This window comes from Mustela nivalis, assembly GCF_964662115.1.
Source record: "Mustela nivalis genome assembly, chromosome: 7".
NCBI lineage: Eukaryota > Metazoa > Chordata > Mammalia > Carnivora > Mustelidae > Mustela > Mustela nivalis.
The window spans coordinates 93,727,194-93,871,372 of record NC_139026.1 but is presented as its reverse complement, the minus strand read 5'-3'; the positions used below and the strand labels follow the sequence as shown (position 1 = coordinate 93,871,372).

Here is a 144,179-nt window from a genome sequence, read left to right as displayed (position 1 = left end):
TTCACTTTTCCTTCTAAACATTTTTATACATAAGACAAAATTAAGGCTTTTCTAAATTTGTCTTTTTATGTGATTCTTAGATTTTGTCATCAGTAAGTTTTAGTGATTATAACTTTTTCTTCAGCCATTCATTGCTTGTTATTAATATCCCAAGAGATTCAGTAGTCCATAAATGACAAATAGTCTGTTGGGAGTATTTTGTAATCTCCAGAATTTGAGGAATGTTTCTCGGGAATATGAGTCAATGAAATTCTAATTTGCAGTATTATTAAGAAATCAAGAAATTATTTCTTATTATTTATTATTAAGAAATATAAGAAATATTATTAAGAAATTTTTGCTTGAGGGACAAGAGTAGGCAGGGGAGTAGGAGGGGTAGGAGGACGCGCCTTTTCAGCCAGTACCCCAAAGTGAGCTGATTATCTACCAAAGAACTCCATTCACCCATGATCAGAATTATACACGTCTGGATCTCTACAAGGGCAGAAGACGCCAGTGGGCAGGTAAAGCGGAGTGGGAAGGCGGACTGATATCAGAAGATAAACAAAAAGGGGAGGGAGCCACGAGAGGCGACCGTTTGGAAAGTAATACCCCAATACAAGCGAGAGTGCCCTGCCTCTGGGAACCAGCATTAACTTGGAGACTGGTTGAAAGCACTCCAAAAGAGCAAAGGATCGCGGGGGATAATTGTGGGAATCGGGGCAGCTAGGGACAGGGGCTTAAGTCCCCGGTCCCAGGACAGCCTCCCCAGCGCTGAGGCAGAGAGTGCGGCTGAGAAATCAGGTCTTGGTCCCTAACCGCCAGCACACCCGAGAATGCGTGGGTTCTGGCTCCTGTGAGGGGATGGGAGCCAGGCGCGTGGGCAGAATGCAGGAGACCTACTACAAAGCCTGAGATACGCGTGCACGTCCCTCATGCTCCCCTGAGAGAGTTACAAAGGCCCAGCCAGCGCTATTTGACCCACGCCTTTGTTTCAAAGCCTAAGCCACGCACCCCAAACTCTCCCATGACAGAGGTGCACAAAAGCCCAGCCCGGTGCTTTCGGACCAGTGCCCCGTTCTTAGTGCCTGAGACACGCGCGCGACCCATAGCCGCCCCTGAAAGAGGTGCGCGCAAGCTGGGCACTCTAAGCCCCAGCAAGACCAGGCACTCCCAGCTTGGGCCAGCGACAAAATCTCAGTGTGTGATTGCTGCTTGGAAACTCTCTGGCGGTCGGGAGCTCCCAGACAGCTGCCACTGCCTTGGCTTTAGTACAAGCAAAATATCCTGCACTCCCAGGGTCTGCAACTTGGAACCTGCTCTGCCAGCGGCTAAGGGGGAACTTATTTAGGCTCGGCACCCAGACTGAGGCTTCTCTCTGAGGGGGAGATCAGGGTGTGGTTTGTTCTCCTCTAAAACTACAAAAACCATCAAAGGCGGTCAAGGTGAGAGGAAAAAAAAGTGAACAAACATAAAAACAGCCAGAGAACAAAAGCCTGAAAAAAAAAAAAACAGTTTCCTCAGAGCCCACCCCCTTGAGGGGGGCGGGAGGACTTAACTCAGGAAACATCATTGACTGACAACCCACGTGGCAGGCCTCTCCCCCAGAAAACAAACCAAGAAAGGGGAAAAAAAAAATAGAGAGAGAGAGAAAAAAAAAAGGACTACAAGAGAACAACCACTACTTCATAGGAAAACTTGTATTGTTCACTCGTTCCCACTATTTCAGTCCATTTTTTCTTTACACATAGGTAATTTTTTTAACCTATTTACCATCACAGCAAGCTGTACAGTACATCAAATTCCATAATACCCTTCTAACCTGAACTCTTTGATACATACACCTATGTTTTTTCTTTTGCATTTTTATTTTTGGAATTCCTTTTTTTAAAATTTTAGTTTAGTCTAGTTTATTCCTTTTTATTTTTATCCTCTAATATTCATATAGAGTTAAACTTCAAAGTAATCCCCTTTCCCCAATCAATACTACCCCTATAGGTAAACCAATTTTTAATTCCCTTTATATTAGGAAAGCTGAGTCCTTTAACAAAGATATCAGATACATCCAGGAAGAATCAAAACAACCTTCCTCGAACACACTGAGAATTTATAAGAACTCTCCCATCTTCTTCTTCCACCAGTGTTTCTGTGTTTTTGTGTATGACCTGATAGCATATAAACCTTATACTTGGGGTTCTTTTTGACGAGGTTCTTCCTTTATATGCGTATATTATTTTTTCTCTTGTCATATACTTGTATCAGTCTTTTTGTCTCTTTTTGTTTGTCTACTTCATAAATCTTAGCTTGGGGCCCATCTGGGCCGAACCTTCTCTTTCATCTTCCCTTTCTTTCCTGTCTCTCTCTCTTTTTTTTTTCCTTTTCTTTTTTTTTCTTTTTCTTTTCTTTTGTCTCTCATTTGGGTGGGGAATCCTGATTGCTCTAAGTGTTCCAGGGTGCACCTTGACTGCACCACAGTTGATACATCCAGCTACATCCATTCAGTCATCTCCAACCAAAATGACTAAGAGGAGGAATGCCCAACAGAAGAAATATACGGAGGATGGACCTTCTGCAACAGAAATAAAGGCTATCAACATAGACAATATGTCGGAAAGAGAATTCAGGCTAACAATTATCCAGGCAATAGCTAGGTTAGAGAACGCCATGGATGACCAAAAGGAATTGATTAGGGCTGAACTGAAAGCGACCAGACAGGATGTTCACAATGTTAGGGCAGAGCTTAAAGCTACCAGGGAGGAGGTTCACAATGCTCTCAATGAGTTCCAATCTAATCTAAACTCTCTCAAAGCTAGGGTAACTGAGACAGAAGATAGAATTAATGATCCAGAAGACAGATAGAGAGAAAGGATCTGGAGGAAGCCTGGAACAAACAGCTCAGAAGCCACGAAAACAGAATCAGGGAAATAAATGATGCCATGAAGCGTTCCAACGTCAGAATTATTGGAACCCCTGAAGGGGAGGAGAAAGAAAGAAGTCTAGAAGATATAGTGGAACAAGTCCTTCATGAAAATTTTCCCAATCTCGCAAATGGAACCAACGTTCATGTACTAGAGGCTGAACGGTCTCCACCCAAGATTATACATTCCAAAAAAACATCACCACACCTGATAGTCAAATTGAGGAATTATAATTGTAGGTATTATCTCTTGAAAGCTGCCAGGGCAAAGAGACTCCTTAATTACAGAGGGAAGCCCATCTGAATAACGTCAGACCTGTCCACAGAGACCTGGCAAGCCAGAAAAGGCTGGCAAGATATATTCAGGGCACTAAATGAGAAGAACATGCAGCCAAGAATACTTTATCCAGCAAGACTGACATTCAAAATGGATGGAGAGATCAAGAGTTTCCAAGACCAGCAAGGCTTAAAAGACTATGCAACCACCAAGCTGACACTGCAGGAAATATTAAGGGGGTTCTATAAAAGAGGAAAAGTCCTAAGAATAGCATTGAACAGAAATATAGAGAAAGTCTACAAAAAGAAAGACTTCAAAGGTAACTTGATGTCAATAAAAACATATCTATCAATAATCACTCTCAATGTGAATGGCCTAAATGCACCCATCAAACGGCACAGGGTTGTAGATTGGATAAAACAACAGGACCCATCCATATGTTGTCTACAAGAGACCAATTTTGAACCTAAAGATACACCCAGACTGAAAGTGAAGGGATGGTGAAGCATCTTTCATGCCAGTGGGCCTCAAAAGAAGGCTGGGGTAGCGATTCTCATATCAGATAAATTAGATTTTAAACTAAAGACTGTAGTCAGAGATATAGAATGACACTACATAATCCTTAAAAGGACTATCCACCAAGATGATCTAACAATTGTAAATATCTATGCCCCCAATATGGGAGCAGCCAATTACTTAAGAAAACTGTTAATCAAGATAAAGAGTCATATTGATATGAATACACTAATCGTAGGAGATCTTAACATGCCTCTCTCAGAAATAGACAGATCATCGAAGCAGAAAATCAATAAAGAAACAAGAGCATTAAATGACACATTGGACCAGATGGACCTCATAGATATATATAGAACATTCCACCCGAAAACAACAGAATACTCATTCTTCTCAAGTGCACACAGAACCTTCTCCAGAATAGAGCACATACTGGGTCACAAATCAGGACTCAGCCGATACCAAAAGACTGAGATTATTCCCTGCACATTCTCAGATCACAATGCTTTGAAACTGGAGCTCAATCACAAGGAAAAGTTCAGAAGGAACTCAAACACCTGGAAGCTAAAGACCTTCTTGCTTAAGAATGCTTGGATCAACCAGGAGATCAGAGAAGAACTGAAACAATTCATGGAAACCAATGAGAATGAAGACACTTCTGTCCAAAACCTATGGGATACAGCAAAGGAGGTCCTAAGGGGAAAATACATAGCCATCCAATCCTCCCTCCAAAAAACTGAAAAATCCGGAATACACCAGCTGTCTCTACCCCTAAAAGAACTGGAGGATCAACAACAAATCAAACCAACTCCACACATAAGAAGGGAAATCATCAAGATTAGAGCTGAGATGGATGAGGTAGAAACCAGAGATACAGTAGAACTTATCAATGTAACTAGAAGCTGTTTTTTTGAATGAATCAATAAGATCGATAAACCATTGGCCACACTAATCCAAAAGAAAAGAGAGAAAGCCCAAATTCCTAAAATTATGAATGAAAAGGGAGAGATCACAACTAACACCAAGGAGGTAGAAAAAATCATCAGAAGTAATTATCAACAGTTATATGTCAATAAGCTTAGCAACCTAGATGAAATGGATGCATTCCTGGAAAACTATAAACTACCAAAATTGAACCAGGAAGAAATCGACAACCTGAATAGACCAATATCTAATAACGAGATTGAAGCAGTGATCAAAAACCTCCCAAAAAACAAGAGCCCAGGACCTGGTGGATTCCCTGGGGAATTCTACCAAACTTTCAAAGAAGAAATAACACCTATTCTCCTGAAGTTGTTCCAAGAAATTGAAGCAAAAGGAAAGCTCCCAGACTCTTTCTATGCAGCCAGCATTACCCTGATCCCCAAACCAGGCAAAAACCCTACCAAAAAGGAGAATTTAAGACCAATATCACTGATGAATATGGATGCTAAGATTCTCAACAAGATCCTAGCAAACAGGATCCAACAGCACATTAAAAAGATTATCCACCATGATCAGGTGGGATTCATACCTGGACTACAAGGATGGTTCAAACATTCGCAAATCAATCAATGTGACACAACAAATTAATATGAGAAGAGAGAAAAACCACATGGTCCTCTCAATTGATGCAGGAAAAAGCATTTGACAAAATCCAGCATTCGCTCCTGATTAAAATGCTTCAAAGTATAGGGATAGAGGGAACATTCCTGAACCTCATCAAATCTATCTATGAAAGACCCACAGCAAATATCATCCTCAATCGGAAAAAGCTTGCAGCCTTCCCATTGAGATCAGGAAAAAGACAACGATGCCCACTTTCACCACTCTTGTTCAACATAGTATTAGAAGTCCTAGCGACAGCAATCAGACAACAAAGAGAAATAAAAGCTATCCAAATTGGTAATGAAGAAGTCAAACTCTCTCTCTTCGCAGATGACATGATTCTTTATATGGAAAACCCAAAAGACTCCACCCCCAAACTACTAGAACTCATACAGCAATTCAGCAACGTGGCAGGATACAAAGTCAATGTGCAGAAATCAGTGGCTTTCTTATACACTAACAATGAAAATACAGAAAGGGAAATTAGAGAATCGATTCCATTTACTATAGAACCAAGAACCACAAGATATCTGGGAATAAACATAACCAAAGAGGTAAAGGTCTGTACTGGAGGAACTACAGAATACTCATGAAAGAAATTGAAGAAGACACAAAAAGATGGAAGACCATTCCATGCTCTTGGATTGGAAGAATAAACATTGTTAAAATGTCTATACTCCTTAGAGCAATCCATACTTTTAATGCCATTCCAATCAAAATTTCACTGTTATTCTTCAAAGAGCTGGAGCAAATAATCCAAAAATTTGCATGGAATCAGAAGAGACCCTGAATCGCTAAGGAAATGTTGAAAAACAAAAATAAAGCTGGGGGCATCACGTTACCTGATTTCAAGCTTTATTAGAAAGCTGTGATCACCAAGACAGCATGGTACTGGCATAAAAACAGACACATAGACCAGTGGAACAGAGTAGAGAGCCAAGATATGGACCCTCAACTCTATGGTCAATTTATCTTCGACAAAACAGGAAAAAATATACAGTGAAAAAAGACAGTCTCTTCAATAAATGCTGCTATGAAAACTGGACAGCTATATGTAGAAGAATGAAACTCGACCATTCTCTTACACCATACACAAAGATAAACTCAAAAAGAATAAAAGACTTCAACGTGATACAGGAATCCATCAGAATCCTAGAGGAGAACATAGGCAGTAATCTCTTCAATATCAGCCCCAGCAACTTCTTTCAAGCTATGTCTCCAAAGGCAAAGGAAACAAAAGCGAAAATAAACTTTTGGGACTTCATCAAAATCAAAAGCTTCTGCACAGCAAACGAAACAGTCATCAGAACAAAGAGGAAACCCACGGAATGTGAGAAGATATTTGCAAATGACAGTACAGACAAAAGGTTGATATCCAGGATCTATAATGAACTCCTCAAACTCAACACACATGAAACAGGCAAACATATCAAAAAATGGGCAGAAGATATGAACAGACACCTCTCCAATGAAGACATACAAATGGCTATCAGACTCATGAAAAAATGTTCATCATCACTAGCCCTCAGGGAGATTCAAATTAAAACCACACTGAGATATCACCTTACACCAGTTAGAATGGCCAAAATTAACAAATCAGGAAACAACATGTGTTGGAGAGTATGTGGAGAAAGGGGAACCCTCTTCCACTGTTGGTGGGAATGCAAGTTGGTGCAGCCTCTTTGGAGAACAGTGTGGAGTTTCCTCAAGAAATTAAAAATAGAACTTCCCTATGGCCCTGCCATTGCACTCCTGGGTATTTACCCCAAAGATACAGATGTAGTGAAAAGAAGAGCCATCTGTACCCCAATGTTTATAGCAGCAATGGCCACTGTCACCAAAGTATGGAAAGCACCATAATGCCCTTCAACGGACGAATGGATAAGGAAGATGTGGTCCATATACACTACGGAGAATTATGCCTCCATCAGAAAGGACGAATACCCAACTTTTGTAGCAACATGGACGGGACTGGAAGAGATGACGCTGAGTGAAATAAGTCAAGCAGAGAGAGTCATTTATCATATGGTTTCACTTATTTGTGGAGCATAACAAATATCATGGAGGACAAGGGGTTTAGAGAGGAGAAGGGAGTTGGGGTAAATTGGAAGGGGAGGTGAATCATGAGAGACTATGGACTCAGAAACAATCTGAGGGGTTTGAAGTGGTGGGGGTTGGGAGGTTGGGGTACCAGGTGGTGGGTATTATAGAGGGCACGGATTGCATGGAGCACTGGGTGTGGTGAAAAAATAATAAATACTGTTTTTCTGAAAATAAATAAATTAATTTTAAAAAAAAGAAATTTTTAAATTTTTAAATTTTTAAACTCCCATTTAACTTTATGTTTATCAGAATCAACTTTCAAGATGATAATTCACCAAGAGAAATAAATTAGTATTTATGTTTTCCATAACCATGAAACAAGAAAGTGACAGTAATTGCCATTTGAATTTTAAAAAGATTATGATACAGGTGTGCTCTGTGGGGTCATTACATACATGTAATTTTCCCTATTGTAAAAGGAAAGTATTTTAGAATATTAGTATGAACAATAATAGGAATTTAAATACTTTTGAAAGCCTCTAAGAACATGACCTCTAGCATATATCTGATACATTTCCCCAACCATCACATTTGCAATAGAAATTTCATTATTTTTCAATACTTTACAATAGTATTTCAACTTACACCTACTAACAAGGTGAATATTAGAAACAACATCTTCAGAGAAGTTTCTGTTGATTAAGAGGATCAACTTTCCCTTACCCTTATTTTCCTTCCCCTCTCTTTACTTCTCTGTCTACCTGCATACCTATCTATTATATATGCCATATATACAGTATATATTTATTTACTTAACATTTTCATATCATTTGTATACTCTCCTAATTTTTACTTTTGCATTTCTGCTTTCTTGTTACATTCTTACAAAAGCAAACCTATATAATTTCATTTTTTACAAATTATCCAATAAAGAATTTAAATTGAGTAAAATTATCATTTAATTTTCATTTTGTAGTAATATATTAAATCTGTTTTTAAAAAAATGTAACCGATTCCATGGAAAGACAATGGTAAGAAGTGAGTAAGTGCTCATGGACACTCTTGTCTGTCCATAAGAAATAAGAAAAGTTAATTCTATCTTGGACTTACCAACTGTGTAGAGCTCTTTACCTCAACCTATGTATCAGGCTAAGCTGGAGATCAAAAAGCCAAAGTCAAATCCACTTACCCGGTATTGAGTTAGATTCATAACTACTGTTGTCAATAACTACTGTTACTAATACCTTGGAGTCAAGGGGCTCATTAACTATAGGAACCAGGCTTGGGCACAATTTTTACATTCTCTGACACCTACAAGAGTCAATTTCTTGGATTTGGGTGAGGGAGAGAGAACCTGTTGTGAAAGAGACAATAGACAGATAGAGACAGTATGTAGATTTGCTGCTAAAGGAAAACTAAAGCCTAAGGAACTCACATATCATTTCCAAGATATTCTCTGGAGTCCACTTCTCACACTGTTCTAGATTCTGAATTTGTCGTTTTCATGTCAGTAGAAAAGACCATTTTGGTATCAGTTGGAAGAGTCTGAACATAAATACGAAATCTATTAGGATAGCTTAATTTACTTTTATAGACCATTCTTTTCCCTCTCAAATATTCTTGTCAGAAACAGAGAAATCTTCAGTTAACCTATATTTTTAGAACATAAAGTAAATTTCATCTTTTCTTTTACACTGAAACTATTTTTTTTCTCAAAAAATTAATACAAAATGGATACAACCTCATTCAAATGGCAAAGATAAATCTGACAGCAGATTTTTGTCTTAAATTTATATTTAATTTTTCAACATGTTTTAATCACATTTTATTGGTAAATTCATGGAGGCATTTTAATAATGCTTTTAATTTTTAAACATGTTTTCTTGAGACCCCTTGGTGGCTTAGCTGGTTAAGCGCTGCCTTCAGCTCAGGTCATGATCCCAGGGTCCTGGGATTGATCTTGCCTAGGCTCTTTGCTCAGCAGGAAGCCTGCTTTTGCCTCTGCCTCCTACTCCCCTTGCTTGTGCTCTCTCTCTTTCTGACAAATACATAAAATCTCTAAGACTGTTTTCTTGGTGATACAGAAGAAATTTGAGAAATATTAATTGATGCGTATTTTTATTTGACATAAAATATGTTATATATTTGTATGTGGTTTTTAGTAGCTTCTTACAGTATAGCAACCTGTATCTTTTCTATGAACATATAAGCAGCTTTGCTTTGATGTGAGAAACAATGTAGATTATTGACATCTGAAATTTAGTTACACAGGAAGAGATTGACTGTTTCCTATTTAGAAAACCAGCCAAGACTTGGTTTTTAGGCTAATAAGGAAAAGAGGCATTGATGATGTATATATGCTGGTCTGAAAGAATGAATTAAGGTGTTTAGAGAATTTAGGTAGAAAAAGACAGAATTCTTCATTCAACTTTGTTTTCAGGGATTTACTTTCTGCATGACCACATTCACTTATTTGAAGAGAACAACATTCTCTGGACCATGTTTTTGAAGGCTTGCTTTACCTGCTGATTTCTTAGTGTATATATGAAAGGATTCAAGAGAGGAGCCACTGAGGTATTAAGCACAGCTACTCCTTTATTTAAAGTCACCCTTTCCCTTGCAGAAGGCTTAATGTACATGAAGATACAGCTACCATAAGAGAGGGAGACCACTATCATGTGGGAGGAACAAGTGGAAAAGGCTTTTTTCCTTTGACTCGTGGAAGGAATTTTCAGAATTGTCCGGATGATGTATGTGTAAGAGAGAATAACTAGTGTTAAGGTGACCATAAGTGTTACCACCGCTAAAAAAAATGCCATGAGTTCTAGAAAGTGAGTATTTGTGCAAGAAAGCTGTAGAATTGGAGAGGAGTCACAGATAAAATGATTGATTATATTGGAGTCACAGAAATCCAACTTCAGCAGCAGCATTACTGGTGGAAAGATGACCAAGAATCCTGCAAGCCATGAGCTAAAGACAAGAAGGAAGCACACTCTGCTGCTCATGATGGTCATGTAATGTAGAGGTTTGCAGATTGCCACGTAGCGGTCATAGGACATGGCAGCCAGAAGGTAAAACTCTGTCACCCCCAAGAAAATAAAGAAAAATAGCTGAGTCACACAACCATTGTAGGTAATGGTTCTGTCCCGCGTCATGATAGTGACAAGGAATCTGGGAATGCAGACAGATGTGAATGATATTTCTAGGAATGAGAAATTTCGAAGGAAGAAATACATTGGAATCTGCAGGTGAGGATCTGTAAGGGTGAGGGTGATAATGATCAGGTTCCCAGTCACGCTGAGCATGTAGGTAACAAGAAGAAATATGAAAAGTACAACCTGCCACTGTGGGTCATCTGTCAACCCGAGAAGAATAAACTCTGTCACTGTTGTGTGATTTCTCATTATTTTCCTTCTTTATGATGGTATTCTTTGTTTCAGCTGAAAAATAGATGAAAAAATAAGAAAGTTATGACATCAGAAAAGAAACACACACACACACACACACACACAGGAATACAGACATGCTTAAAAAAAAAAATCATTGTTGTCTTATGTTTTTAGAGAGAAATTATTTTGTGGTATGTAGAAACAAAATACTTATTAAAACTGACTGACATATTATTATGTAATGTATCAATTAATTATTCCTATATTTCTTTCATTGTATTCTCATATATCTCATTATAAATTCTTGTCTTCTGAATGTTTTGATATATTCCTGAAAACAAAACAAAAAAAGAGACCTCTGAGACAAAAATCTAAAACTCAGAGCTTACTCCCAACATATTGCAAAATTTTGAAGGTTTTTTTTGTTGCTTTCTTTTTCATATATTTTTAACATTTCTATTTTGAATACATATTTCTGTTTTCTTTTCCCATTCAACTTTTCGCAATCTACAGAGACCATTTGCCCATCTGGTACTGTGCATCTGATAACAGTATATAGACGTAGTAAACATTAAAGATAAGCTTTTGGGAGGCAAAGATTATTTCCTATTACTCTTTTTTTTTTTTTTTTTTACTTTTAGCTTTAGCACAACTCTTGATGCTTTACAGGATTTGTTTAATGTTTTTCCTGTTTAAAATTATTATTTTCTATAAAAGCTTTAGAAGTGCCATCATCTAAAATTATTTTAAGAAAGTTTTAACTTTCCAGACAGCCTGCTACATCTGTAATGTCTCAGTTGTTCTCTGTATCTTTCAGAGCCTTCAAAAGGAATAATATTTACTCACAATTAGCCAATTAACTTAATATATTAATGAACTTATTAAATTCTTTACCTACAAAATTCCTGGGAGGAAATTATTTCTATTTTCCATCATCGTCCTCTTTTGGTCATAAGATATGCATTTTTGGGGGTTCTGTCCCATTATGATGGATGATAACCTTCAGTCTATAAAATTCATATTGTGCAAAACTAAAACATAAAGTAGATCTGCTCAGTGTTAAGACATACAGAATAAATTACTTTGACTCAAATAAAAATGATTACAAGTTATTCTAATATTGATTATATTAAAAATAATTATTGAAAGATACTTAGATAAGAACACAAAACCATCATGTAGTCCTAATGGTCACAAAATATTTATGTTATAATGAACATAAATGGTTGCATAAAACTCTTAAATTATAACAGTTTTAAAAATGTCTTCATTTATATATTTCATATAAATTGTGTGGCTTAAATTTATTCACATATACCATTGTGCATAATTGAGAGTACTTGTATGAAGCATAAATTTACCCTATTAAGGCAAAGTTATTTCTAAAACTACTAAAGACATACTTACTTATTGGTATATATGACTGGTTTAGACAATGTCATTTCTAATGGCTTCTTTAGTTTGTTTAAACACAAGTGCTTTGAGATTTTTTTTCAAAATTCTTTGCAATTGGTTTCTTCTATGTCAACTTATATTTGTAACCAGATCCTCAAAACACTGATAGTAAAGAATAATTCCAGGAACTCCTCTAAAACTTTTCATAAAGGGTATACATCAACCCAAATTTCTCTAAGGATCTGACGTCCCAAGATGTCCTATGTGTTGCTACTTTAAGGGTTTAACTTGATATTTGAAATAAATTATAGTTGAAATGAAGGCGAATATAATATCTTCCTGTTTGGTGGGCAAGATGACATGATTTTAATAATGTCATTAGGCTAGCCATATTATCTGCTCCATTCACAATGGACTCAGGGGGATTAGTTGAAAGAATAAACAAAAGGTACCATGGAGATTGGTGTTCTCAAGACACCAGCATTAAACTATAGTCCAAATTAGTACACAATTTAGAATAGAATATTTTGGTGACAGTGGCCTAAATTCAGAACAGAAAAATATCAAACAAGATTTAAATTTTTATAATAATCCATAACTTTATAAGGAGAAGAAACTTAATGGAGTAAGAGATAAGCAATTTTTCAATGGCAATAGATTTAGGTTGTGAATAGTGGGTTTTTCTCCAATCTTAGGGAAATATTAAGAATTCACTGTGATGATTTAGACGGGGGTTGAGGTCTCTATCACTCTACACCATAAGAGATGTCAGGCTTGCCTTTAAGGTTTTATATCTTTTCATTGAATGATAACTTAGAAAGCCTGACCATGATTAAATCATTCCATTTACTCATTCAATTATTATTTTTAGATGATTATTATGTCTTGGGCTCAAGCTTAGGTTCTGAGCACACAAATGCTAGAGATATCTGTGTGCATAATTTTCACTTCTTGCAGCAAAGTGTGAGAATTCTATATTATTTTAGAAATGTCAGATTCCTTTTCTCGTGTCCAATACAAGCAATATTTCCCTCATCCCATGCATCATTTTATTTCTAAAGCCATCTATACTATCCCATTTACATTCATCATTTGAGGCCTATATTTAGTTGCTATTTAATCCTGGAATTCCATAAAGCATATAAATAATTTACATTCAGTGAAAATTGGGATTATTTGATGATCTTAAAATGCCAGGCACTTCCTGAAGAAAGATTTTAAGATATTGCTGCGTGTTTTTGAGACATGAAGTTGTTCAAGGTATATGACTAAGGAATACAGAGTGTGCATTGAAGGAGACTGTAAAAGCAGAGCAGATATTTTAAACTCAAAATATTTAATCTATTCATGATAAAAATCAAGAACTTGAATGTGTCATAAATATGCTCATGTTTCATTACAAACATTGTCACAATAATATTTATATGATGTTTATTTGTGGGCCAAAATATTTTTTAAAGATTTTATTTATTTATTTGTCAGAAAGAGCACAAGCAGGGGGAGCAGCAGAGGGAGAAGGAGAAGCAGGCTCCCTGCTGAGCAAGGTGCTCCGTGTGAGACACCATCCCAGGACCTGGGATCATGACCTGAGCTGAAAGCAGACAAGCAAACAACTCGACTGAGCCACCCAGGTGTCTATGTGGGCCAAAAATATTTAAAATTATACATTATGGGGAAACTCTTATTACTGCCAGAGATATGGAAAATTGCTTTAATGTGTATGACCTCATTTTCATTTGATTATGTAGGGGTGGAAAGACAACTTTCCCTCTACTCTTTTAGATTTTTGGCTGAGACCATGTTGTAACAAAAGACAGATTAATAGGAGAAAAATGAAGTTTAATAGCACAAATACCTCCTGTACACAGGGCAGAGACCCAGGAAAACTGAGTAACATGCCAAAATGGCCCAAGGCCACCACCTTAAATAATATCTTCCCCTAAAGCTAAAGGAAGATGTTGTGGGGTGGAAAGAGAGGCAGTTACAGGAAGTAATCAGGGGAAAGAACAGTGAAGGAGGGTATAGTTGTTATGCAGATTTGAGTAGCCACCTTCTCCTTTGATAAGAGTCTCTAGAGATTTGATTATCCTCCACTTTGCTGTACAGAGAGGGAGACAACCTTAAAAATGGAGCTTCCTCATATAAAAGTGTCTTTTTTTAATGATATAGGAAATGTTTATATTCATCAAGATAATATATTAAACATATGGTATTTAATATGAAATGTCTATGAAAAGTGAACAACAATCTGTAGATAGGAGAAAGAACAGAAGAAAAATACATTAGAAATTTGGCAACTTTTTTTTGGGGGGGGTGGTGGACTGAGTAATTTTTTTCTCTTCCTTTAAATATTTTCTCTCTCTCTCTCTCTCTCTCTCTCTCTCTTTTTTTTACAGTAGCTAACTGAACATAAAAAAAAAAAAAAATTTGTCTTCCAAAGAAGTAACTTCTCAGTTTTCAGAGCTTTTCCTTTGTTATTTTTTAAGAGTAACCAGCTCAAAATAATCCTATGCCAAAAAGGCATATTTTGGAATGTTATTCTGCTCCCCTTCAGTTACCTCTGCAAAGATCCTATTTCCAAATAAGCTCATTTCTGTAGGTTCTAGGTAGAGATGAATTTTGAAGCATACTATGCAACACAGTACAGTACCCAAACAGATATTTCTTTTTTTTTTTAAGCTTTTAATTATTTATTTCAGAGATAGAGTGAGAGTTCAAACAGGAGGAGAGGCAGAGAGAGAGAAGGAGAGAAGCAGTCTCCCCACTGAGCAGGAAGCAAGGGAAAGGCTCAATCCCATGACCATGAGATCATGACCTGAGCTGAAGGCAGAGGCTTAACCTAACTGAGCCACCCAGGTGCTCCCAAACAAATACTTCTAAAAACAATTTTAAACAAAAACATATTTCCAGTGAGCATAGTAACTTATTTACTTTCAAACATTTTAGTAGAATCTGCTTTTATATCAATATCTTCAATAATAGATTGTAGGACAATATATAAAGATTGACAGAATATAAGTAATAAATCTTTTAAATTAAGAATAACCATATAAATAATGACATAACAATCTTTTACGCATTAAAGACAAATCCATCAAAGACTGAAGATTGTGTTAAGTCTATGGTATGCCATATCATTTTACTGATGATAAGACTTGTTTGTATTTTAGCTTTAGTTTACTTTTTTTAAAAAAATTTTATTTCTTTTCAGCATGACAGTATTCATTGTTTTTGCACCACACCCAGTGCTCCATGCAATCCATGCCCTCCCTGATACCTACCACCTGGTTCCCCCAACCTCCCACCCCCTGCCCCTTAGAAACCCTCAGGTTCTTTTTCAGAGTCCATAGTCTCTCATGGTTTACCTCTCCTTCCAATTTCCCTCAACTCCCTTCTCCTCTCCATCTCCCCTTGTCCTCCATGCTATTTCTTATGCTCCACAAATAAGTGAAACCATATGATAATTGACTCTCTCTGCATGACTTATTTCACTCAGCATCATCTCTTCCAGTCCCGTCCATGTTGCTACAAAAGTTGGGTATTCGTCCTTTCTGATGGAGGCATAATACTCCATAGTGTATATGGACCACATCTTCCTTATCCATTCATCCATTGAAGGGCATCTTGGTTCTTTCCACAGTTTGGCGACCATGGCCATTACTGCTATAAACATTGGGGGTACAGATGGCGCTTCTTTTCACTACATCTGTATCTTTGGGGTAAATACCCAGGAGTGCAATTTCAGGGTCATAGGGAAGTTCTATTTTTAATTTCTTGAGGAATCCCCACACTGTTCTCCAAAGTGGCTGCACCAACCTGCTTTCCCACCAACAGTGTAAAAAAGTTCCCCTTTCTCCACATCCTCTCCAACACATGCTGTTTCCTGTCTTGCTAATTTTGGCCATTCTAAGTGGTGTAAGGTGGTATCTCAATGTGGTTTTAATTTAGTTTACTTTTAAATTTACACCTGACACCATATTTTTTACCCCAGTGATAGACATGGTACTATTCAGCAATTAGTTATCCAGTATGCACAATTAAACAAAAATATGAATGTCTAGTATTTTCCTTCATTTTATAAAGTTGAAAATGAAATTAAAAAATGAATAAATGAAAATTAATGAGTATATATAAAATTATAAATAAGCAAAAGACAGGTAAAAAAAATGGTCAGATCTATAGATGGCATATTAATAAACTCCTTTCTGCTTGTGAGATTTACCTTGTTCATTGTATCTTCTGTTGTAAACAAAGCAATGCTTCTTAGCATGTCCTAAGAGCTTCTCCCCAAGTCAGAAAAAAAGATGTCTTAAATAATATTTTCTTAATTTTATCATTATGTAGTGTATATATATACATTTTTTTTTTCAGTCAGCACCTTGCTTGGCTATTGGTATAGTGACCTAAACCTCATTTCTGAGAAACCAAAATGTCTTACCTACATGAATGCTTCCTGTATCTCTCATGTACATTCCATTTTAATTTACCCCTTAAATGGTGATGCTAGTAAGACCCCTGCAGATACTTGGCACCTAGACATTTTCCACAAACCCCAGTTACTGGGTTAATACTCATAATTGTCATGAATGACCAGAATTTATCATCATAGCTATTTTGTGTTTGTCATTTCTAGATGATATAGTACCTAGTAATATGTATACATATCACTGCCTCACTTCTTTTACTCTCAAATGAGTTCATTTTCAGAACCAATTTTCTTTAGGTCATTGTGACTTGGGATAAAATATTTAGTACCCTACAGATGGTATTTCAGGAAGAAGACTTGTGGGAAACAGAAGCAATATTCAGAAAAAGTTTTTCTTCCAGTGAGTACAAATTGGAGTCCCCTCAATGAAGAAAGGGGTGTAAACTTATCAATTTTTTGTCAGGTAGCTGGTTGTTCCCTCTAGCATATGAGCTATATCAAAAGCTCAGCATGATCCTGGGTACTGGCAGGTTTGACATCCAGGTAACTTTTACATAAATTTAATCATCGCCTTCATGGCCATATTTTTCATTAACTTAGTAATGAAGTATCCAAATAAAAGATTCAGGAAAAGTGAATGGCTTTCGTAAAATGGGTCATCTTATCCTCTTATTATAAATCTCCTTTTCAGATGAGTTTTTGTTGAAAAGTCACATGGCTCACAAACACCTAAATATTCTGGTTCCATTATGAGAGTCTCATTCAAGTACCAATTTCCTAACTCTCTTTGTTTCGATATTCCAATATTTCTTCTAAGCCTCTTGCTACCCAATATATCATCAACTAATGTTAATGAAACAGTACAAAATCTTAACATCTGACTATCTGTAAGCTTCTGGAAATGAGTCTACTGGAAAAACATCCTATCCTATGATTTAGGGCCTTCCTGAGTGAGATTCATTGACTCAATATATTATTTATTGCATTTATATTATATGATGCAGAATTGTCTGTCAACCAGTTTCAGGTTTTTCTTCCTCTGGTAACTAGCCACTATAAATTGACAATGAAATTCATTGTATGTATGTTGTGAATCTGCAGGGTCTTTCTTAAGTTGTAACAGAACACTTTCTGCTGCACACAAGATGCTCTTTTTCTGGAAATTGATTCAGATTTGCATTGGATGAAAGTTCGTGATTAACCATGGTAATTCAGGTCAGGCTTTCACAAAAAATTATGTTTATTGTGGTTGCTGCTATTGTTATTGAATAAGAGTTTCCTCAGTGGGTTGGCCATTTATTTCTCTCTTAGACTTTCATGAAGAATCTCCTATAGCAAGGTCGATTTTGTCAATTATCATTTTTATTACCAATCTAGACATCCTTGGGTATTGGATAATACCTTGCTTACATCATTTGAAGATTTAAAGGAGACATTAGTGGGGATGCTCAATTGCTCCTTCACTAAAAGTACCTCCCACTTTAGTCATTACCCCTTCTTCCATTTTTCCTGTTTTTTTTTTTTTTTAAGATTTTATTTATTTTAGAGAGGAAGAGAGAGAACATGAGCAGGGGAAGGACAGATGGAGAGGAAGAGAATTCTCAAGCAGACTCCCTGCTGAGTGTGGAACATGACAGGATGCTTGATCTCATGGCCCTGATCATGACCACAGCTGAAATCAAGATTCAAATGCTCAACAGACTGAGCACCTATGTGCTCCTTTACTCAGTTTTTAATTTTTTAATTGTTTAGATTTTGTTTATTTATTTGAGAGAGAGAAAGTGAGAGTGAGAGAAAGCATGAGATGGAAGAAGTTCAGAGGGAGAAGCAGACTCACAATGGAGCTGGAATCCAATGTGGGACTCGATCCCAGGACTCCAGGATCAAACCTGAGTAGAAGGCAGTTGCCCAGCCAACTGAACCACCTAGGTGCCCTCCTCAGTTTTTTAAAAAAGAAAGTCATTGTATTTGTTTCAATTCTTGGTGTCTTAGGGAATAGAGTTTGGAGGTAATTGAATAGCTTAAACATGCTGAATGCTTTCCAAACTATATCAGCAGTCTACTGATTATAACTATATTAAGGAATTTATAATATTTCAATATAATTTAACTCGAATTATCAGCTCAGTGATCTCTTGAGAATCCACTAAAACTTCTTCTTTTTTCTTTTTAAAGATTTTATTTCTTTATTTGACAGAGATCACAAATTGGCAGAGACAGAAGTGGGGGTGGGGAGAAGCAAGGTGCGCACTGAGCAGAGAGCCTGATACAGGGCTCAATCCCAGGACCCTGGGATCATGAATGAGCCGAAGGCAGAGGCTTTCACCCACTGAGCCACCCAGGTACCCCTCCACTGGAACTTCTATCTATTCAAGATGGCTTAGCAAACCCAGAATTTTTTTTCTTTTCTTAATTTTTTAAATTTTTTTATTTTTTATAAACATATATTTTTATCCCCAGGGGTACAGGTCTGTGAATTGCCAGGTTTACACACTTCACACACTCACCAAGCACATGCCCTCCCCAATGTCCATAACCCGACCCCTTCTCCCAACTCCCATCCCCCCAGCAATCCTCAGTTTGTTTTGTGAGATTAAGAGTCACTTATGGTTTGTCTCCCTCCCAATCCCATCTTGTTTCATTTATTCTTCTCCTACATACTTAAGCCCCCATGTTGCTTCACCACTTCCTCATATCAGGGAGATCATATGATAGTTGTCTTTCTCCGCTTGACTTATTTCGCTAAGCATGATACGCTCTAGTTCCATCCACGTTGTCGCAAATGGCAAGACTTCATTTTTTTGATGGCTGCATAGTATTCTATTGTGTATATATACTACCTCTTCTTGATCCATTCATCTGTTGATGGACATCTAGGTTCTTTCCATAGTTTGGCTATTGCGGACATTGCTGCTATAAACATTCGAGTACACATGCCCCTTTGGATCACTACGTTTGTATCTTTAGGGTAAATACCCAATAGTGCAATTGCTGGGTCATAGGACAGTTCTATTTTCAACATTTTGAGGAACCTCCATGCTGTTTTCCAGAGTGGCTGCACCAGCTTGCATTCCCACCAACAGTGTAGGAGGGTTCCCCTTTCTCCACATCCTCGCCAGCATCTGTCATTTCCTGACTTGTTGATTTTAGCCATTCTGACTGGTGTGAGGTGATATCTCATTGTGGTTTTGATTTGTATTTCCCTGATGCCAAGTGATATGGAGCACTTTTTCATGTGTCTGTTGGCCATCTGGATGTCTTCTTTGCAGAAATGTCTGTTCATGTCCTCTGCCCATTTCTTGATTGGATTATTTGTTCTTTGGGTGTTGAGTTTGCTAAGTTCTTTATAGATTTTGGACACTAGTCCTTTATCTGATAGGTCGTTTGCAAATATCTTCTCCCATTCTGTCAGTTGTCTTTTGATTTTGTTAACTGTTTCCTTTGCTGTGCAAAAGCTTTTGATCTTGATGAAATCCCAATAGTTCATTTTTTCCCTTGCTTCCCTTGCCTTTGGCGTTGTTCCTAGGAAGATGTTGCTGTGGTTGAGGTCGAAGAAGTTGCTGCCTGTGTTCTCCTCAAGGATTTTGATGGATCCCTTTCTCACATTGAGGTCCTTCATCCATTTTGAGTCTATTTTTGTGTGTGGTTTAAGGAAATGGTCCAATTTCATTTTTCTGCATGTGTCTGTCCAATTTTCCCAGCACCATTTATTGAAGAGGCTGTCTTTTTTCCATTGGACATTCTTTCCTGCTTTGTCGAAGATTAGTTGACTGTAGATTTGAGGGTCTATTTCTGGGCTCTCTATTCTGTTCCATTGATCTATGTATCTGTTTTTGTGCCAGTACCATGCTGTCTTGATGATGACAGCTTTGTAATAGAGCTTGAAGTCCGGAATTGTGATGCCACCAACGTTGGCTTTCTTTTTCAATATCCCTTTGGCTATTCGAGGTCTTTTCTGGTTCCATATAAATTTTAGCATTATTTGTTCCATTTCTTTGAAAAAGATGGATAGTACTTTGATAGGAATTGCATTAAATGTGTAGATTGCTTTAGGTAGCATAGACATTTTCACAATATTTATTCTTCCAATCCAGGAGCATGGAACATTTTTCCATTTCTTTGTGTCTTCCTCAATTTCTTTCATGAGTACTTTATAATTTTCTGAATATAGATTCTGTGCCTCTTTGGTTAGGTTTATTCCTAGGTATCTTATGGTTTGGGGTGCAATTGTAAATGGGATTGACTCCTTAATTTCTCTTTCTTCTGTCTTGCTGTTGGTGTCGAGAAATGCAACTGATTTCTGTGCATTGATTTTATATCCTGACACTTTACTGAATTCCTGTACCAGTTCTAGCCGTTTTGGAGTGGTGTCTTTTGGGTTTTCCACATATAGTATCATATCATCTACGAAGAGTGATAATTTGACTTCTTCTTTGCCGATTTGGATGCCTTTAATTTCCTTTTGTTGTGTGATTGCTGAGGCTAGGACCTCTAGTACTATGTTGAATCGCAGTGGTGATAATGGACATCCCTGCCGTGTTCCTGACCTTAGCGGAAAAGCTTTCAGTTTTTCTCCATTGAGAATGATATTTGCGGTGGGTTTTTCATAGATGGCTTTGATGATATTGAGGTATGTGCCCTCTATCCCTACACTTTGAAGAGTTTTGATCAGGAAGGGATGCTGTACTTTGTCAAATGCTTTTTCAGCATCTATTGAGAGTATCATATGGTGCTTGTTCTTACTTTTATTGATGTGTTGTATCACATTGACTGATTTGCGGATGTTGAACCAACCTTGCAGCCCTGGAATAAGTCCCATTTGGTCGTGGTCAATAATCCTTTTAATGTACTGTTGAATCCTATAGGGTAGTATTTTGTTGAGTATTTTCGCATCTGTGTTCATCAAGGATATTGGTCTATAGCTCTCTTTTTTGATGGGATCCTTGTTTGGTTTTGGGATCAAGGTGATGCTGGCCTCATAAAATGAGTTTGGAAGTTTTCCTTCCATTTCTATGTTTCAGGAGAAGAGGAATTCGTTCTTCTTTAAATGTTTGGTAGAATTCCCCCGGGAAGCCGTCTGGCCATGGGCTTTTGTTTGTTTGGAGATTTTTAATGACTGTTTCAATCTCCTTACTGGTTATGGGTCTGTTCAGGCTTTCTATTTCTTCCTGGTTCAGTTGTGGTAGTTTATATGTTTCTAGGAATGCATCCATTTCTTCCAGATTGTCAAATTTGTTGGCATAGAGTTGCTCATAGTATGTTCTTATAATAGTTTGTATTTCTTTGGTGTTAGTTGTGATCTCTCCTCTTTCATTCATGATTTTATTTATTTGGGTCTTCTCTTTTCTTTTTGATAAGTCGCGCCAGGGGTTTATCAATTTTATTAATTCTTTCAAAGAACCAGCTCCTAGTTTTGTTGATTTGTTCTATTGTTTTTTTGGTTTCTACTTCATTGATTTCTGCTCTGATCTTTATGATTTCTCTCTCCTGCTGGGCTTAGGGTTTCTTTCTTGTTCTTTCTCCAGCTCCTTTAGGTGTAGGGTTAGGTTGTGTACCTGAGACCTTTCTTGTTTCTTGAGAAAGGCTCGTACCGCTATATATTTTCCTCTCAGGACTGCCTTTGTTGTGTCCCACAGATTTTGAACCGTTGTATTTTCATTATCATTTGTTTCCATGATTTTTTTCAATTCTTCTTTAATTTCCCGGTTGACCCATTCATTCTTTAGAAGGGTACTGTTTAGTCTCCATGTATTTGGGTTCTTTCCAAACTTCCTTTTGTGGTTGAGTTCTAGCTTCAGAGCATTGTGGTCTGAAAATATGCAGGGAATGATCCCAATCTTCTGATACCGGTTGAGTCCTAATTTAGGACTGAGGATGTGATCTATTCTGGAGAATGTGCCATGTGCACTAGAGAAGAATGTGTATTCTGTTGCTTTGGGATCAAATGTTCTGAATATATCTGTGATGTCCATCTGGTCCAGTGTGTCATTTAAGGCCTTTATTTCCTTGCTGATTTTTTGCTAGGATGATCTGTTCATTTCAGTTAGGGGAGTGTTAAAGTCCCCTACTATTATCATATAATTGTTGATGTGTTTCTTTGATTTTGTTATTAATTGGTTTATATAGTTGGCTGCTCCCACGTTGGGGGCATAGATATATAAAATTGTTAAATCTTCTTGTTGGACAGACCCTTTGAATATAATATAGTGTCCTTCCTCATCTCTTATTATAGCCTTTGGCTTAAAATCTAATTGATCTGATATAAGGATTGCCACTCCTGCTTTCTTCTGATGTCCATTAGCATGGTAAATTATTTTCCATTTCCTCACTTTAAATCTGGAGGTGTCTTCGGGCTTAAAATGAGTTTCTTGGAGGCAACATATAGATGGGTTTTGTTTTTTTATCCATTCTGATACCCTGTGTCTTTTGACAGGAGCATTTAGCCCATTAACATTCAGCTTAACAATTGAGAGATATGAATGTAGTGCCATTGTATTGCCTGTAAGGTGACTATTACTGTATATGGTCTCTGTTCCTTACTGATCTACCACTTGTAGGCTCTCTGTTTGCTTAGAGGACCCCTTTCAATATTTCCTGTAGAGCTGGTTTGGTGTTTGAAAATTCTTTCAGTTTTTGTTTGTCCTGGAAGCTTTTAATCTCTCCTTCTATTTTCAATGATAGCCTAGCTGGATATAGTATTCTTGGCTGCATGTTTTTCTCGTTTAGTGCTCTGAAAATATCATGCTAGCTCTTTCTGGCCTGCCAGGTCTCTGTGGATAAGTCAGCTGCCAATCTAATATTTTTACCATTGTATGTTACAGACTTCTTTTCCCGGGCTGCTCTCAGAATTTCTCTTTGTCACTGAGACTTGTAAATTTTACTATTAGGTGATGGGGTGTGGGCCTATTCTTGTTGATTTTGAGGGGCGTTTTCTGAAACTTCTGAATTTTGATGCTTGTTCCCTTTGCCATTTTGGGGAAATTCTCCCCAATAATTCTCTCCAGTATACCTTCTGCTCCCCTCTCTCTTTCTTCTTCTTCTGGAATCCCAATTATTCTAATGTTGTTTTGTCTTATGGTGTCACTTATCTCTCGAATTCTCCCATCATGGTCCAGTAGCTGTTTGTCCCTCTTTTGCTCAGCTTCTTTATTCTCTGTCATTTGGTCTTCTATATCACTAATTCTTTCTTCTGCCTCATTTATCCTAGCAGTGAGAACCTCCATTTTTGATTGCACCTCATTAATACCTTTTTTTATTTCAACTTGGTTAGATTTTAGTTCTTTTATTTCTCCAGAAAGGGCTTTTATATCTCTCGAGAGGGTTTCTCTAATATCTTCCATATCTTTTTCGAGCCCGGCTAGAACCTTGAGAATTGTCATTCTGAACTCTAGATCTGACATATTACCAATGACTGTATTGATTAGGTCCCTAGCCTTCGGTACTGCCTCTTGTTCTTTTTTTTGTGGTGAATTTTTCCATCTTGTCATTTTGTCCAGATAAGAGTATATGAAGTAGTAAGTAAAATACTAAAATGGTGGCAACAACCCCAGGAAAATATGCTTTAACCAAATTAGAAGAAATCCCAAATTGTGAGGGGGGAGAAAGGTGATAAAAAGAGGTTCAAAAAGGAAGAAGAAAAAATATAAAAAAGAAAATATATATATATTAGATAAACTAGTTAAAAAACATTAAAAAAGAAACAGGTAAAAGTTAAAAAAAAATTTTATCAGAAGGCGAGAAAAAAAGAAACAAAAAATGAAAAAGAAAAAAATTAAATTAACTGCAAGACTAAAAATAATCACAGGGAAAAAGCCATGAGTTCCATGCTTTGCTTTTTCCTCTTCTGGAATTCTAATGCTCTTCTTGGTATTGAAACCGCACTCCTTGGTAGGTGAACTTGGTCTTGGCTGGATTTCTTGTTGATCTTCTGAGGGAAGGGCCTGTTGTAGTGATTCTCAAGTGTCTTTGCCTGAGGCAGAATTGCACCGCCCTTACCAGGGGCCTAATCCACTGGGCTTTGCTTTCAGGAGCTTGTTCCCTGAGCGCTTTCCGTAGAGTTCCCAAGGACGGAATACAAATGGTGGCCTCCTGGTTTCTGGCCCGGAGGAGCCAAGAGCCCAGGGCCCTACTCCTTGGTGCGCCCTCAGAGAACAGTGTCCAGTAACTCCTGTCTGCCTGACCTCCGGCCACCCTCTGAGCTCACCAAGGCTGCAACCGGTTCAAGGTATTCTCGAGCTGTGATCTTACTGTTGGCTCTGTCTCTGTAGCCGGCTTTCCCGTTCCAATACCTGCAAGCTCTGTGACACTCAGATACCCCCAATCCTTCTGTAACCCTGCGGGACCTGAGGCCACGCTGACCCCGCGTGGGCTTCGCCCCGGTTTCGTCTCTGGAGTGATGTCCTTCAGCGGAACAGACTTTTATTTTTTTAACTTATTTATTTATTTAATTGTTTTTTAAAGATTTTATTTATTTATTTGACAGAGAGAGATCCCAGCAGGCAGAGAGGCAGGCAGAGAGAGGGGAAGGGAAGGAAGCAGGCCCCTGCTGAGCAGAGAGCCCAATATGTGACTCGATCCCAGGACCCTGAGATCATGACCTGAGCTGAAGGCAGCGGCTTAACCCACTGAGCCAGTAAGGCGCCCCGGAACAGACTTTTAAAAGTCTGATTTTGTACTCCGTTGCTCCGCACCTTGCCGGGAGCTGGCCCTTCCCCCCAGGGTCTATCTTCCCGTCGCTTTGGATTCACTTCTCCGCCAGTCCTACCTTTCAGAAAGTGGTTGTTTTTCTGTTTCTAGAATTGCTGTTCTTCTTCTCTTCGATTTGCTGATGGATTTGCAGGTGTTTGCAATCTTTAGATAAGCTATCTAGCTGCTCTCCTGCTAGCTGAAGTAGTCTCAACCTGCTACTTCTCTGCCATCTTGACTCCTCCAAACCCAGAATTTCTGATAGAGGCACTTATTTCAATGAATTTGGCATAATATAAAATTCTGTTTCTACTCTCCTGGATATGTGCCATGAGAATCCATCCAAACATAAGTTCCCATATTTAATTTTGATAAATTATCAAAATCAGGTAAAATTTTTCAATGTAATTATGCCTTCTCCTGAGTTTGTGCTTGCCTACTACTTCCTGGTAAGGCTAGATTCTGATACATATTATAGGCCATAAAATAGGCATGGTGACTGTACACATAAGGAAAAATTTAAAGCTAATTCCTTCATGTGTGGTAACTACAGAGGTTCTATAGTTTCACAAGGCAGAGGAAGATAAATATAGTTCCTTCTGTTGGCAAGGGAGTCTAGGTGGTGCTTTCACTTTCAGGTACTCTGAGTCATCTAAATCCACAGAGATACCTTCATTCCATTGATCAGTCCCCATTCTTTCCCAATCAGTGTCTTAGCATTCACATAAGACATGTGAAGAAGTTGTGAATTAAATAAGCTTTATAACTAAGGAACCTGTAGGATAAGGATTTAATACTGGCTATATCATCTCTTCAGTTATGACATAATTGAAACCTTAAAGTTACATTTTCTTTTTTTGAACTGTCTTATGTATTTGGAAGCAGCTAGCTCCTAAATAAGTGTTGTTTTCATTGTTCAGTTTTATTCAACCTTGCTTTTAGTAGGCTTTTAATTCTAGATGAACTCTCCCTTATAAATGTGTCAATGTAGACTATCAGTGTTTATGTGTCTAATGGAATCATTGCTGATATCAGACAAAACCAGGTTAATAAATTGGCTCCAGATTCTTATTGGTTTAAGAGTCTGTTCCTGGGATAGGTTCTGTATATATCAACTATAGCTGCAGAGAGCAGTATTTAAGGAAGTTAATTAAAAATAAATCTATTTAGTGTCAAGTAATTGTTGGTTTAAGGAATTATTAAGAGAGCTGAAGGCAGATTTTTTTTTTAAGATTTTATTTATTTATTTGACAAACAGAGATCACAAGTAGGCAGAGAGGCAGGCAGAGAGAGAGAGAGAGGGAAGCAGGCTCCCTGCTGAATAGAGAGCCTGATGCGGGACTTAATCCCAGGAGCCTGAGATCATGACCTGAGCCGAAGGCAGCGGCTTAACCCATTGAGCCACCCAGGTGCCCTGAAGGCAGATTTTTAAAAAGATTTTTTTTTTTTTAATTCTTTGAGAGAAAGAGAGCACAAGCAGGGAAAGCAGCAGGCAGAGGGGGAAGTAGGACCCCACTGAGCAAGAAGCCTGATGCAGGACACGATCCTAGGGCACTGGGACAATGACCTGAGCCAAAAGCAGGCACTTAACTGACTGAGCCATCCAGGCATCCCTGAAGGCAGATTTTAAGATGAGCTTCATGGAATGACTTCAAAGCTGCTTCACAAAATTAAGTCCCCATGATAACTCTTCCTCGGGAATCTAGTGCTATTGCTATAAAATTTAGGGTCATTTGAATCTGCTATGATCTACACCAGCAATGTAGATGCTTAACTATAACAATTTTTTTTAAAAGATTTTATTTATTTATTTGAGAGAGAGAGAGCATGAGAGGGGAGAAGGTCAGAGGGAGAAGCAGACTCCCCATGGAGCTGGGAGCCCAATGTGGGACTTGATCCTGGGACTCCAGGATCATGACCTGAGCCGAAGGCAGTCACTTAACCAACTGAGTCACCCAGGTGCCCCTATAACAATGTTTAAAGTTTGTATCTTTTATGAAGTTATCTGAATTGCAGAACTGAAATGATGTTTATAATCCTAGCTTCAAAGACAACTGAAAATGTAGCCTTTGCAGTCCTTGCATATAGATAAACATATGTGATGGAATTTAGAAGATGCAAAATGTATACGTTCATAATAAAACACTAGTAGAGTAATGAAATGTAAAAGAGTCATCTAAATTACTCATCAATAAATGAAGTAAACATTATTGTCATCCTCAATTTACAGACGAAGGAATACCACATAAGGTACTCTACAAGGACAGTTGTCCTACAGACACTGTTGTGATGCATAAAGGCAAATTATTTTTTAGTAAATTGCATGTTGCTGGCTTTATGACATTTAATTAAAACTAACAGTACTTAAAATAATAGTAATAGTTTTAATTTATTAAGCACTGGGAGGTACCAGGCATGTTTGTTAGCCATGTCTAAATAAATATTTAAACTACCCTCTGAGGTAATTCCCATTATTCTCTTTAATTTTTATATCAATAAGTAACTCACTGAGAGTTTCACTAATTTTTCCAAGATTGCACAAATGGAGACTTAGTGGAGTGAATGATGGAGTATATGAGCTGCTCCTGAGACCTGAAGGAATCCATGTCAAGAAAGACATTGATGTGCTAAGTGAATAATATTGAGTACCATTGTGATTTTCACTATTGTCTTTATGAAAACATATCAAGTTAAGAAAACATTAAAATTGTAATACTCATGGAAGTCTAACCATAGGGTTCCACCTGGTACCATGATTAAAAGATATAGTTTTGCCCTGTATGTGTCCCCAGTGGAGATCCTGGGAGGTAGACCTAAAAAGAAAAGAGAGTTTCTGCCTATTGAGTAATGAGTTTAAGAGGAGCTGCTGTTCAACAACTGTATTGTTGAAGGGGTATAGTGATTTCTGTCCATGGTTTTGAAAAACAAGGCATCCTAGAAAACCGAGTCATAAAAAATTATTCAAACAGGATATCAGAGCAGAGCAATGATAATTTCAAGGCAGGAGGTATTAATAGTTTATATAGGAATAGGCTTTTTGAGACCTCCATCCTTTTGTTGATTAACAAATATTTTAAATGCCGTCATTTTAAATGATGGCACTATGGTAAGCCCTTTGGTAGGCAATAATAAACAAAGTATCCCTTTTTCTACAAAATGTTCATAGTCTGTGAAGATCTAGCATCGAGAAAGATGACATTCCAGTATATAGTGAAAATTTCTAATCATACTGATAAACATACTGTATCATGGGGCTCATGTAATCCTATATGACTATGAATTACAGCAATACAAAGCCAACTTTATAGATGGAGCAAAGAGGGCAGTGCGAATTTGAGGACTTTAGCGCTGGAGATCTACCATCAGACAGAGTGGTACAGGGCATGATGAACACCAAAGAGATCTGATTATTTAAGTATACAAAGACTTACTGTGACTCAAATCATACTGATGGAGAACGACAAAGTATTATCTATCAGTGAGAGAATCAGTTGTTAGTCCTATAATCTATGATTATGGCTGTGGTTGTTGTTGTGGATGACTCAGTGCTCAATCCAAAAATGACAGAAACTCCAACGAGAAATGGTAGTATCATACAGGCATATGTTATATTTGAGATTACCAGTGGAAGAGTTTGGGATCTAAGCTTCTTTAGTGAAAGCAATATTCTGCATGTAAGCTTAGGGATTTAAGTTTAATTCCAAAAGAGTAGTTGTCTTCTGAATTTTTAATTTTCTAAGATATGTTATTTTGGAAAGAAATCCCCATAAGCCAAGCCTGGCATTTTAGATGAGCTTATTTAGTACTCCTGTGAAAGAAAGTGCTTTTGTGGAAGAAATAGCATCCTATTCTGAAAATCTAAGATTTCTTTGTGTATGTTCATGTTGCAAAATTTCTTACCTCCCCTAGAAATTGGCACAATTGCTTCTTTGGGGGACACAGTTGTGATCTGAATCATTTTTCAGGTACATATTGGTGATATATACATTATTTGTTTCCTATGAATATCTGCCTTTTACTTTAAAAGGAGGAAAAAAGTATACCCACTTAAAGGGGTATATCTTGTGGGGGGTAGGTAAAATGTTAAAAAGAGTTTAAAACATATAATGTTGCTCTTTCATCTGGTTATTGTGTCATGAAGCACCATGAGCAGCAAAGTATCCAAGCGACACCCTGTATTGGTGGTGTGGGAAGTCCTGAATGGGAATCAGTGCCAGTGTCAGAAGTTTCTGGAGATGGTGGAGCTGCAGATCAGCTTGAAGACCTATAACCCACAGAAGGACAAATGCTTCTCAGGCACATTAAGGCTCAAGTCCACTCCCTGCCCCAAGTTTTGGGGGACCAGCAGCACTGTGATGAGTCCAAGATTGTGGATCTTCCCCACATGGACACTAAGACACTGAAGAAACTCAACAAGAAAAAAGAGTTAGTCAAGAATATGACCAAGAAGTGTGATTCCTTTTTGGTTTCAGAATCTCTGATCAAGCAGATTCCACAAATTTTGGGTCCAGGCCTGAATAAAGTTGGCAATTTCCCTTTCATGCTGACCCACAATGAGAACATGGGGGTCAAAGTGGATAAAATGAAGTCCACAGTCCAATTCCAGATGAAGTTGCTATGTCTGTCAGTGGCTGTTGGCCACATGAAGATGACAGATGATGAGTTTGTATGCAACATCCACTTAGCTGTCAACTTGCAGGTGTTGTTGCTCAAGAAGAATTGGCAGGAGGTCTGTGCTTTATGCAACAAAAGATCATGGGCAAGTCCCAGCACCTGTACTAAGGCATACCTCAATAAACCCTTGTACTAACATTAGGAAAAAAAAAGAAAGAAATATATACTATCCATATGAGGATCACTAGTATTGGTTTTATAACATAACTTTTTTCTGTGCATAATAAATTGAATCAATAAAATCAGCTTTTCATAGAAAGCATAAAAGAGAAGTAATGACTACTTGCTGTTTTCTGTTTCTAACCATGCAATTCTCATTCACTTCACTCACTTTGACAGCTGCAATTTGCAATCATTATTATTTTTGTCCAGGATATCCATTTAATTATATTTCTTACCTTTACTTGGAATTCTTACTGCATTGTTGTAAATGTTGTGAGCAGTCCTATATTTTATATTCATATGGCCCCGGGTATATGTTTTTATAAAAGATTAATTCCATACTGAAAAGTCTCCCTTTTTATCTGTTGCTCAAAATCTTATAAGGTGGAAATGATCTGTTCTATTAATCCAAATGGCTAGTGCATGCCTGCAATGTAGTTGCTTTGAAAGTCTTTTCAGAAATAACATCTGAATGATTTTCAATATAAGAATTAGGAAGAAATTAAAAGAGACCCTTAATCTCAGGAAACAAACTGAAGATTGCTGGGGAGTGGGGAGGGAGGCATAGGGTGGTTGGGTGACGGACATTGGAGAGGGTATGTGCTATGGTGAGTCCTGTGAATTGTGTTAGACTGATGATTCACAGAACTGTACCCCTGAAGCAAATAATGCATTATATGTTTAAAAAAATGCAACAGCAAAGGCAAAGGAAGACACAGAATTTGGAGAGCTAAAAAAACTTTTCATCCTTTGCTGCTATAAAGCATTAAGAAGTACAATAGGTAAGAAAAAAAAAAGGAGGAAGAAATTATATTTGTGAGTTTCCTAGTCTGCTTATAGTAAGCTGTTAATATCCACATAATAGGTATTAAATATAGTTAAATATTTAAATTAAATAAATATTTACTTAGTTTGTGCATGGACTTAATTTATCAAATATATCTCAGTGTTTCCTAATGTACATTGATAAATGCCTGAAAAAGTCTTAGAAATCTTGACTATGGTCATTGATATAAATTCTTTCAAAATAGATCTGAGATAGTAATAGATAGAGTGTGGTACCGGGTTAACTGAGTTTAAGATGAATAAATGAGCCACAATGCCATTTGAAGGTAAAGGGAGGCTTGCTGGAGAGTCTTGGAGAGTATCATATCCTATTCTCAAAAACTCTTCTTACTGGGGGACCTGGGTGGCTCCATTGCTAAGTGTCTGCTTTCCACTCAGGTCATGATCCCAGGGTCCTGAGATGGAGCCCTGCATTGAGCCCTGTATCGGATTCCTTGCTTGGCAGGAAGCTGGCTTCTCCTTCTCCCACTCCCCCTTGTGTTCCCTCTTTCACTGTGTCTCTCTCTGTCAAATAAATAAATAAACATTTTTTAAAAACCCGTATTACTGAGGGAAGAACATGACTTTTTTTTTAAACATATGTGATTATGACCAAGAAATAAAGGTGAAAACTGAGATAACAGTCAAAGCAGACAAGGTTTGTCTTACGCATGTGACTTTGGGTTAAAAAGAATCAACCCTTAGCAATTATAGTGAAACTGACACTAATTATGCTAAGGCAGGAAAACTGACATTTTCTTTGACAATGATAACATTACCTGGCCAATAGGCTTCTCATGCTTAAGTTACTGCATTGATCAAATTAAATTTTAATTTCATGTAGTTTCTTTCCCCCACTAGAATCTGAGATAAGTTAGAGCAAGAATCTTCCTTCTCATCACTGAATCCCCAAAGCTTGCCATTAGTAAGAAAAACCTGAATGAGTTCATTAAACATTACAAAGTCCTTTAATGTAACAATCCTAATATTGAACATTAGCTTTTATTCATAATTTATTGCAAGTGAAAGTCAGGGTGAAGATGAAAGTAAACCAACTAGTCTGGGTTTTGAGGTGAAAGGAAAGTGATTGAAATGCCAGTTCTGAAAGCTGCAATCTCTGTACAATGAACTTTCTACCTCAATTTCATCATGTTCATTCACCTATAAATTGGAAGCAATAATGTTCACTTTCTAAGAAGTTTTGTAAAATAAATACTGCATGTGATTTGCTTAATACAGAGTAGAGCGTGTAGAATATTATCAGTAGATGTTATTTCTCTTCCGTACTTCCGAAAACCCTAAAGTCAGCTCTAGATGCCACAAATAAAGCTCGATTCTCCAGAAAGGTGAACTTCCAGTGGTTTATCATAGTTTCATCCATTTTATATGTTTGGTTTATTTTTACATTGTCTGTTCTTCACCTATTTTTTAGTTTTGGAGACATTTGATCTGCCTAAGGAAAAATACTTCTAAGAGAGATTAGTAATGAATAACACCCCATAAAGTTGTTGGCAGGATTAAATGAGTCAATACAAAGAAAACAATAGCTCTAGAAGGTAGGAATTGCTGAAAATTTTTATGTTATCCCCACCCCCTTCTACCTCCTTTCTCTTCCTCCTCATTAGCATCTTAATTATGATAAACAGTATAAATATTTTTTAGTACGTGTGAGTCTCTAATCTTTTAATATTTTAAAGTAGATATTTATATTTTATTCCCAGTCCTCTGGTGATTGTGTTTACTTGATTTCATGGAAATGACAAAGAGAATCAAAGTTTTCTAATAACACTATCTATTACTGGGTAAGAATGAAAAGTTCAGAAATCCACATCAATCCTGACACTCTTTCCATCAAACTAAATGCCCAGTGTCTCTTCAAAGGTAAACTATTATCATTCAGAATCATAATTATTAACCCAGATGTTCTACTGCATTGAAAAAAAAACACTTGAATTTACAGAAAATTCTGAAACAATATTCAGTTCATCAAATGTTTGAGTTCAATGATTAGGAACTTTAATATGGGAGTGGAAAAAGGGGAAAATACATAACTCTAGTAAAGGAAAAGGAATTTCGAGAAACTGTGAATAATAGTATTTACAAGAACGTCATCCTTTTAGTGCTCCTTACACTTTTATTTACTGGAGAAAATCATAACCTTTTGGATAGTATCCTTAAAGGCTTGCTTTACTTGCTGGTTCCTGAGGGTATATATAAATGGATTCATCATAGGAGCGACAGAAGTATTCAGAATAGCCACTCCTTTGGTCAATGATGCCTTTTCTTTTGCAGAAGGGTTGGCATACATGAATATGCAGCTTCCATAAGAGATGGAAATGACAATCATGTGTGAGGAACATGTAGAAAATGCCTTTTTTCTCTGACTGGCAGAGGGTAGTTTCAGAATTGTTCTAATGATGAACATGTAGGACAAAATTATTAGTGCCAAAGTGAAAAGCAGAATCACTATGGCAGAGTAAAAACCGATCACTTCTAAGAGCCATGTGTCTGAGCAAGATAATTGCAAGAGGGGAAAATAATCACAAGCAAAGTGATCAATGACATTGGAACCACAGTAATCTAACTGGAGAAAGAGAATAACTGGTGGGAAGATATTTAAGAATCCTGTCAGCCAAGCACAAAAGACAAGTAAAATGCAGACTCTTTTGTTCATGATGGTTGTATAATGCAAGGGTTTACAGATGGCAACATAGCGGTCATAGGACATGGCAGTTAGAAGGTAGAACTCAGTTATTCCCATGAAAATGAAGAAAAACAACTGAGCTGTACAATTATTGTATGAGATCGTCTTGTCTCTGGTGATAATTGTGCCCAGAAATCTAGGAATACAGACAGTTGTAAAGGATATTTCTAATACAGAGAAGTTCCTGAGGAAGAAATACATGGGGGTCTGCAGATGGGAGTCAGTCAAGGTGAGAGTGATGATGGTCAAATTACCAGTGACGCTTAATATATATGTGATGATTAAGAAGAGAAAAATCATAATCTGAAGCTCTGGGTCATCTGATAGCCCTAGAAGAATGAATTCTGTGGGTACTGTGCGGTTTTTCATTGTTGATCCTTTCTTCCCCCCTTTAGAGCGGAAACTGTATGTTCCCCTATAGGACATAAAATTTAAAACAAGATTGAGGTTAGAGTACAGAATCTTAAAAATATCCACAGTGATGAATTATCTATGAAACCCAAAAACAAATGTTTTCCTTCAGCAACTCTCCAATTTCTACTGGACCTCACATTCAAGTAATACATATTATTTGAAGTTAAATACTGATTTCTTTTTGTTGAAAATGTGCTGTCAGGGGCCATGGGTAAAAAAAAAAAAATCTTGTGATAACATTTAAGCAGATGCTATTTATTCTAATGTTTTTTTTTAAATATTAAGATTCTAATTATTCTTGAAAATATTTAGCTCCTTTTTAAAAAATCATGAAGATATTCTGATTGATATTTTTCTTTTCCTCAATATTATAAAAACTAGTCTGCATTATGGCTCATCTAAAGACAGGGTTCCAAATCTCACAGGGGTGATTTAGGCCTGCCTCCACAATGAGACCTACATAGTTTAGGAAGCTTTCACAAGGTTGCAAAATTCGTCATCTAATTTGTGAGTAATCATCTCACTGTACAATGTGCATGTTTATGCATGGGAATGTTTTGTTGACATTCTTCATGAATTACTTCAAGAGTTTGGTTGATGCTATCACACTCTTATATATAATTTTTTGCCTTGTTGATAAATAGGCTAGAAGTGCAATAAGGTAACATTCTATTACTAAATTAAATAGTTGCCTAGAAGTAGTTGAATTCACTCAATGCATAATCATTTTCTTTTCTTTTCCTTTTTTTTTTTAAACAATACTTCTATGGAAAATGAACAAGTAGATGGTCAAAATAATACCAACTGGGAAGCAGATATTTTTTCCAATAGGGAATTTTAATAATAATCTTATGTATGTAACAGAATACATTTTCAAATTAGTAAAAACTGAACAATCCAAGATTAATTTCTGTGTTCCTGCTTTAGGATTTTATTAAGAGTCTCTTGGTAGTAAGCAGTTATTTAATTTTTAATATTGAAATGGTTGTAAATCCACAAACATATATGCAAACATGATTTTAAAACATTTATGTAAAATGAAGATTCCATATCTTATATTGAAGAATAAAAAATTTACTTACTTCCTGATTCTTCTTGATGATCTTGTCTCAAATTTTATCATCTGATTTGCTTAAATATTTACACAATTTCAGAGCTGGTAAATTGAGTTAGCAAAATATTTGGTTTCTATTGTGCTCTCAAAACAAGTGTGTTGATTTAACTTTTTTATGGTTCTTAGGGATTATAATTCTCTTCAACTCATGATATCCTTCATTCCTGATACTATAAAATGCTGACAACATTTTATTATAATTCAACTCATTCTTGCTTTTCATCTGTCAAACTCCACATACAAATTCAATTACACCTAGGTTGACTACTACTTTTCCACTTGCCTCTTTTCATATACTACAAAACAGTTATTTATCCAATCATTTTTCTTTATACTCATGTAAACATTTAAAATAAATATCTTGTAATTCTATGATTATACATCTGTGAAACCTAAGTAATATTTTCCTCAAGTTCATGGACTGCTATATTTTCCTGCAAACACTGTTTTGAGAAACAGAATATATGGAATGTTCTTCTCTATGTCTGACATACAAATGGAACTGGACTTATTTTATCTGTGTCTTTTTGTTGACCCGGGGGAATTCATTAAGTAAATAGAGTGCCAAGGAGAAGAATCATTAGACAGAGGTGAATCAGTTTTATAAATATTGATTAAAAAGTACAAAAAGTAAAATGATTCAGGAAAATAGACAAATGTACAAGTGGCGAGATGCTAAGTATGTGAAAGCTTGATTCAGAATTTCACACTTCCATTGCTTCTCAGCCTTTTGGCTAAGATCAAGTGTAGAATTTCACTCTTCTGTGACTGCATAAGGAATCCACATTTTTCTTCCACAAACTGGACTTGTCTTCAGTAGAATTAGTGTGCTGATATCTTCTGAATTTTGGCAACCTAGAGAAGAATTCTTTATCAGGATGAAATGGTGGAAAACACTGCTGTGGATTTCTATTTTGACTGATTGTCTTCTGAAATGGACAACCTCTCAAAGACTGACAAGAAGGTTTATAACTATACTGACCCTTTGAATTTAGGGAAGCCATTCCCAAGCCCCTCCCTAATGTGGCTTTTATTGCCTTTTGACGACTTTCTTCACTGTGCTATTTACTTCCATTAAACAGTTATTTATATTTGTGCATATGACATCTTCTCATATTGAGAATATTTATGAATCAATAAAATAAATATATGGAAATCTGGCATTGGATATTTTGAACTTGTTTAATCCACAATTCCTTCAATGAGAGATGTCGTTTTTATTCCTAGAAGGGTAATATATTATAGACATATAGGGGCGCATTGGTGGCTCAGTGGCTTGGGCCTCTACCTTCAGCTCAGGTCATGATCTCAGGGTTCTGGAATCAAGCCCATATCAGGCTGTCTGCTCAGCAGGGAGCCTGCTTTCCCCTCTCTCTCTGTTTGCCTCTCTGCCTACTTGTGATCTCTCTCTCTGTGTCAAATAAAAAAATAAAATAAAAAAATAAAATAAATACATATGAATGCCATATGTACACATATGTGTAATATAATTTTATATTTAAAATTGCAGTTATAGATGTGGACATAAAACATGTGTGCATTTGATACCAGTAGTGCAGATTAACACTATTTGTGGGGCGGCAGGGTGTGGATTATTTACAGGATTGAAAGATGAGAGTATTTGAAAGACAAAAGAAAGAAGTGGGAAAGGATGAACAAACCACTGGCTCACACTTAGGACAATACGTAGATGCTGAGATGTGTAGAATTTATAACTGCTACACATTAAAATAGGCATTGAAAATATTTATTCAAGATATTTCAGTGGAGATGGTGAAACTACTTCTCTACTTATGAAAATTCTATTCCTTTGCTTTTAGTTTTGTATCCAAATAGCAATTCTTTTTGTATTTTATTCAGAGCTTTTATTGATTACCAGGCACTGACCATAAAATTATCTCATTTTTTTCAAACAAGCAGACAATACAAAACCGTCTGAGGTCAGTGCTATTATTATTCAGGTAAAGAAAGAGTCTGAGGCAGAAAGAAGTTAAAGTGTCTGATGTCCACCATTTGTGTGTTTGGAGCAACACAATCTTTAGTGACTCACAGGTAAAGGGAATGAATTTCTATCTCACAAAGCACTGTACTTCATGAAATATCCTATTAGACATGTTTCTTCTCCATATCTTTTCTCGAACTCCTGGATACTGGATTGTCTCTCTTTCCTCCTTGATCACCCTCTCACTCTCTAACTTTCTACCCTTACTGCTTTATTCCTGGTTTCTAATAGCTGTCTAGCTTTTCTCTAGGCCTCAGAATAATTTACTTTTAATGAAGACTGATTACATCTGTTACCCTCCTATCCACAAGCTAGTAGGCATCTGCTTTTTAATAATGTGTCAATTACTACCATGTATTCTGAGGTTGATGAGTGACTATGTTTTAGGTCAATGAAACATCGTTCAAGCTACCAGGTTTCACTCTCCTCAAAGAATGGAGGATGGATTTTAATTACAAGTAATGGTTTGCTGTAACATGTTCTAAATCAAAAGACAAAATTTGTTAAATCAAATGGTTAAAGGATCCAACTCTTTTAAGACTTTCTCTAAAACCTGAACTGGCATTGTATTACTGAATACTAAATGATTAGTATTACTAATCATTTTCAGTGATATATTATCATGCTCTTGTGGAGGTAAGCCACTCCACAAGATGTTGGTTGGCCTCCTACTTACTGACTACCATCATTTAATTGAGCTATTATTCTATAAATTGAATTTTTAATCTCAGAAGTGTAATGATTGACAGATGATGTTGGATCTGATAAGTTACTTGATGTAACCCATATAGTTAAGAGAATCTTTTTGTGTGTGAAATAAATAAGGGTTTGCATCAAAGGAGTTCCTACCATTAGAAAGTTCCAATGCAAACTTTAACAAGAATTGTTCTCAATAACTTCATGAAAAGTCAATACACATCAAATAAATTGATCTTTGCATAGTTGCCAAAAGGTCTAATGTAAAATAAAAGAGGAAAATGAACACCAAATGCATTAGAAAATATTCAATTAAGTATTTCTTTGTCATAAAAAATGTCTAGTTATGATAAAATGCACATTTTATTTGATCACTGTTTTAAAGCTAGCTCACTATTACGTACATTATTACATATGTTTATGTTGGGTAAAATATTTAGACCACTAGGGCGTTGGAACCATTCTAAATTATTCAAATGTTTTTATGTACTCAGTGTTTATTGAAAACCCACTACATGGGAGATGCAGGTTCTAAGGGAGTAGTATTAGTGACTTCTGGTAAAAGTCTAACAACTGCTTTTCAGGGGGTGGAGGTGAGGGGCTGATCTGTAGAACTGATCCTGTTCCTCTCACATGGCAGGTTTCAAGCTATTTCTGTGGGCTTTCTGAATGCAGAATTGAGAAGACAGCACAACTGGCTTTTGGGAAGCATCTAGTCAGGCCCTGCACCCTTCTGCGTGGACCACAACATTTTGTCTGCAGGGGATACAGAGATCTCTGCTCTCCTGGGCTGAGGGATGTGAGAGAAAACAGACAATAAGGAATGAGCATGACTGATTCCTAAATTATAGTGACTTTTATAAATTAGTAACTATTTTGTAAAGGAAAACTGAAAAACCTTGGAAGTAGGGGCCTACTATAATTTTATGTAGAGAAATTGGGGGGAGGTCTTATTGGGGTGACATGCAGATATCTGGGAGAGGAGTGTGTCTGGTTTAAGAACCATCTAGTGTAAATGCACTAAGGCCTTAGGAGGAAATATCATGTGATTTGCTAAAAAAGATTTATTTGTTTTTTCCTTTCTAATATTAGTAAATGTATTGGTGCTTATCCTGTTAGTCTCCTGGTTAGACCATCCAGTATAGTACTGAATAAACACAATGATAGTGAGTTCGTAACTGATTTTTGTTAAAATGATTTTTCTATGAACAAAGTATATCATGAAACAAATAAGATTTTGCATCTTTTGCACTTAAATGAATTGTATGAATAAACTGTTATATCAAAATAGCCAGAAAAAGTAAGAGAATGTTATAACTCTAAGCCATGACTGTATTTATGGTCTTTGTATAGTAAATTAAAAGTGTTAAACATGACTTAATATTTTCTGAATTTCTAGAAGGTGTGTTTCCTGATGGAATCATATAACAGTTTCTCTCTTATGCTCTTGTTCTTTTTATGTATCTTAATTTTTAAGAATTATTGTGGAAAAATTGGAATTTAAATATATTTAGAAGAAGAAAATGAGGTCATTTTTATAGTTATAGAGTGGAAAGACTAACTCAAAGGAAGGGAAATGCATGAGAAAGTGATTGGTTTTTAAATGGAAAAAATATATATTCAAATATCCTCTGTATACTGTTGGCAACAGAAATACAAACAATGAAGTAAAACTGTAGTGAGACTATGTTGATATTCATAGACATTTGAGGGACCTTGTTTTTTGTTTACTTGTTCTTTATTATGCCTCTAATTGATGACAACACTTTTATCCTTTATTTTGAATTGTTTGAGAAGAAAACAATCTTCCTTGCCCTGTCCATGAAGGCTCGCTTGACTTGCTGGTTCCTTAGGCTATAAATAAAAGGGTTCAGCATGGGGGCTACTGAGGTGTTTAGCACAGCAACACCCTTGCTCAGAGACACTCTGTCTTTTGCTGCTGGATTAATGTACATGAAAATGCAGCTGCCATAGGAGATGGAGATGACAATCATGTGGGATGAGCAGGTAGAAAAGGCCTTTGTCCTCTGACTTGCGGAAGGAATCCTCAAAATTGTTCTAATGATATATATGTAGGACAGAATTATTAATGCCAAAGTGAACAGTAGAGTAAACACAGCACAGGAAAAACCCACTATCTCTAGGAATTTTGTGTCTGAACAAGAAAGGTGTAGTAAGGGGAAATAATCACAGGTAAAATGGTCTATAACGTTGGACTTACAGTAATCAAGCTGTATGAACTGCATGAGTAATGGGAATATGATTAAGAATGAAGCCAACCAAGAGGCAAAGACAAGGAGTTTGCAGACTCTGGGATTCATGATGGTCATGTAATGCAGAGGCTTGCAGATGGCAATGTAACGGTCATAGGACATGGCAGCCAGAAGGCAAAATTCAGTGACTCCCAAGAGGATGAAAAAAAAGAACTGAGCCATGCAGTCATTAAAGGAAATGGTTTTATCTCTTGTAATCAAGCTGCCCAGGAACTTGGGTATGCTGACAGTTGTGAATGAAACCTCTAGCAAGGAGAAATTTCTGAGGAAGAAATACATGGGAGTCTGGAGGTGGGAATCCAGCAGGGTAAGGGTGATAATGGTCAGGTTCCCAGTGATGCTGAGCATGTAGGTGATGAGCAGAAAGACAAAGATCACCCCCTGAAGGTGTGGATCATCTGACAATCCCAGGAGGATGAACTCTGTTATTTCTGTGTGGTTTTTCATTTATTTCCTCTCTTGTATAATCTAGAGGGAAAAATAAAACCAAGCAGATTGTAGAAAAGAGGATTATCCACGGATAGTTCAGGAGTTTATCTCTGGAAATAAATATATTATGCCATACCAATTTGATGTAGTAGATCTTTAAGACATCTTAATAAATAGGTGACATGTATAAGTAAGTTTTTATCATATGTTGCTCTCTGTGTTTTACATAGAATGTTTCTCCATAAAATCCTTATTTCACAGATTGGAAACTGAATCTAAAAAGATTTTTAAAAATCTTATCCAGGGGCACCTGGGTGGCTCAGTGAGTTAAAGGCTCTGCCTTCCGCTCAGGTCATGATCCCAGGGCCCTGGGATGGAGCCCCGCATCATCGGGCTCTCTGCTCTGCAGGGAGCCAGCTTCCCCATCTCTCTCTCTGCTGCCTCTCTGCCTGCTTGTGATCTCTGTCTGTCAAATAAATAAAATCTTAAGAAAAAAAAAAAAGTCTTATCCAAACCATGTATTCCAAATGAGAAGAACAGGGGTTTTAGTTAGTTTTTTTTTTTCCTTTTTTTTTGCATGTTTGATAACTGGAATAGAAATGCTGCCTGTTGATATAAATGTACTTCTTTCATGGGTCCCCTTCTTAATGGGAAACTACTTGTCTTTTTTCCAAAAACAATAAAAGTGTCTCCTTTCCTCATTTCTGTCTCTTAGTTTCCTGTACTATTACTTACTGTACTAGTGTAACATAGAAAATATGACATGTCAGGAAAAAAGTCACTAAAATGGAGGTATTTCTAAATTTGAAATTCACTGAAGTTAAATCTTTAACAATGTAACATATTTCTGTGTTTTCACTCTGACTCATATTCTCCTTTCAACTGCTTACTCCTGATCTTAAGCTGTAGGCAATGAATTCATTGACATACTGTCCTCAGATATTATAGAGTACAGAATATGAAAAGACAGAGAAATTTAGTAGATTGGATCTACATATTTCATTGGCTAAAGAAGCAAAATTGGATGAGCATTTAAAATAAACTCTGTCTTCGGGGCGCCTGGGTGGCTCAGTGGGTTAAGCCACTGCCTTCGGCTCGGGTCATGATCCCAGCGTCCTGGGATCGAGTCCCACATCGGGCTCCTTGCTCGGCAGGGAGCCTGCTTCTCCCTCTGCCTCTACCTGCCATTCTGTCTGCCTGTGCTCGCTCTCTCTCCCTCTCTCTCTGATGAATGAATAAAATCTTTAAAATAAAAAAAAATAAAATAAAAAAAATAAAATAAACTCTGTCTTCTCCAGAATAGTTTTTCTTTCAAAATTTTTTCCATCTAAATGTTGTTAGTGTATTCTCCCTATGTATGTATTCTACTTTCCATCCCATATTATATTTTTATATTTTCCTTTTATTTACATCAGTATTCATTTATAGAAGCTTTGTTTTATCAACCCTGGAGTAATCAATGAATCATACATGAAATCCCTTTATCTTCTCTTCCTGAATAATAACAACAACAACAATGCATTTTAGAGTGAAGTTTAAATTCTCCTCAATAAATTGAACCAATCCATTTTCTAATCCCTTATTCTGTGCATTCTCATTAAATAGTAAAATTTTCAATTCAGAGTCATGAGAGAAATCTTGCAATAAGATATTTAGTTTCAAGATATAGAATTGTTGATTATTGGTATATAATGCCTCATAATACTATGAAATTTCTTGCTCTTTTTTCCCCTTACATGCCCGAGTTCTCTTTTCACTCACTTCACTGTTTTGCAAAAAATATTGCTGTTGATTATTTGAGGCAAATTCCAACTGAGATGGATGCTGCCAAAGCTACTGGGAAAGCATGTGAGATTCATAAGAAATGAATATTTCTTTTATTATTTCTCAGGACCGGAGAAAACAGGCTAAAGAGCACTTACAAGAGAAACAGGCATCACAATGACATTTTGCAAACAAACTTATGGCAATTCAAGTGTATGATGGATATTTCAATCATAAAAGTCATTGTTCTCAAAGAACAATTCTCTATAATTAACAGCTGTGTATAGACTCTGATCTCTCAACCATTTCTGTGATGGTTTTGGTAGAGAAATGAAACATATACCTGACACTTGAAGATATATAATTTTAGGCTTTCCTTCCTAACTACTCATTCATGTTTCTTTTTCCCAGTCACGTAGAAGTTATGGTCACAAGTTTAGTGTGTCCTTTAGTTCTTTTTGTTTCAATGAGTTCTAACCTGTCCTGATATCTTACTGTTGAATTACCTGTGTAGCCCATTGAAAGTGAATTTTAATCAATTTAATGAACAAATACTTGCTATCATGTTAAATGAAATAACAGATATGTGAATGAAATAATAAGCACAAACCAGTTATTTTATTTATTTAAGTAAATGACTTTTAGGACTCTTCTGTTGTTTCATATGAATTTTAAGGACGGCCTTCTTGAGAAAAGAATGGTATCATCTCCTAAATTGTCCAATTTAAAAATACAACTATTTAAAAAGACCTATTAAGGATTGAGAAAGCGCTTTTTTATTTATTTATTTTTTAATAATTAGAGTAGTGGTAAAAGCTCCCTACATTCCACAACTGGACACTAACTTTACCATTCTGCATTCTCTTTATGTGCTGAAATCTCTCTTCTTAAATTAGAAGTCCTAAAAAAGTTGTGAATATCTATATCTTCAAGGCAATTTGCACCCATAACATGAATACACAGTTTTCCAATTCTCTTTCTCTCTCATTGACATTCTTTTTCTTGGTGTTAGGTCTATATGCTAGGCTAATTTGTCAGAGAAGAGTGCAAAATTTTGGTTTAATTTGATATCTTGATTAATTTCTTGGTTTATACCAAGTACCATTTTTTTTCCCCTGCAATGATTCATTCCATTTTTGATGAAAAAAATATTTAGTGACAGTTAATCTCATGTAAGAACTTCATGGTGACTGAATGCAAAAAATCTCCCAAGAAACAATGTAGTTTCTTTTTTTTTTTTCAGACTATTACTTTAGCAATGCCTTAGAGTAGTACCAAAATTAGTTTGGAATGCACTTTACCTGAATCCTCTGAAAAAAAGAAATGACCTTGTTTTTTTTTTTCCTAATGGAAAGGGGAAGTTTGAATCCCAAGTCAGATCGACCAGTATGAATAGGAATAATAAAGGAGAAACAGTAATCACTTAAATCCGTTCACAATCTGTAGATTGTCATAGAGATGTTCTACTTATATCCTGATTATCTCAGTTTATTAACTAAGTATCTACATTTGCAGATGATTTTCAACTCAAAAAAAAAAAAAAGGAAAAGAATTCTTATAAAATGTATGGCATCAGAACTTAATGTATAATGTGTGGTATTTTTAGGGCAACTCGTAGGCTTTGCAGTCAAAGCAAAATAGATTAAAAATGCAATAGAGGGGTGCCTGGATGGCGCAGTTGGTTAAGAGTCTGCCTTTGGTTTTGACTCAGGTCATGATCTCAGGGACATGAGATTGAGCCCTGCTTTGGAGTCTGCACTCTGCGTGGAGTCTGAAATTTTCTCTCTATTTCCCTCTTCTTCTCCCCATTGGGTTCTCCCTCTAAATATATAAATAAATATTTTTTTATTTTAAACTGTAATTTAGCTACATTATAGTATTGTGAGTTTGGACAGGTTTTTAATCTCTATTTTAGTTCTTTTTTTTAAATTTTGAAATGAGAATATCATCATGGAATTAGTTAGGACTAATTTAATTACAAGCACAATTAAATTGTACCAAAATATTATAGCATGTATTCCTAGACAGTAGTTACTAATACCTTATTAGCAAATAAAATCAGTTATCACATTTGAGGAATACAGCTCCATTACAAAATCACAAAACCATTTTTGTTCTCACTCATTGAGAGACAGTGCTAATGCTGTATGCTTTTAACCTCATTTATTCTTTTTGATAACCTTATGTTAATCTGAAGAAATTGACAATGAGAGAGGTTAAGCGACATAAAAACAATCAGCTATTAAATGGTAGAATTGAAATTCTAATTTCTTTGTGCTGGGAAATAGAGCATGGGCCACTTAGTAAACCTACAGTCAGTGGGAGAAACCAAAGCAAGAAAATAGTTTTCTGAAAATTAATAAAAGAATCAATTATTATGACAAACAGGAGATGTAACATACTCATTTTTTATAACACTAGACATATATGGAAAGAAATAGCAACCTCAAGTTATTCTGCATGATCTGATGAAAAGTTAAGAGTTAATGAATTAGTGCTAAGAAAAGGAAATTTATCATTGGTTTCAGTTTTATAATCTTACCTGATGTTGTCATATAAATGTACTGCATCAGCTGGTTGAAATTATACAAAAAGCACATTGACAACTATTTCAGTTTTAGGTTAAGAGATTCAGTATTTCTAAAAATCACTCTCAAAACATTTGGTATTACTTTATTTGTATAGCTAATTTTCTATTACACATTTTCCATTGTAGCTACAGTAACAAAAACAATGAAGAGAAATTAGATTTGGAATTACTTTGGGCTTTTCTGGATGAAGGTTCTATATGGATTTTCCCCTGCATGAGGCACATGTTTTATTTACTGTATATGCCTATGTCTCACAGCAAATACTCCAATGAATCAAATATGCCAACAAGGGCTTAGAGGAAAATACACTAAGGATTGTACAAATGTTATCAACAGTTGCACCAATATTGGAACAGGAAACTTTTGGGGATAATGCCCAAAGAGATAGAAAGGGCATAAGAAGTCAGCCAAAAGCAAATGGAATATTTTGCATTGATCTAAATGAGAAAACAACTAAAATGCAAGGTTTTTGGGAGAGATTTCCTGAATTTCCTAAATTAGGATTTCTCTTAAGATTAGATGCTCCCATTTCTTTTGCTGAGTAAAATACTGGGACAACTTAATTTTATATGAAAACATTACATTTTTATCATATACTGAAATGTCTCCATAAAAGTGGCTCTCCAAGCTAGTAGGTATCAAATAAATTATACAAAAACACTGAATATAGAACAATAAAAAGAATGGGATAGAGTTCAATGCTCAGTGGATTAAATACTCATTGAACTCTTCAATCTTTTCCAAGAATCACTTGAAATTATTCTCCCATCATAGTTATGGTGCTATTTATGGAGAAGTATCTACTACTGAGAAGGTCCCTTTCTATTTGAAAGTTGTGTTGGGTTTAACCCTGTAATTAATGCAAGCATAAAATCTAGGAACTTGGTAGGATTTTACAACTCTGATTTCTCTCTGTTTAATTTTAGAAATGACAAAATATCTTTCAACAAATATCTTTTGAGGATCTGCTATTTTTAAATAGTACACAAAACACTGGGGATAAAATGGAATCAAAATAGATATGATTCCCACTGACATGCAATTACCGAAATTAAGGGCAAGCCAGTGAGAGAAAAAGACCCAAATAATGTCACATAATAATAGCCAAAGTTATGAAGCACCTGGGTGGCTCATTTGGTTAGCGTCTGACTCAACTTCAGCTCAGGTCATGATCTCAGAGTCTTAGGATTGATTCTTACCTCAGGGTCTGAGCTCAGTGCAGAGTCTGTTTGGGATTCTTTCTCCCTTCTCTGCCCCTCCCCCTGCTCATGCTTTCTTTCTTGCCCTCTCAAAATAAATCAATATGATCTTTAAAAATAAATAACAGTGTCCCAAAATATGTAAGGTAACCTCTCATTTCAGAACTTTGATACTATGCCAAGGTATTTTTAATGAGGAAGCTTTCTCTGTTATACTAAGTAATATATATATATCATTATATTTAGTCATTTTTTGAATATGAATGTATACCAAAATTTACTTTTAATATTTTATAGTTTTTATGTTGATTGAAATTTACCAAAAGTCCAAAACCAGTGACTTAGCTAAATACTCTAAATTATTCTTATTCAACCATAGTATTTAATAAAATTATGTTTGAGGATGACCTAATTGTTTATATCACAGTTAATCAGTATAACCTGCCTATCTGTGAAAAAAAGCTATTTAAACAGGTATCTTTAATTTCTATTAAAAGTTTCATGGATACAAAATTTTGTTACTTTAGGGATCAAAAATATTTTTAGTTCGATATACAAGTGCCTATGGTATACAAGAATATCAATGGAAGACAGTATATCACAAGGATTTTTTTTTTTGAAGATTTTCTTTATTTGAGAGAGAGAGAGAGTAAGAGAGAGCATGAGAGGGAGAAGGTCAGAGGGAGAAGCAGACTCCCCATGGAGCTGGGAACCTGATGCAGGATTCGATCCTGGGACTCTGGGATGATGACTTGAGCCGAAGGCAGTCACTTAACCAACTGAGCCACCCAGGTGTCCAAAGATCTTTTTTCTTAATGGAATTTTAGATCCAAGAGAGATAGGTTCAAATTCAAGCTTTGCTATTTACTCACATTATAAGACTGGAAAATTGTTAAAGGCCTTTCTTTCTTCATTTCTAAAACTGGTTTAACAATGCAAGTTTTTAAAAAATATTTTATTTATTTATTTGACAGAGAGAGAGAGAGATCATAAGCAGGCAGAGAGGTAGGCAGAGAGAGTGGGAGGAAGCAGGCTCCCTGCTGAGCAGAGGTCCCGATGCGGGGCTCTATCCCAAGACCCAGAGAACATGACCTGAGCCGAAGGCAGAGGCTTTAACCCACTGAGCCACCCAGGCGCCCCCAATGCAAATTTTTAACAAATTAAGTAAAACGTAATATGTGGAGCTTTCTGTTTCAAAAGAAGGAGTAGCTTGAGACAGATCAATAGTCATGCAAAGAGCATATGGAAATGTGAGATTAAACAAAAAATAATGTGCTCTAAGACATATGACACCTTCAGTTTCCAGTTCTGCATGTAAGAAGTCACAAATCACCACCTGGGTCTAATGAAAGAAGGAAGATGAACAGCTTGAAAAATCAACTCCTTTTGGATCCTTAGAGCAGGCAAATCACTGCTCTCAAGATTGAAAATCAGACAGATAAATATAAGAAGTGAAGGTTTAAGGGAGTAGAAGCTCATGAGCAGGAACTGCCATAAGGTCCAGTGCTAGAGTAGGAAAATCTCAAGTATAATGTCAGAAAAATCACCTCATGCTTCTTCATGGGAAGAGGAAAAGGGACCGTTTTGAAATACATGAGAGTGCTGTGCTCTTAAGAAAGCCAGCCCTCACAAAGAGCCAGCCCTCACAGAAATCTAGCTAACCAGAGCCTAACCTGCTGGGACACTATAGAGCTTAACTAACCCCAGACATGGAAATACCCAACTCCAGTATCCTCTAGACTTCCATGTGGGAAAAAGGAAACACCCAACTCCAGCCCACTCTAACCTTCCTGTTATACTAAAGTGGAGGAAAAACAACTGAGAAACACTTACAAAATTTACAGCCCAGAGGCCAAGGCTCACTAAGACACTGAGCCCTAACCGTAGGACTATAGAATCCTTCCCCTCCTCCCATGCCTGACCATCACATTTCTAAAAGTCTGCTTGCTCTGTTCCTTTTACCCAGTGCATCGTGTCTAGGTGTCAAGAAAAGAGTACAAGCATAACAAAGGCAAAAAAAAAAAATATTGAAGAGTCAGAGCATGATTCAGAACCAGACATGGCAAATGTATTAGAATATTAAGGCTGGAAATTTGAAATAAATATGATTAATATCACAAGGGATCTAGGGGGTAAAGTAGATGGAAAGCAAGAACAGAATGAAAAGACATGCACAGAGTTACAATCCAAAAACACCATACAAACAAACAAACAAAAAAACCCACCATCACCAACAATGAAAACAATTCCTGAAAAAATACAGAATTCTTAGACAAACAGAAATTAAATGTATGTGAAGTCAATATCCAGACTGGACAGAATTGTTAAGAGAAATGCTTTAAAAAGAAGGAAAATAATATAGTTCACTCCATCAGAGATTTACATAAAGTAAGGAAGAACACTGCAGAAAGAAGAGTCGAAGGTAAAACAACAACAACAACAAAAAACATTAGTTTGTTGGGTGCCTGGGTGGCTCAGTGGGTTAAAGCCTCTGCCTTTAGCTCAGGTCATGATCCCAGGGTTCTGGGATCAAGTCCCTCATTGGGCTCTCTGCTCAGCAGTGAGCCAGCCTGCTTCCTCCTCTCTCTCTGCCTGCCTCTCTGCCTACTTGCAATCTCTATCTTTCAAATAAATAAATAAATAAAATCTTTAAAAAAAAAAACCACAAAAACAAAGCATTAGTTTGTTAACTTAGGGCACTTGACATACCCTAGGTGACTGTAGGCTGCTGAGAACAAGAAGGATCTGGATGGCAAGATGTTGCTTCAAGGACTTGAGGTAACACAGAAACAGAGTGAGCAAGAGATTACAAACTCCATAAAATAAGAAAATAAGGAAATGGGTAAAGTCTTTGAATTGGGAAGATCCCCATGGAAGTGTGAGAAGACACAACCTTGGAAAAGTTTTGAGAGGCCCCCAGAATTTTGTGGACTGAAGCTGGACTGAAGGGTGATGGTCTTCCTCTGTACAAATCCAGATTTATGAGACTGTGAGAAGCCATTGTTTTTTCAGATGTGTAAGTATCAACACAAAGGTGCAAGAAGCATGAAGAAACAGAGGAAATTCTCCAATCAAATAACAAAATTTTCATTAGCAGAGACTAGAGAAATATAGGCACATCTGACAAATTATTCAAAATAACTGTCATAAGATGCTCAATGAATTAGGAAAGTGGCATGTGTTTTAGTTTTATTGCATTTGCTTCAAATATTTAACAGGTATAAATAGTTTTTAAAAGATTTTATTTATTTATTTGACAGAACGAATGAGAATGAGAGATGGCCCAAATAGGGAGAGCGGGAGTCAGAGGGAGAGGGAGAAGTAGGCTCTCCACTGAGCAGGGCGCCTGATGCAGGATTTGATCTCAGAACCTGGGATCATGACCTGAATGGAAGGCAGATGCTTAACTGACTGAGCTACTCAGATGCCCCAAGTATAAATACTTAAAAAAAATGTTAGAGAACATGGAAATTCTATAAATAGTCCTCAAATCATGATCAATATTTACCTTGTGATATGCACTAAATTTCACAAAATAAAAGCTCTACATTTAAAGTGCAAATCACAGCTTCTTATTACTTCTAAGAATGGAATTTAATATACAATAGTTTGGGAGTGTAGCTTTTTAAAATTAATGTATAATGTATTATCTGATCCAGGTGTACTGGCCTGTGAATCATCAGGCTTACACATTTCATAGCATGCACCATAGCGCATCCCCTCCCAATGTCCATAACCCAACTACCCCACCCTACCACCGACCCCCAGCAACCCTCAGTTTGTTTTGTGAGATTGTCTTTTTTTTTTTTTTTTAATGTTAAGAGATCATCAATGAACTACTTGAAAACACAAAAGAGATCACACACTAATTTTGAAACTATACGTGCCACTTGGGGAATTTATTAAAGAATTAATACTATTTTCTATATCGTGTATAAAGTATGTCTTATAGAAATGTACTTCATGGGATGCCTGGGTGGCTCAGTTGGTTAAGCCGCTGCTTTCGGCTCAGGTCATGATCACAGGGCACTGGGATCGAGTCCCGCATGGGGCTCCTTGCTCGTCAGGGAGCCTGCTTCCCTCTCCGCCTCTGCCTGCCACTCTGCCTGCTTGTGCGTGCTCTCACTCTCTCTCTCTGACAAATAAATAAATAAATAAAATCTTAAAACAAAACAAAAAAGAAATGCACTTCATTGCGACAAAGTTTTGTAGGAGAAATAAAGTCTACTATATTTTAAAATAAGTCAATAAACAATGCATGAAGACACTTTGGTATGGAAGTGGAAGAAATGAGGCGGGAAAATATTTAACTATAATGGGGCATATAAGAGACTACAAGAAGAAGCATACTGATAGAGATATTTAGGAATTTCAGGATTTTACCTAGTTACTCTTTAGACTCTTCTTCCCGCCCCCCCCCCCCCCCCGCCCCAGGAGAAATATTTCATTTACTTGAAGAAAATACTACTTTATGGACCACATCTCTGAAGGCTTGTTTTACTTGCTGGTTTCTCAGAGTGTAAATGAAGGGGTTTAGCATAGGGGCAACAGAGGTGTTGAGAATAGCTACTCCTTTTGTCAATGATGCCTTTTCTTTTGCAGAGGGATTAGCATACATAAATATACAGCTTCCATAAGAAATGGAAATGACAATCATATGAGAGGAGCATGTGGAGAAAGCCTTTTTTCTCTGACTGGCAGATGGGATTCTCAAAATCGTTCTGATAATATACATATAAGATAAAATCACCAGTGCCAACGTGAATAGCAGAGCAACCAAAGCAAAGTAAAAACCAATCACTTCTAGGAGCCACGTATCTGAACAGGATAGTTGTAGAAGGGGAAAATAGTCACAGGCAAAGTGATCGATGACATTGGAAGCGCAGTAATCCAGCTGGAGCAGAAGCATGAGGGGTGGGAAAATGGTCAGGAACCCGCCCAGCCACGCACAGAGCACAAGCACTGTGCAGACTTTCCTGCTCATGATGGTGGTGTAATGAAGAGGCTTGCAGATGGCAACATAGCGGTCATAAGACATGGCAGTTAGAATGTAAAATTCTGTCACCCCCATGAAAATAAAGAAAAAGAGTTGGGCTGCACAGTTGTTATAGGAAATAGTCTTATCCCTGGTGATAATTGCTCCCAGGAATCTAGGAATACACACAGTTGTAAATAAGATTTCTAAGAAAGAGAAGTTTCGGAGGAAGAAATACATTGGTGTCTGCAGATGAGGGTCCACCAAGGTTAGGGTGATGATAGTCAGGTTTCCAGTGACGCTTAATAAGTATGTGATAAATAAGAAGAGAAAAATCACAATCTGAAGGTCAGGATCATCAGAAAGGCCTAGCAGGACAAACTCTGTGATCACTGTGTGGTTCATTCCTCTCTCTCTCCTTTTCTTCTTTTAAAGGTATTTATGTGGCAAGAGAATTAAAGGGAGGAGATGCGAGTTATAACTCGTGATGATCAATATCACCATCATTCATACCATTGTAAAATACATTCTATAGTCCTTGATGATCTTATTTTCTTTTGATCGTCTTGTTTGCATTTGGTTGTGAGTTTTGCTTTTTTAGTTTTCTTACATGATTTGAAATGTAGTAAGAGTCAAAAAAAAAAAAAAAGAAATGAAGCAGGAGAAAATTGGAAACCTTTATACAATAACTCACATCATTGAAAGATGGTAAATAAAATCAGTACTTCTTCCTTTGTCCAATTTATGTATGTTATTGATTTTTGTTGACAAATTAAGAGAAATAGACATTTTTCTTTCTTTTCTGTCACATATTTGTTAATGGATACTCCCACCTAAAAAATAGAAATGGATGATCTTAATTCCATCACAAGGTTAAAGTGAAATTTAGAAGACTAAATTTACAACCAGTATAGTTATAGGTTTTATGGGATGAGAAATCAATTAATAATTTTCCTAGCAAATGAAGCACAGTATTAATTATAAATTATTTAAATTAATTAATTACTTTATATTAATAGGTTTTAGTGTAGTTTTCTATACTGTATGTGAGCAGTCTATATATATTATATAGTAATATATATGTATTTATTGTATGATAAAATATATAACCTAAATATTTTATTTAACAGAGAACATATTCACTTACTTCTTGGTTTGTCTTACAAGTTCATTGAAATCATTAATGTTTGACATCTTCTGTGACTTGCTAGCAATGTATATATAGAAACATTTTTATATTTGAGCTTAAAGGGACATGCAATATTTATCTATTTTTTTATTTTACACTAAACTACAAATTGAAAAAATGAGTACTTGCCTCAGATCTTAGCAGCGCTGTCACCCAGGTTTTCCATCTGATCTTTTTTACTTATTAGCTTTATGAGAAATGTTTGATGCTTTTGTAATTCTGCTGCACACTTACCTTTTACATGAGAAAACTTATCTATAAGGTTAGCATATAGGAAAACCTCTGCCATTTCTACTGACCTATTCAGCTATTTCCCAGCTGTGCTGGATATCCAGTGCTGTAGATTTTGATTTTTAAGTTTATGACAGTCCTCCCTTTTGTTTTAGATTGTCAGATTTGTGCATGAAGAATAAAATGTAAATCATTGCTTCTCTGCCAGACTCCAGCAACACTCACACTAGTCAAATTTGATTCGCTTTGTCTCTATTTTACGATGGCTCAAAAAAAATAATTCAGGAAGTAAAAATGGAATGTCAGAAACTTTTAAAAATGTGGAAATAATACAATAGTCCTCTTCAATAAAGTTAATCTAAAAATTTAGGAAAGCATGATTTAAAGAGAAGACTGAAAGGGATATAACATTATTGGTATATTCTTAAACTACATTGATTTCCCTTCACTTGGACTTATACCTCAAATTTTCCAAGACTTCTTGTTTTGACCTTAAAATAAGGTTGTTCATGGATCTCCTGGGAACAAGACCAAGTCCAGGTCAGACTGTATATTTATAGACCATGAGGGATTTCTGGAAGCCTTTCTTGCATTTCTCAGTAGCTTTTTAAGTCTTCTCTATAGTGAATCTCCCTTGAGAATGGTTGTGTTCATCCTGTATCTCACAGAAGACCAGTGATGTTGACTTTTACGGAATAATTACTTTCATTAATCACAATTACTTAATATTTCATGAATAGCAAAAACAGTTGTGAAATCTTTCTTACAAAAATAAATCATAATCTAATTTATATTTAACCTTCTTGAAATGTAAAGTTTTCAACATATACCCTTTTTTGCTGTTATTTATCCTTAGGCTTTGTTAATGTTGAGGCATCAAGAAGAAAGGCCATTTAATAATTCTAAGTCAAATAATAACTATTATAATGCACATATCATACTCACAGTCTTAAAAAATATTATTACATTGGTTAACCAATTTCGTCCTCATTACAAATAGCAATATTTAATTGCAGAGTCAATTTGATCATCTTAATTTTCATCTTGGCCTTTATCTCAAGTGGTGCCTTCTTGTGTGCTGATTTAGGGACCTCAGAAGGAGCCTTCCTGCATTCTGGTCAGGGCATACATTAAACTTCAGGGGTTCTGGATCATAGCCCAAGGGACTTAATTACTCTTGAAATGAAGGACGAGAGATGGAGTCAGGATTATCATCACTCCTATAAATAGATATGATGTAATAACTACTTAATATTAAATAAGTGTTATATGTCTAAATTAAATAACAAAACATACATTTAACATAAAATACATAATAATGAATTTATGTTATCAAATAATACAGTCACCAATTCAGAACTAAATCACAGGTAGGATGCAATTTGGAAATAAATTACTTACTAGAAGAAGGGAATTAGAACAGAGAATGGTGAAAAATGGAAGGAAAAGGTAGGCATAACTCAACTTAATGACTGCATACTATATTTATTTAACTTACTTAAAGGAGCAGTCAGTAAAGGAGCATGCTGGCAGATGTGGCTTTATATCATAGAGAGTGATACCCTTGTCCACTTCATTTATATTTTTTTCAGCTTTGTTGAGCTAGAATTGATCTATATAACATTGTGTAAGTTTGAAGGGAACAATGTGTTGATTTTAGACACTTGTGCTTTGTGAAATGATTACCAAGGTAGGGTTAGTTAGCCCATCTTTCACTTGTATATTTACCTTTTCTTTTTTGTGGTGAGAACATTTAAGCTTTACTCTCTCAGCAACTTCAAGTATATAATATGGTAATCTTGTAGATCAGTTCTGTTGCAAGAATGAAATGGTGTCATGTTTTTACCCTAAAAGCCCAATTAATAGGTGACAAGAATCTCTTTCATATTCTTGGGGGCCACAGGGACAGTAATGCTCATTTGACTGCATTCTCATTCCCAGGATTTCCTGTAATCATTATTTAGATTCTTAATCCAGGTTTAGATTTGGGGACTTTTTTTATGCAAAAATTTAGGTTTGGGATTTTTTTGCAACTATCAAGAGGAGATACATGCTTAGTCTTCTTTTTTTATTCTTAGCAGCTACTGTTGATCAATGGCTGGATCCTTTAATTCATATATGCTACAAAATGACTATGTTCTTAATCTGTTATTTATCATTTGCCTATTCATTGTTCCAGTTTACATGAAAAAGCCCTACTTCATTTTTACTCAGTAGTCAGAGTTGGTTGTCTAGGATCTTTTTGTTGGTATCTTTAGGAATACATGGCTCTATAAATTTTGTATTTGTTGTAGGTCACATTAGTGATTGACATACATATTTCAAGAGAGATTGAAATTGTCATCCCTCTCTCTTTAGAGTGCTTAAGTCAGGGGGAGACCCTTCTCTTTTGGGGAGTACAATTTTCCTCTTCGGTTGTTTCCTTCACATCTGGTAGGACAAGTGTTTCCAGGCTCATGCTACATTTTTCTGTATTAGAACTGGACTGAGTCATTTCTCCAAAGAGGCCTCATTACATTGGTTAGGAAATGTGAATCAAGGTAAGAAACTGGGTAAGAAACTATGAGTTTGATCATCCTTTCTAGGTATTTTCAGTGCATAGGGCCAAAACACAGAATTTTTTAAAAAATATTTTATTTCTTTTCCCATGTCCTCTGTGTTATTTGTTATGCTCCACAAATAAGGGAAACCATATGATAATTGACTCTCTCCGTTTGACTTATTTCACTCAGCATAATCTCTTCCACTCCTGTCCATGTTGCTAAAAAGTTGGGTATTCATCCTTTCTGATGGAGGCATAATACTCCATAGTGTATATGGACCACATCTTCCTTATCCATTCATCTGTTGAAGGGCATCTTGGTTCTTTCCACAGTTTGGCGACCATGGCCATTGCTGCTATGAACATTGGGGTACAGATTGCCCTTCTTATCACTACATCTGTATTGTTGGGGTAAATATCCAGTAGTGCAATTGCAGGGTCATAGGGAAGCTCTATGTTTAATTTCTTGAGGAATCTCCACACTGTTCTCCAAAGGGGCTGCACCGACTTACATTCCCACTAACAGTGTAAGAGGGTTCCCCTTTCTCCACATCCCCTCCAACACATGTTGTTTCCTGTCTTGCTAATTTTGGCCATTCTAAGTGGTGTAAGGTGGTATTTCAATGTGGTTTTAATTTGAATTCCCCTGATGGCTAGTGGTGATGTATTGGAGGGAGAGATGAACCATGAGAGACAATGGACTCTGAAAAACAATCTGAATGTTTTGAAGGGGTGGGGAGTAAGAGGTTGGGGGAGCCTGGTGGTGGGTATTATGGAGGGCACATATTGCATGGAACACTGGGTGTGATGCATAAACAATGAATTCTGTTACACTGAAAAGAAATTAAATAAAAAAAAGTTAAAAAAAATGTCATTTATTTATTTGAGAGAGAAAGAGCACAGGTTAGAGAGAAAGCATGAGTGGATGGAGGCGGGCGAATGGGGGGAGGAACAGAGGGAGAGGGAGAAGCAGACTACTCACTGAGCATGGAGCCCAAGGTGGGGCTCAATTCCAGGACCCTGGGATCATGACCTCAGCTAAAAGCAGCCACTAACCCATTGAGTCACCCAGGCACCACACACACGTATATACTTTTTTAAAGTAAAATGCCTGTGAGGGCAATTTCAATCTATCATTCAAATTTAGAACTACAATATTTTTATGAAACTCCTTCTACCATATACATATATATGTTATATATTAATATATATTTATTAATAAAATAAAGATATATATCTATATATCTATATATCTTTAATTTAAAGTCTTATTTATTTGAGAGAGAGAGCATACCTGTGGCAGGGGATAAGGGTAAAGGGAGAAGGAGAAGCAGACTCTCCTGCTGAGCAGGGACCTTGGTGCAGGGCTGAATCCCAGGACTCTGGGATCATGACCTGAACTGAAGGCAGATGCATAACCAACTGAACAACCCAGGCACCCCTTTATATATTTTTTATCTCATAATGAGAACCCTGGCTATGGATGGAATTAGAGAAGATTCTAATATCGTATTGATCTTCATTTGCTTCTTTTCCTCACACTGCATATAGAGCAGCATTAGAATAACAGTGACAGCACTACTATCCACCATATTATTCCTACCTAGAAACAACTTAAGATTTTTTTTAAGCTAGTGTTTTTGCTCTTAGATTAAATCCTACTTGGACATACAGTTCAATTATAGCACTTAAGATCTCTTGGAATAATTCTGCCTCATTTGGTTATCACACTAACTAAATATATATTTAATATATTTATTCCAGTTCAGCATAATGGCTTATGCCGGTAGGATACACATTTCCTTCCACTCCTTTCAAACAATTTTGACTTGCTTTCTAAGGATTCCTGAGACAGATTCACTGAGCCACTGACAAGTGAAACTAGAGGGGTGCCTGGATGGCCCAGTCAGTTGAGCCACTGACTCTTTGTTTTGGTCCAGGTAATGATCTCAGGGTCATTAGATCCAGCCTTGTGTTAGGTAGGCTCAGTGCTCAGTGAGGAGTCTCAGTGAGGGATTCTCTCTGTGACTCCCACTGCCCCCCCCCCTCTCTTTCTCTCTCACAAAAACAAATAATTTTTTAATATATTAAATAGAATTGAAATTGAAACATAATACTGAATATTGGCTAAATAAGAAGTCTAGAAAGCATCTTCAGAGGTTTTGTTCTTAACACATCGGTATCATGGGATGCCTGGGTGGCTCAGTCAGTTGAATGACCAACCCACTCTTGGTTTTGGCTCAGATCATGATTTCAAGATTGTGGGATGGAACCCTGAGTCAGTTTCCATGCACATGATGGAGTTTGCTTCAGATTCTTTTCCCCTCTCCCTCTCTTTCCCCTCTGTTCTGCCAGCTCATACCCACTCTCTCTCTCTGAAATTAAAAAAAAATCTTTTTTTTTTTGTAATATAATTTTTATTTTTTATAAACATATATCTTTATCCCCAGGGGTTCAGGTCTGTGAATCACCAGGTTTACACACTTCACAGCACTCACCAAAGCACATACCCTCCCCAATGTCCATAATCCCACCCCCTTCTCCCCAACCCCCTCCCCCCAGCAACCCTCAGTTTGTTTTGTGAGATTAAGAGTCACTTATGGTTTGTCTCCCTCCCAATCCCATCTTGTTTCATTGATTCTTCTCCTACCCACTTAAGCCCCCATGTTGCATCACCACTTGCTCATATCAGGGAGATCATATGATAGTTGTCTTTCTCTGCTTGACTTATTTCACTAAGCATGATACGCTCTAGTTCCATCCATGTTGTCGCAAATGGCAAGATTTCATTTCTTTTGATGGCTGCATAGTATTCCATTGTGTATATATACCACATCTTCTTGATCTATTCATCTGTTGATGGACATCTAGGTTCTTTCCATAGTTTGGCTATTGTGGACATTGCTGCTATAAACATTCGGGTGCACATGCCCCTTTGGATCACTACGTTTGTATCTTTAGGGTAAATACCCAATAGTGCAATTGCTGGGTCATAGGGCAGTTCGATTTTCAACATTTTGAGGAACCTCCATGCTGTTTTCCAGAGTGGCTGCACCAGCTTGCATTCCCACCAACAGTGTAGGAGGGTTCCCCTTTCTCCGCATCCTTGCCAGCATCTGTCATTTCCTAACTTGTTGATTTTAGCCATTCTGACTGGTGTGAGGTGATATCTCATTGTGGTTTTGATTTGTATTTCCCTGATGCCGATTGATATGGAGCACTTTTTCATGTGTCTGTTGGCCATCTGGATGTCTTCTTTGCAGAAATGTCTGTTCATGTCCTCTGCCCATTTCTTGATTGGATTATTTGTTCTTTGGGTGTTGAGTTTGCTAAGTTCTTTTTAGATTCTGGACACTAGTCCTTTATCTGATAGGTCGTTTGCAAATATCTTCTCCCATTCTGTCAGTTGTTTTTTGATTTTGTTAACTGTTTCCTTTGCTGTGCAAAAGCTTTTGATCTTGATGAAATCCCAATAGTTCATTTTTTCCCTTGCTTCCCTTGCCTTTGGCGTTGTTCCTAGGAAGATGTTGCTGCGGCTGAGGTCAAAGAGGTTGCTGCCTGTGGTCTTCTCAAGGATTTTGATGGATTCCTTTCGCACATTGAGGTCCTTCATCCATTTTGAGTCTATTTTTGTGTGTGGTGTAAGGAAATGGTCCAATTTCATTTTTCTGCATGTGTCTGTCCAATTTTCCCAGCACCATTTATTGAAGAGGCTGTCTTTTTTCCATTGGACATTCTTTCCTGCTTTGTCGAAGATTAGTTGACCATAGAGTTGAGGGTCTGTTTCTGGGCTCTCTATTCTGTTCCATTGATCTATGGGTCTGTTTTTGTGCCAGTACCATGCTGTCTTGATGATGACAGCTTTGTAATAGAGCTTGAAGTCCGGAATTGTGATGCCACCAACGTTGGCTTTCTTTTTCAATATCCCTTTGGCTATTCGAGGTCTTTACTGGTTCCATATAAATTTTAGCATTATTTGTTCCATTTCTTTGAAAAAGATGGATGGTACTTTGATAGGAATTGCATTAAATGTGTAGATTGCTTTAGGTAGCATGGACATTTTCACAATATTTATTCTTCCAATCCAGGAGCATGGAACATTTTTCCATTTCTTTGTGTCTTCCTCAATTTCTTTCATGAGTACTTTATAGTTTTCTGAGTATAGATACTGTGTCTCTTTGGTTAGGTTTATTCCTAGGTATCTTATGGTTTTGGGTGCAATTGTAAATGGGATTGACTCCTTAATTTCTCTTTCTTCTGTCTTGCTGTTGGTGTAGAGAAATGCAACTGATTTCTGTGCATTGATTTTATATCCTGACACTTTACTGAATTCCTGTATAAGTTCTAGCAGTTTTGGAGTGGAGTCTTTTGGGTTTTCCACATATAGTATCATATCATCTGCGAAGAGTGATAATTTGACTTCTTCTTTGCCAATTTGGATGCCTTTAATTTCCTTTTGTTGTCTGATTGCTGAGGCTAGGACCTCTAGTACTATGTTGAATAGCAGTGGTGATAATGGACATCCCTGCCGTGTTCCTGACCTTAGCGGAAAAGCTTTCCGTTTTTCTCCATTGAGAATGATATTTGCAGTGGGTTTTTCATAGATGGCTTTGATGATATTGAGGTATGTGCCCTCTATCCCTACACTCTGAAGAGTTTTGATCAGGAAGGGATGCTGTACTTTGTCAAATGCTTTTTCAGCATCTATTGAGAGTATCATATGGTTCTTGTTCTTTCTTTTATTGATGTGTTGTATCACATTGACTGATTTGCGGATGTTGAACCAACCTTGCAGTCCTGGAATAAATCCCACTTGGTCGTGGTGAATAATCTTTTTAATGTACTGTTGAATCGTATTGGCTAGTATTTTGTTGAGTATTTTCGCATCTGTGTTCATCAGGGATATTGGTCTATAGCTCTCTTTTTTGGTGTGATCCTTGTCTGGTTTTGGGATCAAGGTGATGCTGGCCTCATACAATGAGTTTGGAAGTTTTCCTTCCATTTCTATTTTTTGGAACAGTTTCAGGAGAATAGGAATTAGTTCTTCTTTAAATGTTTGGTAGAATTCCCCTGGGCAGCCGTCTGGCCCTGGGCTTTTGTTTGTTTGGAGATTTTTAATGACTGTTTCAATCTCTTTACTGGTTATGGGTCTGTTCAGGCTTTCTATTTCTTCCTGGTTCAGTTGTGGTAGTTTATATGTTTCTAGGAATGCATCCATTTCTTCCAGATTGTCAAATTTGTTGGCATAGAGTTGCTCATAGTATGTTCTTACAATAGTTTGTATTTCTTTGGTGTTAGTTGTGATCTCTCCTCTTTCATTCATGATTTTATTTATTTGGGTCCTTTCTCTTTTCTTTAAAAAAAAAATCTTTTAAAAAAGTTGATATCTTACACTTTTGAAATTTTTGCCATCAAGTAAATATGAATGGTGATTAATTAGTACCTCTGATAAGGTAGTCAATGGCAATTTCATTGATGTTCAAGGTAAGAAACTAACTCTATTTTAAAAAATACATGAGATTAAAGTCTCAAAGGATGTCCCTTTGTCAGTCTGAGAGAAGACTTTTGACTGGTGGCACTTCATTTCAGGTATCTTAAAATTAAAAAACTTAATTCTTTATGTTGTGCTGAATGGAAGTCTCCTTTAGTAATGCATTAACTTTTTTTTTTAATCTTATATATTTATTCTCTTACCCTTTGTTAAAGCCCTTTAAAAGTCATTAGAAAAATATATTCAGAGAGTGCTCCAAAGAAATTTGCTTTGTTGATCATGTTACCGTGTTTCTTTTTCCTTTATTAAATTGTTCAGAATGAGTTGTTCACATTCATCTTAATATATTAGAGGAAAGAAAAAGAATTTAATTAATGTTATGGGCAATATCTAGCTCAGCTTGATAGTAGCACTGAAATACTCTTCTGGCACTACTCATATATTCTTGACAAATTAACTAGAAATCATATGAAAACTCGGCCCGAATGAAACAAAATCTCCACAGTTGACTCCACTTAGTGACTGGAAGAATTATTTTATTGGAATTGTCTTTTACTGTTCTTCATAATTATTTTGGAGATCATTTTCCTGGAGAAATCACAATTATTTACATTTATTCATTTCATCAAGGATGAGAAGATCAGTTTTTATAATTCATACACTTGTGCATAGAAACAAATCAAGGGAAAAAGAAAGCACCAAATTACATTTAATAATATTTTCAGAAATGATAACTCTCATATCTTTAGGGGTTTTTGCTGAATATTAACACATAACCTTATACCTTTAGTTTATTAATCAGCCATCTATAATTTGAACAAGGAAGGAAACAATAAATTAATAATAAAATTATGACATTAGGACTTATTATTCATATTTTTGACATTATAGGGTTAGTTTATTTATTACAGAATGAATATTTTTTTGTAATTAGAAAGGCATGGATTGGTGTGTCTGGGTGGCTCAGTGGGTTAAAGCCTCTGCCTTCCACTCAGGGGCCTGGGATGGAGCCCTACATCTGGCTCTCTGCTCAGCAGGGAACCTGCTTCCCCCCTCCTCTCTGTCTGCCTCTCTGCCTACTTGTGATTTCTGTCAAGTAGATGACTAAAATCTTAAAAAAAAAAAAAAAAAAAAAGAGAGAGAGAGAGAGAGAAAGGCATAGATGAAAAAGGAAAATGAGCCACTTAGTGGATTTGTGACTTTGAATGTTACTAAGTTTTTTAAACTTCATTTTCTTCATTTGACATGGAGTTAAAATGTAAGGAGTATTTTGAGAACTAATTCAACCAATGTAAGTAAACACGCTCTATAATTTATGTGACAATAGGATATATAAATAGCTGCTTTATTTATTTTTGTTTTAGTTGGCATTAATTTCAAACTTTGGGAAGGATGCACATGGTCATTGTGATTTTTCAAAGACAATTTATTTCAGTGATACTTTTATTATTTATCTCACTTAGTCCTTCAACACAGTTATGAAAGTTTTATTCTGTTATTCTATATTCCCATTGAAGAACTGAGGCTCATAGAGATGGAATATCTTATACAATTTCACATAGCTAGCAAGTGTCAAATATAATCTTAGACATCCTGAAATTAAAGTCTGTCCTCTTGAACACAATATCCGTAGCCTATCTCCAAATGGCAACACACATAGCCATAGTAACTTCCTGTTCTTAACTGAAAATGAATTAATTGATATAGTAAAACAAAATATACTGTCCTTTTTTATACTTTTTAATATATTCAGTTGCAAATCCTAACCCCAATATACCCCATTTAATTTGATTAAAAGTTGAACTAATGAGTCAATAATAAGGCTTGAGAGATTTTCACTGCCTTCTGTATGCCAGGCTTAGCTCTGCTTTTCATACAGGTTCACAAACACAGATTGCCTGTAATAGTAAAATATTGGCAAATCTCATCATTGTCATCTAGGGGAGCAAGCATTTCGGATAGCCTTCCCTTTGCCATTGAACAATGAAGTTTTCTATCATCAATATTTTTGTCTTGTTCTTCCCATTTTTTCTGGGAGGAATATACATATTTAAATATAGAGAGTAAGAAAGACCAAATATATAAAGGACCAAAAAAAAAAAAAAATCAGAAGGTGTGTTAAAACTTTTTGGCATGGTTTTTACACAGATTTAACTTGTACAGAGCAGTTAATATTTTATGAGTTCCCTGTCTCAAGGGAAATAATTCAGTAAATCAAAATTTCCAGAAAAGGGGGAAGCTGGGTGACTCAGCAGATTAAGCCTCTGCCTTTGGCTCAGGTCATGATCTCAGGGTCCTGAGATTGAGCCCCACATCAGGATCTCCACTCAGTGGGGAATCTGCTTCCCCTCACCCTCTTACGGCCGGCCTTTCTACTTATGATCTCTGTCTGTCAAATAAATAATTAAAATCTTAAAAAAAAATTGCCAGCACAGGAATTTGTACAAACGTTGAAGAATATAAAACATAGTACACATTAGTAATTCAGTTGAAACAGGAAGCTTGAGAGACTGTACAATGAGATAGGAGAAATAAAACCCAATAGTAAGCAACAAGAACAAGAGGTAAGTGTGAAGTTTGTTTCCTTTGACATTACTTTTCAGAAAGAGTTTAACAACCAAATATCTAAATTCCTAATGCAGCTCTCTACTGAATGCATTTCTACTCGACGGCATGTATTTAAATTGGTGATCAACCACCTTATATTAAAACTATTCATTTATTCCACTTTTTAAAAAAAATTCTTTTTATTTATTTATTTATTTACCTTTTACTTTTTTAAAATTTATTTTCAGTGTAACAGTATTCATTGTTTTTGCACCATGCCCAGTGCTCCATTCAATCTGTGCCCTCTCCAATACCCACCATCTAGTTCCCCCAACCTTCCACCCCCTACCCCTTCAAAACCCTCAGATTGTTTTTCAGAGTCCATAGTCTCTCATGGTTTACCTCCCCTTCCAATTTCCCTCAACTCCCTTCTCCTCTCTAACTCCCCATGTCCTACATGCTATTTCTTATGCTCCACAAATAAGTGAAACCATATGATAATTGACTCTCTCTGCTTGACTTATTTCACTCAGCATAATCTCTTCCACTCCCGTCCATGTTGCTACAAAAGTTGGGTATTCATCCTTTCTGATGGAGGCATAATACTCCATAGTTTATATGGACCACATCTTCCTTATCCATTCATCCGTTGAAGGGCATCTTGGTTCTTTCTACAGTTTGGCGACCGTGTCCATTGCTGCTATAAACATTGGGATACAGATGGCCCTTCTTTTCACTACATTTGTATCTTTGGGGTGAATACCCAGTAGTGCGATTGCACAGTCATAGGAAAGCTCTATTTTAATTTCTTGAGGAATCTCCACACTGTTCTCCAAAGAGGTTGCACCAACTTGCATTCCCACCAATAGTGTAAGAAGGTTCCCTATTCTCCACATCCTCTCCAACACATGTTGTATCCTGTCTTGCTAATTTTGGCCATTCTAAGGTGGTATCTCAATGTTGTTTTAATTTGAATTCCCCTGATGGCTAGTGATGATGAACATTTTTCATGTGGCTGATAGCCATTTGTATGTCTTCATTGCAGAAGTGTCTGTCCATATCTTCTGCCCATTTTTTGATATGATTATCTGGTTTTGTGTGTGTTGAGTTTGAAGAGTTCTTTATAGATCCTGGATATCAACCTTTTGTCTGTACTGTTATTTGCAAATATCTTCTCCTATTCCATGGATTGCCTCTTTCTTTTGTTGACTGTTTCTTTTGCTGTGCAGAAGCTTTTGATTTTGATGAAGTCCCAAAAGTTTATTTTCACTTTTGTTTCCTTTGCCTTTGGAGACATATCTTGAAAGAAGTTACTGTAGCTGATATCAAAGAGGTTACTGCCTATGTTCTCCTCTAGGATTCTGATGGATTCCTGTGCTCGAGTTTCATTCTTCTCCATATAGCTGTCCAGTTTCCCCAGCACCATTTACTGAAGAGACTGTCTTTTTCCACTGAATATTTTTTCCTGTTTTGTCGAAGATTATTTGACCATAGAGTTGAGGGTCCATATCTGGGCTCTCTACTCTGTTCCAATGGTCTATGTATCTGTTTTTAAGCCAGTACCATGCTCTCTTGGTGATCACAGCTTGGTAGTAAAGCTTGAAATCAGGTAATGTAATGCCCCCAGTTTTATTTTTGTTTTTCAACACTTTCTTAGCAATTTGGGGTCTCTTCTGATTCCATACAAATTTTTGGATTATTTGCTCCAGCTCTTTGAAGAATACTGGTGGAATTTTGATCGGAATGGCATTAAAAGTATAGATTGCTCTAGGCAATATAGACATTTTAACAATATTTATTCTTCCAATCCAAGAGCATGGAATGGTCTTCCATCTTTTTGTGTCTCCAATTTCTTTCATGAGTGTTCTGTAGTTCCTCGAGTACAGATCCTTTACCTCTTTAGTTCGGTTTATTCCCAGATATCTTATGGTCTTGGTGCTATAGTAAATGGAATCAATTCTTTAATTTCCCTTTCTGTATTTTCATTGTTAGTGTATAAGAAAGCCACTGATTTCTGTACATTGACTTTTTATCCTGCCACGTTGCTGAATTGTTTTATGTGTTCTAGTAGTTTGGGAGGGGAGTATTTTGGATTTTCCATATAAAGAATTATGTCATCTGCGAAGAGAGAAAGTTTGACATCTTCTTTGACAATTTGGATAGCTTTTATTTCTCTTTGTTGTCTGATTGCTGTTGCTAGGACTTCTAATACTATGTTGAACAAGAGTGGTGAGAGTGGGCATCGTTGTCTTTTTCCTGATCTCAACAGGAAGGCTGAAAGCTTTTTCCCATGGAGGATGATATTTGCTGTGGGTCTTTCATAGATAGATTTGATGAAGTTCAGGAATGTTCCCTCTATCCCTATATTTGAAGTGTTTTAATCAGGAATGGATGCTGGATTTTGTCAAATGGTTTTTCTGCATCAATTGAGAAGACCATATGGTTTTTCTCTCTTCTCTTATTAATTTGTTCTGTCACTTGATTGATTGTGAATGTTGAACCATCCTTGTAGCCCATGAATGACTCCCACCTGGTCATGGTGGATAATCTTTTTAATGTGCTGTTGGATCCTGTTTGCTAGGATCTTGTTGAGAATCTAAGCATCCATATTCATCAGTGATATTGGTCTGAAATTCTCCTTTCTGATAGGGTCTTTGCCTGGTTTGAGGATCAAAGTAATGCTGGCTTCATAGGAAGAGTCTGGAAGTTTTCCTTCTGCTTCAATTTTCTGAAACAGCTCCAGGAGAGTAGGTGTTATTTCTTCTTTAAAAGTTTGGTAGAATTCCCCAGGGAATCCACCAGGTCCTGGGCTCTTGTTTTTTGGGAGGTTTTTTGATCACTGCTTCAATCTCGTTTCTAGATATAGGTCTATTCAGGTTGTCAATTTCTTCCTGGTTCAATTTTGGGAGTTCATAGTTTTCCAGGAATGCATCCATTTCATCTAGGTTGCTTAGCTTATTGGCATATAACTGTTGATAATAACTTCTGATAATTGTTTCTACTTCCTAGGTATTAGTTGTGATCTCTCCCTTTTCATTCATAATTTTATGAATTTGGGCTTTTTCTCTTTTCTTTTGGATTAGTGTGGTCAATGGTTTATCGAGCTTATTGATTCTTTCAAAAAACCAGCTTCTATTTTCATTGATACGTTCTACTGTATCTCTGGTTTCTACCTCATTGATCTCAGCTCTAATCTTGATTATTTCCCTTCTTATGTGTGGAGTTGTTTTGATTTCTCCAGTTCTTTAAGGTGTAGAGACAGCTGCCATGTTCTGGATTTTTCAATTTTTTTGAAGGAGGCTTGGATGGCTATGTATTTCCCCCTTAGGATCGCCTTTGTTGTATCCCATATGTTTTGGACTGAAGCCTCTTCATTCTCATTGATTTCCATGAATTGTTTCCGTTCTTCTTTGATCTTTTGGTTGATCCAAGCATTCTTAAGCAAGGTGATCTTTAGCTTCCAGGTGTTTGAGTTCCTTCTGAACTTTTCCTTGTGATTGAGCTCCAGTTTCAAAGCATTGGGATATGAGAATGTGCAGGGAATAATCTCAGGCTTTTCGTATTGGTTGAGTTCTGATTTGTGACCCAGTGTGTGGTCTATTCTTTAGAAGGTTCCATGTGCACTTGAGAAGAATGAGTATTCTATTGTTTTAGGGTGGAATGTTCTGTATATATCTATGGGGTCCATCTGGTCCAATGTGTCATGCAATGCTCTTGTTTCTTTATTGATTTTCTGCTTCAATGATCTGTCTATTTCTGACAGAGGCATGTTAATATCTCCTACTATTAGTGTATTCATATCAATATGAGTCTTTATCTTCATTAACAGTTTTCTTATGTAATTGGCTGCTCCCATATTGGGGGCATAGATATTTACAATTGTTAGATCATCTTGGTGGATAGTCCCTTTAAGAATGATGTGTCCTTCTGTATCTCTGATTACAGTCTTTAATGGAAAATCTAATTTGTCTGATATGAGAATTGCTACCCTGGCCTTCTTTTGAGGCCCATTGGCATAAAAGATGCTTCTCCATCCCCTCACTTTCAGTCTGGGTGTATCTTTAGGTTCATAATGGGTCTCTTGTAGATAACATATGGATGGGTCCTGTCATTTTATCCAATCTGCAACCTTGTGCTGTTTGATGGGCGCATTTAGGCCATTCACATTGAGAGTGATTATTGATAGATATGTTTTTATTGACATTGTGTTACCTTTGAAGTCTTTCTTTCTGTAGGTTGTCTCTATATTTCTGTTCAATGCTATTCTTGGGCTTTATCCTCTTTTACAGAACCCCCCTTAATATTTCCTTCAGTGTCGGCTTGGTGGTTGCATAGTCTTTTAGGCCTTGCCAGTCTTGGAAACTCTTTATCTCTCCATCCATTTTGAATGTCAGTCTTGTTGGATAAAGTATTCTTGGCTGCATGTTCTCCTCATTTAGTGCCCTGAATATATCTTGCCAACCCTTTCTGGCTTGCCAGGTGTCTGTGGACAGGTCTGACATTATTGTGATGGGCTTTCCTCTGTAAATAAGGAGCCTATTTGTCCTAGCGGCTTTCAAGAGATTATATCTACAATTATGATATCTCAATTTGAATACCAGGTGCCTTGATGTTTTTATGGAATGTATAATCTTGGGTGGAGACCGTTCAGCCTCTAGTACAAGAACGCTGGTTCCATTTGCGAGATTGGGAAAATTTTCATGAAGAACTTGTATCACTATGTCTTCTAGACTTCTTTCTTTCTCCTCCCCTTCAGGGATTCCAATAATTCTTTTTTTTTTTTTTTTAAAGATTTTATTTATTTACTTGAGAGAGAGACAGTGAGAGAGAGCATGAATGAGGAGAAGGTCAGAGAGAGAAGCAGACTCCCCACGGAGCTGGGAGTCCGATGCGGGACTCGATCCCGGGACTCCAGGATCATGACCTGAGCCGAAGGCAGTCATTCAACCAACTGAGCCACCCAGGCATCCCAGGGATTCCAATAATTCTGACGCTGGAACATTTCACGGCATCATTTATTTCCCTGATTCTGTTTTCATGGCTTCTAAGCTGTTTGTTCCAGGCTTCCTCCAGATCCTTTCTCTCTATCTGTTTGTCCTCCAGATCACTAATTCTGTCTTCTATCTCAGTCATCCTAGCTTTGAGAGAATTTAGGTTAGATTGGAACTCATTGAGAGCATTGTGAACCTCATTCCTGATAGCTTTCAGCTCTGCCTAACATTGTGAACATGAACTCTGGTAGCTTTAAGTTCAGCCCTAATCAATTCCATTTGATCATCCATGGCTTTCTCCAATCTAGCTATTTCCTGGATAAATGTTAGCCTGAATTCTTTTTCCGACATATTGTCTATGTTGATAGTCATTAGCTCTGTTGCAGAAGGCCCATCCTCTGTATTTTTCTTCTGTTGGGCTTTCCTCCTCCTAGTCATTTTGGTGAGAGATGGCTGAACGGATGGAGCTGGAACGCTTCTGCCCACTGGCGTCTTCTGCTCCTATAGAGATCCAGACGTGTATAATTCTGATCTCAGGCTGATTTCGTGGGTGATCAGAGTTCTTTGGAATGTAATCAGCTCACTTTAGGGTACAGGTTGAAAGGATGCCTCCTCCTCCTACTTCCCCACCATCTTGTCTCTCTCTCCCTTATTTTTAATTTGACTTCTAATAAGAAGATTTCGTGTCATAATACTGCTCATATTTTAGATTTTTTTCTCACTCACACTATTGCTTATAACCAACAGCAGTTGAAGAAATTCCTATCTTAGTTAATGTTCTAATTTATATGCCAAATATAGTAATAGGAGTTAGTACCATCTCTGACTAGACTATAATAATATTGTCATGTCCAAATGAGATAGTATGAGAGAAAAGCACCAGTAAAATTGTGCAGATGCTTAGTGAAAACTATGCAAAATATGGAGGTCTTTAGTGAGTTTCAAGTGTATATATAATAAAGCAAATAATTTTTTTGTCAGTTTGTTTTTTTTTTTTTCAAATCAGGTTATGATACTAACTGTTATAGCTGAAGACCTCAGGCAAATTATGCAACTTTTTTGAACATCTGTTTACACACTTCTAAAGAAGAGATAATTTCTCTAATTTGCCATATAGTTGTGAAGATTAAATATGATGTAGTTTAGGATATATCTAGTTCAGTATATGGCACAATAATAATGTTCTCTATAGAAGAGATTTTATGGAATTCCTATCAAACGTCCTGGTGGCATGAGTGTAAAGATGACTGCCTAACTATTCACCAGCTATATATTTAAAAAAATATATAGATAAAGAAAGAAAGTATGTAAAAAATGGCATGTCACATGTCTTAAGCATAACTAGAAAATAAGACATATGACCTTCAAATCATTTGTAGTAATAGAAACATTCCAGTCAATTAGCTGAATTGGAGAATTGGACAGAGACTGAAGATAGTGTGCAAAAAATATGGTTGTTACAGATAATTTCATATTTTTTATAATTTCAGGAAAGAAACCATGATATTAGTAACAAAAAACTAAGAGTTGATTAAGACAGTATATACAATATAATACAATACAATATTTTTATTATTAGAACAATCACCAAAACAACTGATATTTTATAGCCATGGGATTTCTATTTGGAACTCTAAATCAATGAGAAAGTGGAACCTACAAACAGTTTGAAGGAAAGACACAACATGGTTACTTTCAGTTTAAAGAAAGCTTCAACAAAGTGCTCAGCCTTGCAAGTATCTCTGAGATGGATATGGGAGCATATTGTAGAAGTTGAGATTTTAATTTTTCTTTGTTGAATCTTCATGATGACATCCATTCATGTTAATATATATTTTCATTTCTTTCTCAATAACACTGTTAAGTAAGTTTTTGTAAACTTGTTTTTCTTGCTGGTTCCCCAGGACATAAATAAAAGGATTCAACGTGGGGCGTGGCAATTGAGGTGTTGAGAATAGGTGCTCCTTTGGTTAGTGATGCTCTTTCTCTTGCTGAAGGCTTGACATACATGAATATACAGCTCCCATAAGAGATGGAAATGACAATCAAGTTAGAGGAGCACGTGGAGAAAGCCTTTTCCTCTGACTAGCAGATGGGATTCTCAGGATCATGCTAAGGATGCACAGGTAGGAGAGAATCACCAATGCCAAAATGAAGAGCAGAGTGACAAAAGCAAAGTAAAAGCCAGTCATCTTTAAAAGCCATGTATCTGAGCACAAGAATTGTAAGATGTGGAAATAGTCACAAGAAGCACAGAAATCTAGTTGGAGGATAAATATGAGTGGTGGGAAAATAGTAAGAAATCCTCCTAGCCAGGACCTAAAGACAAGCAGGGTGCAGATTTTTTTTTTGCTCTTGATGGTGTACTGAAGAAATTTGCAGATGGCAATGTAACAATCAAAATACATGGTAGTGAGAAGGAAAAATTCAGAAACACCCATGAAGATGAAGAAAAATAGAGCTAAACAATTGTTATAGGAAATGGTCTTGATATTTGTAGTGATTGCCCCCAAAAATCTTGAGATAGAGACACTGGTGAATGTGATTTCTAAGAAGGAGAAATTCTGCAGGAAGTAATATATAGGAGCCTTGAGATGACAGTCTATCAAGATGAGGATGATTATGGTTAGGTTTCCAGTGACACTTAATACATAAGCCACAAATAAAAAGATAAAGCTGTGGGTCATCTGAGATGTCTAAGGGAATAAACTCTGTAATCATTGTATTATTTCTGATGTTGCTTTTTATTTTCTTTAAGCAAAATCTAATCTAATTTCTGTTGAGAAATCTAAAATTTCTGTTGAGAAATAAAACAGAAAGAAAGAGTACGTGAATAGTAAAGGAATTGAGGATTTAAATGCTCATATTTCCTTCTTTTTTAAAATTTTTATCTAAATTCGAGTTGGTTAACATATAATGCAATACTAGTTTCAGATGTACAACTGAGTGACTCAATATCCACATACTACATGTGGTGCAAGTTACATATGTCCTCCTTAATGCCCATCACCTATTTCACCCATTCCCTCCACCCACCTCCCCCTGGTAACCACCAGTCTGTTTCTTGGTTTGCCACTCTGTGGCAAGATTGTTTGTTTTGTTTTTTTAAATTCCACATATGAGTGAAATCATAAGGTATTTGTCTGTCTGTGAATGACTTATCTTACTTATTATAACAACACACACACACACACACACACACACACTCACATGCACCCCATATTTTCTTTACCCACTCATCAGTTAATGGACATTTGGGCTCTTCCTATAATTTGGCTATTGTTGATAATGCTGCTTTAAATGTAAATGTGCTGTCTCACATTATGTCCTTCATCCATTTGGAATTTAATTTTTGTTTATGGTGTAAGAAAGCGGTTCAGTTTCATTCTTTTGCATGTTGCTGTCCAGTTTTCCTAACACCATTTTTGAAGAGACTGTCTTTTTCTCATTGGATATTCTTTCCTGTTTTGTCAAAGATTTGTTGATCATAATGCTGTGGTTTCATTTTGGGGTTTTATATTCTGTTCTACTGATCTGTCTGTTTTTGTGCTGTACTTTTTTTTTTTTTTTATCACTACAGCTTTGTAATATAACTTCCAAGTCAGCATTGCGGTTCCCCAGCTCTTCTTTTTTTCAAGGTTGCTTTGGCTATTCAGGGTCTTTTGTCAGTCCATACAAATTTTAGGATTGCTTATTCTAGTTCTGTGAAAAATGTTGTTGGTATTTTGATAGTAGTTGTATTAAATGGATTGATTGCTTTAGGTATTGTAGACAGTTTAACAGTATTTGTTCTTCAAATCCATTAGCATGGAAAGGCATTCCATTTCCTTGTGCTATTTTCACTTACTTTCATCAGTGTTCAATAGTTATTAGAGTACAGCTCTTTCATGTAGGTATCTTATTGTTTTTGGTGCATTGTAAATGGTATTGATTCCTCAATTTTTCTTTCTGCCACTTTTTTTGATATATACAAATGCAACAGATTTCTGTACATTGGCTTTGTATCCTGCAATGTTACTGAATTCATTTGTCAGTTCTAGCAATTATTTGCTGGAGTCTTTTGGGTTTTCTATATAGTATCCTATCATCTACATATAGTGAAAGTTTGACTTGTTTACCAATTTAGATGTCTTTTACCTCTCTTTGTTGTCTGATAGCTGAGGTTATCACTTCTGCTTATATGTTAAGTAATAGTGGTGACAGTGGACATCCTGGTTCTTGCTTTTGGCCATAGAGAAAAAATGCTCAGTTTTTTCCCCATTGAGGATGATATATAATTTGGGGTTTTCATATATGGCCTTTAGTATGTTGATGTTCACTTCCTCTCTCCCAACTTTGTTGAGAGTTTTTATATGAATGGATGTTGTATTTGTCAGATTCTTTTTCTGCATCTATTGAAAGGATCATATGGTTCTTATCCTTTCTTTTATTAATATGTTGTATCACAATGATCAATTTATGGATATTGAACCACCCTGGCAGCTCAAGAATAAATACCACTTGATTATGTTGAATGATTCTATTAGTAACTGTTTTTCAATTTACTCGTGTTTTGTTGAGAGTTTTCACATCTATTTTCATCAGGGATATTGGCCTATATTTCTCTTTCTTAATGGAATCTTTGTCTGGTTTTGGTATAAGGGTAATACTGGCCTGAAAGAATGAATTTGGAAGTTTTCCTTCAATTTCTATTTCTGGGACTAGTTTGAGACGTATAGGTATTAACTATTCTTTGAATGTTTAGTAGAGTTCACATGGGAAGCCATCTGGACCAGGACTCTTGTATGTTTAGAGATTATTGATTATTGATTTCATTTCTCTGCTGGTTATCAGTCTGTTCAAGTTTTCTGTTATCTTCCTATTTGGCTTTTGATAATTTATATATTTCTAGGAATTTATTTATTTCTTCCAGGCTGCGCAATTTGTTGGTATATACTCTTTCATAATATTCTCTTAAAATTCTTTGTATTTCTGTGGTGTTGATAGTTATTTCTCCTCTTTCATTTATGATTTTTTAGTCCTCTTTTTGTTTTGAATGAGTCTGGCCAAAGGTTTGTCAGTTTTATTGATATTTAAATTTTTAAACTTTTATTTAATTAATTTATTTTTAGTTTTTATTTGTTTGACGCAGAAAGACATAGCAAGAGAGGAAATACAAGCAGGGAGGGTGGGAAAGGGAGAAACAAGCTTCCACTGAACAGGGAGTCTGATGTGGGGCTCGAACCCAGGACCCTGGGATCATGACCTGAACAGAAGGCAGATGCTTAATGACTGAGCCACCCAGGAGCTCCTATTTATGTTTTTAAAATTTTAAATTAACATATAATGCATTATTTGTTTCAGGGGTACATGTCTTTGTTTCATTAGTCTTACACAATTCATAGTACTCACCATAGGACATACCTTCTCCAATGTCCATCACACAGCTGCCCCGTCCCTCCCACCCACCTCCACTCCAACCCTCAGTTCATTTCCTGAGATTGAGTCTCTTATGGTTTGCCTCCCTCTCTGGTTTCATCTTTCCCTTCCCCTATGATTCATTGTCTTGTTTCTCAAATTTTTCATATCAGTGAGATCATATGATAATGGTCTTTCTCTGATTGACTTATTTCACTTAGCATAATACCCTCTAGTTCCATCCATATCATTGCAAATGGCAAGAGTTCATTTTTTGATAGTTGCATAATATTCTGTTTTATATATATATGTATATGTTATATATATATATATATACACACACACACACACACACACACACACACACACACTATCTCTTCTTTATCCATTCAACTGTTGATGGACATCTGGGCTCTTTGAATAGTTTGCTATTGTCGACATGGCTGCTGTAAACACTCAGGTGCATGTGCCCCTTCAGATCACTACCTCTGTATCTTTGTGGTAAATACACAGTAATGTAATTGCTGGGTTGTAGGATAGCTCTATTTTCAACTTTTTGAGGAACCTCCATACTTTTTCCCAGAGTGGCTGCACCAACTTGCATTCCCACCAACATGTAGGAGGGTTTTCCTTTCTTTGCATCCTCACCAACATCTGTAGTTTCCTAACATGTTAATTTTAGACATTCTGACTGGGGTGAGGTAATATCTCCTTGAGGTTTTGATTTGTATTTCCCTGATGCTGAGTGATGTGGAGCACTTTTTCATGTGTCTGTTGGCCATTTGGGTGTGTTCTTTGCAGAAATATCTTTTCATATCTTCTGCCCATTTCTTGATTGGATTAAAATTTATTATTTGGTGTTGTTTGATAAGTTCTTTATAGATTTTGGATACTAGCCTTCTATGTGATATGCAAATATCTTCTCCCATTCTGTCAGTTGTCTTTTGGATTTGTTGACTGTTTCCTTTGTTATGCAAAAGTTTTCTATCTTGAAGAAGTTCCATGAGTTAACTTTTGCCCTTGCCTCCCTTGCCTTTGGTGATGTTTCTAGGAAAAAGTTGTTGTGGTTGAAGTTGAAAAGGTTGCTCTCTGTATTCTCCTCAAGGATTTTGATGGAGTCCTGTCTCACACTGAGGTCTTTCATTCATTTTGAGTCCAGTTTTGTGTGTGGGGTAAAGAAATGGCCCAGTTTCATTCTTCTGCATCTGTCTCTCAAATTTTCCCAACATCATTTGTTAAAGAGATTGTCTTCTTTTCATTGGATATTCTTTTCTGCTTTGTCAAAGATTAATTGACCATAGAGTGAAAGGTTCATTTATGGGCTCTCTCTCTATTCTGTTCCATTGATCAATGTGTTTGTTTTTGTGCCAGTACCATACTGTCTTGATGATCACATCTTTTTAATAGAGCTTGAAGTCCAGAATTGTGATGCTGCCAACTCTGGTTTTGTTTTCCAACATTCCTCTGGCTATTTGGAGACTTTTGTGGTTCCAAACAAGTTATAGGATTATTTGTTCTATTTCTTTGAAAAAATTGATGGTATTTTCATAGGGATTGCTTTAAATGTGCAGATTGCTCTAGGCAGCTTTGACTTTTTCACAATATTTGTTCTTTCAATCCATGAGCATGGAATGTTTTTCCATTTCCCTATGTCCTCCTCAATTTCTTTCATGAATATTCTAGAGTTTTCTGAGTATGGGTTTTTTGCCTCATTGGTTGAATTATTCCTAGGCATCTTATGGCTTTGGGTGCCATTATAAATGGAATTGACTTCTTAATTTCTCTTTCTTCTGTCTTGTTGTTGGCATATAGAAATTCACCTGATTTCTGTGCATTGATTTTATATCCTAACATTTTACTGAATTCCAGTTCTAGCAGTTTTGGTGTGGAGTCTTTTGAGTTTTCCACATAAAGTATCATATCATCTGCAAAGAGTGAGGGTTTGACATCTTTGCTGAATTGGACACTTTTTATTTCTTTTTGTTGTCTGATTGCTGAGGCTAGGACTTCTAGTACAATGTTGAATAACAGTGGTGATAGTGAACATCCCTGCCATGTTTCTGACCTTAGGGGAAAAGCTCTCAGTTTTTCCCCATTGAGAATGATATTCTCTCTGGGTTCTTCATAGATGGCTTTGATGATATTGATGTATGTACCCTATACTGTGAAGAGTTTTGATCAAGAAAGGATGCCACATGCTTTTTCTACATCTATTGAGATTATCGTTTGTTTCTTGTTCTTTCTTTTATTAATGTATTGTATCACATTAATTGCTTTGCAGATGTTAAGCCAACCTTGCAGCCTAGGAATAATTCCCATTTCTTTGTGGTGAATAATCCTTTTCATGTACTGTTGGATACTACTGGCTTGCATTTTGGTGAGAATTTTTACATCCATGTTCATCAGGGATACTGGTCTGTAATTCTCCTTTTTGATTGGGGTCTTTTTCTGGTTTTGAGATCAAGGTAATGCTGGCCTCATAAAATGAGTTTGGAAGTTTTCCTTCCATTTATATTTTTTTGGAATAATTTCAGGAGAATAAGTATTAATTTTTCTTAAATGTTTGGTAGAATTCCCCTGGGCAAACATCTGGCCCTGGACTCTTGTTTGTTGGGAGATTTTTGGTGACTGCTTCAATCTTACTGGTTTTGGGTCTTTTCTTACTGGTTTTGGGTCTTTCAGGTTTTCTATTTTTTTTTTTTTCCTGGTTCAGTTGTGGTAGTTTATATGTCTTTAGGAATGCATTCATTTCTTCAGATTGTCAAATTTGCTGGCGTTTAGTTGTTCATAATATGTTCTTATAATTGTATTTCTTTGGTGTTGGTTGTGATCTCTCCTCTTTCATTCATGATTTTATTTATCTGAGTCCTCTCTCTCCTTTTTGAGATGTCTGGCCAAGAGTTTATTAACTTCATTAATTCTTTTCAAGAACCAGCTCCTAGTTTCGTTGATCTGTTCTTTTGGTTTCTATTTCATTGATTTCTGCTCGTATCTTTATTATTTCTCGTCTCCTGCTGGGTTTAGGATTTCTTTGCTGTTCTTTCTCCTTTAGGTTTGGGTTAGGCTGTGAATTTGAGACTTTTCCTTTTCTCTTTCTATTTTTTCTTTCTTTTCTTACTCTCTTTTTCTTTCTTTCTTTTTTAAAAGATTTTATTTATTTATTTGGCAGAGAGAGACACAGTGAGAGAGGGAACATAAGTGGGGGAATGGGAAAAGGAGTGGGAGAATCAGGCTTCCCTTGAAGCAGGGAGCCCAATGTGGGGCTCAATCCCAGGACCCTGGGATCATGACTTGAGCCAAAGGCAGATGCTTAACTACTGAGCCACCCAAGCACACCTCTTTTCTTATTTCTTGAGAAAGGCTTGTTTTGCTATATACTTTCCTCTTAGCACCATCTTTGTTGCGACCCAAATATTTTGAACATTTCTGTTTTCCTTTTCATTTGTTTCTATGAATTTCTTTAATTCTTCTTTAATTTCCTGGTTGACCCATTCAAGAGAATGTATTAGGGCCAATCTAATGTTAAAACCTGTTTAACTATTAGGGCCTGCTTAGCCAGAGCAACTCCATATTGCCTAGGTAGACATATTGTTGTTTACATCCACGGACTTCATTCCAGGAATAAACGCCCCAGTAGTTCCTGGTATGGCTCCGGGTATCAATTCTGGGAGTAAACACCTTAACAATAGAAGCCACATACCTTGGGTCTGCAGTTATGCCCTATAAAACCGGCCTGTGAGATCGGGAGGGGGTCTCTCTCTTCGGAGGCGGCCCTGGCCAGTCAGCCTGACTTCTAATGCTTGGCATAGAATAAGGCTTTGCATAACTTTCACTTTGTCTCAGTATCCTTCCTTTGATAATGGACCCCAACTCTTTATCCTCCATTTATTTGAGTTCTTTCCAACTCTCCTCTTGTGGTTGAGTTCTAGTTTCAAAGCATTGTGGTCTGAAAATATGCAGGGAATGATCTTTACCTTTTGGTACTGATTGAGAGCTGATTTGTGACCCAGGATATGATCTATTCTGGAGTATGTTCCATGTGCACTAGAGAAGAATGTATTCTTTTGCTTTCGGATGGAATGGTCTGAATATATCTAGAAGTCCATCTAGCCCAGTGTGTCATTTAAAGCCTTTATCTCCTTGTTAATTTTTTGTTTAGGTAATTTGTCCATTTCAGTGGAGGGGTTGGTAGAATCTCCTCGATTATTGTATTATGGCTGATGTGCTTCTTTGATTTTGGTATCAACTAGCTTGTATAATTTTCTGCTCCCATGTTAGGGGCACAGATATTTAAAATTGTTAGGTATTCTTTGATAGACCCTTTATACATGAAATAGTGTCCTTCCTCACTTCTTATCATAGTCTTTGGTTTAAAATCTGATTTGTTTGATATAAGGATTGCCACCCTGGCTTTCTTTCTTTCTTTTTAAGATTTTATTTACTTATTTGACAGACAGAGATCACAAGTAGGCAGAGAGAGAGGGGAAGCTGGCTCCCTGTTGAGCAGAGAGTCTGATGTGGGGCTCGATCCCAGGACCCAATCGTGACCTGAGCCAAAGGCAGAGGCTTTAACCCACTGAGCCATCCAGGCATCCCCGCCCCCCCCCCCCGGCTTTTTTTGATGTCTATTAAAATGGTAAATTTTTTTCCACCTCCTCAGTTTAAATCTACAGTTGTCCTTGGGTCTAAAGTGAGTCTCTTGCAGACAGCATTTTGATGGGTCTTATTTTTTTATCCAATCTGATACCCTGTGTCTTTAATTGGGGCCTTTAGCCCATTCACACTTAATAACTATTGAAGGATATGAATTTGGTGCCATTTTATTGCCTGTAAGGTGACTGTTATTGTATATTGTCTGTTCCTTTCTGATTTATGTTACTTTTAGAATCTCTTTTTGCTTAGAGAACCCTTTTCAATATTTCCTGTATGGCTGGTTTGGTGTTTGCAAATTCATTTAGTTTATATCTGTCCTGGAAACTTTTAATCTCTTCTTCTATTTTCAGTGACAACCTAGCTGGATATAGTACTCTTGGCTGCATCTTTTTCTCATTTAGTGCTCTGAATATATCATGCCAGTCATTCTGGCCTGCCAGGTCTCTGTGGATCAGTCTGCTGTCAATCTAGTGTTTCTACCATTGCATGTCATAGATTTCTTGTCCTGAGCTGCTTTCAGGATTTTCTCTTTGTTTCTGACACTTGTAAGTTTTACTATTAAATGATGGGGTATGAACATATTTTTATTGATTTTAAGAGGAGTACTCTGTGTCTCCTGGATTTTGATGCTTGTTTCCTTCCCCAGATTATTGAGTTTCTCTGCTATAATTTGCTCCAATATACCTTCTGTCCCTCTCTTTCTTTCTTCTTCTTCTGGGATCCCAATTATTCTAATATTGTTTCATCTGATGATATTACTTATCTCTTTATCCCCTCAAGATCCAGTAGTTGTTTAACTCTCTTTTTCTCAGCTTCTTTATTTTCCATTATTTGGTCTTCTATACCACTCATTCTCTCTTTGCCTCATTTTCCCTAGCAGTTAGAGACTCCATTTATGATTGCATGTCATTAGTAGCCTTTTTGATTTTGACTTGATTAGATTTTAGTTCTTCTATTTCTCCAGAAAGGGATTATCCAGAATTTTCTAAGCTTTTTTAAAGCTCAGTTAGTATCTTCACATCCGTTCTGACATCTTAATCATGTGCATATTGATTAGGTCCCTGGCAATCGGTACTGCCTCTGGTTCTTTTTTTTTTTTTTTTTTTTTGAGGTGAGTTTTTCCATTTTGTCATTTTGTCCAAAGAAGAATAGATGAATGAGAACAAGAGAACAAACTGCTAAGAGAGTAACAACAACCCCAGAAAAATATACACTGAACAAGTCAGAAGAAAAAGAAAGTAGCAGGAATAGAGTATGATCAGACTGGTAAAAGAACAGAGGCACACAACTAGATTTTGGGTGCAGTTTGGTCTATTAGAAGAAATTGCCTCCCAAAATTTTAAAGAAAGAAAAACATATATATATACAAAAAATAAGGTTAAATACAATGAAGGGATAGACTATGTAAAAATGAAAATTAAAAAGACTTTAAAAAAGGAATTGATAAGGGACCCCTGGGTGGCTCAGTTGGTTGGACGACTGCCTTCTGCTCAGGTCATGATCCCGGAGTCCCAGGATTGAGTCCCGCATCGGGCTTCCAGCTCCACAGGGAGTCTGCTTCTCCCTCTGACTTTCTCCTTGCTCATGCACTCTCTCACTGTCTCTCTCTCTCAAATAAATAAATAAAATCTTAAAAGAAAGGATTTGATAAGATAAGATGTTGGTTGAAATAGGAAAGAAGAAAAATTCAAAAGAAATAGAAAAAGAAAAAATAAAAAAAAGAAAAAAAATGAAAATTAAAGAAATTAACTTTGAAAGACTAAAGAAACATGGGAAAATTTTCAGGTGTACAGTTTATGCCATTAAGTACATTCACATTGTTGTGCAATGATCATCACTATCCATCTCTAGAACTTTTTCATCATCCAAAACTGAAACACTGTACCCATTAAAAAATAACTCTGCATTCTTCTCTGCCCCCCAGCAGAGTTTGCTATCACTGTTCTACTTTCTCTCTGTATCAATTTGGCTATTCTAGTTTCTTCTATAAGTAGAGTTGTATAATATTTAAAAAAAAAAAAAAAAATAAAAGGAATCATAGGACAAAGGCCATGAATTTTATGTGCTGTATTTCTTTAGCACTGGAGTTTTGGAGTTCTCATTGATTGGTAAACTTGGTCTTGGCTGGATATTCTTTCTGATCTTCTTGGGGAAGGGCCTGTTGCAATGATTCACAAATGTGTTTGCCTCAGGCAGAATTGTACCTCCCTTGCCAGGGGCCAGGTTTAGTCTTCTGCTCTGGTTTGGTCTTGGTAGCTTTTGTTCCTTGAGAGCTTTCAATGCATCTTTGGAGGTTGAGAATGAAAATGGTGACCTCCCAATCTCTGGCCCCAGAGGAGCTGAGAAATCAGGGCCCCACTCTTCAGTGAGCCCTCAGAGAAAAGCAGTCAGTCACTGCTGTCTCCCTGGTCTCTGGCCACACTCCATGCTTACCCGGCCTGTGACCAAGTTTTTGTATCTCTGGCACATGGCCCTGCTTGGAGTTTCGAAACACAGCAGATACCTACCATGAGCTTCCATGCCCTTCCTCACCAGGGAGGAAGGGGAGACTCCTTTGGTCTGTTGTTTGCTGGATCCCTCCTTGAAGAATAGTGGCCCTACTGTGCTACAGATTATGGTTTAGGGTACCCAGAGCTTACAGCCCACTTCTCAGCTCTGTCTTTGCAGCCAGCTTCCCCACTATGATACTTGGGATCTCTGTCACACTCAGGCACCCCCAGTTTTTCTGTGACCCTAAGGTTCTTGAGACCACACTGTCCCAGTGAGGTTCCATACCCCCCCTTGATCCCCGCCCCCCAACCACTTAGCCACTGGAGTGACATCCCTCAGGGGAGTAGGATTCTATAAGTTCTGATTTTGTTCTCTGCTGGCTTGGTGTTTGCAAATTGCCTCAGATTCACTTCTCTGCACATCCTACCTTCCAGGAAGTGACTGCTTTTCTGTTCATAGGATTGCTGCTATTCTTTTCCTTGACCTACTGTTGAGTTTGTAGATGTTCAGAGTGGTTTGATAGCTATATAGCTGAATTCCAGGGACCAGAGGAAATTTAGGCCTCCTACTCTTCTGCCACCTTGCTCCCAATCAGTTTTACTAATTTTTTTTCAAAGAACGAGCTCCTGGCATCATTGATATATTTTATTGATTTTTTTGGGGGGGGGTTCTATATCATTTTTTTCTGCTCTAATCCTTATTATTTCCTTTCTTCTACTGGCATAAGGCTCATTTGTTGTTCTTTTTCTAGCTTTTTAAAGTATAAATTTAGATTGCTTATTTGAGTTTTTTCTTGCATCATAGAGTAGGCCTGTACTGGTGTATACTTTCCTCTTAGAACCACTTTTTCTTTTTCCCAAGGGTTTTGGGCTAGTGTGTTATCATTTTCATTTGTTTCCATATATATATGCATATATATACATATTTCCTCTCTAATTTCCTGGTTGACCCATTCATTCTTTAGTAGGGTGTTCTTTAGTCACCATTCATTTGCAGTCTTTCCAAATTTGTTTTTGTGGGTGACTTCAAGTTTTATAGTGCTCTGGTTGGTCAATATGCGAGGTATTATCTCAGTATTTTTGTGCTTGTTGAGGCCCAATTGTGACCCAGTATGTGATCTATTCTGAAGAATGTCCATGTGCAATTGAAAAGAATGTATCTTCTGCTCCTTTAGGATGGAATGTTCTGAATATATCTGTTAACTCCATCTGGTCCAGTGTGTCATTCAAAGCCATTGTTTCCTTTTTGATTTCTTGCTGAGACCATCTGTGGTATTAAAGTCCCCTACTATTATTGTATTATTATCAAGGAATTTCTTTATGTTTGTGAAGAATTTTTTTTTTTTTATATATTTGGGTTCTCCCAAGTTCGGGGCATAAATATTTATAATTGTTTGATCTTTTTGGATAGACACCTTTATTATGATATAGGGTCCTTCTTTGTGTCTTGTTATAGTCTTTGATTTATCTGATATAAGTTTGGCTAGTTTATCTACTATCATTATGGTTACTCTGGCTTTCTCTTGACATCTGTTTCCATGATAAATGTTTCTCCATCCCCTCACTTTCAATCTGCCGGTGTCTTTAGGTCTCAAATGAGTCTCTTGTAGGCAGCATATAGTTGTTGTTTTTTTTTTTTTTTAATCCATTCGGACACTCTAAGTCTTTTGATTAGAGCATTTAGTCCATTTACATTCAGAGTAATTATTGATAGATATGAATTTAGTGCCATTTTATTACCTGTAAACTCTTTGTTTCTGAAGGTTTTCTCCATTCCTTTCTAGTTTTTTGTCACTTCTGGTCTTTCTTTTCCAGTCAAAGAGTCCCCTTTAATATTTCCTTAAGAACTGGCTTAGTCACCATGAACTCATTTAATTTTTGTTTGTCTGGGAAACTCTTTAACTCTCCTATTCTGAATGACAGTCTTGCTGGATTGAATATTCTTGGCTGCAGATTTTCCACATCAGGTACTTTCAGTATACATGCCACTTTCATCTTGCCTGCCAAGTTTCTGTGGAGAGATCTGCTGCTAAACTTATTGGTCTTTGTAGGTTAGGGACTTCTTTTGTTTTACTACTTTCAAGATTTTTTTTTTTTTATCGCTATATTTTACAAATTTGACTACAGTGTGTCTTGGTGTTGGCCGTCCTTTTTTGATTTTAATGACAATTCTCTGAGCCTCCTGAATTTGGAAGTTTGTTTCTTCTCCCAGATTAGGGAAATTTTCAGCTATAATTTCCTCAAATAAACCTTCTGCCCCTTTTCCCTCTTTTCTTCTTCTGGGACTCCTATGATATGAATGTTATTACATTTGATGGTATCAGTGAGTTCTCGATTTCATGATCTAAATTTTTCTTTACCTCTTGTGCAGCTTCATTATTTTCCATAATTATATATCAGTTATTCATTTCTCTGCTTCTTCCATCCTTGCAGTCATTACGTCCAATGGGTTTCACATCTTAGTTTTTTTCGTTTTTCATTTAGGGCTGACTAATTTTTAGCTCTTCTATCTCTGTGGTAGTGGCCTCCCTGAAGTCTTGTATGCTTTTCTTAAGCACAATAATATCTTTATGATTATTGCTTTAAATTCTGGATCAGGCATATTACTTATATCTGTTTCAGTTTAATCCCTGGCCATGACCTTTTCTTGTTCTTTATTTTGAGATGAATTCCTCCATCTTGGCTTTTTGTCTATGTCTCTTTTTCTGTGTGTTATGAAAGCTTGTTATGTTTCCTGCTCCTGATATTAACAGATTTATGGAGAAGAGTTCATATAATGTCCATGTCCAGTGCTCCAGGATGTGTCTCTGGTTGTGTGCTGTGTGGACTCTGCTCCTATGTTATGGCAGCTCTTTTCCTCAGGTCAGTCCTCTGCAGTGTTTCTCCTTGCATCCAGTGGGGAGTGTTTGGACCTTTGCCAGAGTGTGGTTGAGTTTTAACCAAGTGTCTTCTGGTCTGCTTGCTAAAAGAGACCTGAGGCTATTTCCACTAGAGCTGAAGCTTTGCAGAATTCTAGTCAGTAGGTGTGCTGTGTGCAGGGGTTTGTGCTGGCCTGGGGGCCCACTAAACTTGTCCTAAGGCACACTTGCTCTTGAAAAGTAGTACTAGTAGATCACAGCAGGAGAGGACTGGGCTTAAGCAGGTTAGAATTCCAGTGTCGGTACTGTGCTGCTTACTGAAGTTGGTTTATGCTAAGGGACACAAGAGGAAAATGGCACCAACCCACTCCTTTTCCCCGGAGAAGAGGGTCCATGCTTGCTTCACCCATAGAAGCCCTTTCAGAGGAGCAAATAATTCTTCCTGTTGCATCACTGACATTTTTCAGTTTGCTGAATTGATACTGTCTCTGGGTCACTTTCTTGCCTGGAGTAGCACAGTGTGCATTGGCCTATATATGAGCCAGGCCTGCTGCCTTTTAAAATTTCATGGTGTGGTAGGACCTGCACTGGTTCTTTGGGAAAGGGTCTTTCCACTCTGGGACTGACACTGTCATTTAAGATCATTTTAATAAATGCTTAACTGTCCAGACACCTGTCCAAGTGTGTAATGTCTCATTTGTTCTCTATATCCTTCAGAGGTTTCATAGTTTTCAAAAGGAATAGTATTTACTCCTAATTAGACAATTAATTTTATATGTTAATGAACTTAATAAAATTCTTTACCTACAAAATTTCTGGCAGGGAATTATTCCACTTTCCATCATCTGTCCTTTTTGTGGTCATAAGATATGCATTTTTTGGGCTTCTGCCTTAATATGCTGGATGCTAACTTTCACTCTATAAAATTCACATTGGGCAAAACTGAAGCATAAAGTAGATCTGCTCACTATTAAGACACATGAAATAAAGTGTTTAAAATTTTGTACAGGAATGATTACATGGTTTGCTGATATTGACCGTATTAAAATAATCATTAGAAGATATTTAGATAAGCACAGCAAAGGAAACAGTTAATAAAATCAAAAGACAACTGACAGAATAGGAGAAGATATTTGCAAACGACATATCAGATAAAGGACTAGTGTCCAAAATCTATAAAGAACTTAGCAAACTCAACACCCAAAGAACAAATAATCCAATCAAGAAATGGGCAGAGGACATGAACAGACATTTCTGCAAAGAAGACATCCAGATGGCCAACAGACACATGAAAAAGTGCTCCATATCACTCGGCATCAGGGAAATACAAATCAAAACCACAATGAGATATCACCTCACACCAGTCAGAATGGCTAAATCACAAGTCAGGAAATGACAGATGCTGGCGAGGATGCGGAGAAAGGGGAACCCTCCTACACTGCTGGTGGGAATGCAAGCTGGTGCAACCACTCTGGAAAACAGCATGGAGGTTCCTCAAAATGTTGAAAATAGAACTGCCCTATGACCCAGCAATTGCACTACTGGGTATTTACCCTAAAATACAAACGTAGTGATCCAAAGGGGCACGTGCACCCGAATGTTTATAGCAGCAATGTTCACAATAGCCAAACTATGGAAAGAACCTAGATGTTCATCAACAGATGAATGGATCAAGAAGAGGTGGTATATATACATAATGGAATACTATGCAGCCATCAAAAGAAATGAAATCTTACCATTTGTGACAACATGGATGGAACTAGAGCGTACATGCTTAGCGAAATAAGTCAAGCGGAGAAAGACAACTATCATATGATCTCCCTGATATGAGGAAGTGGTGATGCAACATGGGGGCTTAAGTGGGTGGAAGAAGAATCAATGAAACAAGATGGAATTGGGAGGGAGACAAACCATAAGTGACTCTTAATCTCACAAAACAAACTGAGGGTTGCTGGGGGGAGGGAGGTTGGGAGAAGGGGGTGGGATTATGGACATTGGGGAGGGTATGTGCTTTGTTGAGTGCTGTGAAGTGTGTAAACCTGGTGATTCACAGACCTGTACCCCTGGGGATAAAAATATATGTTTATAAAAAATAAAAAATTTAAAAAAAGAAGATATTTAGATAAGAACACAAAACCATCATGTGGTCCTATCAGTCACCAATTATTTATGTTATATAGAACAAAAATGTATGAAACTCTTACTAAATTGTAGCAGTTTTAAAAATGTCTTCATTTATGTATTTCATATAAATTGTGTGGCTTAATATTATTCACATATACCGTTGTGCATAATTGAGATTACTTGTATAAAGCATAGATTTATCCTATTAAAGCAAACATATATTCCTGAAAGAAAGTATTAAAGACACATGTCAGGCTTGCCTTTATGTTTTGTATCTTCCCACTGAATGGTGACATAGAACACCTGACCATGATTAGAATCCTTACTATTTATTTATTCAATAATTACTTTTTAGATGTTTATTATGTGTTGGGAAAACTTAGTTTTGGAGAATACAAAGATGCTAGTGACAGCTGTTTGTGTAATTTTCTTCTTACAGCAAAGAGCGAGAATTCTACATTATTTTAGAAGTCTCAGATTCCTTTTCTCATATCTAATGCAAGGAACATACCCTCCACCCCACTCGTCTTCTGTTCACTGCAATGGTCTGAGAAGACATCTCTAATATTTAATTTATATTCATTATTTAAGACTTATATTTAGTTTCTACTGTAGCCAGGATGCAGGGGAGTAAGTGCCCCTTGCTCTGGTGTTCCAAAGAGACCAGGTTTCGTCACTCACTGCTGACAAAACGCAAAGGCAAAGGAATGCATGGTGGTGAAACAAAAAAGAAATTTATTTCAGTGACACTAACACCAGGAAGACAGTGGACTAGCATCTCAAAGACTGTGTCCAAAGTGCCAAAGTCCTCCCAGACTTATACAAGGGAGATGTGGGAAATGTGAGTTGCTAGCAGCAGGCAGGCAATAAATTGAAATTCATTATTGTCTTGGAGATACTCTTGTGGAGTCTTGCTGACTGGACAGTTCTTATGGCTTGAGAGGTTAAAATCAGTTCCCATCCTAGAAAACCCAGTCACAGAAAATTATTCAAAGAAGGTATCAGAGGAGAGCAATAATAATTTCAAGCAGAAGATATCAACAATTTAGATGGGAATAGGCTTTTTGAGATCTCCATCCTTTTGTTGATTAATTTAACAAATATTTTAGTAAGTGACGGCACTACAGAAAGCCCTTTGGTAGGCAATAATAATGAAAAAAGTATCCCATTTTCTAGCAAAGTGTTCATAATCTGTGAAAATCTAGCATCGAAAAAGATGACATTCCAGTATATGGTAAAAACTTCTAATCATATCGATAAGCATACTGTATCACAAAACTCATGTAATCCTATTTGACTATAAATTACAGCAATGCAAAGCCAATTTTATAGATGGAGCAAAGACGGCAGTGCAAATTTGAGGAATTTAGTGTTGGAGATCTACCATCAGACAGAGTGGTACAGGGCATGATGAACACCTAAGAGATCTGATTATTTAAGTATACAAAGACTTACTGTGACTCAAATCAGACTTATGGAGAACAACTAAGTATTATCTATCAGTGAGAGAATCAGTTGTTAATCCCATATTCTATCCTTATGGCTGTGGTTGTTGTTGTGGATAACTCAGTGCTCAATCCAAAAATGACAGAAACTCTTGCCAATGAGAGATGATATTATCATACAGGCATATGTTATATGTGAGATTACCAGTGGAAGAATTTGGGATACTAAGCTTCTTTAGTGAAAGCAATTTTCTGCATCTAAATTTAGGGATTAAGTTTAATTCCGAAAGAGTAGTTGTCTTCCGAATTTTTAATTTCCTAAAATATGTTATTTTGGGGAGAAATCTCCATAAGGCAAACCTGGCATTTTAGATGAGCTTATTTAGTACTCTTGTGAAGGAAGGGCTTTCATGGAAAAACTAGCAACCTATTCTGACATTCTAAGATTTTTTGGTATATGTTCATGTTGCAAGATTTCTAACCTCCCCCAGAAATTTGTATAATGGCTTCTTTGGGGGGCACAGCATTGATCTGAATCAGTGTTCAGATGCCTATTGGCCATATATACATTATTTGTTCCCTATGAATATCTGTCTTATTCTTTAAAAGGAGACAAAAGCATATTCATTTAAAGGGATTGTTAATATCTTGTGGGGGGTAGGTAAAATGTTAAATAGAGTTTAAAACATATAATGTTGCTCTTTTCATCTGGTTATTATGTCATGAGTCACCATGAGCAGCAAAGTCTCCAAGTGACACCCTGTTCTGGTGGTGTGGGAAGTTTCTGAAGATTGTGGAGCTGCAGATCAGCTTGAAGAACTACAACCCACAGAAGGACAAACGCTTCTCAGGACATTTGGGCTCAATTCCACTCCCTGCCCCAAGTTTTGGGGGACCAGCAGCACTGTGATGACTCCATAATTGTGGATATTCCCCAAATGGACACTGAGACACTGAAGAAACTCAACAGGAATAAAAAATTAGTCAAGAATATGACCAAGAAGTGTGATGCCTTTTTGGCTTCAGAATCTCTGATCAAGCAGATTCCACAAGTTTTGGGTCTAGGCCTGAATAAAGCTGGCAATTTACCTTCCATTCTCAACCCACAAAGAGAACATGGGGCCCAAAGTGAATGAAGTAAAGTTCACATTCCAATTCCAGATGCAGAAGTTGCTATGTCTGGCCTTGGCTGTTGGCCACATGAAGATGACAGATGATGAGCATGTGTGCAACATCCACTTAGCTATCAACTTCCAGGTGTTGTTGCTCAAGAAGAATTGACAGGAGGTCTGGGCTTTATACATCAAAAGCATCATGGACAAGCCCTAGCACCTGTACTAAGGCACACCTCTATAAACCCTAGTGCTAACATTAAAAAAAAAAAAAAAGAAAAAATGTAATATCCATATGAGGAACACTAGTATGGGTTTTATAGCATAATTTTTTTTCTGTGCAAAATGAATTGAGTCAATAAAATCAGCTTCTCATGGAAAGCATAAAATAGAAGTAATGACTCCTTTCAGTTTTCTCTTTCTATCCACACTATTCCCATTCACTTCGCTCACTTTAACAACTGTCATTTGCAATCATTATTCTCTTTGCCCAGGATATTCATTTATTAATATTTTTTACTTTTACTTGGAATTCTTACTGCATTATTGCAAATGCTGTGAGCAGTCCTATATTTTATATTCATATGGCCTGAGTATATGTTTTTATAAAAGATTAATAATTCCATACCTAAATGTCTACCTTTTTATCTGTTGCTCAAAGTCTTATAAGGTGGTGATGGTCTATTCTAATAATACATATGGCTAGTGCATGCCTGCAATTTAGTTGCTTTGAAAGTCTTTTCAGAAATAACATCCGAATGATTTTCACCATAAGAATTAGGAAGAAATTGTAGGAGACCCTTAATCTCAGGAAACAAACTGAGGATTGCTGGCGTAGGGTGTCTGGGTGGTGGACATTGGGGAGGGTATATGCTATGGTGAGTGCTGTGAATTGTGTTAGACTGATGATTCACAGACCTGTACCCCTGAAGCAAATAATACATTATATGAAAAAAATGCATTTTTTTCATATAATGAAACAGCAAAGGCAAAGAAGACACAGAATGTGGAGAGCTGAAAAAAACCTTTTGATCATTTGTTCCTATAAAGCATTAAAAAGTACAATAGGTAAGAAAAAAAGAAGGAAAATAAATTATATATGTGAGATTCTTAATCTACTGTTAATAATAAGCTGTTAATATACACATAGTAGGTATTAAATATTGTTATTGGTTTTTCTCTTAGTTTACATAGTTTGTGCATGGACTTAATTTGTCAAATATATCTGTGTTTCCTAATGTACATTGATAAATGCTTGAAAAAGTCTTAGAAATCTTGACTGTGGTTTTTGATATAAATTCCTTCAAAATAGATCTGAGACAGTAATAGATATGGTTTGGTAGCAGGTTAAATGGAATGTAAGATGAATGTAGGATCGACAATGTAGTTTGAGGATAAAGGGAGGATTGCTGGAGAGTCTTGGAGACTATCATAATCCTATTCCCCAAAACCATTCTTACTGGGACACATGGTTGGCTCAGTAGTTAAGTGTCTGCCTTCAACTCAGAACATGTTTCCAGGGTCCTGGGATTGAGCCCCACATTAGGCTCCCTGCTTGGCAGGAAGCCTGCTTCTTCCTCTTCCACTCCCCCTGCTTGTGTTCCCTCTCTCACTGTGTTGCTGTCAAATAAATAATAAATATATGTATTTATTTTAATTCTTACTGAGGAAATAGTGTGACATTATTTTTTAAACATATGTGATAACGGCCAAGAAATAAAATAAAAGTGAAAATTGAGATAACACCCAAAGCAGACAAGATTTTTGTTATGCATGTGACTTTAGGGTGAAAAAAAATCAACCATTAGGAATTATAGTGAAACTGACACTAATTGTGCTAAGGCAGGAAAACTGACATTTTCTTTGACAATGATATCATTACCTGACCAATAGGCTTATCATGCTTAAGTTACTGCATTGATCAAATTAAATTTTAATTTCATGTAGTTTCTCTCCCCCACTAGAATCTGAGATAAGTTAGAGCAAGAAACCTCCTTCTCATCACTGAATCCCCAAAGCTTGCCATAAGTAAGAAAAGCCTGAATGAGTTCATTAAACATGACAAAGTCCTTTAATGTAACAATCCTAATATTGAACATGAGCTTTTATTCATAATTTATTACAAGTGAAAGTCAGGGTGAAGATGAAAGTAACCCAACTAGTCTGGGTTTTGAGGTGAACTGAAATAACAGTTCTGAAAGCTGCAATCTCTGTACATTGAACTTTCTACCTCAATTTTATCATGTTCATTCACCTATAAATCAGAAGCAATAATGTTCACTTTCTAAGAAGTTTTGTAAAATAAATACTGCATGTGATTTGCTTAATACAGAGTAGAGCGTGTAGAATATTATCAGTAGATGTTATTTCTCTTCCGTACTTCCGAAAACCCTAAAGTTGGTTCTAGATGCCACAAATAAAGTTCGGTTCTCCAGAAAGGTGAACTTCCAGTGGTTTATCATAGTTTCATCCATTTTATACGCTTGGTTTATTTTTACATTGTCTGTTCTTCACCTATTTTTTAATTTTTGGAGGCATTTGATCTGCCTAAGGAAAAATACTTCTGACTAAAAGAGATTAGGAATGAATAGTACCCCCATAAAGTTGTTGGCAGTATTAAATGAGTCAATACAAAGAAATCAATAGCTCTAGAAGGTAGGAGTTGCTGAAAATTTTTATGTTATCTTCCACCCCCTTCTACCTCCTTTCTCTTCCTCCTCATTAGCATCTTAATTATGATAAACAGTGTAAATATTTTTTAATACGTGTGAGTCTCTAATCTTTTAATATTTTAAAGTAGATATTTATATTTTATTCCCAGTCCTCTGGTGATTGTGTTTACTTGATTTCATGGAAATGACAAAGAGAATCAAAGTTTTCTAATAACACTATCTATTACTGGGTAAGAATGAAAAGTTCAGAAATCCACATCAATCCTGACACTCTTTCCATCAAACTAAATGCCCAGTGTCTCTTCAAAGGCAAACCATCATCATTCAGAATCATAATCATTAACCCAGATGTTTTATTGCATTGAAAAAAAAACACTTGAATTTACAGAAAATTCTGAAACAATATTCAGTTCATCAAATGTATTGAGTTCAATGATTAGGAGCTTTAATATGGGAGTGGAAAAAAGGGGATAATACATAACTCTAGTAGAGGAAATGGAGTTTTGAGAAAGTATGAATAATAGTATTTACAAGAACGTCATCCTTTTAGTGCTCCTTACACTTTCATTTACTGGAGAAAATCATAACCTTTTGGATAGTATCCTTAAAGGCTTGCTTTACTTGCTGGTTCCTGAGGGTATATATAAATGGATTCATCATAGGAGCGACAGAAGTATTCAGAATAGCCACTCCTTTGGTCAATGATGCCTTTTCTTTTGCAGAAGGGTTGGCATACATGAATATGCAGCTTCCATAAGAGATGGAAATGACAATCATGTGTGAGGAACATGTAGAAAATGCCTTTTTTCTCTGACTGGCAGAGGGTAGTTTCAGAATTGTTCTAATGATGAACATGTAGGACAAAATTATTAGTGCCAAAGTGAAAAGCAGAATCACTATGGCAGAGTAAAAACCGATCACTTCTAAGAGCCATGTATCTGAGCAAGATAATTGCAAGAGGGGAAAATAATCACAAGCAAAGTGATCAATGACATTGGAACCACAGTAATCTAACTGGAGAAAGAGAATAACTGGTGGGAAGATATTTAAGAATCCTGTCAGCCAAGCACAAAAGACAAGTAAAATGCAGACTCTTTTGTTCATGATGGTTGTATAATGCAAGGGTTTACAGATGGCAACATAGCGGTCATAAGACATAGCAGTTAAAAGGTAAAATTCAGTTATACCCATGAAGATTAAGAAAAACAACTGAGCTGTACAATTATTGTATGAGATCGTCTTGTCTCTGGTGATAATTGTGCCCAGAAATCTAGGAATACAGACAGTTGTAAAGGATATTTCTAATACAGAGAAGTTCCTGAGGAAGAAATACATGGGGGTCTGCAGATGGGAGTCAGTCAAGGTGAGAGTGATGATGGTCAAATTACCAGTGACGCTTAATATATATGTGATGATTAAGAAGAGAAAAATCATAATCTGAAGCTCTGGGTCATCTGATAGCCCTAGAAGAATGAATTCTGTGGGTACTGTGCGGTTTTTCATTGTTGATCCTTTCTTCCCCCCTTTAGAGTGGAAACTGTATGTTCCCCTATAGGACATAAAAATTTAAAACAAGATTGAAGTTAGAGTACAGAATCTTAAAAATATCCACAGTGATGAATTATCTATGAAACCCAAAAACAAATGTTTTCTTTCAGCAACTCTCCAATTTCTACTGGACCTCACATTCAAGTAATACATATTATTTGAAGTTAAATACTGATTTCTTTTTGTTGAAAATGCACTGTCAGGGGCCATGGATAAAAAAAATCTTGTGCTAACATTTAAGCAGAAGGTATTTATTCTAATGTTTTTTTTTTTAAATATTAAGATTCTAATTATTCTTGAAAATACTTAGCTCCTTTTTTAAAAAAACATGAAAATACTCTAATTGACATTTTTCTTTTCCTCAATATTATAAAAACTAGTCTGCATTTGGATAATCTAAATATAGGGTTTTAAATCGCACACAGGTTACTTAGGCCCACCTCCACATTTTATATTTGGAGACCTACATTGTTTAGGGAACTTTCACAAGGTTACACAATTAGTCACCATAGTAATCATCTTACTGTAGAATGTGCATGTTTATCCATGGGGATGTTTTGTTGGCATTCTCTCATAAATTATTTTCTTAAGGGTTTGGTTGATGCTATCACACTCTTATCTTTTTTTCTTTTTTCTTTTCTTTATTGATAAAAAGTCAGAAGAATAAGAAGGTAAACTTCTATTAGTAAATTAGTTGCCTAGAGGATTTGAAATCATTCAATGCATAATCCTTTTTTTTTCTTTTTTTTTTTTTGTTTACAATACCGTTATGGAAAATGAACAAGTGGATGGTCAAAATAAATCAACTGGGAAGCAGATATTCTTTCCAGTTTTAAAAATAATCTCGTTTTTGTGACAGAGTACATTTTTAAATTAGAAAAAAATGAACAATCCAATACTTACTTCTGTTTGTGCTTTAGGATTTCATTAATAGTCTCTTAGAAGTAAGCAAGTATTTAATTTTTTTTAAAGATTTTATTCATTTATGTGACAGACAGAGATCACAAGTAGGCAGAGAGGCAGGCAGAGAGAGGGGGAAGCAGGCTCTCCGCTGAGCAGAGAGCCCCATACGGGGCTTAATACTGGGCCCTGGGAACATGACCTGAGCCGAAGGCAGAGGCTTTAACTCACTGAGCCATCCAGGTGCCCTAGCAATTATTTAATTTTTAATATTATAATGGTTGTAAATCCACAAACATATATGCAAACATGATTTTAAAACATTTAAGTAAAATGAAGATTCCATATATTATATTGAAGAATAAAAAATTTACTTACTTCCTGATTCTTCTTGATGACCTAGTCTCAAATTTTCATAACTGATTTGCTTAAATATTTACACAATTTCAGAGCTGGTAATTGAGTTAGCGAAATATTTGGTTTCTACTGTGCTCTCAAAACAAGTGTGTTGATTTAACTTTTTCATGGTTCTTTTCAGGAATTATAATTCTCTTTGAATCACAGTATCTTTCATTCCTGATACTATAAAATGCTGACAACATTTTATTATAATTCAACTCATTCTTGCTTTTCATCTCTCTCTCAAACTCCACATTCAATTCAGTTACACGTCGGTTGACTAGTGCTTTCCCATTTGCCTCTTTTCATATACTACAAGACACTTATTTATCCCATCATTTTTCTTTCTATTCATGTAAACATTTAAAACCAATATTTTGTAATTCTGTGATTATAATCTATAAAACCCAAGTAATATTTTCCTCAAGTTAATGGACTGCTATATTTTCCTGCAAACACTGTTTTGAGAAACATATGGAATGTTCTTCTCTATGTCTGACATACAAATGGAACTGGGCTTATTTTATCTGTGTCTTTTTGTTGACCCGGGGGAATTCATTAAGTAAATAGAGTGCCAAGGAGAAGAATCATTAGACAGAGGTGAATCAGTTTTATAAATATTGATTAAGAAGTACAAAAAGCAAAATGATTCAGGTAAATAGACAAATATACAAACGGCGAGATCCTAAGTATGTGAAAGCTTGATTTAGAATTTCACACTTCTATTGCTTCTCGGCCTTTTGGCTAAGATCAAGTGTAGAATTTCACTCTCCTGTGATTGCATAAGAAATCCACATTTTTCTTCCAGAAACCAGACTTGTCTTCAGTAGAATTAATGTGCTGATACCTTTTGAATTTTGGCAACCTAGAGAAGAATTATTTATCAGGATGAAATTGTGGAAAACACTGCTGTGGATTTCCAGTATGACTGATTGTCTTCTGAAATGGACAACCTTTTAAAGACTGACAAGAAGGTTTATACCTATATTGATCCTTTGAATTTAGGGAAGCCATTCCCAGGCCCCTCCCTAATGTGGCTTTTATGGCCTTTTGACGACTTTCTTCACTGTGCTATTTTTTTTTTTTTAAAGATTTTATTTATTTATTTGAAAGACGGAGATCACAAGTAGGCAGAGAGGCAGGCAGAGAGAGAGAGAGAGGGAAGCAAGCTTCCTGCGGAGCAGGGAGCCCGATGTGGGGCTCCATCCCAGGACCCTGAGATCATGACCCGAGCCAAAGGCAGCAGCCCAAACCACTGAGCCACCCAGGCGCCCCTTCACTGTGCTATTTACTTACATTAAACAGTTATTTATATTTGTGTGTATGACATCTTCTCATATTGAGAATATTATGAATCAATAAAATAAATATCTGAAAAGCTGGCATTGGATATTTTGAACTTGTTTAATCCACAATTCCTTCAATGAGGGATGTCATTTTTATTCCTAGAAGGTTAATATAGTATAGAAATATAGGGGTCCCTTGGTGGCTTATTGGCTTGGGCCTCTGCCTTCAGCTCAGGTAATGATCTCAGGGTTCTGGGATCAAGGTTCACATCAGGCTCTCTGCTGAACAGAGACAATACATAGATGCTGAGATGTGTTGAATTTATAATTGCTACATATTAAAATAGGCATTGAAAATATTTATTCAAGATATTTCAGTGGAGATGGTGAAACTAATTTTCTACTTGTGAAAATTCTATTCCTTTGCCTTTAGTTTTGTATCCAAATAGCAATTCTTTTTATATTTTATTCAGAGCTTTTACTGATTACTAGGCACTGACCATAAAATTATCTCATTTTTTCAAACAGGCAGATAATACAAAACCGTCTGAGGTCAGTGCTATTATTATTCAGGTAAAGAAAGAGTGAGGCAGAAAGAAGTTAAAGTGTCTGGTGTCCACCATTTGTGTGTTTGTGAGCAACACAATCTTTAGTGACTCATAGGGAAAGGGAATGAATTTCTATCTCACAAAGCACTGTACTTCATGAAATATCCTATTAGACATGTTTCTTCTCCATATCTTTTCTCGAACTCCTGGATACTGGATTGTCTCTCTTTCCTCCTTGATCACCCTCTCACTCTCTAACTTTCTACCCTTACTGCTTTATTCCTGGTTTCTAATAGCTGTCTAGCTTTTCTCTAGGCCTCAGAATAATTTACTTTTAATGAAGACTGATTACATCTGTTACCCTCCTATCCACAAGCTAGTAGGCATCTGCTTTTTAATAATGTGTCAATTACCAGGTTGAGGTTGATGAGTGACTATGTTTTAGGCTAATGAAACATCGTTCAAGCTACCAGGTTTCACTCTCCTCAGAGTGGAGCATGAATTTTAATTACAAATAATGGTTTGCTATAACATGTTCTAAATCAAAAGATAAAATTTGTTAAATCAAATTGTTTTTTTTTTTTTTTTTTAAAGATTTTATTTATTTATTTGACAGAGAGAAATCACAAGTAGATGGAGAGGCAGGCAGAGAGAGAGGGAAGCAGGCTCCCTGCTGAGCAGAGAGCCCGATGTGGGACTCGATCTTAGGACCCTGAGATCACGACCTGAGCCGAAGGCAGCGGCTTAACCCACTGAGCCACCCAGGCGCCCCGTTAAATCAAATTGTTAAGGGATCCAACTCTTTTAAGACTTTCTCTAAAACCTGAACTGGCACCATATTACTTGATACTTCCAGTATGTATTACTAATCATTTTCAGTGATATATTATCATGCTCTTGTGGAGGTCAGCCACTCCACAAGATATTGGTTGGTCTCCTATTTACTGATTACCATTATTTAATTGAGATACTAGTCTATAATTTGAATTTTTAATCTCAGAAGTATAATGATTGGCAGATGATGTTGAACCTCATAAATTACTAGGTGCAGCCCATATAGTTATAAGAATTTTTTGTGTGTGAAAAAAAATAAGGGTTTGCATTACAGGAGTTCCTACCATTAGAAAGTTCCAATGCAAACCTTAAAAGACTTGTTCTCAATAACTTCATGAAAAGTCAAAACACATCAAATAAATTGATTTTGCATAGTTGTCAAAAGGCCTAATGTAAAATAAAAGAAGAAAATGAACACCAAATGCATTAGAAAATATTCAATTAATTATTCCTTTGTCATACAAAATGTCTAAAATACACATTTTATTTGATCACTGTTTTAAAAGCTAGCTCACTATTATGTACATTATTACATAGGTTTATATTGGGTGAAATATTTAGTCAGTGCTCTGATTGCTATGACACTGAAATCATTCTAAATTATTCAAACGTATTAGTGTGTTCAAAAATATTTATCGAATTCCCACTACATGGCAGGTTTAAGTTCTAAAGGGGGAGTATTAGTGATTCTGGTAAAAGTCTAACAACTGCTTTTCAGGGCGTGGAGGTGAGGGGCTGATCTGTAGAGCTGATCCTGTTCCAAGATGTGAAGTCTCTCACATGGCAGGTTTCAAGCTACTGATGTGGGCTTTCTGAATGCAGAATTGAGAAGACACAGCACAACTGGCTTTTGGGAAGCATCTAGTCAGGTCCTGCACCCTGCTGCAGGGACCACAGCATTTTGTCTGCAGAGAAGACTGAGATCTCTGCTCTCCTGGGGTGAGGGATGTGAGAGAAAACAGGTAATAAGCAATGAACATGATAGATTCCTAAATTATAGGGTCTTTTATAAATTAATAACTATTTTGTAAAGGAAGAGAAAACTGAAAAACCTTGGAAGTGGGGGGCTACTATAATTTTATGTAGAGAAATTGGGGGGAGGCCTTATTGAGGTGACATGCAGATATCTGGGAGAGGAGTGTGTCTGGTTAAAGATCCTCTAATGTAAATGCACTAAGGCCTTAGGAGGAAAAATCATGTGATTTGCTAAGAAAGGCTTATTTGTTTCTTCCTTTCCAATATTAGTAAATGCATTGGTGCTTGTCCTGCTAGTCTCCTGGATAGAACATCCAGTATAGTACTGAACAAATACAATGATATTGAACTTGTAACTGAATATTGTTAAAATGATTTTTCTATGAACAAAGTATATCATAAAACAAATAAGGTTTTGCATGATTTGCACCTAAATGAATTGTATTTGTAAGGTATTATATCAAAAGAGCCAGAAAAGGTATGAGAAACTTATAATCTTCAGTACTGATTATCAAAAAGAGCAGTTTAACATCAAGCATTTAAATACACTACTAAGGGGCGCTGGGTGGTTCAGTGGGTTAAGCCTCTGCCCTCAGCTCAGGTCATGATTTCAGGGTCCTGGGATGGAGCCCCATGTTGGGCTCTCTGCTGAGCAGGGAGCCTGTTTCTTCCCAACCCCCTATCTGCCTCTCTGTCTACTTGTGACTTCTCTCTCTGTCAAATAAATAAATAAAACCTTTAAAAAAATTAATACACTGCTAAGAAACAGTAAACGTACTCATATTTGTTATCTAGGAATATTTATGTCTTCAGACTTTTTTAAAGAACCGATATGGTTTGTGTTAATTAAGGAGTTGCTAGAAATAAGGGCTACCTTATGTTTTCCATAAATAAGTGTGACTTCATAATTGTATTTTAAATTGATAAATTATATGGCACAGAAAATTTTAAACTGGATACTTGAAAAATACTTTTTGAGACTTCTCAAAAAGAGTAAATACATCACTTTCTTAATGATAGTTTTTTACATAGTTACTAAGTATGCTATCATATGGAGAAGATAGTACATGTAATATTCCAGTAAGAATAATTTATATTTACAGTTTTTGTATAGTAAAATAATAATAATGTTAAACATGACAATATTTTTGAAAGAATGTTTCCTGGGGAAATCATAAAAAAAAATTTAACTCATTGATCTTTCAGTGTCTTTTTGTCTTTTTTGATTTTCTTAGTTTTATTGTGAAATAATTGGTATTTAAAAATATTTATAAGAAGGAAATGAGGTCAGTCTCATAGTTACAGAGTGAAAAAACTATCTCAAATGAAAGGAAATGCATAAAAAAGTGATTGGAATTTAAGTGGAAATATATATATACTCAAATATATTTGATATTTGGACATATATCTACATATATATTTATGTATTTCACAGTATTTTTCAAATATCCTCAGTATACTGCTGGTAATAGAAATATAAGTAATGAAACAGAACTCTAGTGAGACTACATGGATATTTATAGAACTTGGTGGGGCCCTGTTTCTTATTTACTTGTTCTTGATTATGTCTCTAATTTATGACAAGACTTTTATCTTTTTTTTATTTGCTTGAGAAAAATACAGTCTTCCTTGCCCTGTCCATGAAGGCTCGCTTGACTTGCTGGTTCCTTAAGCTATAAAGAAAGGGGTTCAGTATGGGGGCTACTAAGGTGTTCAGCACAGCAACACCCTTGCTCAGAGACACTCTGTCTTTTGCTGCTGGATTAATGTACATGAAAATGCAGCTGCCATAGGAGATGGAGATGACAATCATGTGGGATGAGCAGGTGGAAAAGGACTTTGTCCTCTGACTAGCAGAAGGAAGCCTCAAAATTGTTCTAATGATATATATGTAGGACAGAATTATTAACGCCAAAGTGAACAGTAGAGTAAACACAGCACAGGAAAAACCCACTGTCTCTAGGAATTTTGTGTCTGAACAAGATAGGTGTTGTAAGGGAAAATAATCACAGGTAAAATGATCTATAACGTTGGACTTACAGTAATCAAGCTGTATGAACAGCATGAGTGATGGGAATATGATTAAGAATGAAGCCAACCAAGAGGCAAAGACAAGGAGTTTGCAGACTCTGGGATTCATGATGGTCATGTAATGCAGAGGCTTGCAGATGGCAATGTAACAGTCATAGGACATGGCAGCCAGAAGGCAAAATTCAGTGACTCCCAACAGAATGAGAAAAACAAAAACAAAACAAAACAAACAAACCAAAAAAACAACAACTGAGCAATGCAATCATTAAAGGAAATGGTTTTATCTCCTGTAATTAGGGTGCCCAGGAACTTGGGTATGCTGACAGTAGTGAATGAAACCTCTAGCAAGGAGAAATTTCTGAGGAAGAAATACATGGGAGTCTGGAGGTGGGAATCTAGCAGGGTAAGGGTGAAAATGGTCAGGTTCCCAGTGATGCTGAGCATGTAGGTGATGAGCACAAAGTCAGTGGTCACCCCCTGAAGCTGTGGGTCATCTGACAATCCCAGGAGGATGAACTCTGTTAGTTCTGTGTGGTTTTTCATTTCTTTTCTTCTTTTGTGTAGACTAGAGGAGAAAACACAAACAGAAGGATTAGAGAAAGGGGATTACATATGGGAAGCCGCTGGAATTGGTCTCTGGAAGTAAACTAGTTTTATTTAGTTTAATTTAATTTAATTAATTTAATGTAAGAGAACTTCAAGACAACATAATAAAAGTAGGTGACATGTTTAAAGTAAGTTTTTACCATGTGCCACACTCTGTGTTTTACACAGAATGTTTCTTCACAAAACCTTTATTTCCCTGATTGGGAACTGATTCTAAAAAGATTTTTAAAAATCTTATTTGCAATACATACCCTACATGAGAAGAACAGGAATTTTAACCTAGGTTTTTCTGGATATTTGATAACTGAAATAGAAATGAATGCTTCCTGTTGACTCTTCAAAATAATTTCCTGAAGGATTCCCTTCCCATTGAGAAAATCTTTGTCCTCTTACCACCACAAATTGTCTCATTTCCTCATTTCTGTCACATGAATTAGGTGTATTATTACTTAGTATTATTAGTATTAGTATTAGCATTATTACTTAGAAGTATAACATAGAAAAGACGTTATGTTTGGAGGAAGGTCACTCAAATGGGGATGTGACCAAAATTTGAAAGTCAGTGAAGTTCAATTTTTAACATTGTGACAAAATTCCCAAGTTTTTACTCTGGTTCACATTCTTCTTTTCCAACCTCCTATGCCTTATCTGAAGCCACAGTTAATGAATTCTTTGACACGATGTCCTCGGACTATAGAGAGCAATTAGCAGGTCGATCTATACATTCATGGGCTAAAGAAACAATGTATTTATATCGAAAATTATTTTATAGAACATTTTTTCCTTCAGAGTTTCTTCTATCTAAATGTTGTTGGTATTATTCTTTATATATGAATTCTGCTTTCTATCCCATATTATAATTTTATATTTTTCCTTTTATCTACATGAGTATTCAGTTATAGAAGCTTTAATATGCCGATACCTTGGAGTATAGGATAAGACAGCCCATGAAATCCCTTTATATTCTTTTCATGAATAATAATAACAATAATAATACAATGCATTTTAAAGTGAAGCTAAATTTTTCTCAATAAATCAAACCAGTCCATTATCATATCCCTCATTCTGTGCATTCTCACTAAATAGTAAAGTGTTCAATTCAGAGTCATGAAGGAAGTTTTGCAATAGGATATTTAGTTTAAGATGTAGAATTTTTTATTACTGGTATACATCATAATACTGTGAAGTTTCTTGCTCTTTTCTTCCCCTTACATGTCTGAGCTCTCTTTTTACTCACTTCACACTGTTTAGCAAAAAAAATATTGCTGTTGGTTATTTAAGGCAAATTCCAATGCTACCAGGAAAGCTTATGAAAGTCACAGGAAATGAACATTTCTTTTGCTATTTCTCAGGACTGGAGGAAGCAGGCTGAAGAGCTTTTAAACAGACATCACAGTGACATATTTTGTAATCAAACTTATGGCAATTCTAGTGTATGATCGATATTTCAATCATAAAAGTCATTGTTCTCAATAAACAATCCTCTATAATTAACATTGTGAGTACCCTCGTTGATCTGTTAAGTTATTTCTTCTTCTGATGTTTTTGGTAGAGTGATTAAAAATATATCCAAGATTCTAAAACATCATTTCAAGTTTTCCTTCCTAACTACTTATCCATGTTTATTTTACCCAGTCACATGTAACTTATGTTCACGAGATTTTAGTCCCATTTGCTCCTTTCTTTTCAATGAATTCCACTCTATCATGGATATCTAATTGTTGAATCAAGTGTGTCTTTCATTGAAAGTGAAAATTAACATATTGTATAAACAACTATTTGCTATTTTGTTAAATAAAATACTGGAAATGATTTTTAGGACACTTCTGCCATTCCATATACATTTTGAAAAAAGAACAATAGCATTCCCCAGATAGTCCAATTTAAAAAAAAGAATTTTTAAAACCTACTAAAGATGAAGAGATTGTTTACTTTTGTAACAATTAGAAGAAGTAGTAAAGAGCACCATGATTCTACAATATAATTGGAAACTAACTTTATCACCCTGCACTCTCCCCTTAATTTAAAAGGAGAGAATTCTTTAATTCTGTGTGCTAAATCCTCTCTTCATTAGTTAAAACTCCTTAAAGAAAGTTGTGAAAACATATTTTCAGGAAATTTTCACCCTCAAATTAGTACACAGTTTTCCAATTCTCTTTCTCTCTCACATGACACTCTTTTTTCTTGGTGTTAGATTTAGATGTGAGGCTAATTTGTCAAAGAAGAGAACAAAATATTGGTTTAATGTGGTATCTTGAGTAACAATTTGGTTTTATAGCAACCAGTTTTTTTCTGGAACGATTCACTCCATTCCTGACCATGTTTGCTGATAGTTAATGTCATGCAAGAACTTCATGGTGACTAAATATAAAAAATCTCATGGAGAACCAATTTAGGTTTTTTTTTTTTTTTCCAGATTATTAGTTTAGTAATGTCTCAGAATATTCCTCAAATTGGTTCAGAATTTTGTTTCCCTGAGTCCCCTGGGGGAAAAAAAAATTAAATAGAAAGGGAGAATTTGGATCCCAAATCAGATCAAAGCATCAACCAGAATGAATAGGAATAACAAAGGAAAAGCAGTAATCATATAAATTACTCTCAAAATCTGTAGGTTTTCATAGAGATATTCTACATATATCCGGATTATCTCAATTTGTTAACTAGGTATCTATATTTGGGGATAATTTTTAATGTAAAGAAGGAAAGGAATTCTTAAAAAACATAAAGCATTAGCACTTAATATTTACTTATAATAAGTGATATTGTTGGGGCATTTGTGGGCTTTGCCTTCAAAGAGAAACAGATTAAAAATGCAACTTAGTCACATTATAGTATTCTGACTTTAGACAAATTACTTAATCTCTCTTAATCTCTCTGAATTTTAGTTTTTCCTTCATTTAAAAGTGGGAATAATATGTCATGGAATAATCATGAGGGATAATTTAAGAAAAAATAAAATTAAATTATACAGAATTTTTATAAAATGTACTCCCAGACAGTGGTTAATATTATCTTTATTCTCCCAAAAATAAAGTCAATGAACATATTTGAGGAATACAGCCCCACTTTAAACACCAAAACTGGGGCACCTGGGTGGCTCAGTGGGTTAAAGCCTCTAACTTCAGCTCAGGTCATGATCCCAGGGTCCTGGGATCGAGCCCTGCATCGGGCTCTCTGCAGGGAGCCTACCTCCCCCTTTCTCTCTGCCTGCCTCTCTGCCTACTTGTGATTTCTGTCTGTCAAATAAATAAATAAACAACAGCAACAGCAACAACAACAAAAATAAACAAACAAACAAAACACCAAAACCATTGCACTTATCTCATTTACTCAGTATGCGTTATCTCTGTTAATTTGAAGACACTGACAATGAAAGAGATTAAGTATAATAAGCAAGATCAGACATCAGATGATAGTTGATAGTAGAATTGGAATTCCTAAGTCTTTCTGCCTGAAACCAGAGCATTTACTATTCATTAAACTGTATTCAATGAGGAAGATCAAATTGAGTGACAATAGTTTTATGAAAATTAATAGAGGAATAAATTATTATGACAAGCAGGAAAGGTAACGTACTCATTTTTCATAATCTTTGATAAATACAGCTGACATAAGAAACCCAAATTATTCTATGTATTCCAATGATAAGTTAAGGTAACATTAATGAATCAGTGCTAGGAAAAAGAAATTTTCCATTGGCTACAACTTTACAATCTTACCTCTATTTGTCACATAAATGACAATCATCAGCTGGTTGAAATGGTTAAAAAAAAAAGGAAATTGATAACTATTTCAGTTTTAGGTTAAGAGATTCAGTATTTTAAAAATCAGCCTTTCTCAATACATTGGAGTTATTTTATTTCTATAGCCAATGTTCTTTTATACATTTTTCACTGTAGCTATGGAAGCAAAAATAGTGAAGAGAAGTTAGTTTTGGAATTATTTTGGGCCTTTCTGGAAGAAGATTCTATGTGGATTTTCCCTGCATAAAGCACGTTTTATTTACCATATATGCCTATGTCTCAGAGCTAATACTCAGTGAATTAAATGTGCCAACAAGGACCTAGGGGAAAATACAGTAAGGATTGTAAAATTGTTATCAACAGTTGCACCAATATTGGAACAAGAAACTTTTGTGATAATGCCCAAAGAGATAGAAAGGGCATAAGAAATCAGCCAGAAGCACATGAAATATTTTGCATATAATCTAAATGAGAAAATAACTAAATGTGCACAGCTTTTGGGGGATGTTTCCTGAATTTACTAAATCAGGATTTCTCTCAAGAATAGAATCTTCCATTTATTCTTTTGCTGAGTAAAATACTGAGACAACTTAATCTTATATGAAAACATTACATTTTTATCATATACTAAAACATCTCCATAAAAGTGGCTCTCCAAGCTAGTAGGTATCAAATAAATTATTCAAAAGAACTGAATATAGAATGATAAAAAGAATGGGAAAAAAATATGCAGGGAATGATCCCAGTATTTTGGTACCAGTTGAAAACTGATTTGTGACCCAAGATGTGATCGATTCTGGAGAATGTTCCATGTTCACTAGAGAAGAATGTGTATTCTGTTGTTTTGGGATGGAATGTTCTGAATATACCTATGATGTCCATCCAGCATGTCATCCAGTGTGTCAGTAGAAGGCCTTTATTTCCTTGTTGATATTTTGCTTGGATGATCTGTCCATTTCAGTGAGGGGGGGGTGTTAATGTGCCCTTCTATTATTGTATTATTGTTGAGTTTTTCTTTGGTTTTATTATTTTTTGGTTCATTTAGTTGGCTGCTCCCATGTTAGGGACATAGATATTTAAAATTGTTAGATACTCTTTTGGGGCAGACCTTTGAGTATGATATAATGTCCTCCTTCATCTCTTATTGCTGTCTTTAGCTTAAAATCTAATTTATCTAATAAACTGATTGCCACCTCAGCTTTCTTTTGATGTCCATTAGCATGGTACATTGTTTTTCACCCCCTCACTTTAAATATGGAGGTGTCTTTGGGTCTAAAATGAGTTTCTTGTAGAGAGCACACTGATGGGTTTGGTGTTTTTATCCATTCTGATACCCTGTGTCTTTTGATTGGGGTAGTTAGGCCATTTACATTCAGGGTAACTATTGAAAGGTATGAATTTAGACATGCTATGCCATTGTATTGCCTGTAAGGTGACTGTTACTGTATATTGTCTCTGTTCCTTTCTGGTCTACTACTTTTAGGCTCTCCTTTGCTTAGAGGACCTCTTTCACTATTTCCTATAGAGTCCATTTGGTGTTTACAAATTCTTTTAGTTTTTGTTTGTCCTGGAAGCTTTTTATATCTCCTTCTATTTTCAGTGATAGCCTAGCTGGATATAATATTCTTAGCTGCATATTTTTCTCATTTAGTGCTCTGAATATATCATGACAGTCCTTTGTGTCCTGTCAGGTCTCTGTAGATAAATCTCCTGCCAATCTAATATTTTTACCATTGTTTGTTACAGACTTCTTGTCCTAGGCTGCTTTCAGGATTTTCTCTTTGTCACTAAGACTTGTAAGTTTTACCATTAGGTGATGGGCTGTGGACCTATTCTTATTGATTTTGTGGGGTAATTTCTGTGTCTCCTGGATTTTGATGATTGTTCCCTTTGCCAAATTAAGGAAATTCTTTGCTATAATTTGTGCCAATATACCTTCTTCCCCCCTCCCTTTTCTTTTTCTTCTGGAAACCCAATTATTCTAGTATTGTTTCATCTTATGGTATTATTTAACTCTCGAATTCTCCCCTCATGGTCCAGTAGTTGTTTTCCTCTCTTTTGCTCAGCTTCATTATTCTACATCACTTGGTCTTCTATGTCACTAACTTTCTCTTCTGTCTCATTTATTCTAGCAGTAAGAGTCTCTATTTTTTATTGCTCCTCATTAATAGCTTTTTTTTTATTTCAACTTCATTAGATTTTAGTTCTTTTATTATTTCTGAAAGGGATTTTACTTCTCCAGAAAGGGATTCTCTAATATTTTCCATGGTTTTTTCAAGCCCAGCTAGCACCTTGATAATCCTCAATATGCACTCTAGTTCTGACATATTGCTAACATCCGTATTGATTAGGTTCCTAGCATATGATACTGCCTCTTGTTCTTTTTTTGGGGGGGTGCATTTTTCTGCCTTATGATTTTATCCAGATAAGAATAGTTGAATGAGAGAACATGTATATATAGATACAGAAAAATAAGGGTATGCATGATGAAGGGATGGAATATGACTGTAAAGATGAAAATTTAAAAAGATTCTAGGGGAGGAGTCAAGATGGCAGAGGATTAGCAGGCTGTTCAGGTCACAGGAGTTCAGTTAGATAGTTATCAAACCAGGTTGTGGGAGTTCAGTTGGATAGTTATCAAACCATCCAAACACCTACAAATCCAACAGGAGATCAAAGAGAAGAAGAGAAGAAATTCTAGAAACAGAAAATTGACCCTTTCTGGAAAGTAAGACCTGTGGAGAAGTGAATCCAAAATGACAGGAAGATAGATCATGGTGTAAGGGGCCAGCTCCTGGCAAGCGGCAGAGCAACAGAGAACTTTTAAAAGTCTATTTCACTGAGGGACATCACTCTGGAGGCTAGGTAGGAGTGGAGCCCTCATGGGGACAGTGTTGTCTCAGGTCCCACAGGGTCACAGAAAGATCAAGGGTGTCTGACTATAGCAGAGTGTGGAGGTGTTAGAGCAGGGAAGCCAGCTACAGAGACAGAGCCAAGGACTGAGCTCTCTGCTCCAGGTTACCTTAAACTGTGATCTGTGGCATGGTCAGGCCACTGTTCTTTGAGCAGGGCCTCCACAGTGGCAGATCCAGGGAGACACACCCCCCCCCCAGAAGAGCAAAGTGTCAGGAATCTGCTGCGTTTGGAGACTCCAAATGGGGTTGTGTGCCAGAGACAGAAACACTCGGTCACAGGTTGCGTGAGCCCTGAGATGGATGGAGACAATGGAGATGGCAGTGATTGAGTGCTTTTCTCTGAGGGCACACTGAGGAGAGGGGCCCCAAGCTCTTGGCTCCTCCAGACAGGAGACTGGTTGGCTGCCATTTTCATTCCCATCCTCCAGAGCTCTACAGAAAGCATTCAGGGAACAAAAGCTCCCAAAAGTGAACCCGAGCAAATTATTTAGCGCAGCCCCTGTCAAGGGTAATACAATTCCACCTTGGGCAAAGACACTTGAGAATCACTACAACAGGCCCCTCACCCAGAAGAACATCAGCAAGAACATCCAGCCAAGAAAAAGCTCACTGATCAAGGAGAACAATGGATTCCAGAGAAAGGGAAAGCAATTCATGGAATTCATGGCTTTCTCCCCATGATTCTTTAGACTTGCAAAGTTAATTAAAATATTTTAATTTTATTTTTTTCTTATTCTAATTTTTAAACTTTTATTCTTTCCTCTTTTAACATTTTTAACTAGTTTATCTTAACAATACCTTTCTTTAAAAAATCTTTTTGAACATTTATTATTATAGTCATATTTTATCCTTCACTGTATCTAACTTTACTTTTTGTATACATATAGAGTTTTTCTTCTAAAAAATTTTGGGATACAACTTCTTCTAATAGATCAAAATATACCCTAAATCTAGCACAGGGCTTTGTTTTAGTCTCCAGCCTGAGCAAATTCTCTCCACTTTCTTTTTCTTTCCTTTCCCAACCAACCTATCCTATGAACTCCTTTTTTTGAGTTTTTTTTAAAAATTTATCCTTATGGTCATATTCCATCCCTTCATCATGTTTACCCTAATTTTTGTGTATACACACACACACACACACACACACACACACACATATATTTCTTAAAATTTTGGGAGGCGATTTCTTCTAACAGACCAAAATCACCCAAAATCAAGTGTGTGGCTCTGTTTTATTCACCAGTCTAATATGTGTGTGTAAACAAATGAAAACACAACTGTTTGAAATATTTGAGACACAGCAAAAGTGGTCCTGAGAGGAAATTATATAGCAATACAGACTTTTCTCAAGAAACAAGAAATATCTCAAGTATACAACCTAACCTTACACCTAAAGGAGCTGGAGAGAGAACAGCAAAGAAAGCATAAATACAGCAGGAGAAGAGAAATATTAAAGATCAGAGCAGAAATCAATAAAATAGAAACTAAAAAAACAATAAAACAAACAAACAAAACTAGGAACTGGTTCTTAAAAAAAAAAATAAGATTGAAAAACCCCTGGCCAGAATAAATGAAGTTATTAATGAAAGAGGAGAGATCACAACTAACACCAAAGAAACACAAACAATTTTAAGAACATATTATGAGCAACTATACGCCAGCAGATTTGATAACCTGGAAGAAACGGATGCATTCCTAGAGACATATAAACTACTACAACTGAACCAGGAAGAAATAGAAAACCTAAACAGACCCATAGCCAGTAAAGAGATTGAAGCAGTCATCAAAAATCTCCCAACAAATAAGAGTCCAGGGCCAGACAGCTTCCCAGGGGAATTACACCAAGCATTTAAAGAATTAATTCCTATTCTGAAACTGTTCCAAAAAATAGAAATAGAAGAAAAACTTCCAAACTCATTTTATGAGGCCATCATTATCTTGATCCCCAAACCAAAGACCCCATCAAAAAAGAGAATTATAGACCAATATCCTTAATGAATACAGACGCAAAAATTCTCACCAAAATATTAGCCAATAGGATCCATTAAAAGGATTACTTACCATGACTAAGTGGAATTTATTCCAGGGTTGCAAGGTTGATTCAACATCTGCAAATCAATCAATGTGATACAATACCTTATAAAAGAAACAACAAGAACCATATGATACTCTCAATAGATGCTAAAAAAAGCATTTGACAAAGTACAGCATCATTTCTTGATCAAAACTCTTCAAAGTGTAGGGATAGAGGGCACATACCTCAATATCATCAAAGCCATCTATGAAAAACCCACAACGAATATCATTCTCAATAGAGAAAAACACAGCTTTTTTGCTAAATTCAGGAGCATGTCAGGGATGTCCATTATCACCATATTCAACATAATACTAAAAGTCCTAGCCTCAGCAATCAGACAAGAAAAAGTAATTAAAGGCATCCAAATTAGCAAAGAAGAAGCCAAACTCTCACCTTTTGCAGATGATATGATACTTTATGTAGAAAACCCAAAAGACCACTCCAAATCTGCTAGAACTTGTATAGGAATTCAGTAAAGTGTCAGGATATAAAATCAATGAACAGAAACCAGTTGCATTTCTATACACCAACAACAGGACAGAAGAAAGAGAAATTAAGGAGTCAATCCCATTTACAATTGCACCCCAAACCATAAGATACCTAGGAATAAACCTATCCAAAGAGGCAAAGAATCTGTACTCAGAAAACTTTAAAGTACTCATGAAAGAAATTGAGAAGACACAAAGAAATGAAAAATGTTCCATGCTCATGGATTGGAAGAACAAATATTGTGAAAATGTCTATGCTACCTAAAGCAATCTACACATTTAATGCAATTCCTATCAAAGTACCATCCATCTTTTTCAAAGAAATGGAACAAATGGTTCAGAATGGTTTGATGATTATCTACCTGAACTCATGGACCTGATGATATTTTGGTCTCTTACTCCTCCACCATCTTATCCTCCCCTCCTATATGCCAAGTATTATATTCAGAGTTAGTACCCTCCCTGACTATACTATATAATACTATAATAATATAATTATGTACAGATAAGATAAGGTTAGTAAAAACACCAGTAAAACTGTGCTTATTATAGTAAAGCTATGAAAAATTTTCAGATCTTACAGCATTTCACACACACATACACACACATATATGTATGTATGAGAGCAAACACAAAATTTTGTGTTGTTTTTCAAGTTGGACTATTATATTGACTGTTATTGTTCAAGACCTTAGGAAAATCATTCAACATATCTAACATCAATTTACACATTGGTAAAAAGGGATAATCATGTCTAATTTGTCATATAGCTGTGAAGATTAAATATGATATGTCATGGAACATACCTTGTCTTGCATTTGACACAAAATATATGTTCTCTATAGAAGAGTTGCTATTTATGAAATTCCTATCAAACTTTCAGTTGGTGTAAGAGTGGCTGTCTTGGGGTGCCTGGGTGAGTCAATTGGTTAAGTGGCCAACTCTTGATTTCTGCTTGGGTCATGATCTCAGAGTCTTGATTTCAAGCCCTGTGTCAGGCTCCATGTCCAGAGCAGAGTCTGCTTGTCCCTTTCCCTCTGCTCCTCTCCTCGACCATGCACATCTTCTCTCTCTGTGTCTCTTAAATAAATAAATAAATAACATTTTTTAAAAAATAAAAAATATAGTGGCTGCCTAAATATTTATCTGTTATATATTTTTATAAAAAATAATGCAGAAAATAACAAGACCTTATAAAACAAGATGTAATACCTGACTTCATATCTAGGAAACATAGGATATATGACCTTCAGATAATTTGTAAGTCGTAACATATGTATCCAAGTTTACTAACTGAATGGGAAGAACTGGACAGACACTACAGATAGTGTGCAAAAGCAATGGTGCTGTAGATACTTATTTCATGATTCAGGTAACTTTTAAAAGGAAAAATAATTTTATATCAGTAAAAGAAAATAATTTAAAATAAATTGAAACAATATTGACTTTAAGTCATTACAGTATAAAATATTTTTTACTGAAGTTTATTTGACACACAGTATTACATTAGTTTCAGTTGTACAATATAACATTTCAAGAAATCCATACATTATGCTGTGCTCACCACAAGTGCAGTTGCCATTTATCACCATTCAGAGCTATTAAAATAGCACTGACTACATTAGTTACGCAGTACCTTCTATTCCTGTGACTTATTTATTCCATAATTGAAAGTCTGTACATTTTACTCCCTTCACACATTTTGCCCATCACCCCCCCGCTCCTTCTGGCAACCATTGGTTTATTCTATGTATTTATGGATCTCTTTCAGTTTAGTTTGCTTCTTTACTCATTGCTTTGTTTTATTTTTGCAATTCCAAATATGTGAAATCATATGGTATCTGTCTTTCTCTGTCTGACTTACTTCATTTAGCAAAACACCCTCTAGATCAATCCACAGTGTTGCTAGTGGCAACAAATATGAACAAAAGGTTCTTATGCTTTTTTTATGGCTGAGTAATTTTCTGTTATATATTTTGCAACATCTTTATCCTTTCTTCTGTCAATATACACTTGGATTGCTTCTGTATCTTGACTATTGTGAATAATGTGGCAAAAAATACGGGGCTATATATTTCTTGGAATTAGTGTTTTTGATAGAACATTTTGATTAATCAAAATAGTTGGCAAATGATTTATATTCCATAACTACTAGTTTTATATTCATAATTATAAATCCCTGACATGGAATTTTCGCCCTCGCCCCACAAGGACGACAAGAAGCCTGGTTCAGATTCATCTTCTCTCTCTTTATTTCCGCAAGTCTACACACTTATATACGCTTACATGACCAATCAGCGAGCAGGGTACAGGAGCGAGCGAATCAGGCTGTGCACCTAAACGAACAACTTCGCTAGCAACCAATGCTGTTTACTTCCTCTTTGGGTGTTCCACTTAGTCTCACGAGGCAATCCTAACCTGGCAACTAGCCAGGCGCCATCTTTTAATGGCAGAGGCCGCCCTGGCCAGGGGCCTGCCTCCGACATCTCCCCCTTTTTTCTTTTATGGCAGGGATCGTGCCTGTCTTAGGTTGTCAGTGGCGGGGAATATCCTTACCCGTCATCAGATGGCAGATATCAATGATCTGTGTCCTGTCTTAGGTTGGTATATTTCCCCCACCAATCTTACCCATTGTTGACTACCGATCCAGCATACTTAGCCACACTTGGGGGGATGGTCCAGCCTCCATGGCTAACAAGGCCTGCACCATCGCTTGCTGTTGCCTAGGTTGCTGTCGCCTCCAAATTTGCAGTTTCCTTACTAGCAGAATCAAGCCCTCTACGAGGATTGTCATCAAACCAATTACGCTAGCCCATTGTTTCATAAAGGTTAACACATCTTGCAATGTTTTGATTATCTCTGGGAGGGTTGCAAGCTCACCTCTGGTGTTATTTATCTTTGTTATGCCTAGTAGCAGGTGCTGAGTATAGTTTTGGAATTCTGCAGACTAATTCCCCCGCAAGTATTGGGAGAGCTGTCGGGAGACATTCTGTAAGTCACTCATATTAGTATAGGCTATGGGAGTTACACAAATTGACGGGAAGGGTACTATACATCCCAGTCCCAATAGGGCCCCCCATATGTCCACTTGTTCTTGAACCAAATCCACTCTCTGGTTGACTATCAGGATTCCTGCTTGCAGGTGTACATTGATCTGAGTCTGTGTTTGAAGGGCAGCCGCCGTTCCTTCTGCAAGGGTGTTCACAGCTTCCGCAGTGGGTATAGTTGCAGCAAGCGAGACTGCTGCTGCCATGACAGCTGCTGTAGATATAGCCAGTGCTGTCACAACGGCGGCTGTGATACCAAAATCTCTCTTCTTTCTGGATAGCACCACCGGTAACTTGTCCTCTGGAATGGAAACTGGGATAGGAACATGGGTAGGGATACACATAATCACAGCCAGCTTGAAGGCCATGACATTCCAGCACAGGGAAAGATAGCAATTCTTAGTGCAATTCAACCTATCATTCAGCTCACTAGCATTTGTTATGAGGAAAAGAAATGGTGGTGAGACCCATATGGGAGTGGGCTGATAAGTAATATTATTGGGACAAGACACATTAACTGTTGTCTCAAAGGTACTAGAGTCATTTTGTTTATAAGAACAGTTGAAGAATTTGCCACCATTTAACATGGACACTGCTGAGATATCAGTACATGCTCCTAGCAAGTTACAGACCTGCCATGCATCAAAGGGAGAGGAGGGAATATGAGAGAAGAGTTAGTCACTGGTAAAGGATATAGCCATGTTTTAACCACTGCTCACAGCTCCTGGCTTGAGTCTGCCGCAGGAGGTGTAGCATCCCCAGAGTTATCATCAGCATCTTCAGCACCATGACTGGTGTTTGGAGGCAAGGCTGCACGCACCAGCCACTCTGGGATCCAAATTGGAGCCTCCTTTTCCTGTGGAAAAACACATACAGACCCCCTACTCCATACTAACACTGGATCTGGTCCATTCCACTTTCCTGTGAGGATGTCCTTCGAAAGTACTAAAGGCTTAGGGGAAGGAGCAGCATCACTTGCATGTCTGTCTGCAGCTGATTTACCCGTTTTGTCCAACGTTAAAAAATTCAAAATAAAGAGAATGGTGTTGAGCTTATCTTTAGGGGACCTGAAGGTGTCCCCTATTCCCCCTTTTTGTTTATAAAGCGCATTTTTTATTGTAAGATGTGCACGCTCCACAACACTCTGTCCTTGTGGGTTATAGGGTATTCCATGTATCAAGTGAATGTCAACTTCTTGTAGGAAGGCTTTAAAGGGTTGTGAGGTGTAGACTGGACCATTATCTGTCTTTAATTGGCGTGGCTTTCCCCATGCCGCGAAAGCCTGTAGGCAATGGGCAATAACATCTCTGGATTCCCCCCCCCCCCATGCACTGAGGCGAAAATTATTTCAGAGCAGGTATCTACAGAGACATGAACATATCTTAACTTTCCAAATTCTGAAACATGTGACATCCATTTGCCATATATGATTAGTAACAAACCCTTAGGATTAACCCCCAAGGACGGTGCAGGTAGTAAGATCACGCAATTTCTGCAGGAGACTACTATGTCCCGTGCCTGTGCTTTTTTATGTTAAATTTGAGGCAAAGAGTTAAAGCATCCTGTTTCTTCAAATCCTCCCCTAAGTGGTCCCATTGAGGTATGTTTAGCAAGCCTTCATCTAGGAACCATGGAGCCGCCTTTTCCACTGTATTCAAAAAGGCCCGAGCAGTTTTTGCTTTTAGTGGAGTTCCATTGGCTTTCAACAGGTCTTCTAAAGACCCTTCCAACAACACTTTAGATACTTCAGAACACACAGACAATACAGATGCAGACGTTAAAGACTCACCGCTAAATTCCGGCTCTAAGGCCGCCCCGCTTCTTATTGCGGACTTGTACAAGTTTCCCACCACCTTTGTCGTGGTTTTACCCCCCTTTCCTGTGGACTTCTCCCTTGCAAGGTTTTTTCTATTTTTACTCCCCGCTTTACCGCTGAATTTCCACTTTTGAAAGTGGCTAATGTCCCCGCTTACCTGCGGACCTTTACTCCCCACTTTCCTGCGGATTACCTTGCAAGATTCCTTTATTTAGTTCCCGGGTGCCAGCGCCATTTATCGCCCTCGCCCCGCAAGGATGACAAGAAGCCTGGTTCGGATGCATCTTCTCTCTCTTTATTTCCGCAAATCTACACACTTACATATGCTTAAATGACCAATCAGTGAGCAGGGTACAGGAGGGAGCGAATCAGGCTGTGCACCTAAATGAACAACTTCGCTAGCAACCAATGCTGTTTACTTCCTCTTTGGGTGTTCCGCTTAGTCTCACGAGGCAATCCTAACCTGGCAACTAGCCAGGCGCCATCTTTTAATGGCGGAGGCCGCCCTGGCCAGGGGTCTGCCTCCGACAATGGAACATTTGGATAGTTTTAAAGGAAGACACAATTCATGTTATCATGTTAACATAATTCATTATTAACACATCTATGTTATCAAGAGTGTGTAGCAAATGAGCTCAGCATTTCCTGTAGCTGTGACATGAATATAAGAAGAAAATAGAAATTAGTTTAAATTTAATTTTCTTTTATTGAATCATCATGATAACATTCATTCATACTACCCAAAACTTTGATTTGTTTGTATGAAATAGTACTTCAAGGACCACATCTTGGAAGGTCTGTGTACTTTTTGATGTAAATAAAAGTGTGTAAATAGGGTGTAAATAAAAGTGTTCAATATGAGAATAGCTACTTCTTTTGTCACTAATGCCTTTTTTTTTGCAGAAGAATTAGCATAATATGGAAATAGATATGGCAATCATGTGAGTCGAACAAATAGAGAAAAACATTGTTTTTCTCTGACTAGGAGATGTGATGTATATGTAAGACAAAATCACCAATGCCAAAGTAAATAGCAAAGTACCCCAACTAAGCAAAAGCCAGTTACTACAAATCTGAATGAGATAGTTGCAAAAAGGAAAGATAGTCACATGCAAAGTGTTCAATGACATTGGAAACACAGGAATCCAGCTGAGTAATCCAGTATAAGTGGTGGGAAAATGGTCAGAAACTGGCCCAGCAATGCACATAGCATAAACAGGTTACAGAGTTTCGTGTTCTTGATTGTTGTATAATGAAGGGGCTTGCAAATGGCAATAATAGTGATCAAGGGACATGGCAATTAGAATTTGAAATTCAGTTACTCCCATGGAAAAAAAGAATAGTTGGGTGACACAACTGTTATTGGAAATGATATTATCCCTGGTGATAATTACCCCCCAGAAATCGAGGAATACATGTAATTGTAAATGAAATTTCTAAGAAAGAGAAGTTCTAGCTAAGAAATACAGAGGCCTCTGTAGATGAGAGCTCACCCAAGTTAGGGTGATGATAGTCAGGTTTCCATTGACTATCATGTTTGTGATAGTGTGACTTAACATGTTTGTGATAAATAGGCAGAGTAAAATCAGAATCAGAAATCAGGATCATCAGAAAGGCTCAGCAGGACAAACTCTGATCATTGTGTGGTGGTTTCCATTTTTATTTCTTTTAAAAATGAGGGAAATTGGAAGGGGAGGTGAACCATGAGAGACTATGGACTCTGAAAAAACGATCTGTGGGTTTTGAAGGGGCAGGGGGTAGGAGGTTGGGGGAACCAGGTGGTGGGTATTAGAGAGGGCACTGATTACATGGAGCACTGGGTGTGGTGCAAAAACAATGAATACTATTATGCTGAAAAGAAATTTAAAAAAAAAAATGAGACAATACTGATGAATCTGGAGGACATTACCCTAAGTGAAACAAGTGGAAGGACCAAAAAATGCATGATTCCACTTATATGATGTGTTAAAAGCAGTCTATCTCATGGAAATGGAGTAGAATGGCAACTGTCTTAGGATGGAGCAGGGTCAGCAATGGGGAGTTGCTATTAGCTGGTATAAAGTTCAGTTCTGTAAGAAGGATAAGTTTTCAAGATGTTGAAGATGAATACTGTTGAAGAACATTGTTTGCTGTACACATTTTGCCTACAGTTAACAATACTATATTGTGCCTTTAAAAATACAAGTGGGTAAATCTCGAGTTAAGTGTTCTCACCACTTTATAAATATAATTTGTGCTTATTCACAACCATAGCAGTTAACTATAGAGACCAATGTTAATAATAATAACTACTATTTATTGATAGCTAATTATGCTATGTGCTTGAAAGGCTCATTCTCATCCCTATGGTACATTATATATGCCAGATTTATCTGACACCTGATTTACCTCTGGGAAAATATATGTTGAGAGGTCATAGAAACCCTAACTTTGTCAACTATTTGCCTTCTTTCACATACAAAATATACTTCAGATAGAATGAAATTGAGAAACCATTCATAAGTTGTCTATTATATTTTGAATATCCTTCAATCTTCTATTACTTATTTTATTTTCTTCTCTATAATTCCTATGCTGTATTTCTCAGTTGAATATTTTACACAGAAATCATTAGGAAAGGTACAGCATGAATTAGGATTACAGTATATTTTCTATTACTAAATAGTGGTTTATATTATTTAGAATACTTTATTGTATCCATAATTTTCTTTCATTCTCTCTCTTACACACACATGCAGAAACACACTTACATCTTTCCAAAATACTTTAGGCACTTAACACCTTAAGTAGAGTAAGTGGAGGAGTAAAGTGAAATTCTAACTTTATATGAAATGGAAAATTTTGCTCTGTTATGAAGATTTTATTTTATATAAAACTCAAATGATTTTGCTTTTTAGGCATCAAATGATTTAGACATATGCCCAGTTTTAACCTAGTACAAAACTAGAAAGGAGCTATATAAATTTCAGCATCATCAGAAAGCAAAGCTTACACCATGGAATTAGAGAAATCTAACTTATTCTACATATCTAAGACAGTATTTCTTCACTATTTTCTATAGTAGGTGCATGTGTGTGTGCGTGTGTGTGTGTGTGTATGCATGTATGTATGTCTGCATCTACTTGTATATCTACCTATATCTAGCGAGTCATAATGGATTTTGGAAATACGGAGATGTATTTAGCAGCATAGGTACAAACGTATATATGTTAAATATCTATTCTTTTTTTTAACAATAGGTAAATTATATGAACACACCCTATTTAGTGGGCAATGTTTCATGGTTTTTAAATGAAAGCTTTCACATTTTTCAAAAAATAATATGGTGTTTCAAGAATTTCTTTTCCTAGAGAAACTGCAAGATGGTGAAAGGATTTCTGACAAAGATCACTGAAAATTACAAAATTATATTTTCTGTATAGAGTAAGGAAAATATCACATCAATAATTACAGTGCCTCCTCCATTCTGTGTGATAATCATTTTCCTAAACAAAATGCGAAGTAAATTACATTTACAAATTAAAAGAATTAATAATCAAGACGTTGCAACTGATCAAAGTTTCAGAAGAATGGGAACCAGAAAAACTTACGAAGTTATTTCATCTGAATGGGAAATATATTAAATGTGCTTATAAACTCTTAGAAAGAAAGAATGAATAAGGATAGCAGGAAGACCACTGTGATTTAAAAGTGGCTCAAATTTTGTGTTTGTATATTTTAAATTGCCCTGTAATGTGTCTAATTTGTAAAACCATAACATTTCATTTGCTTGAGAAAAATACAATCTTCCTTGCCCTGTCCATGAAGGCTCCCTTGACTTGCTGGTTCCTTAGGCTGTAAATAAAGGGGTTCAGCATGGGGGCTACTGAGGTGTTTAGCACAATAACACCCTTGCTAAGAGACACTCTGTCTTTTGCTGAGGGTTTAATATACATAAAAATGCAGCTGCCATAGGAGATGGAGATAACAATCATGGGGATGAACAGGTAGAAAAAGCCTTTGTCCTCTGATTAGCAGAAGGAATCCTCAAAATTGTTCTGATGATATATATGTAGGACAGAATTATTATTACCAAGGTAAACATTAAAGTAAACAGAGACCAGGAAAATCCCATTATCTCTAGGAATTTTGTGTCTGAACAAGAAAGTTGCAGCAGGGGGTAAAAATCACAGGTAAAATGGTCAATAATATTAGTCGTACAGTAATTAAGGTTTAAGAGCAACATGAGTGCAGGGAATATAATTAAGAATGAAATCAGCCATGAAGAGAAGACAAGGAGTATGCAGATTCTGGGATTCATGATGGTCATGTAATGCAGAGGTTTGCAGATGGCAATATAACGGTCATAGGACATGGCAGCCAGGAGGTAAAATTCAGTGACTCCCAAAAGAATGAAAAAAAAAAAAAAGAACTGAGCAATGCAATCATTAAAGGAAATGGTTTTATCTCCTGTAATCAGAGTACTTAGGAACTTGGGTATGCTAACAGTGGTGAATGAAACCTCTAACAAGGAGAAATTTCTGAGGAAGAAATACATGGGAGTCTGGAGGTGGGAATCCAGCAGGGTTAGGGTGATAATGGTCAGGTTCCCAGTGATGCTGAGCATGTAGGTGATGAACAGAAAGACGAAGATCACTCCCTGAAGCTGCGGGTCATCTGACAATCCCAGGAGGATGAACTCTGTTAGTTCTGTGTGGTTTCTCATTCTCCAGTTGCTTATTTGTTGTTCTCCTGCCAGACTTCTAGGAGAAAACACAAGGAAGAAACTCGAAGAGAGGATTAGCAGAGGTCCAAGTTTGGAGACAGCATTTAGCAAAAAACCTACATGCTTTCATCTACAGGGGAAATTTCATGAATCTTTGACTGATTCTTCCCAAACCAGAAACATCTGTGTTAAAAACCTCCTGTGAACTTCCCCACTATGCTGTGCATGTCTGAAAGTTAGGAAAAGTCTGACCTTCAAAGATTTTGCAACACAGTCCAGTGCCTGGAAGTCACAGGGGGCTTAAAATAAACATTTGTCTACTTAATTCACTCATTCATTATGAGTTTGTTCTTGCAGCACAAACACCCATCAGGTGAAGTTATCTATTGTGTGCCCAATTCCTGGCTTCATATTACATAGGTTGTGTCTTTTTTTTATAAGATGTTTTCCCTTTCTTTTATAAGAAAGGACATGTAGAAGAAGACCCAATTTTTTGACATATAATTAAAAAAAATAAAAAACGTCATTAAACATTATTTCAAAGTAGGTTTCATTAAATTTCTTTAGAATGCGTTCTTTTAATTAACTTTACACTGCTCAGTAACAATACTCTTCCTTCATCAGGGTTTGCTTTTCCTATGAAGCACTAGTTTCTCATAACACCTGGGAGCCACAATATGCATTCTCATCAAATAGGCAATATTTGGTTTCATTTGAATTGAATTTCAATTCAATCCCCAAATTGAAATTTTTGCACTAAATTTACTGGCTTTGGAGATACAGTTTTAAAAAGGCATATTATTACTCTTCCATAGGTAATAATGTGTCAATACACTGCATTTTTAACCTTATTTCAAGGTTTTTTTTTTTTTTTTTTTTTTTTTGCGTATTCTTTATTTTCTTAACTTCCCTACCAATTTTAACACTTTCTGAAAAAGAATAACTTGACTGAATTACACATTTTGGCTACTGATGAAACATTTGAGGGAATGTATGAAGAGCTGTTAAAGAAGGTATTAATATATACAGAAACGTTTATGTGAGCATTATTGAAAAGGAGTACTTAAAGGCCAGTTTTCTAGGATCAGTGAATATAGGCTTAAAACAACTCTACCAAGAGATGATCCAATATCACAGACCTGGGGGAAACGTACTATATTATTATGTAAAAATATTAATGAAAATCAATGGACTATATTCATTTACCAACATCACCTAATGTTTACCAACATTGCCAACATGGATGTTTTCATTCATTCATTCAGCAGGCTTTGGGGAGAAAAAATCCTCAATATTTAACAAGGTGCATATAATTCCTCAAGCCTGAATCCATCCCAAGGATGTACTCATGCAGAATATGAAGGATATCTCTAAGAATTTAGCCCATCTTTTTATTTCTGAACACAGATCCATATTTCCCCTGGAAGAACATGGGTTAGATTCAACTTAAATTATTTTCCACCCATTTGGTTAAAATCAAGAACACTTTTGGCATACTCTTGGAGCTATTCAAAATGAAAGTTAGCAATAATACTTCATATTTGTTAAATAAAATGGCCACAAAGTATCTTCAAGTTTCATTCTGAAAATATCACTGTTCCATTCTCTATTTAGTCATCAATAATCAAATTAAAAGGAAAAATATATAAACTCATAACAAGATCATGGTAGAAAAATCCTATTAATTTTTTACTTGGGACACTCTAAGGTAAATTGCTATTACAAAAAAATTTATGGGCTCTGCAGTTAGAGAAACATGGGCTAAAAATTCAAATGAGCTGTTTAATAGATTTGTGACTTTAGATGGTACTTAATTTCCCTAAACATCTGTTTTCTTAGTTTACCATGGATGTGAAATTTCAAGGGCATTTTGGGAATTAATTGAAATAATATAAATGAAAATGCTGTATAAACCATGTAGTACTAAATATGCTTTAAGAAGAGCTGGTTTATTCATCTTCTTTTAGTTGGAATTGTTTTCCAACTTTGGACAGAATATTCATAGTAACTGTGATTGTACAGAGGCATTATATATTCAAATGAAATATTAAGGACTTTTATATTCTATCTCACTAACTTTTATGACACCCTGATAGAACTTTATCTTTGTTCCCAAACAAAGCACTAGGGTACTGTGGTTTTGTATCTTAGATATATTTGTGTAGCTAACAAGTGTTCAATATATCAGAGACTACCTAAAATTAAAGTCTGTTCTCTTAAAGAAAGTACTACATAACCTCAATTCAATTAGAAACACAGCCACAGAGATGATAATTTCTTCCTTTTATTTGAGACTGAATAAATTATATAATAAAGCAAAATATACTAACATCCCTTTACATTGTTAAAAATAAATCCAGTTGAAAAATGAAATTCCAATATATCCTATTTAATCTGACCTAAAGTTGAGCTGAGAAGTAATGAACAAATGACACATTTTGGGAGACTCCATTGCCTTCTTTATGTCTGACTTACCTCTGATTTTCATACAGGCTCACTAACATGCAGAATGGCCTGAACATAAAAAATACTAGCAGTTGGCATTGTTGCAATTCAGGGAAACCAACATTCCTGAACACATTTCCTCTTAGTGTACCTCTTTGCTTTCTATTGTTAATGTTTTTGTCCTAAGTTTCCTATTATTTCTTGAGTATAGAGAGTGAGAGAGGAGAAATGTATGAAAGAGAAAAAAATTCAGAAAGTATTTTAAAACTGTCTGATGTGATTTCTACACAGATCTTATGTAGCACGACTTACGTAATGTTTTATCTGTTCTCTCTGTGGATGGCTCACAGGGAATAATTCAATGAATCAAAATTGCCAGAACAAGACTTCACACAAAACACTAAGGAATATAAAACATAATACACATTAGAATTGAGATTTGACAAAGAAGCTTGGGGGACAGTGTGCAATGAGACAGAAAAAATAACAATTAACAAACAACCATTCTAAATATGATCTGTTTCTCTTGAGAAACAAACATACTGACAGAAATTGTTTTTTTCAGACAGAGATTACCAAAAAAGTTATCTCAATTCATACTTCAGAGCTCTACCAAAAGTGCCTTTACACCATGACATTTTTAAAAATTGGTAATCTACCACATTGTACCAAGTCTTTCATTGCCTCTATTAACTTGATTTTTTAAATATTTTATTTATTTGACAGACAGAAACCATAAGTAGGCAGAGAGGCAGGCAGAGAGAGAGAGAGAGAGAGAGGAGGAAGAAGGCTCCCTGCCAAACAGAGAGCCCGATGCGGAGCTTGATCCCAGGACCCTTGAATCATGACCTGAGCCAAAGGCAGAGGTTAAACCCACTGAGCCACCAACACACCATCTTTATTAATTTTAATCTGCCTTCCAAGAAGAATTTTTGCTACTCTAATACTGCTAGTGCTTTATAATTTTTTTCCTTCTCACTCTGGTGTTCACCAGCAAAGTCAGTTGAGGAGGTTCTTGTTTTTTTTTTTTTTTTTTTAATTTTTTTATTTTTTATAAACATGTATTTTTATCCCCAGGGGTACAGGTCTGTGAATCACCAGGTTTACACACTTCACAGCACTCACCAAAGCACATACCCTCCCCAATGTCCATAATACCACCCCCTTCTCCCAAACCCCCTCCCCCCAGCAACCCTCAGTTTGTTTTGTGAGATTAAGAGTCACTTATGGTTTGTCTCCCTCCAAATCCCATCTTGTTTCATTGACTCTTCTCCTACCCACTTAAGCCCCCATGTTGCATCACCACTTCCTCATATCAGGGAGATCATATGATAGTTGTCTTTCTCTGCTTGACTTATTTCGCTAAGCATGTACGCTCTAGTTCCATCCATGTTGTCGCAAATGGCAAGATTTCATTTCTTTTGATGGCTGCATAGAATTCCATTGTGTATATATATCACCTCTTCTTGATCCATTCATCTGGTGATGGACATCTAGGTTCTTTCCATAGTTTGGCTATTGTAGACATTGCTGCTATAAACATTCGGGTGCACTTGCCCCTTTGGATCACTACGTTTGTATCTTTAGGGTAAATACCCAATAGTGCAATTGCTGGGTCATAGGGCAGATCTATTTTCAACATTTTGAGGAACCTCCATGCTGTTTTCCAGAGTGGCTGCACCAGCTTGCATTCCCACCAACAGTGTAGGAGGGTTCCCCTTTCTCCGCATCCTCGCCAGCATCTGTCATTTCCTGACTTGTTGATTTTAGCCATTCTGACTGGTGTGAGGTGATATCTCATTGTGGTTTTGATTTGTATTTCCCTGATGCCGAGTGATATGGAGCACTTTTTCATGTGTCTGTTGGCCATATAGATGTCTTCTTTGCAGAAATGTCTGTGCATGTCCTCTGCCCATTTCTTGATTGGATTATTTGTTCTTTGGGTGTTGAGTTTGCTAAGTTCTTTATAGATTCTGGACACTAGTCCTTTATCTGATATGTCGTTTGCAAATATCTTCTCCCATTCTGTCAGTTGTCTTTTGATTTTGTTAACTGTTTCCTTTGCTGTGCAAAAGCTTTTGATCTTGATGAAATCCCAATAGTTCATTTTTTCCCTTGCTTCCCTTGCCTTTTGCGTTGTTCCTAGGAAGATGTTGCTGCGGCAGAGGTCGAAGAGGTTGCTGCCTGTGTTCTCCTCAAGGATTTTGATGGATTCCTTTCGCACATTGAGGTCCTTCATCCATTTTGAGTCTATTTTTGTGTGTGGTGTAAGGAAATGGTCCAATTTCATTTTTCTGCATGTGGCTGTCCAATAATCCCAGCACCATTTATTGAAGAGGCTGTCTTTTTTCCATTGGACATTCTTTCCTGCTTTGTCGAAGATGAGTTGACCATAGATTTGAGGGTCTATTTCTGGGCTCTCTATTCTGTTCCATTGATCTATGTGTCTGTTTTTGTGCCAGTACCATGCTGTCTTGATGATGACAGCTTTGTAATAGAGCTTGAAGTCCGGAATTGTGATGCCACCAACGTTGGCTTCCTTTTTCAATATCCCTTTGGCTATTCGAGGTCTTTTCTGGTTCCATATAAATTTTAGAATTATTTGTTCCATTTCTTTGAAAAAGATGGATGGTACTTTGATAGGAATTGCATTAAATGTGTAGATTGCTTTAGGTAGCATAGACATTTTCACAATATTTATTCTTCCAATCCAGGAGCATGGAACATTTTTCCATTTCTTTGTGTCTTCCTCAATTTCTTTCATGAGTACTTTATAGTTTTCTGAGTATAGATTCTGTGCCTCTTTGGTTAGGTTTATTCCTAGGTATCTTATTATTTGGGGTGCAATTGTAAATGGGATTGACTTCTTAATTTCTCTTTCTTCTGTCTTGCTGTTGGTGTAGAGAAATGCAACTGATTTCTGTGCATTGATTTTATATCCTGACACTTTACTGAATTCCTGTATAAGTTCTAGCAGTTTTGGAGTGGAGTCTTTTGGGTTTTCCACATATAGTATCATATCATCTGCGAAGAGTGATAATTTGACTTCTTCTTTGCCTATTTGGATGCCTTTAATTTCCTTTTGTTGTCTGATTGCTGAGGCTAGGACCTCTAGTACTATGTTGAATAGCAGTGGTGATAATGGACATCCCTGCCGTGTCCTGACCTTAGCGAAAAAGCTTTCCGTTTTTCTCCATTGAGAATGATATTTACGGTGGGTTTTTCATACATGGCTTTGATGATATTGAGGTATGTGCCCTCTATCCCTACACTCTGAAGAGTTTTGATCAGGAAGGGATGCTGTACTTTGTCAAATGCTTTTTCAGCATCTATTGAGAGTATCATATGGTTCTTGTTCTTTCTTTTATTGATGTGTTGTATCACATTGACTGATTTGCGGATGTTGAACCAACCTTGCAGCCCTGGAATAAATCCCACTTGGTCGTGGTGAATAATCCTTTTAATGTACTGTTGAATCCTATTGGCTAGAATTTGGTGAGAATTTTCGCATCTGTGTTCATCAAGGATATTGTGTTCTGAATATATCTGTGATGTCCATCTGGTGCAGTGTGTCATTTAAGGCCTTTATTTTCTTGCTGACCTTTTGCTTGGATGATCTGTCCATTTCAGTGAGGGGAGTGTTAAAGTCCCCTACTATTATTGTATTATTGCTGTTGTGTTTCTTTGATTTTGTTTTTAATTGGTTTATATAGTTGGCTGCTCCCACGTTGGGGGCATAGATATTTAAAATTGTTAAATCTTCTTGTTGGACAGACACTTTGAGTATGATATAGTGTCTTTCCTCATCTCTTATTATAGTCTTTGGCTTAAAATCTAATGGATCTGATATAAGGATTGCCACTCCTGCTTTCTTCTGATGTCCATTAGCATGGTAAATTTTTTTTCACCCCCTCACTTTAAATATGGAGGTGTCTTTGGGCTTAAAATGAGTTTCTTGGAGGCAACATATAGATGGGTTTTTTTTTTTTTATCCATTCTGATACCCTGTGTCTTTTGACAGGGGCATTTATCCCATTAACATTCAGGGTAACAATTGAGAGATATGAATTTAGTGCCATTGTATTGCCTGTAAGGTGACTGTTACTGTATATGGTCTCTGTTCCTTACTGATCTCTCTTTGTTTAGGGGACCCCTTTCAATATTTCTTGTAGAACTGGTTTGGTATTTGCAAATTCTTTCAGTTTTTTTTTGTCCTGGAAGCTTTTAATCTCTCCTTCTATTTTCAATGATAGCCTAGCTAGATATAGAATTCTTGGCTGCATTTTTTTCTTGTTTAGTGCTCTGAAATATCATGTCAGCTCTTTCTGGCCTGCCAGGTCTCTGTGGATAAGTCAGCTGCCAATCTAATATTTTTACCATTGTATGTTACAGACTTCTTTTCCCGGGCTGTTTTCAGGATTTTCTCTTTGTCACTGAGACTTGTAAATTTTACTATTAGGAGACAGGGTGTGGACCTATTCTTATTGATTTTGAGGGGCGTTCTCTGAACCTCCTGAATTTTGATGCTCGTTCCCTTTGCCATTTTGGGGAAATTCTCCCCAATAATTCTCTCCAGTATACCTTCTGCTCCCCTCTCTCTTTCTTCTTCTTCTGGAATCCCAATTATTCTAATGTTGTTTCGTCTTATGGTGTCACTTAATTCTCGAATTCTCCCCTCGTGGTCCAGTAGCTGTTTGTCCCTCTTTTGCTCAGCTTCTTTATTCTCTGTCATTTGGTCTTCTATATCACTAATTCTTTCTTCTGCCTCATTTATCCTAGCAGTGAGAGCCTCCATTTTTGATTGCACCTCATTAATACCTTTTTTTATTTCAACTTGGTTAGATTTTAGTTCTTTTATTTCTCCAGAAAGGGCTTTTATATCTCTCGAGAGGGTTTCTCTAATATCTTCCATGCCTTTTTCGAGCCCGGCTAGAACCTTGAGAATTGTCATTCTGAACTCTAGATCTGACATATTACTAATGTCTGTATTGATTAGGTCCCTAGCTTTTGGTACTGCCTCTTGTTCTTTTTTTTGTGTTAAATTTTTCCGTCTTGTCATTTTGTCCAGATAAGAGTATATGAAGGAGCAAGTAAAATACTAAAAGTATGGCAACAACTCCAGGAAAATATGCTTTAACCAAATTAGAAGAAATCCCAAATCGTCTGGGGGAGAAAGGGGATGAAAAGAGGTTCAAAAAGGAAGAAAGAAAAAAAAAAGAAAAAGGAAAAAATAAGAAAAGAAAAGAATTTAAAAAAAGAAAACAAATAAGAAATATATAAAAAAGAAAATATATATATATTAGATAAACTAGTTAAAAAACGTTAAAAAAGAAAAAGGTAAAAGTTAAAAAAAAAATTTACCAGACGCCGAGAAAAAAAACAAAAAAATGAAAAAGAAAAAAATTAAATTAACTGCAAGACTAAAAAAAAATCACAGGGAAAAAGCCATGAGTTCCGTGCTCTGCTTCTCCTCCTCTGGAATTCTGCTGCTCTCCTTGGTGTTGAAACTGCACTCTTTGGTAGGTGAATTTGGTCTCGCCTGGATTTCTTGTTGATCTTCTCGGGGAGGGGCCTGTTGTAGTGATTCTCAAGTGTCTTTGCCCCAGGCGGAATTGCACCGCCCTTTCCAGGGGCCAGGTTGAGTAATCTGCTCGTGTTTGCTTTCAGGAGGTTTTATTCCCTGAGCGCTTTCCATAGAGTTCCAGAGGACGGGAATACAAATGGCAGCCTCCTGGTCTCCAGCCCGGAGGAGCCGAGAGCCCAGGGCCCCACTCCTCAGTGCGCCCTCAGAGAACAGTGCCCAGTTACTCCCGTCTGTCTGATCTCCCTGCGACCGGTTCAAGGTAACACCGAGCTGTGAGCTTACTGTCAGCTCTGTCACTGTAGCCGGCTTTCCCGTTCCAATACCCGCAAGCTCTGCATTACTCAGACACCCCCGGTCCTTCTGTGACCCTGCGGGACCTGAGGCCACGCTGACTCCGCGTGGGCTTCGCCCAGGTTTAGCCTCTGGAGCGATGTCTCTCAGCGGAACAGACTTTTAAAAGTCCTGATTTTGTGCGCCGTTGCTCCGCCACTTGCTGGGAGCCGGCCCCTCCCCCCGGGGTCTATCTTCCCGTCGCTTTGGATTCACTACTCCGCGGGTCTTACCTTTCAGAAAGTGGTTGTTTTTCTGTTTCCAGATTTGCTGTTCTTCTTCTCTTTGATCTGCTGATGGATTTTCTCGAGTTTGCAATCTTTAGATAGGCTATCTAGCTGATCTCCAGCTAGCTGAAGTAGTCTCAGCCTGCTACTTCTCCGCCATCTTGACTCCTCTCTCGGGGAGGTTCTTGTTTTGATTGATTAATATTTCAGTGTATATTGGCACCTTCCTTGACCAGACCATAATAATATAATCATCCCCAAATGATATGATGTGAGTGTAAAACACCAATAAAATTGTGCCTCTTTTTAGTGAAAGCTAATCAATATATGTAGGTCCATAAGAGTTTGGAAAATGTAAAATGGAAAAAACGTAAGTCTTTAGTCATTTTATTTTGTTTCATTTTCAAATCAGGTTATTATATTAGCTGTTATAGCTCAAGACCTCAGGCAAAAAACTCAACCTCTCAATTTACACATTTGTGAGAAAGAGATAATCACTCTAATTTGCCATATAGCTTTGAAAACTAAATATTGTATGATTGAGGACATACCTAGTTGAGTATATGGCATAGAATAAATGCTCTCTACAAAAGAGATATTATTATTTGTGAAATTCCTATTAGAATTCCGGGTGGCATGAGTGTAATGGTAACTGCCTAAATACTCATTTATCTCATATTTTTAAATATAATACAGGTAAACAAGGAAAGTATATAAAATAAGGCATAACATATACCTTAAGCATAACTACAAAATAGAAGATATATGACCTTCAAATAATTTATAAACTGTAAAGTAAACACTCAAGCCTATACCTGAAGGGAGGAATTGGACAAACACTGCAGATATTTTGTAAAAAAAATATAGATGTTGCAGATAATATATTTTATTTTTTATAACTTTAAGAAAGAAACTGCAATATCAGTAACAAAATAGCACGTTAGAGTAAGTTGATTAAACTGTTTACTCCTTTAATTATTACCATATACAATATTTTTATTATTCATAAAATCAGCAAAATAGGTATGTTTTATAGCTAATGCTTTTCTGTATAGAATTGTAACTAAATAAGGAAACAGAACCTACAGAGGGGTTGAAAGAAAGACATAACATAGCTACTTTTGGTTTAAAAGAAAAATCAAAGTGCTTTGCCTTGCAAGTATCTGTGATATGGATATTGGAGGATACTCTAGAAGTTGAAATTTTATTTGCCCTTTATTGGATCTTTACAATGACATCTATTCATGTTAATACATATTTTCATTTGTGTCTAGAAAGCAGTACTTTATGAAGCAAGTTTCTGAAAGCTTGTTTTACTCGCTGATTCCTCAGGGTATAAATAAAAGGTATCAACATGAGGGCAATTGAGGTGTTGAGAATAGCTACTCCCTTGGTCAGTGATGCTCTTTCTCTTGCTGAAGGCTTGACATACATGAATATACAGCTTCCATAAAAGATGGAAATGACAATCAAGTGAGAGGAACACGTGGAGAAAGCCTTTTTCCTCTGACTAGCAGATGGGATTCTCAGAATGGTGCTAAGGATGCACAGGTAGGAGAGAATCACTAATGGCAAAGTGAAGAGCAGAGTGACAAAAGCAAAGTAAAAGCCAGTACTCTCCAAAAGCCATGTATCTGAGCATGAGAGTTGTAAGATGGGGAAATAGTCACAAGAGAAATGATCAGTTACATTGGAAGCACAGAAATATAGCTGGAGGATGAGCATGAGTGGTGGGAAAATGGTAAGAAATCCTCCTAGCCAGGACACAAAGACAAGCAGGGTACAGATTTTTTTGCTCATGATGGTGGTGTAATGAAGAGACTTGCAAATGGCAATGTAACGATCAAAAGACATGACAGTGAGAAGAAAAAATTCAGAAACAACCATGAAGATGAAGAAAAATAGTTGAGCTAAACAATTGTTATAGGAAATGGTATTGATATTCATCATGATAGCCCCCCAAAATTTGGGATTAGAAACACTGGTGAATGTAATTTCTAAGAAGTAGAAATTCTGCATGTAGTAATACATAGGAGTCTTGAGATGACAGTCCATCAAGGTGAGGATGATGATGGTTAGGTTTCCAGTGACACTTAATGCATAACCATAAATAAAAAGATAAAGATTACAACCTGAGGCTCTGGGTCATGTGAGATGCCCAAGAATATGAACTCTGTAATCACTGTATGGTTTCTCATGCTGCTTTTTATTTTCTTTAAGCAAAATTTACTGTTGGGAAACAAGACAAAAAGAAAGAGTATGTGAATAGTAAAGGAATTGAAGATTTAAAAATTTTAATGTTCATATTATTAGCTACAATGAAATGAAGCAATGGAACATTTTTCCTGTGTGCAGTTTTGCAATATTCACTCAGACTGTTAAAGTACATGTATTTTACACATCCTCTCTTGAAAAGGAAAACCATATTCATAGGTCTATGTTAAAAGTCCCCTCATGAGTGAGTTTAAGTAACACCTGTACCTGTAAGCAAATTGTCTATATATGCAACATATTTCTTTTTTTTTTTGGCCAAGGCTTTAACCCACTCAGCCACCCAGGCGCCCCAATGCAACATATTTCTTAATTTTTATTTTACTTTAATTCCAGTGTTGGTAACAAACACTGTTAAATTCAATTCACTTGTACAATATAGTGATTCAACTGTTGTATACATTACCCAGTGCTCATCAGGGCCTGTGTACTCCTTCCTTAATCCCCATCCCCTATTTCTCCCTTTTCCCCACCCATCTCCCCTCTGGTAATCATCAGTTTGTTCTCTACAGTTAAGAGTATCTTCATTCCATAAAGGAGGAAAGAACATCCAATGGGAAGAAAGAGAGTCTCTCCAACAAATGGTGGTGTAAACTGGCCAGCTACATGCAGAAGAATGAAAATATACCACTCTCTTACACCATCCACATAACTAAACTCGAAATGGATTAAAGATCTAAATGTGAGACCTGAAAGCATAACAATCCTAGCAGAGGCAGTAATCTCTCTGAAATTGGCCACAGTAATATTTTTCTAGATACATCTCCAGAGGCAAAGGAAATTCGTTCTGCAATATTAGTTATCACATCTGTAATTTAGCTATTGAAGCATTGTTTTCCAGTTTCCAAGATTGTGTGTTCTTAGGACTGAAATACCTAATTCTGAGTTTTAACTTTGATGCCACTTCAAACTTCATCTTCTGATTTTGGTGGTAGCTGATGTCTCTGTTATAATTCCTGAGCTTAAAAAGAACATGATTATTGTTATTCTTAACAAATATACTTTTTAAATGTGACCAGAAGAAATAAATATATTTCCTGTCTTAGAAATATGAGATTAGAATTGTCTTGGTTGTAAATGAGAGTAAAATTCTTTATTTGTGTGAAAGAAAACAGAAGCCAAAAATGTCATTTAATACATAGAAGAAGCCATATAAATAGCATAGTTTTCACAACATAGTCATCCATTCATATCATCTTCTTGTTCTTTATTTAAATTAACAATTGACATCCTTCCCTTTTTTTTTTTTCATTTTAAACTATGTTCAGTTTGTTTTGTTACTCTCCATATTTGAGGACAAGAGGAGTTCATAAGGGAATTTTTTGATCACAAAATATCTCCTTGTCTTCTTTCCAGAACAGTAAATAAGTAGAATTAATAACATTCTCTGTAAAATTTACTTTATAGAAATTATAGATTATTAAATGTAATCAATATATGGCACATGGATGGCTCAGTCAGTTATACATCTGCCTTCGGCTCAGGCCATACTCTCAGGGTCCTAAGTTCTAGTCTGGCATCAGGCTCCCTGCTCATTTAGGAACCTACTTCTCTCTCTGCCTCCAGCTCCCTCTGCTGTGCTCTCTCTGTCAAATAAATAAATAAAATCCTTTAAAAAATGTAATCTATATGTTGGTTAACTGAACATAATAAGAAAAATTTTAAAAATTATTAAAAAAATGAAGCTCATTTTGTCTCAAAAAAAAAAAAAACAGTTAACCAAAATAAATAAGTTTCTTTTTTAGTAAATTCAATGAATTTGGCTTTGGAGAAATGTTCAATGCAGAAAACTGTAAAGTCTTTTTATTATTAAAAACATGTAATCTTATATGACTTTCATCCATCATGTTCTATCTTTATTCTAAGAAACCAGCATTTCATCTATGCTATAAGTTCTCAATAATATTTGCTGTATTATATTCTTTCTGTAGGGGAGAAGTGTCAAGCTTATATTGTGCGTCTTTTTTTCTTTTAATATTTCCTGACAATCAACATTCTCTTTCTTTAGGAATAATCACATTTTTTGTTCTAAGACACCAGGAAAACTGTCAAATCAAAAGATGGAGATTGCTACCATATTTTGAAAAATGACTGAAATATTAAATCATAAAATTCATAATTATAAATATAGTAATGTGATAACTTGGGGATCCCTGCAATTTATTTCAACATATAACCTCTGGAATGTCAATGGGAGATAAGCACGTTCACTGACAAGTATGGAACATACTTACTTTTTGTTATGTCTAATGACTCAAGTCATAAATATAACCCCAGATTTTCTTAATTTACTTAAAATGTGAGAAGCAGTGCATTCATAATCTACTTCAGGAGGTTTTTGTCATGAGTTTACCCTTGCCTCTGTCATGCAAAAGCCTCTCACACTGAGAAAATGCAGGCTTGATTGCATACAAGCTTTCTATAGTCTCTGCTCTAGGCAAAGGAATTTCTTTTTATCATTTTTATCTTTCCATTTTACCATAAACATTGTTCTGACCTGAACTCCAAGAAGTACAATTGTAAGCCTGTGAGTTCTTTAAGAGATTTCCAGGGGGTAAAACCCTATGACTGGAAGGTAAAATATTTCACTGCTCCCTGGATAAGATAAAGATTGACTGAATACTATCCGAATACTAAACAATCTTACCTTATCTGGTCATGGTATAAGTCCCTGAAAGACCAGAGTGAAGAAAGGAAAAGTTGCAAAAAGAGATAAACTCAAGAAGTAAAGAAAGCTAGCAATGTAGTGACATAAAAGCAAAAGTGTACTTAGGAGGAGCACAATTAAGCTAGTTTCTCTTTGTCTGTACTTAATTTTCCTTATATGCCCATGGAACTCAGTCTACACTCAGGAGATAGTTTATTCTCAGTTCCTTTGGAACTGGTTAAATACAGGCTGAGCTACACAGTAGTGGATCCTTCACCAAAAGTAGCAGCCAGACTTTATTAATTGATACACCTCCACCTGTAAAAAGTAGAATGAATAAGCAAATTGATGAAGTCCCAGAACCTAAGTCAGGTTCGGTGGGGTGAGGAGGTTCGGAGCCGACGACTAAAGAAAGAATTCTTAAGACATCTTTGGTGCAAAATGATGGTTTATTAAAGCACGGGGACAGGGCCCGTGGGCAGGCAGAGATGCGGCTGCTGCGCTGGGTTGTGAGGAGTGGTTGGTTATATACACAGGAGTTGGGTAGGTGAGGACAAAGGGGTGTTCAGAAGGGCTATTGGGGCAAAGAATACTATCAGGATATTGAAGGCTTAGTTGCTATCAAGTAAAGACAATTGGAAGTCTGGTGGAATGTTACATTCCTGCTATCAAGCATCCTTGTTAATGAGATTTAGGTTTAGAAGAAATTTAACTTTATTTACTTTTCCTTCTACCTCCACCTCCTTCGGTTTTTATGGAGGGGAGGGTGACATTAGGCTTGAGGAACTGAGTTCTGTGTCTTTGGAAATTGGGCTATTGATAAGGTAACTTCTTTGTTGTAATCTCAAGGACCTTTGCAAACCAAGGGAGACTCCTGTCTTGTAGGATTGCGATCTCAGCAAGTTAACTATTTATCATTTTATGGCAGTCAGGGGTGCCTGAGCAATGCTACACATATGGAGGGGAGCGGATGAAGTGGGGGGGGTGCAAGGCGCCAGCTCTTGCTTTGTCCTCAGCCAGCCACCTGCTCCCTCATCAAAATTATTATTATTATTATTATTTTAAGATTTTATTTATTTGACAGAAAGAGATCACAAGTAGGCAGAGAGGCAGGCAGAGAGAGAGAGAGAGGAGGAAGCAGGCTCCCTGCTGAGCGGAGAGCCCGATTCGGGACTTATCCCAGGACCCTGAGATCATGACCTGAGCCGAAGGCAGCGGCTTAACCCACTGAGCCACCCAGGCGCCCATAAGCAAATTATTTTATTTATTTATTATTTGTTGTGTATTTTTGTTACTAACTTTAAAGTGAAAATAGGGCTTTGAAATGAAAATGTCTCAATTGCCAAATTCATTGTTAAAAAAAAAAAAAAACCCAAAACAAAAACCAAACCCAAAAAACATTTTCAGACTTTAGTGTTAGACTATTGCCCACCTTCTTCCAAAAACTATTCAGGATTAAATCCTTTGCCAGATCTAAAAGCCTCTCTAGAAATCCTTTATCTTGTCAACTTTCAGCTCCAACCTACTTACTATATCTACAATCCTTGTGACCAGTTCTGGAAATGTCTGTTCTGTGCTCAACAAACATATCTCTTCTTTCTTTTATGTTATTAATTTTTTTTTAAAGATTTTATTTATTTGTTTGACAGAGAGAGATCACAAGCAGGCAGAGAGGCAGAGAGAGAGAGAGAGAGAAGGAAGCAGGCTCCCGGCTGAGCAGAGAGCCCGATGCGGGGCTCGATCCCAGGACCCTGGGATCATGACCCAAGCCGAAGGCAGCAGCTCAACCCACTGAGCCACCCAGGCGCCCCTGTTATTAATTTTTTAAAAAAACATGAATATAGTTGTCGTACACTGTTAGATTAGTTTCAGGTACACACTTAGTGAATTGACAAGTTTGTACATTATGTTATGTTCATCACAAGTCTAGCTACCATCTGTCCCCTTACACTGGTATTATAATATCATTTATTGTATTCCTTCTGTTGTGTGTTTTACTCCCATGACTTACTTATTCCATAACTGAAAGCCTGTATCTCCCTTTCCCCTTCACCCATTTTACCCAACCCCCAACCCACCTCTCCTCTGACAACCATCAGTTTGTTCTCCATATTTACATCTTTGGTTCTGCTTTTGTTGTTTGTTTATTTATTTATTTAAAATATTTTATTTATTTATTTGAGAGAGAGATAGTGAGAGAGAACATGAGCAGGGGCAGGGGAGAGGGAGAAACAAACTCCCCACTGAGCAGGGAGTCCCATGTGGGCCTCCATCCCAGGTTCTTCAGATTATGACCTGAGCTGAAGGCAGACACTTAATTGACTGAGCCATCCAGGTGCTCTGTTTATTCATTTTCTTAAAACATAGCCACTATGAGGAGAATCATATGGTATTTGTCTTTCTCAGTCTGAGTTATTTTACTTATGATAATACCTTCTACATCTATCCATGTTATTTCAAATGCAGGATCCCACCCTTTTTTATGACTGTGTATTATTCCATTATATGTGTGTGTATACATATACATATATACAGAATATACACATATTATATGTATATCACCTTATTTTATATATATGTATATACATACACACAATTGTATATATTATATATAATTATACACACACACACATATATATATGTATATATATATATATATAAAATCATGTCTTCCCTATCCATTCATCTATTGTTTCTATTGACAAAGACTTAAGAAGTTGTCTCACATCCTGGCTATTGTAAATAATGTTTCAATAAACATAGAGGTGAGTATATTATTGAAATTAGTGGGTTTTTGGGAGGCTGGTAAATACCCAATAATAAAATCTTAGGTCAAAAAGTACTTTTGATCTAAATTCTTTAAATTCTTAATTTTCTGAGGAAACTTCGTTTCCCACAGTAGGTGTACCAATTTACATGCTCACCAACAGTGCACGTGGGGTCCTTTTTCTCTGCAGCTTATCAGCATGTGTTATTTTTTGTCATTTTGTCATTTTGACTTCAGCAATTCTAACTGGTATAACATCTCAGTGTGGTTTTGATTTGTATTTCTCTGTTGATTCATGATGTTGAGCATCTTTTCATGTGTCTGTTGGCTACCTATATGTCTTTGGGGAAATGTCTGTTCAGGTCTTCTGCCCATTTTTTAAACAGATTGTTTGCTTTTTTATTGTAGAGTTCATAAGTTCTTTATGTATTTTGGAATTAAACCCTTATCAGATATATTATTTGCGAACATTTTCTGTCTTTCAGTAGGTAAAGTTATTGTTTTGTTGATGGTTTCATTTTTTGTGTAAGAACTTTTTATTTTGCTGCAGTCCCAATAGTTTTTGTTTTGTTTCCTTTATCTTAGGGGATATATCTAGAAAATTGTTGTTACAGTTGAATTACTGCCTGTGATTTCTTCTAAGATTACTTATGGTTCCAGGTCTCACATTTAGGTTTTTAATCCATTTTGAGGTGGTTTTTTTTTTTTTTTTTTTTTTTTTTAGAATTCTTTTTTTTAATTTGAGTACATGGTATTGGAAAGTGGCCAATTTCATTCATTTACATGTAACTATCCAGCACTGTTTATTGAAAATACTGATCTTTCTCCACAGTATTTTCCTATCTCCTTTCCATAGATTAATTGACCCTATGATCAGAGGTTTATTTCTTGGATCTGTAATCTGTTGTATTATCTTTATGTCTACTTTTGTACCATACTGTTTTGAGTACTATACCTTTGTAATATATCTTGAAATCTGGGATTGGGATACCTCCTGCTTTGTTCTTTCTCAGGATTGCTTTGGCTATTGGGGTCTTCTGTGGTTCCATACACATTTTATGATGATCTGTTCTTGTGAAAAATGCTATTGGTATTTTGATAGGGTTTGCTCACCAAGGTCTCAGGCCACTGGATGCCAAGTCTAGCCTGTCTGGGCTTTTAAGGTAGATAGAAGACAGCAACACTGCAGCTCTTTTGTGTTTTTAAATTACATCTTTTTTGTTGTTGTTGTTGCCCAAGGGCAGAGAAGTCTATTCCCAGTCCCTCTGTACTATCCCTCCCACTTATGTTCCCAGTAAGGGGTTGGGGGCTCCCTTTGTTACTGTGTCTCCCTATTTATTCTGTGCTCTTGCCTTTGTCTTTGTCGTTGGTTGCTCAGAAACTGTTCAGTCAGCCCTAGTTCTTTGGGAGGAATCATACTACTAATAGGCATAATTTGGTGTGGTCTGTGGAGGAGGTGTGTTCAAGGTCTTCCCACCACAACATCTTCTCCTATCAAAGAACATTTTAAAATCTTGAAAACTCAGAAGAGTATTTGTAACTTTATCTTTTCATTTTTAATTATAAGAGTGAATTGCAGAGAATACCAGAGGAGACTTGTAGATAACTTAGCAGTTTCATTGTTGGTCAAGTTTTAGGAAATCAGTTGCTACCAATATCACATCATTAGCTGCAATGCTAAATCCATTTGCATGCATTCCCTTGCATATGTACAAATACTGGTAGAACATATATGTGAGTACTAAATTTTGATAGATATTTCAAAATTTCCATCCCATACACAAGAATAAACACCATTGCAAGCCAAGCATCACAGATATTAGAAATCACTTAGATATTTTGCAAATGGAAAGATGAAATGAAGCCACAATACACTTACTACTAAAGACAATCATGTAAAGACCAGATCACAGAGCCCAGATATTAAGGGTAAAGAGACACAATATCTTTGTAAACTTGGAAAAATTAATTAACCTTTCTGAGCATTAATTACTCTATTCATAAAATGAGAAGACTAATAGTCTTAACTCCTAGGATATCCTAAAGATTAAATGAAATAATGAATGAAAATGCTTATAGACTAGTTAGGATATAGGAAGTTCTTAACAGAAAAATGCTTACTCTTTTAACTTTATATTCCCCAATTGTTAGAGAGGTTGAGAATTCTTTTAAGAATATATTATTTATTTATTTGAGAAAAAGAGACAGAGAGGGGCACCTGGGTGGTTCAATCATTAAGCATCTGCCTTTGGCTCAGGTCATGAACCCAGGGTCCTGGGACATCGGGCTCTCTGCTGAGCAAGGTGCCTGCTTCTCCCTCTCCCACTTCCCCTGCTTGTGTTCCCTTTCTATTTGTGTCTCTATTAAATATATAAATAAAAATAAAATCTTAAGAAAAGAAAAAGGAAGAGACGAAGATAGCAAGAGAGAGCACCAGCAGGAAGTAGAGGAAGAAACAGACTCTGCTGAAAAGGAAGTCCAAGATGGGGATTTATTACAGGACCCTGAGATTATGATCTCAGCCAAACTGAGACACTTAACTGACTGAGCCACCCAGGCTCACCCAAGGTTGAACATTCTTTGTACCTAATGTAGCTTTATGAGTTAAGCACAGGGGTAATGCACATGCTCCTACAGATATGTTTACAAATACATATATTTTAATGAAAGAAGATTTTACTTGAACAATTGATTAAACATAGAGCTATTTCAATGAGTTAAGCATAAGGCAATCTCCATATGCTTCTACACAGACACTTGTATCTTAATGAAAGACATACTACTTGAAAGAATGAGTATAGGGTGTATAATAAGCACAGGCCTATTCCCATATGTCTCTACACTTAAGTTTACAGACACTTATAGCATAATTAAAGAAGATGCTGCTGGAGAGAAAGGTTATAAACAGTGGAGTTTCGATGGCTAAAGCACAGCAAAACCCCCATATGCTTCTATACTTAAGTTTATAATCACACTTTTTTAAACTTTTTATTCAAATTCCAGTTAGTTAACATACAGTGTAGTTTTAGTTTCAGGTGTACACTATAGTAACTCAAAACTTCCCTACAACACCTGGTGCTCCAAGGAGTGTTCCTCTTAATCTGCATTAGCTATTTAATAGTTAATCTATTAAATAGTTAATCTGCATTAACTATTTCACCCTTCCCCTACCCACCTCTCCTTTAGTAAAATCAGTTTGTTCTTTAAAGTTTAAGAGTATCTTTCTTGGTTTGTCTCTCTCTATTTTGTTTACTTTTGCACATTTATTTTCTTTCTTAAATTCCACTTAGGAGTTGAAATCATATGGTATTTGTCTTTCTCTGACATACTTATTTCAGTTTGTATACTTAAGAGAGATTGAACATTTTTAAAAATTCTATTTCTCATCCATGAATTGTCTATTCTATCTCATGTTCACTTTTTGGGGATTATTTGTTATTTAATAGTAGGAGATATTTATGTACTTGGATATAAATCCATGGTGAATTTTTGTTGAATCAAGTTTTCAGAACCTCTCCTTAACTTATTTATGAGTTGCTTCTACTAAAAAAAAAAAAAAAAAAAAAATGTATCATGAATTCTTGGTGACCTATTCTTCTTAGAGCACCTTTTCACACATTCATGTGCTCACTGTTTCTATGGTTCGGCTGTTCCCATTTGCTTCCTAATCCATCCAGAATTTATTCATATGTAAGATATGAATCTGTCTTTTTTTTTCTTTTTAAAATAAATGGTCAACTTCTCTAATATTATTAGGCTAGGGACAACATAGGAAGTTGGACAGTGAGTCACTTAAAGCACCAAAGCCATGGTATCCCCTGCAAATAATGTTTCTAGCTCAGAGAACGTGGGTCTGAAAAATTCATACTTCTCATTTTTCAGGAAAAGAAGAAAGTTTTCTTAGTATCCTTAATATAAGTGTCTAATTTTACCAAGGCCAAAGCACAGTAGTAGTTGACCTTTTTCTGCAATTTCACTTCACCCCATCCACCCTCACCTTTTCTATTGCAGAATACCTGTGGTTTTATTTCCTTAATAGTTTTAATAATCTTACTTTCTCTTCTCCTTTAGGATGTTCACAGTCACATAAGGTCTTTCCCCTTTGGCACCTCATTTCACTTCTACTTGTTCATCAATGATGCTTTATTTGTTTGTTTGTTTTTACTGAGTGTTGCTGACACACAATGTTACATTAGCTTCAGGTGTACAACATTGCAATTCAGCAAGTCTATACATTGTGCTATGCTCACCATAAGAGTAGTTATCACCTGTTACCATACAACAGGATTACAATAGCATTGACTATAATCCTTCCGCTGTACATTTTATTCCTGTGACTTATTTATTCCATAACTAGAAGCCTGTACCTCCCACTCTTCTTCCCCCATTGTGCCCATAGCTCCAACATCTTTCATCTGGCATTTGTGATTTTGTCGTCATATGTGTTCTCTCTATTGTACTCTTTATTGATGGGTCTGTTTCTGCTTTGTTTTCTGGTTTACTTGTTTGTTTTGCTTTTTGGATTCTACATATAAGTGAAAGCATATGGTGTTTGTCTTTCTCTATCTGGCATATTTCACTTAGCATAATATACTCTGTGTTGCTTGATGCTGTAAATGGCAAGATCTCATTCTTTTTTTTAATAGCTGAGTAATATCTCATTGTGTGTATATGTATATATATATATATGCATATGTATATGTATATATTTTGTTCTTTCTCTATTCATCTATAAACATACACTTAGGCTGATTGCATATTTTGAGCATTTTGAATACTGTAAAAATGTGGGGGTGCATATATCTTTTGGAATTAGCATTTTGATATAATATTTTTATTATTTATAATAGTAAGCAAAATGATGTTTCATAACCATTGAATTTATATTCATAATTATAAATCACTTACATGGAACCTATGAATACTTTAAAGTAAGACACAACTCAGCCATGATGTAAAGAATGTTTAACAAATAATCTCAGCATTTCCTGTATCTTTGACATTGATATAAAAATATAGCAGATTAGAAATTTTAAATTTCATTTTTCTCTTGTTAAATCTTCATAATAACATTAGTTCATATTAATCAGAACTTTGATTTCTTTGTATGAGACAGTACTATAAGGGTGAAATCTTTGAAGGTTTGTATCTTTCCAGCTCCTTAGGGAGTAAATGAAAGAGGTCAGCATGGGGTCAACAGAGTTATTGAGAATAGCTACTTCTTTGGTCAATGAAGCCCCTTTTCTCCCTGCTGAGTAATTAGCATATATGGAAATGGCAATGACAATCAGGTGAGAAATATAAGTGGAATAAAACTTTTTTCTCTCACTGGCATGTATGATGTATATTAGGACAAAATCGCAATGCTAAAGTAAATAGCAAGGTAACCAAAATAAGGGAAAAACAGATTACTTCTAGGAATCATGTATCTGACAAGATAGTTATACAAGCAAAAGATAAGCACAGGCAGATATCCATGATTTTGGGTGCATACTTCTCCAGCTGGAGCAGAAAAATTACACCTGGAGAAATGGTCAGGAGCCTGCCCAACCATGCATAGAGCACAAACAGGATGTATAGTTTCCTGCTAATTATGGTGGTGTAATGAAGGGGTTTACAAATAGCAACAGAGGAATCAAGGGACATGGCAATTAGAATGGGAAATTCATTCACCTCCATGAAGATAAAGAAAAATTATTGGATAGTACAACTCTTATGAGAAAGTATTTTATGCTTGGTGATGATTGTCCCCAGAAATTTACAGATGCATATAGTGGTAAATGAGATTACTAAGATAGAGTAGTTTCAGCTACTCTAGGGGGCTGTAGATGGAAGTCTACCAAGTAATGATAGCCAGGTTGCCAGTGACACATAATATGTATGTGATAAATAAGAAAGGTAAAACCTCAACCAGACGATCAGGATCATCAAAAAGGCTTAGCAGGACAATTGTTCATTATCCTCTTTCTCTTTTGTTCATTATCCTCTTTCTCTTTTTTCTTTTGTAAGGATATGTGACAACATTGATGAGTATAAGCATATTGATAATATACAACAATCATAGGGAACTTTAAAACCCCACTGATTGCAATGGATAGATCATCTAGTAGGTAGCAAAGGTTTTGAATGACATATGGGGCCAGATGGACTTCACAAATATATTCAGAGCATTCCATCCTAAAACATCAGAATACACACTCTTCTTGAGTGCACATGGAACATTCTCTTGAACAGATCATATACTGATTCACAAATCAGGGCTCAGCTGGTGGGATTTATTCTTGGGCTGCAAGGGTGGTTCAACATCCACCTATCAATCAACGTGATACACTACATTAATAAAAGAAAAGACAAGAGCCATATGATCTTCTCAATAGATGCAGAAAAAGCAGCTGACAAAGTACAGTGTTCTTTCTTGATTAAAACTCTTCACAGTGTAGGGATAGAGGGAATATACCTCAATATCATAAAAGCCATATACGAAAAGCCCAGGCAAAAATCAATGGGGAAAAATTAAGAGATTTTCCCCTAGGGTCCGGAACATGGCAGGGATGTCCACTCTTACCACTGTTGTAAAACATACTCCTAGAAGTACTAGCCTCAGCAATCAGACAATAAAATGAAATAAAAGACATTTATATTGAAAAGGAGTAAGTCAAACTTTCTCTCTTCACAGATGACATATTCTTTACATGGAAAACCCAAAACTCTATCCTCGAATTACTAGGACTTAAATAGGAATTCAGCAAAGTGGCAGGATAGAAAATTAATGCACATAAATCAGTTGTCTTTCTATATACTAACAATGAGACAAGAAAGAGAAATTAAGGAGTTGGTCCTATTTACAATTGCACCAAAAATAGTAAGATATCTAGGAATAAACCAAACCAAAGAGGCAAAGTGTCAATACTCACAGAATTATAGAACACTCATGAAAGAAATTGAGGAAGACACAAAAAAATGGAAAACCGCTCTGTTAATGGAATGAAAGAGTAACTACTGTTAAAATGTCTATGCTACCTAGAGCAATCTATATGTTCAATACAATCCATGTCAGAATGATGAAGTTCTAGAACCTAGGTGAGGTTCGGTGGGCTGAGGTCCGGAGCTGATGGCCAAGAAAGAATTCTTGAGACATCTTTGGTGCAAAATGGTGGTTTATTAAAGCACAGGGACAGGACCCATGGGCAGGAAGAGCTGCTACCCCGGGTTGTGAGGGTAGGCATGTTATATACCTTGCAGTTGGGGGAAGGTGAGGGGAAGGGATGGGAGGTTTCAACAGAGTTTTCACATGTTAAGGAGGGCCTACAAGGTGCCAGGGGGGAGGCCTTGCCCTTATGGCTTGATCAATGCCGTCTTTAGGTCAGGCATTAACATCAAGATAGTTGGGAGATTCTTGGTGGGGTATTATGATCCTGCTATCATTTACATTCCCTTCTACCTCAGCCTCCTCCAGTTTATGGTGGGGAGGGAGACATTAGGGCTTCAGGAACTGAGAGTTATTTTCCTCTGGAAATTTGTGCTATTGATAAGGTAACCTCCCTGTTTAGGTCTCTAGGACATCTGTAGAGCAAGGGAGATTCCTGCTCTGCAGGATTGCAATCTCTGCAAGTTATTTATCTTTTTATGGCAGTCAGGGGTGCCTGAGGAATGCTACACATATTACGGAGGGGAGCAGGTGAAGAGGGGGTGCAAGGTGCCAGCTTTTGCTTTGTCCTCAGCCAGCCTCCTGCTCCCTCATCAACAATACCATCAACTTTTTTCACAGAGCTGGAACAAATAATCCTAAAATTTGTATGGCACCAGAAACGTTCTTGACTAACCAAAGGAATGTTGAAAAAGAGAACCAAAGCTGGTGACATCACAATTCCAGACTTCAAGTTTTATTACAATTCTGTACTCATCAACATGGTATGGTACTGCCACAAAAACAGACACATAGATCAAGGAACAGAATAAAGAACCCAGAACCCAGAATAGAGACTCTCAACTCTATGGTCAACTAATCTTTGACAAAGCAGGAAAAAATATGCAGTGGCAAAAACAGTCTTTTCAACAAATGATGTTGAGGAAATTGGACAGACATATGCAGAAGAATGAAACTCGACCATTTCTTTACATCACAGACGAAAATAGACTGAAAATGGAGAAAGACCTCAATGTGAGTCAGGAATCCATCAAAATCCCAGGGGAGAACACAGGCAGCAACCTCTGTGACCTTGGCCACAGCAATTTCCTGTCTTCAAAGGCAAGGGAAACAAAGGCAAAAATGGACTATTGGGGCTTCATCAAGATAAAAAGCTTTTGCACAACAAAGGAAATATTCAACAAAACCAAAAGACAAGCAACATAATTGAAGAAGATATTTATATATGACATATCAGATAAAGGGCTAGTATTCAAAATCTATAAAGAACTTATCAAACTCAACACCCAAAGAACAAATAATCCAATTAAGAAATGGACAGAAAATATGAACAGACACTTCTCCAAAGAAGACATACAAATGTACAAAAGGCTCATGAAAAAATGCTCAACATCCCTTGGCATCAGGGAAATACAAATGAAAACCACAATGTGATACCACTTACCCTGGTCAGAATGGCTATAATTAACCACTCAGGAAATAACAGTTGTTGGAGAAGTGGCAGAGAAAGGGGAACACTCTTACCCTCTTAGTGGGAATGCAAGGTGGTGTGGTCATTCTGGAAAGCAGTATGGAGGTTCCTCAAAAAGTTAAAAATTGCACTACTGATGACCCAGCAATTGCACTATTAGGCACTTAGCCAAAGAGACAAAGGTAGTGATCTGAAGGGACACTTAGAACCCAATGTCCACAATAGTGAAACTATGGAAAGAGCCTGGCTCAATAAGTCCTGTGCTGTATTTCTTAGTTGAATATATTGCATAATGATCATTAGGAATGGTGCAGCACTAATTAGGATTATAGTATATTTTATATTACTAAATAATAGTTTATTTAGAGTAGTTCATTCTATCCATAATCTTCTTTTACTTTCTCACACACCCACACCCACACACACACACATACGTACACACACATCATCCAAAATACCTTAGGCACCTAATACTTTAAGCTGAATGAGTGGACGAGTATTTTCACTGCTGAAATTTTAAGTTTTGCTCTGTTATGAAGTTTTTATTTTCTACAAAACTTAAATGATTTTACTGTTTAAGCATTAAAAATTTAGATAC

The 144,179-nt window shown here is 36.5% G+C and overlaps 5 protein-coding genes and 5 pseudogenes across 10 annotated transcripts; 2 read left to right on the top strand and 8 right to left on the bottom strand.

Moving 5' to 3' along the window:
• Positions 1–9,781: 9,781 nt before the first annotated feature.
• On the bottom strand, positions 9,782–10,720 carry LOC309869862 (olfactory receptor 6C75; the record flags this gene model as incomplete). The annotated part of the gene is made up of 1 exon (XM_082741636.1): positions 9,782–10,720. One exon carries the CDS (start codon positions 10,718–10,720, stop codon positions 9,782–9,784), a length of 939 nt encoding a protein of 312 aa, XP_082597762.1.
• An 18,636-nt stretch (positions 10,721–29,356) lies between these two features.
• On the top strand, positions 29,357–29,993 carry LOC309868854 (large ribosomal subunit protein uL1 pseudogene; annotated as a pseudogene). Its single transcript has one exon. The product of its transcript is annotated as a large ribosomal subunit protein uL1 pseudogene (transcript).
• A 3,013-nt stretch (positions 29,994–33,006) lies between these two features.
• LOC309869848 (olfactory receptor 6C3-like) lies at positions 33,007–35,570 on the bottom strand (the record flags this gene model as incomplete). The annotated part of the gene is made up of 2 exons (XM_082741626.1): positions 35,073–35,570; positions 33,007–33,991 (listed from the first exon to the last, which is right to left on the bottom strand). Exons 1-2 carry the CDS (start codon positions 35,111–35,113, stop codon positions 33,007–33,009), a joined length of 1,026 nt encoding a protein of 341 aa, XP_082597752.1. The 5' UTR covers positions 35,114–35,570.
• Positions 35,571–39,577: 4,007 nt separating this feature from the next.
• Positions 39,578–40,522, bottom strand: LOC309868853 (olfactory receptor 6C1-like; the record flags this gene model as incomplete). The annotated part of the gene is made up of 1 exon (XM_082739016.1): positions 39,578–40,522. One exon carries the CDS (start codon positions 40,520–40,522, stop codon positions 39,578–39,580), a length of 945 nt encoding a protein of 314 aa, XP_082595142.1.
• Positions 40,523–50,502: 9,980 nt separating this feature from the next.
• On the bottom strand, positions 50,503–118,692 carry LOC309869903 (olfactory receptor 6C3; the record flags this gene model as incomplete). Its single annotated transcript, XM_082741668.1, has 2 exons — positions 50,503–51,375; positions 118,627–118,692. The coding sequence occupies 2 exons, from the start codon at positions 118,690–118,692 to the stop codon at positions 50,503–50,505; spliced, it is 939 nt and encodes a 312-aa protein (XP_082597794.1).
• Positions 69,806–70,711, bottom strand: LOC309868852 (olfactory receptor 6C3-like; annotated as a pseudogene). Its single transcript has one exon. The product of its transcript is annotated as an olfactory receptor 6C3-like (transcript).
• LOC309868851 (large ribosomal subunit protein uL1 pseudogene) lies at positions 81,620–88,319 on the top strand (annotated as a pseudogene). Its single transcript has 2 exons — positions 81,620–81,626; positions 87,731–88,319. The product of its transcript is annotated as a large ribosomal subunit protein uL1 pseudogene (transcript).
• LOC309869875 (olfactory receptor 6C3-like) lies at positions 91,339–92,277 on the bottom strand (the record flags this gene model as incomplete). The annotated part of the gene is made up of 1 exon (XM_082741650.1): positions 91,339–92,277. The coding sequence occupies one exon, from the start codon at positions 92,275–92,277 to the stop codon at positions 91,339–91,341; it is 939 nt and encodes a 312-aa protein (XP_082597776.1).
• On the bottom strand, positions 98,865–99,838 carry LOC309869852 (olfactory receptor 6C1-like; annotated as a pseudogene). Its single transcript has one exon. The product of its transcript is annotated as an olfactory receptor 6C1-like (transcript).
• A 9,846-nt stretch (positions 118,693–128,538) lies between the features above and the next one.
• On the bottom strand, positions 128,539–129,476 carry LOC309869887 (olfactory receptor 6C3-like; annotated as a pseudogene). Its single transcript has one exon. The product of its transcript is annotated as an olfactory receptor 6C3-like (transcript).
• Between the last annotated feature and the right edge of the window lie 14,703 nt (positions 129,477–144,179).